General features: G+C 43.2%; 3 protein-coding genes, 3 non-coding genes and 1 pseudogene across 6 annotated transcripts; all 7 read left to right on the top strand.

Annotated features, from left to right (window-relative positions):
* Positions 1–677: 677 nt before the first annotated feature.
* LOC124000386 lies at positions 678–4,106 on the top strand (annotated as a pseudogene).
* A 610-nt stretch (positions 4,107–4,716) lies between these two features.
* LOC124000820 (malignant fibrous histiocytoma-amplified sequence 1 homolog) lies at positions 4,717–43,015 on the top strand. Its single transcript, XM_046307449.1, has 3 exons — positions 4,717–8,076; positions 41,436–41,771; positions 42,122–43,015. Exons 1-2 carry the CDS (start codon positions 5,142–5,144, stop codon positions 41,564–41,566), a joined length of 3,066 nt encoding a protein of 1,021 aa, XP_046163405.1. The 5' UTR covers positions 4,717–5,141; the 3' UTR covers positions 41,567–41,771; positions 42,122–43,015.
* Positions 43,016–48,823: 5,808 nt separating this feature from the next.
* Positions 48,824–52,045, top strand: LOC123999322 (60S ribosomal protein L17). The gene is made up of 7 exons (XM_046304965.1): positions 48,824–48,880; positions 49,339–49,388; positions 49,702–49,742; positions 50,036–50,170; positions 50,791–50,889; positions 51,401–51,592; positions 51,966–52,045. Exons 2-7 carry the CDS (start codon positions 49,349–49,351, stop codon positions 52,011–52,013), a joined length of 555 nt encoding a protein of 184 aa, XP_046160921.1. The 5' UTR covers positions 48,824–48,880; positions 49,339–49,348; the 3' UTR covers positions 52,014–52,045.
* LOC124000949 lies at positions 49,547–49,616 on the top strand. The gene has a single exon (XR_006832712.1). It is a non-coding gene; the product is annotated as a small nucleolar RNA SNORD58 (small nucleolar RNA).
* LOC124000947 lies at positions 50,612–50,681 on the top strand. Its single transcript, XR_006832710.1, has one exon. It is a non-coding gene; the product is annotated as a small nucleolar RNA SNORD58 (small nucleolar RNA).
* Positions 51,806–51,875, top strand: LOC124000948. The gene has a single exon (XR_006832711.1). It is a non-coding gene; the product is annotated as a small nucleolar RNA SNORD58 (small nucleolar RNA).
* A 10,451-nt stretch (positions 52,046–62,496) lies between the features above and the next one.
* On the top strand, positions 62,497–66,385 carry LOC124000607 (homeobox protein Nkx-6.1-like). Its single transcript, XM_046307112.1, has 3 exons — positions 62,497–63,528; positions 63,891–64,063; positions 64,826–66,385. Exons 1-3 carry the CDS (start codon positions 62,982–62,984, stop codon positions 65,069–65,071), a joined length of 966 nt encoding a protein of 321 aa, XP_046163068.1. The 5' UTR covers positions 62,497–62,981; the 3' UTR covers positions 65,072–66,385.
* The last annotated feature ends 77,794 nt before the right edge of the window (positions 66,386–144,179 follow it).

The following is a 144,179-nucleotide window of genomic DNA, read 5'->3' on the forward strand; positions in this document are numbered from 1 at the left end:
GGTCTTTTAAAAACCATACTTGAGTGATATTTAAAGATGGGTTTCAATTGTGGTCCACTATCAATAATGTACCAGTGCTTCCTGATAATGTCTTTAAATTCCTTCCCCAATGGTGAGTATTGGGTGAAGAGTGGGGGACATGTTCTGCGTTTTTTTTTACTTTTGGAAGAAGGCGTTCCAACTGTGTTAGCCCTTCAAAACGAGCATTGGTATCTTTTGCCCAATTGTCTTTGTACCCCCTTTCCTTAAACCTTTGTGTGGGGTACATGGTCTGTTTCTGGTAAGAAGCATCAGAGTTGCATACTCTTCTGGTGCGGCTGAATTGATTTACAGGGAGACTTTTAATAATTAGACGTGGAGGAAAACTCACCTCTGAGGAAGGTGTTCCTGTCCGTAGGTTTCCTATTGAGGAGGGGTCTGGATTCAGCACCACCTCTACCCGTGTGGCTAGATGGAGTAGGCCTACAGCGCCATCTACTGGTCGCGTCGGGGACAAGTTGTTGACAACTGTAATATTAGCCTATCCCTTTTTCTAACCTTAACCTCATTTTCCTAACCTGCTATGTACACAAACCATCTGTGCCGTCGACAAATCATGATTATCACCACACCGGAATGTTTGTTTATTTTTCACACACAATTACTTAACCAAAATTATTCCGACAACGTGTGTCCCCCCCCCCCCTCCCCCCCAATTGGTTGACCCCCCCCAATTGGTTGAGACAATCCAATGTCAAAAATGGAGGAATACAAAGAGAATATTCAAGACAGGGGTGGCAATGTGAAATTGTCCTCTAAACCGGAGGAAGATGACAAGGTTAGTAGCTACTACTGCTAGCTAGCTTGCAAGATTGGAGTAGAAATAGTATCCAGGGATATGTTAAACTAGCTAGGAAGCTACAGTACCTACTTATGTGACTAACATTGGCGGTACATTCCTTCCTATATGTCAGTCTTGCAGCAGAGTCAGAGTTTGTCGTAACATCGGTGAACCCGTCCCTCAAGCATCTCCTACTCACGGCAACTTCAGTGATCCTGTTTACAAAGCGATTGCTCATGCAAATGGACATATCAACCGCATGAACAAGGATAAGCTTCGTGACAAACTGGCAGAATTTAAGCTTGACACAAGGTATGTAGGAACACTTGTTTCAGTTGCTAAGGAATTGTGCTGTATGTAATCAAATACCACGTTACAATCCTGTAATTAGTGTAGTGTTTCAGCAGGAGATGGCTACAATCATAATCCATTGGAGACCAGGGGCGTAATCATTAGTCCAAACTAAATCGAGATTTTTTTTATTTGACAAATTCAGGTTGGTCCCTCCCCATTCTGTTTGCTCCTGTTTTTAAGAAAGGTTTTGCAGAACCAGCTTCATGAATATGCCCCAGGATCTCTGTGTTAGGAAATCCCAGAGCTGCTAGACATGCCACTGAAGTTCCATTCCACTGAATGTCAAATTAACCCAATTTGTGTGTGTAGGGGTGTGAAGGATGTGATGAAGAAGCGGTTGAAGAACTACTACAAAAACAGAAGCTGTTGATGACGCAGTCTGTAACAGCAGGTGAAGCCACGGATACCTACTACGACTACATCTGCGTGGTGGCCTTTGAAGCAACGTGTGAACAGGACAACCCCGCTGACTTCACTCATGAAATCATTGAGTTCCCAATGGTTCTGCTCAACACGCGCACTTTAGAGATTGTGAGTGGGAATGGAGGGGACATTGTTAGAAGCAATGCATTGTTAGGCTTGTGTGTACAATCATACAGGTCATAGATGTATAGACTTTCGATTTAACATTAGTTGTTGATGCAAGTAATACACAAATGTTTTGGTATCATGATTGACACTGGTTTTACTTGTAGGAAGACACCTTTCAGGAATATGTCAGACCAGAAGTCAACACACAGCTGTCAGAGTTCTGTGTAAAGTTGACAGGAATAACACCGGTGAGACACCAGGCATAGACATTGACTGAACTATTTTGAAGGACTTGAATAGTATGATTCAAAATACTTCACACAATGTAATGTTCATATAAGAGTTTGTAACTGCTTTTTTTTGGGGCCAGAAAATGGTGGATGAAGCTGACACGTTCCCTGATGTCCTTGAACGAGTTGTGCTTTGGCTTCAGGTGGTCCTTCTGTAGCTCAGTTGGTAGAGCATGGCGCTTGTAACGCCAGGGTAGTGGGTTCGATCCCCGGGACCACCCATACGTAGAATGTATGCTTTGGATTAAAGCGTCTGCTAAATGGCATTTATTATTATTATTATTATTCAGGAGAAAGAGCTTGGCACAAAATACAGAGGGTACCAACACTGCTTTGGTGTATTAATGATAACGCTAGCAAGATATTAAGTGTTCTAGTATACAACTATGTTCTTTTGTTATTTCCACAGATCTTTGGACATGAGCAAGTTCATGAACACCCAGTGCCGTTTAAATCGTCTCAGATTTCCACAGTTTGCAAAGAAGTGGATCAACATCAAAAAATTATACGGGAACTTCTATAAGGTTTTTTTTTTTTGTATGATATGAAATTAGCTGAAATCTCTCTAAATGTAGAAGAATGTAAGACATTCTTTAGATACACTATGTTGAGTAGAATCTTCCCTTTTCCACAGGTCCCTCGCACCCAGACCAAGCTGAGTTGCATGCTTGAGAAGCGGGGACTAAAATACGAGGGCCGCCCTCACTCTGGCCTGGATGACTCACGCAATATCGGCCACATTGCAATGCGCATGCTGCAAGACGGCTGCCAACTGCGCATCAACGAGTGCATGCACGAAGGACAGCTGCGGACTGTGCCCAGCTCTGCCCCTGTGGAAGGAGCCCCACCCCCACATACCCCCTGCAGCAGAGACTAGACCTCGCCTCTGCATCCCCTGGCTCTGAGAGTCCTGCATTGAGGCCTTCAAGCAGGCATCCCATGTCTGTTTTACCCCCATGGCTTTAAAAAAAATCATAGCACTTTTCCCACTCAATCGAAGGGTCTTTTTTTTTCTCCAAATTGTGGGACTGTGTGGATAGTTGTTTAATTGGACTAGTAGTGCCACTTACCACAATGTGAATTTTGCTGCTGCCTTTTGACATCCTCTGTAGATTTCTACAGTAGGACTAAGACATATGCTAGGGATTTTCTTTAAAGACTGATTTTTAAATGTGTCTTTCATATTGTCTGCAAACAAAAAAATCTTTGCTGCGAACTCTCGAAGGCTGTGTTTAAACAGGCAACCCACTTTGGATCTTTTGCCACTAATTAACCGTTTGACCAATCAGATCTCTTGCCCATAATTGGTTAAAAGATCAGTGGGCAAAAAACACATATGGGCTGCTAGTGTACAGCTGCCAAATTTACTTGACTGTGTCTGTTAGAGGCCTTGCACGAGGTTATTTTTACAGAGCACACAAGGCTTTTAAAATTGGTTCAAGACAATTGAGGATGTCGGCTTTAAGTTTGGTGTAAGCAATGCATATACTTTTTGATTTACATGATACATTTTTTGCACAAGCTCACATGCGAACAATGTCTGAACTATTTAGCTATTGTCTTAATACATATTTATTAGTAATAAATTGTTAACTCCAGTAATTATACTGCCTTGTTACAAACCATACCAAGTACAATTATTATTATTTTTAAGCAACTAAAATGTACTTCTATTTTTCTATGAATTCCCTGATACTGGTAATTATATAAATGTATATTATTATACTGCTTAACTATTGCCTGTTCTGGTTAGTAGTGGGTGATAATTTTTTGCCTGCTTTCTTCACTTTCTGGGGGCACAGTATAGTTTAAAGGCCTTTGACAGTCCTTGACATGTATTGTCTGTCTGGTTTTTGTTGTGCTGCTTTTTATAATCGATTTGAACTTGGACTCGATATACAGTGCCAATTGATCGATGGATAAGGACAATTGTTATACACACTAGCATAACATTTGCATTAAATCTTTCAATGTACAATTGGTACAACCCCTAACATTTCTAACACGTCTGTGCTTCATTGCATCAGGTTCAAGATAATTGGTTTTGTACATAACAAAAATGACTAATATAATTTCTACCATAAGCGGTAAATCTAGGATTTCTAGTTAAATAAAAGACATTTCAACATTCTATACAGTATGGTGACGGAATGGTTTTGCTAAACCCGGTGCAGTCGCGTCATAGCCATTAGATGGAGACAAAGCAGATAACGCGCCGAAATAACACGCACTGTTTCCCATCAAGAGAAAGTGGTACGTGTTTTGTATTTGTCCCAGTGAGTCATGTTTGCACCATGTCAATTTCAATGTCTGCTCCTGAAAATAACCTTTTCGCAGAGAGATATTTTTTATCTTCCGCAATAACATATCTGGTGTTCGATCTAAATAGTATTGCAGAAACTACATTCTTTATACTCTGGTCTTTTTCTTATAAAATAATTTGATATCCAATCTGACCAGAATTCTTATGGAAAAATTAGTTTAATATAGAATAATTACATGTAACTTTCTCAACTCAATGGGTGTGGAAAATCGATGTAAAAAAGTGATCTAAATAAAAAGGAAAACACCTCGCTCTAGATAAAAGACATATTCCTTCATTTAATTTTATAAATGTTCTTGCCTAGCAATAACAATACATTGTCATCATGGGCTGTCAATCGAGAACTAAACCAAGTAGGCAAAAAAATCTGACGCAGTGTTAATCTAGGCGTTGCTGCTGTTTCACTCCCCCTTGAGCAGTAAGGACTAGTTTGCGAGAGATCACAGGCAGAGAGATGAGCGAGGCACGGGGATGAGACATTGGCCGCTGTTTGATTTCATGCTATTTTTTGATAATAGGACGCGATTGGATGCCACGATACTAGAGAATGTGCTGGCGAGGCCAGCCCAACCGCCTGTGTTCTAAAATGGATTTGAAATTGCGGTAGGTTTCCCTGTTCATTGTGCGGTCCGCGGCCGTAGATAAAGATGCGTGAAGCGCTGCTGGCCAAGTCCAGTATTGATTCAATTGAAAAGCATGATGTTTTCTTGTTCTTGCTCGAAATGGAATTACTGTCGTTTTCTCTGTTGTTTGGATTGTTCATGATAAAAACACTAATCGATGACACAAGGACACCTAGACCACCATATTGCCAGGATAATTGATGATTCCTCCCAATGAAAACAAGGTGTCGGTCTGCAAAACCATGGGGGACAAGGATAACAATCTCAAAACGGCTAAATTGTGGAGAGATGCTGCTCTCCGTTCTAGGAAGCTGCGAAGCAACCAGCGACAGCTCACACTCTGCTCCCAAAACAGGGAGAAGATCATTTTACCTGAAAATATAAGCGATATCGAGGTACTAAATCTGGGCAATAACTCGCTGCACGAGCTACCAGAAGGATTGGGGGCAACCCTCACAAACCTGCGTAGCCTTGTCCTCCGCAGGAACAAATTTGTAACAGTTCCTTTTGTGGTGTTTGAACTGGGTCCTCTTGTGGAACTGGACATGAGCCACAACTGCTTGGGCCACTTCTCTGAGGACATAGGCCTGCTGAAGGGGCTGAAAAAGCTCTGCATCAGTCACAACAACATCCAGTACCTGCCATCACAGATTGGGGCACTGCATTGTTTAGAGGAGCTGGACATAAGCTTCAATGACATATGTGATTTCCCCAGGTCCTTCTCACAGCTCAAGAGGCTCCGTTCTCTGGATGCTGATCACAACAAGCTGAACCAGTTTCCCCCAGAGATTCTTGCCCTCAGTGACATGGAGGAGCTTGACTGCTCTGGGAATACGTTTGCGTGTCTACCAGAGGACATCACTAAGCTGCAGTCCATCAAGAACCTGTGGCTCAGCAGCATTCACATCTCCACGTTACCAGACACGTTCTGTCACCTGCACAACCTAGAGAGCCTGATGCTGGACAGTAACAACCTCACAGCTCTGCCTCATTCCTTTGGCAACCTGCAGAGACTTAAAATGGTCAATCTATCCTCTAATGAGCTAGAGGAGTTTCCCCAGGTTATCCTAAACATCACAGGACTAGAAGAGCTTTACCTGAGTAGAAATAAACTGTCTTTTGTTCCAGAGGAGATAGGCCAGATGTGTAGGCTGGCAAACCTCTGGTTAGACAATAATAACATTACTTATCTGCCCGACTCCATTGTGGAGCTAAATAGATTGGAGGAGCTTGTTTTACAGGGTAACCAAATAGCCATTCTTCCAGATAACTTTGGAAAACTTTCCAAGGTAAACATTTGGAAAGTGAAGGATAACCCCCTCATCCAGCCTCCCTATGAGGTCTGTATGAAGGGGATCCCCTACATCGGTGCTTATCAAAAGGAACTCGCACATTCCCAGCTGGCTGTGAAACCCAGGTTAAAACTGGTCCTGATGGGAATGAAAAATGCTGGGAAAACACAGCTCAGGCAGAGTGTTGTGAGTGAGCAGCAGGATGCCCACTCTGCTCAGGGAAACAAAGGGGTTGATGTGACTAACTGGGTAGCGGACGCCGATCGCAGTCTTACATTTTTAGTGTATGACCTGTCAGGGAAGCCAAACTATGACCTCATCAAACCTTTCTTTCTCTCACCTGGTGCTCTGTACATCCTCGTTGTGAATCTAAAAACATACTCACCAAATAACTTTTACCCCCACGTGGGCTACTTCCTCCATCTCCTCAATGCCAAAGTGCCCCATGCTGTGGTCTGCATGGTGGGCACGCACACAGACCTGTGTGGAGACATGGAGGTGGAGGGGAAGAACCTTGATATCCACAGACAGATTTCCCTGCAGGAGAAGTGGGACACTCATTGCCTGCGGAGCCTTGCCCACCAGGTGGACCAGGCCCTGGAGCAGGGCTACAACGTCCGCACCTCCAGCCCTCACATCCTCTTCTACGGCGTCACAGACAAGAACCTGAGACGGAAGAAAGCCCAGCTGCAGTACATGCTGAACCACAGGCTACAGATCCTGTCCCCTGTCCTGTGTGTCAGCTGCACGAAGAGCCAGAGGAACATCCAGAGGCTGAGGGAGAAGCTCATGTCAGTGGCTGACCATCGCGACATCTTCCCCAACCTCCACCGCGTGCTGCCCAAGTCCTGGCAGATGCTGGAGGAGCTGCACTTTAAGCCCCAGGACCTGTGGCTCTCGTGGTGGGACTCGGCCCGTTTGGGCCTCCAGGCTGGGCTCACGGAGGACCGCCTGCAGAGTGCCCTTTCCTACCTACACGAGAGTGGTAAGCTACTCTACTTCGAGGACAGCCGGACACTAAAGGAGTATGTCTTTCACAACCTGCCACGCTTAATTGCCATCCTCAACGTCTTCTTCCAGAGGGATGAGTCCACGCTGCTGGAGAGACTACTGTCGGACAGTGAGAAGGGGGACAAGAGGAGGACCAGTGTAGTAATAGATGGGGAGAAGGGAGAGAACCTCAGGGCTACCCATCTACAGCACCAAGTGGAGGGCTTCCTCAGCCACGGCCTCCTGCCTTCTAACATCATCCGGCTGCTCCTGAGACCTCTCATCCAAACCCAGCAGGACCTCCACCTCATCATGGAGCTGCTAGAGAAGATGGGGGTCTGCTACTGCATTAACAAGCCCCGCAGCAAGCCTCTGAACGGGGCCACCGTCTGGTACAAGTTCCCCAGCTATGTCAGCAATGAGGAGCCCCATGCCGAGGCCTGGGTGAACGGCAGCTCAGTGGCTGTTAGTCAGTTCTTCTCTGTGGAGCAGCTGCAGATTGAATACAGCTTCCCCTTTCTGTTCCCTCCTGGACTGTTTGCACGCTACAGTGTGCAGATCAACAGCCATGTGGTTCAGCGGTCAGACGGGAGGCACCAGATCTTTGCCTATCGCGGTAAAGTGCCTGTGGTGGTCAGTTACCAGCCGGCTCGGGGCAGGATGCAGGCCGAGTCACTGTCCATAGCCAGCCATGCCTCCCTGCCAAATATCTGGACTGCTTGGCAAGCGATAACACCACTGGTTGAGGAGCTGAATGTCCTTCTGCAGGAGTGGCCCGGGCTCTACTACACTGTTCATGTACTGTGTTCCAAGTGCCTCAAGAGAGGGTCACCCAAACCACACACCTTTCCGGGTAAATATGCTGTCCCTTCTCTTTCTGACCCCCCCACTCCTCAGTTACCAGGGGTTTAGAATCATGGAATTCTGGAAATATCTCATGGAAGGGACATCTGATACATTTTATTGGATGAAAGGGAATAATTAAATGCTAATAACAACGTTTTTCCTATTATAAATGTCTAAAAACAATCTCTGGAGCTTTGATTGAGAAAGAGAAAACCATAATGTACATTCATGCACTGCCCTTGTTCTATATTATATAGAAATAGGGGTTTATTGCTGTGGGTGAGAAGATTACTCTTTAGGTTGAAGTTCTATCAGTCAGTGGGGATGGAGGCTAAACAAGGTGAGATGTGTTCCAAGCCCCACCTCAGAGACAGAAATTGGCCTGGTAGCTGTCTGTTCTGGGCCTCCTGCTGAGATGGACAAGTTTTGACATGGCTGTGTAGACTGAGAGTTGCCATGGCAATGCAACTGCCTTTATTTTCTTATAATGTGACTAGAGTACAATAGATCATACAGCATGAGCAAGCCCATAGTCTGCTCTTTGTTATGATATAAACGATGCCATCCTGACATCCGTAGGTGTGTGTACGCACATATGGCAAAATCAGTAAAGATTTCCCTATTTGTGCTGTCAGTGGGAACATTGTGTACATTGTCTCATTACTATTATGAGAATTTTGCTGTGATGTCATCATATTACCTCCTCCGTGTGAATAGAGTACCTACTCCCTTTCCTCCCCCTATGTTATGACAGAAAGTCTGCCTGACTCTGAGATAATCTTTTTAAATTGTCTTTCCATTTTAAATAGGCCTTTTCATGCTGCAGATCTTGTTTGTATCTTGTGCTGAAGCAGTCTAGTGCTGGAGCTATGCGCCAACCAGGATTGTTGAGATCTCGTAATTTAGGTGTGGCCCTGAATTGAGCAGGCACAAGAATGACAGCTGGGTTTCTGCCAGCTGGATGGGTAGCTGTATCCACCCTATTCCCTGGCCTTCATCTTATTTCTTCCTCATTTTCCCTGTGTCAGATCCCCACATACTCTCATTTTCACACTCCGCTCCCCTCATCCACCTCGCTGGTCCAGGGAGCGCTTTGGCGGTCTTTGTGGATTAATTCACGTCTGCGCCGTTGCTGGTTTGAATCATTAGACACGAGGCAGTGCTTTTTCAGAGCTCTTCCACTGGCATGCCTGGGCTTCCGGAGCAACTGTCAGTCTGACTGGTTTGGGAGCCGGGACACACACCAGACCCTACTATACTAATACACTGGAGCTTAGCTAGGCACATAAACTGGCTGGTAGATCAAAGTGAGGCAGTTCTCTGGCAGATACCGTATATGACATCTAGTCTAACTAGAAGAGGAGACATGGGAGGAAAATACATACAACACATTGTGCTTGTATGCCCTTGTAGTTTGCCACATTTCACAGGTCACAACATATACTGAGTATACAAAACATTAAGAACACCTGCTCATTCCATGACAGACTGACCAGGTGAATCCAGGTGAAAGCTATGATCCCTTGATGTCACTTGTTAAATCCACTTCAATCAGTGTAGATGAAGGGGAGGAGACAAGTTAAAGATGGATTTTTAAGACAATTGAGACAGTTTATGTATGTGTGCCATTCAGAGGGCGAAGGGGCAAGACAAAAAATGTGTGCCTTTGATGTTACATTCCCCAGCAAGTAAACCAAAAATGTCACTCAAACAGAAGAGGTAATTAACTAAGAGTCACTGACCAACAACCAAACAGGTGGGGTTTTAAAAGGGGTTCTGAAAGATACTCATGGGGGTGTCCACTGAAAGTTGACTAGCAACAACATCTGGAACCTAAAAGTCACCTACCATGAGCACCCACTAAATTTGCCCAAGAAGAGCAAAATAAAAACCCCACACCAAACTTAAAGACAGGAAGATAAATTGTTTGTCTAGCAATAAGAATAGGGAAAACCAACTAAAGGTTTTAACCCTCAGTCTCTCAAGACAACTGTAGCACTGGGCCAGCCACTCTTAAATTGCACCTGGACCAGCACAGGTGAAACACCTTCCCTCTAACGAGATGACCGACCAGCACAGGTGTACTATAGACTGACTAACGAGGTGACACCAATCAGTGCACCTGACGTGCTAACTTCCAACCTGCAAGTATAAAATTGAAAAACCAAGGCCTGTAACATAGGTGCTGGTTTGTGTCAAGAACTGCAACACTGCTGGGTTTTTCACACTCAACAGTGTTCTGTGTGTATCAAGAATGTTCCACCACCCAAAGGACATCCAGCCAACTTGACACAACTGTGGGAAGCATTGGCGTCAACATGGACCAGCATCCCTGTGGAACGTTTTCGGCACCTTGTAGAGTCAAGGCGTGGACAATTCAATATTAGGAAGGTGTTCCAAATATTTTATATACTCAGAGTAGACAGTAAGTTTAGCAAGATGATTGTGAACTGTTTTGGTGTACTAAACAGTTGATTTTAATTTTAACTGTGTAGTAACTAGATGGTGATGGCTTTGCTCATGTAAATGTACCACATTTCATGGCATGAATCGTTGGAATTTCTGCTAGATAAGAGTTAGTTACTTCACCACAATCTAGTCTTTCTGCTTGGCTAATGAAGTAAGGCTGGATGTGCTATCATAGGCTGATAGTTTGGCTTGAGCTGAAAAGAAAACTGTTTCTTTAGTGTCTGGACCAGAGAAAAACAACCCTGCCATTATTTGGAAGGGTCAAAGCATTCGGCAACACATTTTTGCGAGGCAGCAATGTTATGGCATCTGATCTCTCATAAAGTTGAATGTTTATTATTCTACAGTACAACTGCAACTTCCTCTACATTCACTCTGTGCCCACTTCCATCCACACCAAGGCCTTCTTAGTTTATCATCATAATTTACTTAGAAACTCTCTCAATCTGGATACTTGGGAGACTTTGACCCAGTGAATGGGGTGGGAGAAGGAACAAAGGGAGGTGAATGTTTTGTTAATAATAATAATAATAATATATGCCATTTGTGGGGGGTGTAATGTGTTACAGGTTAGTGATTGGAATTCAAGGAATGGATCTTTAGCACTGTAGCCTACTCCCGACCCTCACCAACTGTAAGCTTCATAATTTAGACTGGCCAATATCTGAACTTGAACAACTGGAAGGGTGGACAGAGCTTCAAACATATGACGTGAATTGATTGTAAATTGGAAAAAGGGTATAGATTGTGTTCAATCCTTACAATGTTGGCATTCATTTAGAATGTTGCCATAAGATTCATCAATGTATCTTAAATGAAGATCCCTCACTGATTATCCCTTCGTTTTACGAGGGAGTTTGTTTTCATTGAGGTCCTAAGCCCTGGTATAGGTGGTAACCATAAAGATGTCCATTGTAGTATTCTAATTCCTAATTATATGGTGGTAACATCCTCCCTTGAGTGTTATCCTAGAGAGTTTAATGAGGGATTTATCCTAGATTTGCATTGCGACAGGATGTGCAGGATGTGCAGCTTCAGGGAGCTGTTTGGCAGCTCCCTGAAGCACTTGGAATGCCCCACCCCCACCACTGGTCCCATGGTGTGTGTGTGTGTCAAGACCAGGTTAAGCAGAAGCAAACAGTGACTCAAGTACTTACTTTTGCAGGTGACTGGCTCTCAGCTGCACCTGTCTATCTCCACGGACTGTGCCCTGTTAATTGGAGCAACTCAATGGTTGCTGTTAGATTTCTCTCATGCATGCTGTCTGATGATTTCAGTTCCTTTAGAATGTGATGTGTGTCCCTTTGCCCCTGCTTTGTCCCCGTAAAGACATTTCAATTGACTACCTTTTCCACAACCTATTTGTCCTCTGTTTAGCTGCACAGCTTTTTATCTGTTATTATATAGACATATTTCTGGCTGCTGCTGCTTGTTGATTCACTTTTAGGGCTCCTCTCTCTCTGTTTGACTGAACATGGCAGGCTCTTGAATACACTCATTCTTCTGTGAAATCTATAGAGAAGACCTCTATTGCAATAACCTTTACTTGCATCGGTTTCCTGCTAAATCTCTGAATCAAAGGCATACATTCCTGTTTCTATTCATGACCTGATCAGCCTCTGTATGGCTGGAAAAAGTCTCAGCTATGCAGATCACTTTTCCACCTACACGATGTAACATCTCCAACCTTATTGTATGTGTGTGTGTGTGTTAACATATGTTTGTTGTGTAAGCGAGAGAGAGTCTGTGCTTGTGACTGTGTGACTGCATTTGTTAAATGACAGAATGAGGGTTGTGAGTGAGTAGTGGTCCTGTGTAGCTTTGTTGGTAGATCATGGCTCTTGCAATGCTAGGGTTATGGGTTTGATTCCCACAGGGGACCCGTATGAAAATATATGGACTCACTACTTGAAGTCACTCTGCAAAATTACTTAATTAAATGTAATTAGTAGTGCTGTTAATTACTTCCACACACATCCAGATTGGTTCATTGCTGATCTGACAGTTTAATAACATTTATCGTGAACTGAAAGGATGTGATGGACTGTTCAAATAGCCCTAGTTTTGGTGGAATTGTCATTGACCTCCACCTGGGGGATTTCATGGGAAAAACAGTCCTGCTGGTTTATGAAGGTCATTTGGTGAGTTCTTTCTGGTGTTTAACTTCTGTGTCAGACCAGATGTAGATTTGGTCACTGGTGCTATTTATGTTTGTAGGTTATTGGAACAGTGGATATTTTGGTCCCATTGCACAGCTTAACAATGTTGCTGTGTTTTGAACTGGGTGTTGTAGACCTACAGACAAGCCTGATATGAAAAGGTTCAGCTTCAGACCTGACATTGGGCTAGTTTGTATATAGGGTCCCCTAGACCTGTTTTGTTAAGTCATCACCCTGTTGCATCATTCAGGGTCATTCATGTGATGCTGGTGTTGAGTACAGCATCCACATGGCGTTAACCTGAGGACAAGGGTGTCCATTATGAAATCGTGGCACCCGGACATTCGACCAGCAGCATTTTAATTGACCAGACATTTGAGAAATTTATCAGACCCATATGCATTGGGTGCATAAATGATTATGGCATCCACCCATGGTTCTCAGAATAACAAAAATCACATTTTACATTATGGTAATTCATCTTAACAGAACCTTCAAGTCGAGGATGTAACAAAGTGCGCCCGTTTTACTGAATTCTGATGCGGACTTCGAAGATGTTAGCGTAACTGTCCACACCGTCAACAACATGAGTAATGAACAACAAAATCACTAGCCTACATCAATCTACTATTCTCCCACAGTAGAAAAGTTGACCTATTCTATTGGTCAGCTTGTCGAGAAAGAAAGCCTATTCCAGACAGACTCTGGGACAGTTGTGGGACGATAGAACCTAAATTCATACAACCAGTAGGCCTAGGCTACATAAAAAAGTTAAAAAGCAATGAGTCTGATGCAACCAATCAGAACATTTAGTTTAAAATGTTGATCAACTATTAGTTCTCCACATTATAAGCGCAGCAATGCTCACAAGGCCATAGTCTACGTGGAAATGTTAGTTTAATAATACAATTAGCAGGAAAACACTGGTGTCAAAGTACATGAGAGAAATAGGTTACTGATGAAGCCTGCCTTTGCATTTCAATGGCGAATTGGAAGTGTGCTTCAGTTATTCTACCGGTTGAGAAATGGGCCTAAAAGTAGTATCTCTTTTTAATCGTGGCCATCAAAACTATTTTGAACACACGATTGCAGTTTTAGAATTGTTGTACAATGATTGGGTTCATAACGCTGTCAGACAGATTTTCCACTCAAAGGCTCTGTATCTTTATGTTGTGTATGTGTGATAAGTTGCATAACGAATATATACACATGCAGCAATTTAATTCCACTAAATTATACAAATGAACCCATAGACAGATAAGTATGACTGGTTAAATATACGTATTTCCATCAAGGAATAGGCAGAAAAACATTATTTCTCAATGGGAAAATTGGTCGGTGGAAGTTTTATTTATCGGCTTTTCAAAAAATAAAATAACGGAAACCCTGCTGAGGACATGCCCTGGAGCTTTGCTGGAGGTACAGTATATGTTTCTGAAAAACTGAGCAGATCAAAGTGTGTGTGTGTGTGTGTGTGTGTGTGTGTGTGTGTGTGTGTGTGTGTGTGTGTGTGTGTGTGTGTGTGTGTGTGTGTGTGTGTGTGTGTGTGTGTGTGTGTGTGTGTGTGTGTGTGTGTGTGTGTGTGTGTGTGTGTGCGCGCAGATATCCGAGCTGCCGTCAGTCGACCCTGAGTGGGAGACGTGTGAGAAACCAGAACCTGATCTCTGGCTGGACGCCCACGGTCTGCCCTTTTCCAGTACAGTACCACAACCTGCTCACTGCCTGGCCAACTGCTTAGTACTCTGAGAATAGCTGTACAGTAACATTACAACAAATATATTTGGCCCGCTGGCCTATCAGCTTGACAACCTGTGAACTACTTTGCATAAATGGTGCAATTACATCCCAAGATGTTAACCAACATAGATGCATTTCATTGGCATACCATGGTGTATTTTCTTACATATCACTGTTGCTTTTCAAAAAAAAGGTGCAATTTCAAAGTAGGATATGTAAGAGGTTGGTTGGTCTTTTGGGTAAAACAACTCTTTTGAAATCATATTTATGTCCTTGTCCTTTTGACTTTGTGGTTACCAGGTTGAAGTATAGCCTACAGTTGAGGGGCAGGGATCCAGGTGAAGGCTTGAGCACTTTCCTCTCTTTGACTCACTACCGCTGAGCAAGCCCCTCTAATCCAGTTAGGAGATCTGATAGGATTAGGCCGCTAGTGAGAAGTGTCCTGCAGGTGACTGGCCAAGAAGGCAAAGGTGAGATGGTTAGATAATCACAGAAAACACACTCATAGTCACATAGATACAATAACACACGTACACACAGAAACAAACACAAAAGCCATTTACCCTAAAGCTATTTACCTAGTGTAGCCTCACAGCCTCCTCCTCCCACACCTTTAGTGGTATAATAGTTAGACAGTTTTTCCTGTTGAATTGCTGCACTCTTTTGTGTTATGAAAGAGATGTGATTGGCTGAAAGGCTTGAGGCTACCTGCCCAGTAACGATGGTATGAAGACAACTCCGTTCACTGGAACATTTGTTTGGACACTATTTTAGTTTAATTCTGACCACTTTTTTTTGTTGAAGTGAATATGAAATATGAACTATTTTCACTGTGGAAGAGCTAGCCGTTTTCTGAGTATGAATAGCGCGGAGTCATACATGCCCCTAGGGCTCCCTGCTTGCCAGTTATTACAGTCTTAGTCTATCCTCTTCCTTCCATCTAGGAGCATAGATCAGTCATACAGTCATCATGTATTGTTTTCTCACCACATGGCAGACATTTTAATTGGGCTTATTACAGGTTCCGTACATCCCCTGGGGAATATCCTGAAAAAGCTTAGGCCAACTTAAGATAACTTGGTGTGCTTTACCCCAGGAGCCATAGAAGACTGTGTCTCATTTTATGGGTGTGTGTTGTCAATGTAACCAAAGGCCTCTAAGAGAAAGTAAGACAAGTCACAACATTTATACCTGTCACAGGAATCACAGAGAAGATGTCAGGATCGGCTAAATTTTATTGTTTGTAAATTGAGCAAACCACATTTAGAAATCTTGAGGAATATGTAGCTGTCAGTACCAGTAGCTTTATTGATTACATGGATTGGCAATACAGAGAGTATTAATGAGGCAAAAGTTGAAATCCTGTCTGTCAGTCTCTTGCAGGCTCTTGAGCTGGGACTTCCCAGCCCGTTATGACTGAGTGTTTTACCAATAAAAACATTCTGCTGGTGGAAGTGCTGGGAAATGACACAGCTCAGAAACTCTGGCCAAGGACTGATTGCAGGGTCAGGAGGAGACAGACTCCAGGCTGGGAGTGATTGTTGCCACACAGTAACTGCCAAGCACAAGGAACTCTGGCAGAATGAGCCACAATCTCACAACCAGAGTAAAGCTGTTTTCAGGAAAGTTCCAGGGACTGGAGATCTGAGAGTTCACAGACTAGACTACAAATACACGTGAAGAGTATTGATTAATACTAACTTGGTATGCTGTTGACGGGCCTACATTAATGTTTAGTTGTTATATTTAGTGAATGTGGGTCAATCACAACTGTTGAAGCAGAGACATAAAGTTGCCAAAATAAAGGAAAGGGAAAAGTATACCTAGTCACTTGTACAACCAAATGCATTCAACCGAAATGTGTCTTCCGCATTAAAGACACCAAAATAGTGTCTTAATAGGGCATTGGGCCACCACAAGCCAGAACAGCTTCAATGCACATTGGTATAGATTCTACAAGTGTCTGGAAGTCTATTGGAGGGATTGGACACCATTCTTCCACAAGAAATTCCTTCATTTGTTTTTTGTTGTTGATGATGGTGGAAAGCGCTGTCTCAGGCACCGCTCCAGAATCTCCCATGCATTCAAATGGGTTGGGATCTGATCTCCGAGACAGCCATGGCATATGGTTGACATTGTTTTCATGCTCATCAAATCATTCAGTGACCACTCATGCCCTATGGATGCGGGCAATGTCCTTCTATGGGTACGTAGCCAAAATAATGGCCTGCCTAGCATTTTTATACATGACCCTAAGCATGATGGGATGTTAATTGCTTAATTACCTCAGGAACCACACAGGTGTGGAAGCAGCTGCTTTCAATATACTTTGTATCCCTCATTTACTTGTGTTTCCATAATTTTGGCAGTTACCTGTAGCCATCATATTAGTGGCAGAAAACCTGGGGGAGGTTCTGTATTGATGGAGAGGTTCAGATGTTTTGAGTTTCCTGGATCGGGGACAAGCCTGGAAGTGAAAAGGATAGAGCTCATATTTCCCCTCGTGCTGCTGTGACCTTCTGAGTTGTCTTTCTCTGTTGTGTGTGTTTGTGTATGTCTGTATGTGACATGAATGAGCTGTTGACATGAAAGAAGATTAGGCCATTTTGCTTTGTTTTTAACTCTGTAGCCATCATATGGATAATGGTCTTATGGACATCTCTCAGTAAATATGGTCCTCTGATGACCTTACATAGAGTTAAATAGGGCAGCATAGGTGTACCTACTGAGATTGTCTTCCTGTACAGCTCATGTTGAAATGTTCTTATTTTCTACCTGTAAAGTATATCTCATTCATGCTATAGCTAGGAGCTAAATATCTGGCTGAGAGCCTGAGGAATTACTCCTGTCCTCTCAACCACACACGGACACTGAATGACACAGCTTAGGTAGATGAGACACCAGTGAGCTAAATTAGTTCTGGGAGTTGCTGCAGGATTTCAAATCAAATCAAATCAAATGTATTTATATAGCCCTTCGTACATCAGCTGATATCTCAAAGTGCTGTACAGAAACCCAGCCTAAAACCCCAAACAGCAAGCAATGCAGGTGTAGAAGCACGGCGGCTAGGAAAAACTCCCTAGAAAGGCCAAAACCTAGGAAGAAACCTAGAGAGGAACTAGGCTATGTGGGGTGGCCAGTCCTCTTCTGGCTGTGCCGGGTGGAGATTATAACAGAACATGGTCAAGATGTTCAAATGTTCATAAATGACTAGCATGGTCGAATAATAATAAGGCAGAACAGTTGAAACTGGAGCAGCAGCACAGTCAGGTGGAATGGGGACAGCAAAGAGTCATCATGTCGTGGTAGTCCTGGGGCACGGTCCTAGGGCTCAGGTCCTCCGAGAGAGAGAAAGAAAGAGAGAATTAGAGAGAGCATATGAGTGGTGCCCAGTCCTCTTCTGGCTGTGCCGGGTGGAGATTATAACAGAACATGGCCAAGATGTTCAAATGTTCATAAATGACCAGCATGGTCGAATAATAGTAAGGCAGAACAGTTGAAACTGGAGCAGCAGCATGGCCAGGTGGACTGGGGACAGCAAGGAGTCATCATGTCAGGTAGTCCTGGGGCATGGTCCTAGGGCTCAGGTCCTCCGAGAGAGAGAAAGAAAGAAGGAGAGAATTAGAGAACGCACACTTAGATTCCCACAGGACAGGAGAAGTACTCCAGATATAACAAACTGACCCTAGCCCCACGACACAAACTACTGCAGCATAAATACTGGAGGCTGAGACATTTGGATGGTTTAGTCTGCTCTAAATGTTGTTTTTCATATTTTCTACTTGTTTTTTTATTTTGCTGTATGAAATCTGCCTGGAGTTGAAAGCAGTAAGCCTGTCTGCTGCATTATCTCTCAGACGTGGCTGAGACGGTGGTCGTGGGGGTGGAATTGGTTCACAGCTTCTATTCTGTAGGACCACAGAGGCAATGATGTCACTGGTCACCTGGGAGCCTGACCTCATCACATAGGCAGTACACCAATGGGGTGGGTGGAGACATGATGTCTGAGGTGAAAGAGGTGAATAAAGAATTCTTCTAAAAAAGATTGGCTTACATACATCTCCCAGATGGACAAAAAAGGCAATTTTCTATCTACTATATCAAATACTGTTGTTTTATCTATGGCTGAATCAGTATATTGTAATAAAATCTTTGCAAAGACTCTTGAAATGTTTGGCCATAAAAGTCTAGATTTGTTTTTCTTGACTTAGTCTGTCAAGATTAATTTTCTTAACAAATAAGAATACAAAATAATGACTTGACTTAACTTACTTGCTATGTTGCTGTGATTACTGTGTATTCCTGCCAGAACATATCTACAGTACTCAAATCAAATCAAATTGTATTTGTCACATACACATGGTTAGCAGATGTTAATATGAGTGTAGCGAAATGCTGCTGGGCTGAAAATGGTCTGGAGTGGACTGTTATAGTGTACAGCCAAGAGGCTGGCTAGAGTTTGAAACCACGTGTATACTAAACACTAGCCTTACAACCACAGCGACACTGCTGCTAAATGCTCGTCCCACCACTGCAGCTACTGAACGCTTGCGTTGTTACCACAGAGGCACTGCCACAGTTTCTAGTCAATAGATTTTTGAGTGAATCCAGCATTCCTTGCAGAGTTATTTTCGTCCACAATCCTGTGTGAAGGTAGTGGTGTTGCTTTATTCATAATCTATGGGTTCTGGAAGCCTGGTTGCCAGCCTTCGTTTTGTGTTATGAATTATATCAAATCCCTTTCAACATGGGTTTCCCCCTTTGCCCACTAGCATCAGTCAAAATCCTGAATGTGTTGAATGAATATAAAATTAACAAAGCCATCAAGGCTAAAACGTTTTAGTTTTCCTAGAAGTTCTTATTTGAATTTGTCAGGCCATTGTCTACCTTGAAAGAGAAATGGTGTCTGGAAATTAAATTAGGGCACTCCTGTTTATAGCCCTGCACCTTCAGGCTTTCCTTCCGGTCAGATGTGGTCAGAGATCTGGAACTGATAGTAATCATGGAAATGGACCATTGGTCAGACAGTCTTGAATGGAGCATGAGCACTAGACCTGAATTGCTGCTTTTGAATATTATTCAGCTGTATAACTTGTGTTGTTCCTGGTCTGCCAGGCCAGTAAAGTCAAGTAAAGCAGTGTCACGGTGAATGTGTTTTCCTCCATCTTGGCTTGGGCAGAGCCGCTGAGATAGATCCTTGAATTTGAAGATGTGGTGTCAAGGGAAAGGTTGAGGACGTAGAGCTGTGGAGAGGACGAAGGAAAAGGAAGCAGGACTCAGATCAGTTCCTGGCAGATTGCCTTGCCTGGGATGCGTTTCCTCAAAACCTTCTTCAACACTATTGAACAGACTTTGAGGTACATTTGCACGGGGTAATGGGTGTGGCTTGAAGCAATGAGCAATGATGAATTTAAAAGGGCAGCGGCCATGCTGACTGTGTACGCTAACCCACAATAGGACTGGGCGGTATACCGTATTGTAATGAAACAGCAGGGAGCAGGTCTCGACCTCGACCTTCGAGCCCGAGGTCCGGCGCGCTATCGACTGTGCCGCAAAAGCATGCTCGTGCGGCTGAGTCGATTTCCTCGCTTATAAACCCAGGGTCGTTACACTACTCCTCGCGCCAGCTTGCGACTCTACGTCTTACAGGAACGCGCTCACCGGCCAAGCACACGCACTGTCGTGGATGCGAGGTCCGATCACTTCTGACACCAATGTAATGAAACATGCAGGGAGCAGGTCTCGAACCTTCGACCTTCTAGCCCGAGGTCCGACGCACTATCGATTAGAGTCGATTTTCACGCTTATAAACCCAGGGTCGTTACAGTATTTTATGATATACTGGTATTGATGCAGGGACCCGGTTTGGGTTTTTGCCTTCTATACCGGTATTTGAATGCTTAATTTGTTTAAATGTGATACTCCATGTGTAATGTCAATTTTTATAGTTTACCTCGCTACTTGAGTCACTCTTTCTCTCCGTGCCGCTTTCCACACAGACCTAGCCACGCCCCCTGTCACTCAAGGAGCGCATTTGATGTTCCTCAACCACGAGACACTTGCGTTCAGTCTGCGTTCAGTCTCCACTCTTTCTCTCCGTGCCGCTTTCCACACAGACCTAGCCACGCCCCCTGTCACTCAAGGAGCGCATTTGATGTTCCTCAACCACGAGACACTTGCGTTCAGTCTGCATTGTCAATGCAGCACATGCAACAATGTTGATGACAACAATGCTGTTTTCACTTTGCTTCTTAATATAAATCCACTAGCGTTCTGTAATGACACTATTAGTTTGTGTTTCTTACATCAGCAAACAGCTAGTTTGTCTTTTCTTAGCAAGTTGCCCTAAATCTTGTGAGACGCTAATTGCTAGCTGCTAATAGCTAGCTAGCGAGCTAATAAATGTACAGAGTAAGAGCAAACGTAGTTGGCTAATGCAGCCTGATTATACCAGTGATGGTGTAGACTTATATCAGCATGTTGTTTGTGTAACAGTATCTTCTAAATCAAAGAGGAATATGCAAAGCAAGAATATGTCAGCTACATGAAGTAGCTAAGTGAAAACATGCAATGTAGCCAAAGCTTATAGGGAGCCCCTAGGAAACACTTATCAACACTTTAGTTTCTACCCTGTCACAATAACTCCTCCCTGGTATTTTAATTCATTGTCATCTCAAACAGCACTGTATTCAAAGTGCCCACTCTTATATTCTAACTATAGAATTATAATAGTCATTCTGTTTCCATGATTCCAACGGTTTTTCTCTAATTCGCAAGTCAAATTGCAATTGCAACATTTGGTTAAAAACAAGTCCTAGATTATTTGCCCATATTGTTCAGCCCTACGTGGCAGTGTGGAAAAATGATTATGTCTGAGTGTTGGAGTGTGCCCCTGGCTATCTGTAAATTAAGAAATATCTTTTTTTAAATGGTGCCATCTAGTTTGCTTAATATAAGGAATTTGAAATTATTTATACTTTTACTTTTGATACTTAAGAACATTGTATTAATTACATTTACTTTTGATACTTAAGTATATTTAAAACCAAATACTTTTATACTTTTACTCAAGTAGTATTTTACTGGGTGACTTTTACTTGAGTACTTTTCTATTAACGTATCCTTACTTTTACTCAAGTATGACAATGGGGTACTTTTTCCACCACTGCAATTTAGTGCAGGAAATGCAGAAATTATAAAAGTGTATAAAACAATCAGAATGGAGAAAGACTCAATGAAATCACTTAGAATGAATGTGTTGCCAGCCTAGGATCACTCACTACTCATAAAGCAAATGTACAACTTTTATTATTCAGAAACAGAAAATACCGTCATACCGTCCAATTTTTTTTCGCCCTATCACCCAGCCCTAACCCACAACCTAACCCCTCCCCATTTTTTAACTGGTCGTTCAGAACAGCACCGTTTCGGTTTAATTGAACCTTCTACAATATTTTTTGTACTGAGTGCGGTCCTCCTGTCTATTACTCAGCTCTGCATGAGAAACGATAAATTAATCCACTTTAAACCCAACCAGTCAGTGTATATATTTGTGTGTTTATGTAGTGGGGGATGGGAAGCATTGCAGAGATGAGCAGGCTGTCTGTTTTAATGACCATAATAACCTAGCTACTGTTAGCTGCTAATTAATACACAGGGCTGTTCAGCAGCATTCCATCCACAGCCTGTTCAAGCCCCCTTCGGACAATGATCCCCTGGAGTGGTAACCCCCCCAACCCCCAGGCATGGGCAGCTTTTTTAGGAGCCCTTCTGTTTTATGAACTCCACTGTTGTTGGTTCTACTTTTGGTTGATTTTCACAATTGGCAAATATACAATACACAACCAAAAGTATGTGGACACTTGCTCGTCGAACATCTCATTCCAATATCATGGGCATTATGTGGTGTTGGTCCCCCCTTAGCTGCTATAACAGTCTCCACTCTAATGTGAAGGCTTTCCATTAGATGTTGGAACATTGCTGCAGGGACTTGCTTCCATTCAGCCGCAAGAACATTAGTGAGCTCGGCAGTGATGTTGGCCGATTAGGCCTGGCTCGCAGTCAGCGTTCTAATTCCTCCTAAAGGTGTTTGATGGGGTTGAGGTCAAGGCCTTGTGCAGGCCAGTCAAGTTCTTCCACACCGATCTTGACAAACCATTTCTGTATGGACCTCGCTTTGTTCACTCACGGGGGCATTGTCATCCTGAATCAGGATAAGGGCTTCTCCAAACTGTTTCCACAATGTTGGAAGCACAGCATCTTCTAAAATGTAATTGTATGCTGGAGCCCTTCACTGGAACTAAGGGGCCTAGTCCGAACCATGAAAAACAGCCCTTGGTCATTATTTCTCCCCCCTCAAACATGCATTGGGGCAGGTAGTGTTTTCCTGGCATCCCTAAAACCCAGATTAGTTAGTTGGACTGTCAGATGGTGAAGCGTGATTTATCTCCCCAGAGAAAGCGTTTCCACTTCTCCAGAGTCCAAGGGAGCTTTACACCACTCCAACCGACACTTGGTATTGTGCATGGTGATCTTAGTCTTGTGTGCGGCTGCTCGGCCATGAAAACCCATTTCATGAAGCTCCCGACGAACAGTTTTTGTGCTGACGTTACTTCCAGAGGCAGTTTGGAACTCGGTAGTGAGTGTCACGTGTGCTCCCTCTCCGGCCTCAAGGTCACCAGGCTGCTCGTTATGGCGCACACCTGTCACCTTTACACGCACCTGCGCATCATCAGACTCACCTGGACTCCATCACTTCACTGATTACCTTCCCTATATATGTCACTCCCTTTGGTTCCTTCTCCAGGCATTCAATCCAAGATGGCGTAGCAGTCAGACGTCTTTGTCCTGGCGTGTCCCTTGTATATATCGTTTTGCATCTTTTTCTTCGCATATCTTTTAAAATATTTTGATAAACCTCAACATCTAAATACTCTCCTGCAACCCGCCTCACCCAATGTAGCGTGGATCTGCTTTTTTTCTAAAGTATTTCTATTTACTTCGGATCTGGAATCCCTCAACTGAAGCTAGCCAGCTTAACTACCAGATATCAGTCAGCAAACCATTGCCAGCGGTCATCAGCTAACCTTCACCTCGGAAAGCTCTCGCCAATTCGAACAACGTGACTCTAACCAGAGCATAACGGACCTATTATTTTTATCCCAGGATTCCTACCCCAAACTGAACATTTTCATCTGGATCTTCACAACTAGCTAACTGCAATCCCGGATGACTACTCCTGGCTAGAGTTTCCATCCCAGAGCAAGCACCAATTAGCTTGAAGCTAGCCCGGCCAGGGCTCCTGTGCTACCACCGACGCATAGTCCTGGGCTACAATATCCGGACCCCTTCTACAGCCGGTATGGGGCATGGAACCCCGCAGATCCCCTACGACTGGAATACTGACATAATCTGCCCGAGGACTCCAACAGGCCCCTCAGACGCGACGCCTGCTGAAGGCCCATTATGCTAACCAGCTAGGCCTGCTAGATACCTAGAGCTACTTGGAACCCTACTAATTCCACGACTGGTCTATCGGCGTCACCGCACGAAGAGGCAAAAACAGACTTACCCCCATCGCGACGCCAACCCCCCAAAAGCTAACTTTCTAGCCCCTGCTATCTGCTTGCTTGCTTGCTAACCCGGTTTGCTAACTGCTAGCTCGCCGGGCCCGGTCTGCTAACTGCTAGCTTGCCTGCCCGGTCTGCTAACTGCTAGCCCATGCTAACTGCTTGCTTGCTAGCCCGGCCTGCTAACTGCTAGCTTGCCCCGGTCTACTAGCTGCTAGCTTGTTTAGCCCCGGCCTACTAACTGTTAGCTTGTTAGCATCGGCCTGCTAACTGTCTGAATCGCCGTGTCCCCAGCCAGCCCAACCACTCACTGGACACATATGTTCACTTGGCTACGCATGCCTCTCTCTAATATCAATATGCCTCGTCCATTACTGTCCTGGTTAGTGATTACTGTCTTATTTCACTGTAGAGCCTCTAGCCCTGCTCAATATTCCTTAACCAACCATGTTGTTCCACCTCCTACATGTGCGAGGACATCACCTGGTTTAAACATCTCTAGAGACTATATCTCTCTCATCATTACTCAATGCCTAGGTTTACCTCCAATGTACTCACATCCTACCTTACCTTTGTCTGTACACTATGCCTTGAATCTATGCTATCGTGCCCAGAAACCTGCTCCTTTTACTCTGTTCCGAACGTGCTAGACGGCCAGTTTGTATAGCCTTTAGTCGTACCCTTATCATACTTCTCCTCTGGTGATGTGGAGGTTAATCCAGGTCCTGCAGTGCCTAGCTCCACTCCCGCCCCCCAGGTGCTCTCATTTGTTGACTTCTGTAAACGTAAAAGCCTTGGTTTCATGCATGTTAACATTAGAAGCCTACTCCCTAAGTTTGTTGTACTCACTGCTTTAGCACACTCTGCCAACCCAGATGTCTTAGCCGTGTCTGAATCCTGGTTTAGGAAAACCACCAAAAACCCTGAAATCTCCATTGCTAACTATAACGTTTTCCGCCGTGATACAACTGCCAAAGGGGGCGTTGTTGCAATCTACTGCAAAGATGTTCTGTCTTACTATCAAGGTCTGTACCCAAACAATTTGAGCTTCTACTTCTAAAAATGCACCTTTTCAGAAACAAGTCTCTCACTGTTGCCACATCCCTCTGCCCCCAGCTGTGCCCTCGATACCATATGTGAATTGATTGCCCCCCATCATCTTCTGAGTTCGTACTACTAGGTGACCTAAACTGGGACATGCTTAACACCCCGACCATCCTACAATCTAAGCTTGATGCCCTCAATCTCACGCAAATTATCAATGAACCTACCAGGTACAACCCCAAATCAGTAAACATGGGCACCCTCATAGATGTCATCCTAACTAACTCGCCCTCCAAATACACCTCTGCTGTTTTCAATCAAGATCTCAGCAATCACTGCCTGATTGCCTGCATCCGTAATGGGTCTGCGACCAAATGACCACCCCTCATCACTGTCAAACGCTCCCTGAAACACTTCTGCGAGCAGGCCTTTCTAATCGACCTGGCCGGGGTATCCTGGAATTGACCTCATCCCATCCAGTAGATGATGCCTGGCTATTCTTTAAAAGTGCCTTCCTCACCATCTTAAATAAGCATGCCCCTCTCAAAAAATGTAGAACTAGGAATAGATATAGTCCTTGGTTCACTCCCGACCTGTCTGCCCTTGACCAGCACAAAAACATCCTGTGGTGTTCTGCATTAGCATAGCCCCCGTGATATGCAACTTTTCAGGGAAGTTAGGAACAAATATACACAGGCAGTTAGAAAAGCTAAGGCAAGCTTTTTCAAACAGAAATTTGCATCCTGTAGTACTAACTCAAAAAAGTTCTGGGACACTGTAAAGTCCATGGAGAATAAGAGCACCTCCTCCCAGCTGCCCACTGCTCTGAGGCTAGGAAACACTGTCGCCACCGATAAATCCACAGTAATTGAGAATTTCAATAAGCATTTCTCTACGGCTTGCCATGCTTTCCACATGGCTACCCCTACCACGGTCAACTGCCCGGCACCCTCCACAGCACCCCGCCAATGCCCCCACCATTTCTCCTTTACCCAAATCCAGATAGCTGATGTTCTGAAAAAGCTGCAAAATCTGGACACCTACAAATCAGCCGGGCGAGACAATCTGGACCCCCTCTTTCTAAAATTATCTGCCGAAATTGTTGCAACCCCTATTACTAGCCTGTTCCCCCTCTCTTTCGTATTGTCTGAGATTCCCAAAGATTGGAAAGCTGCCGTGGTCATCCCCCTCTTCAAAGGGGGTGACACTCTAAACCCAAACTGCTACAGACCGATGATCTATACTACCCTGTCTTTCTAAGGTCTTCTAAAGTCAAGTTAACAAACAGATTACTGACCATTTCGAATCCCACCATACCTTCTCTGCTATGCAATCTGGTTTCAGAGCTGGTCATGGGTGCACCTCAGCCACACTCAAGGTTCTAAACGACATCATAACCGTCATCGATAAAAGACATTACTGTACAGCCATATTCATCGACCTGGCCAAGGCTTTCGACTATATAAATCACAACATTCTCATTGGCAGACTCGACAGCCTTGGTTTCTCAAATGAATGCATCGCCTGGTAAACCAACTACTTCTCTGATGTAGTTCAGTGTGTCAAATCGGAGGGCCTGTTGTCCGGACCTCTGACAGTCTCTATGGGTGTGCCACAGGGTTCAATTCTCGGGCCGACCCTCTTTACTGTATACATCAATGATGTTGCTCTTGCTGCTGGTGATTCTCTGATCCACCTCTATGCAGACGACACCATTCTGTATATTTCTGGCCCTTCCTTGGACACTGTGTTAACTAACCTCCAGACGAGCTTCAATGCCACAACTCCCCTTCCGTGGCCTCCAACTGCTCTTAAACGCAAGTAAAACTAAATGCATGCTATCAATCGATCACTGCCCACACCTGCTCGCCCGTCCAGCATCACTACTCTGGACGGCTCTGACTTAGAATACGTGGACAACTACAAATACCTGGGTGTCTGGTTAGACTGTGAACTCTCCTTCCAGACTCACATTAAGCATCTCCAGTCCAAAATTAAATCTAGAATCGGCTTCCTATATCGCAACAAAGCATCCTTCACTCATGCTGCCAAACATACCCTCGTAAAACTGACTATCCTACCGATCCTCGACTTCGGTGATGTCATCTATAAAATAGCCTCCAACACTCTACTCAACAAATTGGATGCAGTCTATCACAGTGCCACCGTTTTGTCACCAAAGCCCCATACACTACCCACCATTGTGACCTGTACGCTCTCGTTGGTTGGCCCTCGCTTCATACTCGTCGCCAAACCCACTGGCTACAGGTTATCTACAAGTCTCTGCTAGGTAAAGCCCCGCCTTATCTCAGCTCACTGGTCACCATAGCAGCATCCACTCGTAGCACGCTCTCCAGCAGGTATATCTCACTGGTCACCCCCAAAGCCAATTCCTCCTTTGGTCGTCTTTCCTTCCAGTTCTCTGCTGCCCATGACTAGAACGAATTGCAAAAATCTCTGAAGCTGGAGACTCACATCTCCCTCACTAGCTTTAAGCACCAGCTGTCAGAGCAGCTTACAGATCACTGCACCTGTACATAGATGGGCTGTTTACAGATGGGCTATCTACCTACCTCATCCCCATACTGTTATGTATTTATTTATTTATTTTGCTCCTTTGCACCCCAGTATCTCTACCTGCACATTCATCTTCTGCCGATCTACCATTCCAGTATTTAATTGCTATATTGTAATTACTTCGCCACCATGGCCTATTTATTTCCTTAACTTACCTCATTTGCACTCACTGTATATAGATTTTTTGTTTTATTTTGTTCTACTGTATTATTGACTGTATGTTTTGTTTATTCCATGTGTAACTCTGTGTTGTATGTGTCGAATTGCTACGCTTTATCTTGGCCAGGTCGCAGTTGCAAATGAGAACTTGTTCTCGACTAGCCTACCTGGTTAAATATAGGTAACAGCACTTACAGTTGATCGGGGAAGCTCTAGCAGGGCAGAAATTTGGCGAACTGACATGTTGGAAAGGTGGCATCCTATGATGGTATCACGTTGAAAGTCACTGAGCTCTTCAGTACGGGCCATTCTACTGCCAATGTTTGTCTATGGAGATTGCACTGCTGTGTGCTCAATTTTATATACATGTCAGCAACGGTTGTGGCTGAAATAGCCAAATCCACAAATTTTAAGGGGTGTCCACATACTTTTGTGTGTGTATATATGGCTTCTTTCATATTTTACCATATTACCATTTAATTAATGTATATCTAATGCTCTAGCTGATTTTTAAGAGGATACTGAACTGTGTTCCTTTGCAATGTTTTGATATAGGCTATATTTGAATGTGAGCATTCTTGATTTTACCTTGAAGAAGACACAGGAAAAATGTGCTTTTTTGATCGAGTGGACAATCATTACATTCATTTAGGAGAGGGAATCTCTCTCGCTTTCTCTCTCACTTTCTCTCCCATTTTCCTGGGGCAGACTGAGGCATATTTAATAGTCACGTCACATGGTGTATTTGCCTGTGTGATACAGTCACCAATTGGCAAAGTTAAACCCATGTTGCTTGTAACGCCAGGGTAGTGGGTTCGATCCCCGGGACCACCCATACGTAGAATGTATGCACACATGACTGTAAGTCGCTTTGGATAAAAGCGTCTGCTAAATGGCATATATTATTATTATATTATTATATATTATAGACATTTCGTTGTTGCGTATCTGTCCATGCTACAAGCCGATATACAGAACCCAACGATTAAACAGATATCCAAAAGTGCATTACTGTATATTATGAACTGGGTGGTTTGAGCCCTGAATGCTGATTGTCTGACAGTCGTGGTATATGAGACTGTATACCACGGGTATGACAAAACATTTATTTTTACTGTTCTAGTTACATTGGTAACCAGTTTATAATGGCAATAAGGCACCTCAGGTGTTTGTGGTATATGACCAATATACCACGGCTAAGGGCTGTATTCAGGCACTCTGCGTTGCGTCTTGCATAAGAATAGCCCTTAACTGGTATATTGGCCTTATTGCTTAATTAGCATTCCTTTAGAATAAAGCCATGATTGTGTCAGTCCAAAATCAACATGATGGTAATTTGGGGCCTTATGTCATCCTTATCCGACAGGCCCATCAGTGTGAGTGGTCTGATTTTAATGTGATTGGACAGCTTCAGTGAGAGGAGCACATTGGGGCTGCTCTGCCTGCTGTGCTGCAGCAGGGTGATCAGCAGATGCTAACATCTGGCCCTACAGCGTGTGCGCTCGTGCGTACTCGCACCACTGTCCGAGCAGATGACCAGCAGCTGTCTCTGAGTACATACAAATGCAATGTACTGGGGAGAATATAATGGTCTTCTAGTACTCCTTCCATAGCCATCAGATGACTAGAAGAGTGACATAGTAATTTTTGTATTAATTTGATATTTATTCCAGCTCATTTTTCTACCCTGGCTATGATAGGAGCCTGTCTGCACTATGTTACTGTCGCCTCCTCCCCTCTCTTTAGTGTAGTTGTACACACACCTTCCCCTCTCCATCTTAAAGGTCCCTAGAGGTTTTGCAGGGCCACTTTCTGTTTGCAGGGCAGGCCCAACTCCACACATTCCAAGGCAACCCTCTGTTGAATGGCCAGAATGGGTCATTTTTTAGGCATCTCTTCTGACAGAGAAGTAGGGCACACATTCCTCAGGCTATGGGCCCATCCATTTCAGGAGGCAGGAGCCGCTCGCTGTTCAAACAAGTTTAATCTAATTTGAGAAAATGTTCACAATATTTTCCTGTCTCTCTTTGTTAAGCAGTCTCTAAGATAGTCGTGTCTCCAGTCTATGTCTGTGTAACCTTTAGTCATTTCCCAGCTCCTGGTTTGATCCAGTGAAGAGTCTGGTCGTCCACAGTTTTAGATTTTAGCCTCTAAAATGTCCTCTGGACTGCTTTCTCTCACTGTAGAATGAGTCCAAACTACTGTTTGTGCAATCTGCTGATCTGAGCCCAAATGTAGGAAATGTTTATTTAGTGGCCACCAGGGTTGGGGTCAATTCCATTGAAATTCCAGTCAATTCAGAAAGTAAACCACATTCCAATTCCTAATTTTCGTAGTTGAAAAGCATTGAACAGAATTTAATTTGGAATTTAAGTGTACTTCCTGAATTGACTGGAATTTAAATTAAATTGACCCCAACCCAGGTGGCAACCAAATTCGTCACCCTGTCCCCATCACGTCAGCTCATGGAATTAGTCAATTCTGATCGACTGGCCTAAGAAGGAAACTCTGTGTAATTCTCCAGCCCACTTTCTGGCACTGTGCATTGTTCATAAACAAATATAGTCAGTCATTGAGGTGGCGGTCCAATTTGACGCAGCAACTAAAAGTGGAAAGCTTTGGTGGTACGTTTGCCGGGTAAGGAAAGCGAGTCCCAACACCCAAAGGCAATCAGATTGCAGAATTGTTAACAGAGACAGAGTAGGTCTTGGCTGAGGCTACCCAGAACAAAATGTGCTTTCCACACCAGACGTTGTCACAGACAGGCTAGGAAGAGAACAGGGCGTTTGGTGATCTAAAACCCTCATTATGCAGGTAATGACCCTAGTGATAAAAATGTGTGCTATGCAAAGTAGAAAGAGCTATTAGGGGGCAGTGGTTTTCATTAAGACATTTGACTGGTGTTTTGTCTGGGCCTGGGCCTTCTCACCAATACAGTACAGAGTGGGCAGAGCAGTTAGCTGCCTGTGTGGAAATCTCATTAGAGCACAGCCCTGACCACTAGAAGGCTGCTAAGCTCTCTCTCTCTCTGTGTGTGTGTGTGTGTGTGTGTGTGTGTGTGTGTGTGTGTGTGTGTGTGTGTGTGTGTGTGTGTGGCACTGTGCTATATGTTAGTCTATGTCTGGCAATGTGTTGATCGTGACTAGTGTGGCCCGGGTGCTTCATTTGACGTGCTTGGCCTTATTGTTGTTTAACCCACTGTGGTGCTAATCCTCTGACCGAGCTGCTGGCATCTGGTTGTGATCTCAGAGCATGTAACGGTTTTCTAGGTGTGGTGAAGGAGAGTCGGACCAAACTGCAGCGTGTAGATTGCGATCCATGTTTAATGAACAAAAAACAAACAAAAAAACGTAACACGAATCTAAAACACAAACACTACAAAACAAAGAACGTAACGAAAACAGCCTATACTAGTGAAAACTAACACAGACAGGAACAAGGACACTAAGGACAATCACCCACGACAAACTCAAAGATTATGGCTGCCTAAATATGGTTCCCAATCAGAGACAACGATAAACACCTGCCTCTGATTGAGAACCACTCCAGACAGCCATAGACCTTGCTAGATCACCCCACTAGCTACAATCCCAATACATACACACCAAAACCCCAAGACAAAAACCACCACAATCCAAAAACCCCATGCCACACCCTGGCCTGACCCAATACATGAAGATAAACACAAAAAATAAACACAAAATGGCTGTGTCCTCTGCCCTCTGCATCCCTCTCGCTCACTGCTCACTTACGCCCACACCAGGCACTGCTGCATGGGTGCGTCCATGACTGGTAGCAACCCAAGCGCTGTGTCTTCTCTACTGTCCAAGATGTCTGATCTGTTTACTAGAAACTCAAAGGTCACTGTCTCAACAACACTCATTTAAACATCCTTAGTTCCTGATCTAACTGTATGAGTCACACTGATCTACTTTACAGGAATAACCTGAACTGATCTGACTATGTACAGCCAACCTGAACTTGTCTTTCCCTCACTTCTCTGTGAATGTGTCAAATGGTAGGCTGCTGATGAGGGACATGTGTGGGCCTGTTGAACTGCAGGACAGACGACACTTCACCTGAAGAAGTGAAAGGTGATCTTGTGTACCGATTTGAGGTTGTTGAGATACAGGCTAGTCTTGTCTGTCCTGATAAATCACCCTAAAAAGAACATTTATTTGTACTGTTCTAATTACGTTGGTAACCAGTTTATAATAGCAAAAAGGTACCTCATGTGTTTGTGGTATATGACCAATATACCACAACTAAGGGCTGGCAACATGGATACAGCCATTAGCCTGGGTAAATTGGTCATATACCACAAAATATTTTATTAAAGTTATGTGAATAAATGATGGTTAATAAGTGATAAGCAGTAATGGGCATTCACTACCATCATATAACTTTTATGAATTGTTTTATTCTGATATGAAATTCAACCCACAATGTATAGTGCATTTAATGTCCAAAAAATGATGGAAACATAATTTTTTAACGATTCAAAACAAAACCGAGCCGTCCTCAAAAAGCCCTAATCACTCAGCACTATTGAATGCACCACTGAAAACGTAATAGGTTGTTAGGACTGTATTGGTATAGTTTATTACAGGATGTTTTACAACACAATAAACAGTATTCCTGGGGCTTAGTTCAAATGCAGTATTTAAAGAAACACACCAGGTGTTACAAAGTGAGGTCATTTCTGAGTCCATAAACCTGACATTCTTAGGCTGCATTTAGACAGGCAGCCCAATTAGGATTTTCTTCCCCTTACTAATTTTGACCAATCAGATCAGCCCTGAAAAAGATCTGATGTGAAAAGATCTGATGTGATTGGTCAAAAGACCAATTAGTGGAAAAACCATCAGAATTGGGAAGACTTTCTAAACACAGCCTTAGATATCTGTAGTTCATATATTTTCAAAGATGCACATGATGTGGAGAATCCCGTATACAGGTTGATTCCCTGTCAGATTATTCAGGCTGTTTATTCAGGCTGTTTCAACAGAAACTGCAGTCAGTCCTCTGTGACTAATTAGCACACAGGAGCTTGTAGAGATCCTCCTCTGGTGTGTGTGTAGAGGTGTGTGAGTGTGCATGCTTATGGATGATCGGGCGGTGGGGGTTCTTTCACACACACGCACAGCCTCTCCAATTGTGTGGCCATTGTGTGCTTTGCCAAGTACATCAACTCCTCCAGATTTGAGCGCAGACTAGAGATTTGAATCTCCGAATCATTCGAATTGCTCTGCGTCGATACTTAAAAATGTACATTTTTAAATAGCCTTTTTCCTTGTGTGGACCGTCAATGTCCCCAGTTGGTCTAATTTATGGTTTGTTTACTATTCTTGGGGACTTCTGGTCCTCACAAGTATAGTTAAACATGTCCCCCCCAACACACACACACACACACACACACACACACACACACACACACACACACACACACACACACACACACACACACACACACACACACACACACACACACACACACACACACACACACACACACACAGACAGACAGTTGGGAGAGGGGGATGCAGGCTGTGTAGGCAGACAGAGGTTGGTAGGGGTGTGTAGTGTGTAATGTTATGTTCTCCTTTGTGTGGACATGCTTTAAGTGGACATGCTTTAAGAAAATAATCATTTCTCTGTTTACTCTTATGGCAGGCACATGTAATGCTGCAGTAGAGGGGTGTGGCTGCCTGGGGCATGTGTAGATGTTATCACAAGGACCATTATCCATGGGGTTGGGGGATTAAACTGTGGAATTGGTTCCTGAAATCCCTTTGCTGTGATCTAAGCAGATTTCAGTATTGAGACCAAATATACTATTTTGTTCTTTGTCCAATCCCTCCCTCTGCCCTGTTTTGCCTTAATGGTGATTATGGATATGGCTGTAACATGCTCAGTGTGTTTGTTCTCTGTGTGAACTTCGTTTTGATGTAGTTTTTCATCCATGGCTGTTGAGTTAGCTGTAAAAGTTATCCTCTCTCCCCTCATTCATGTGGAGTGACAGGGCAGAAGGCAGCTAGCTGGCAGCCCCGTTTGCTTTAGGCCTGACCTGGGCACACTACCAGCTTTGTCATGGCATTGACAGTTACTGGCAAAGTAACTGCCAATGAACAGCTGACAAGTAAATTCCCTGTGAATAACTTTGTATCGATCTTATCAAGAGCTTATCAAGAGCTCCTTCAAACCCTAGTGTGATTTTGAGTTCTCAGCTACCATTAGGGAGAGAAGTGCAGCTGTGAAAAGAAGTGTGGAAAGAGGGAGGGAACCCCTCTGTTTTATTGGATAATGATGTAACCTATGGATGAGATGAGTAAGAGGAAATTAATGTGTAAAATCAGACGATGTTGATTGGAACTTGGGAAAATGATGACGTTGTGAAGGAATGGAGGAGGCGGGACAAGGCCTGTAAAATCAGTCTGTTGATTGGATGCTGGGGGTCATTCCCTTTGCAGAGATACGGGCTGACCATAAGTGACACATCTGATCTTCCTACAGAAACAACCTGTACAGAGTAAGACATATGAATGTGAAAGTAATGGAGCCAGACACCCTCAGAAACATGTCCCTCTTCTCCACCCATCTCTTTGTGTGTATTGTCATCGATCATTGTCAATAGCCTTCTTTGAAATGAGCACCCTCCTCCAACCCCCAAACCCTCTTTGCCCCCTCCCTCTCTGACCATGCTGCTAATGTCAGGAAACAAAAGAAGGAGAAGTGGAAGGGAAGGGACTGAGGCCTCTGAAGTCCATTGTGAAAGGATCAGACGTGGACGTTCTCAGACTCTGTCACGCTCGTTGTTAGAATAAATGGACCAAGGCGCAGCGTGCGTAGAGTTCCAAATGTTTAATTATAGAAACTTACCAAAACAATACAGAAACAAACGCAACGGGAAGAAATGCAGTGCTCACAGACACTACACAAAAACAAGATCCCACAAAAAAACAGTGGGAGAAGGCTGCCTAAAAATGATCCCCAATCAGAGACAACGATAGACAGCTGCCTCTGATTGGGAACCATACCAGGCCAACATAGAAATGAAAAAACTAGACTACCCACCCTAGTCACACTCTGACCTAACCAAAATAGAGAATAAAAAGGATCTCTAAGGTCAGGGTGTGACACTCTTAGGGATTTCCAAACATGTTCAGCATCCTACTGGGACTTTCTTAGAGACAGGGAAAGGGCTCTTTTTTATAGCAATTCTGGAGAAATATCAGTTTTCCTTTTATGGAGGCAGCGGTAGAGCTCTCTGGAGAATTAAAGAGAGAAAGAGCAGAAATGGAGGGCCTGGCAGAAGATCAAGCCCAGCAGGGTAGAGCAGTAGCACAGGAATGTACAGGCTCATTATTCTACCTGCCTGCTGATGATATTTCAGTGAGGAGGGGGAATTGGGAGTTGAGATGAATTGCACATTCCTAGTCCCTGATGTCAGAGTAACCGATTCCTCTATCCGTCTGCATACTGCATTACTAGCTGACACCTAGTCAGCAGTGATGAAGGTGAGACTAGTGTTCTCAGTCTGACTCTCTCTGACCAAGATGAAGAGGCAGAGATAACTGGCTGTGTGATTCAGCATCTGTGCTGCTTCCTGTAACAGACTCCCTCCCCCTATTTCCACACAGAAAGATCTGCAGCCAGCAACATTCTCAGGAAGGAACCACTAATACATCATGTCAGGATGTCCTGTATAGCAAACTAATGTTATACATTGACTGTTTTACAGCGTACGGCAACACTACAATCAAAATGCTGTACATATCACACCTATTTAACAGGACAATAAATACCATGACCGGCACAGGTTTGAGTGTGTCATGAACTGCAACGCTGCTGGGTATTTCACACTGAACAGTTTCCTGTGTGTATCAAGAATAGTCCACCACTCAAAGGACATCCAGCCAACTTGACACAACTGTGGGAAGCATTGGAGTCAACATGGGCCAGCATTCCTGTGGAAAGACCCTGTGTAGAGTCCATGCCCTGACAAATTGAGGCTGTTCTGAGGGCAAAAGGAGGTGCAATGCAATAGTAGAAAGGTGTTCCTGATGTTTTGTACACTCAGTGTACATTGTGCTGTTGAGTGTAGGAAATATGTGTGAACACCATTGTTTCAGAACCAGGAGAAAAGACAGAAAAAGTAATGAACACCGCTTGAAATGAATTAGAAATACCAAGACCAGAGAAAATATCAACCATGGTAACTAGCCATATCCTTGGTAACTAACTATCCCCATTACCTTTCGGATAGGGTTGCTACGAGGGTTCTAGTTTTACAGCATGGTGACACTCAGACATAGTCACACAGACAGCCCATGAGACCGTACTGGAGCTACAGTTTGTTGATCCAGCAGGTCTGGAGGATATGAGGTTTCAGATAGTGAATCCAGGTCAATCTGTGTCTGTAGCAGATAAGCCCAGATCCTCCTGGTGATGGGTCAATACAATATTAGTGAGCTCTCTAGGCAGATGCCTAACAGAGGTTTTTAGTGCCAATTATGATTTGCTCATAACAAGAGGGGTGCAGCAGTATTTAGCCAAGGAAAAGGGTTTAACATTGAGGATTAGGCCATTCCCATAGCTTAACCATAAAAACCATGTGAGCTCTGAACATGGTACAGGGGAGTATAGCTTGCACAGCAAAAGTAGCATACAATGTTCTCTCCCTCTCTCTCCTTGTGCTCTGTTTTGTGCCCTGTCTCTTTCTCTCTTTGTCTTTCTCTCTCTCTCTTTCTATAAAAGATTGATTGGGTTTACCTTTCCAGCACGCAACAGAGATGTTAAAATAAAACCCTTGCATAATGATAGAATGTATTGACATAGTATTACTGGCAGGATTTAACTACTGTTTTCTCATGGCCTTCAAAACACTATGTGAGTACATGATCCATCCGGTTATAGTAGCAGTGTGTGGTCAGACTGTTTGTACAGACAGTGCGTGGCTTTAGTATGTGCTGCACTGCATTACTGTCAGAGGTGGAGGCAGCCAGGCGGTATGACCGTAATGTTATTGAGTGACGAATGATGTAACAGCCTATTGTTTCTGCCTGCCTCAATCAGACCAATACCCAGCATCACAAACAAACTCCTGCACAACATTCCATACCCTGTTAGTTGTGGACTGGCTGCCAGCGTTTGGAGGAACCCTGGCTGTGCCACTCAGGACTACTTTTAGAACTAGTTTCCTTCCATTAAGGATGCAGCAGAGGATGAAGGAATTGGGATGTTTGTTTTAGGTTTTTGCTTTTTTCCTTTTTCTGTTCAGTCATGCTGCACCTGCTCTGGTCCTGCTATAGTTCTGAAATGAAGGGAATAGGTCTTTCATGGTTGCCATATTGCCTAGTGAACCAAGTGAACTAAGCAGTGGTGCAAGTTGAGCCTGCTCTAAGGTTGCAAAAAAAACACAGTGGAAAAAAAACCAACAGCGAAAACAACTAAACAACTACTGATAACAGCCAAAATACAAAGCATTCCATTGCTGATCTTTCTGGTTCCTCCCGTATGTGTAGGTGAAAAGCAGGCAATAATGGCACTTCTGTAAATAGCACATTTATATTTTTGGGCAAGTGATCATAATCTTCGGGCAACCAAAAAATACTCATAATTAGCCCGATGGGCAAGTGTGCCTTTTAGACTTGAATGTCAATCCCTGAGATCCCTCCATTTAAAAAAAAACTACTTAAGGTGTATGGGTAATAATTGTTAGTTAACAAGAAGATGAGTAAATCTATGTACCAACAACTGAAGCCTGTTTGACATGTTGTTTGTTAGATATGAAGTGGTCCTTGATAGGGAATGAAGGCCAGGCATGTTTTTCTAGACATTCACTTAACACGCTGGTTGTAGGGCTACAGCCTGTTAGTGAGACAGACTAGTGTTTTAGTTTTTCCCATAATTGGAAGGCCAGAGCATGTGACTTACAGTGCCTTCAGAGAGTGTTCACACCCCTTGACGTTTTCCACATTTTGTTCTGTTACAAAGTGGGATTAAAATGGATTGAATTGTAACTTTTGGTCAACGATCTACACAAAATACTTGAATGTCAAAGTGGAAGACAAATTCTAACATTTATTTAAAAATTCAAAATAAAGCACAAATATATCTTGATTAGATAAGGATTCACCTCCCTGGGACAATACATGTTAGAAGCACATTTGGCAAAGATTACAGATGTGAGTCTTTCTGTCTCTAAGAGCTTTGCACACCTGGATTTCACAATATTTGCCCACTAGGCTTTATACAATTCTTTAAATTCTGTCAAGGTGGTTGTTGATCATTGTTAGAAAGCATGTTTCAAGTCTTGCCATAGATGTTCAATCCTATTAAAGTCAAAACTGTAACTACGCCACTTAGGAACATTCAATGTCATCTTGGTAAGCAACTTCAGTGTAGATTTGGCCTTGTGTTTGATGTTATTGCCCTGCTGAAAGGTGAATGTGTCTCCCAGTATCTGTTGGAAAGCAGACTGAACCAAGGTTTCTTCTAGGATTTTGCCTGTGTTTAGCTGTATTCCTAGGACTAGGGGGAAAAAAACTCCCTTGTCCATGCCAATGATGAGCATACCCATAAAATAATGTGTCACAACTATGCTAGAAAATATGAAGAGTCGTACTCAGTGATGTGTTGGATTTGCCCCAAACAGCTTTGTGTTCAGGACAAACAGTACATTTCTTTGCCACACTTTTTGCAGTATTACTTGTTTCAAACAGGATGCATGTTTTGGAATATTTGTATTCTGTACAGACCTTTTTTTCATTATGTCATTTGGGTTAGTATTGTGGAGTAACTACAATGTTGTTAATCCATTCTCATTTTTCTCATATCACAACTATTAAACTCTAACTGTTTTAAAATCACCGTTGGCCTCATGGTGAAATTCCTGAGCAGTTTCCTTCCTCTCCAGAAACTGAGTTATGAAGGATGGTGGTATCTTTGTAGTGACTGGGTGTATACACCATCTAAGGCCTAATTAATAACTTTACCATGCTTAAAGGGATCAGCGTCTGCTTATTATTATTACTATTATTATTGCATTTTTTTACACCTGCTAAATCTTTGTGGTTGAATCCCTTCTTGAAATTGACTACTGGATTGAGGGACATTACAGATAATTGTATGGGTTACAGAGATGGGGTAGTCATTCTAAAATCATGTTAACCTCTATTATTGAACACAGAATGAGTCCATGCAACTTATGTGATTTGTTAAGCAAATTTTTACTCCTGAACTTATTTAGTCTTGCAATAACAAAAGGATTGAATACTAATTGACTCAAAACATATTTTTTCATTTTTTTATTCATTTGTCAAATGTTTTACAAACAAAATTACTTTTTAATATTATGGGGTATTGTGTGTAGATAAGTGACACAATCTTGATTTTATAAAACTAAATTCAGGCTGTAACACAACAAAATTTGGAAAAGGTAAAGGGGTGTGAATACTTTCTGAAGTCACTCTACTGGATGAGGTGTCTGCCTGTTCTGTGCTGGTAGTCAGGAAACGGTCTTGAGTACAGGAAATTGTATAATTAACACACACATGCACGTTCACAGTCAAACACACACATACAGGCTCTTTCTCTCACTTACACACACATTTCCCAACAACCTGCCAGTGCCTTGTGATTTTGCTGATGATGACAAACCCTTTCAATATGAGTTGATCTGCAGTTATTTAGCCTGATGATGGAGTCCTCCACTCCAGTGGTCTTTAGGGAATTTAACATGTGGTTACTGTGCTCATTTTGCTCTGGAGTGGGCTCTGGAAATCAGTGGTAATGAAGTCAAATCGCCATCTAGGGAACAAATAAAGAACTGTTTTTTTTACAGATCAAATCTCTTTCAGTCTTGGCAAAACATTGACTTGGGCTCCTGTACAAAATCCACCATATCCTGATATCACTGGATAAATAACCTCTCAGTCAATTAGATAATTAAGTATTATATACAGTTGAAGTCAGAAGTTTACATACACTTAGGTTGGAGTCATTTTCAACCACTCCACAAATGTCTTGGCAAGTCGGTTAGGTCATCTACATCTACTTTGTGCATGACACAAGTCATTTTTCCAACAGTGTTTACAGACGGATTATTTCACTTATAATTCACTGTATCACAATTCCAGTGGGGTCAGAAGTTTACATACACTAAGTTGACTGTGCCTTTAAACAGCTTGGAAAATTCCAGAAAATTATGTCATGGCTTTAGAAGCTTCTGATAGGCTAATTGACATATTTTGAGTCAATTGGTGGTGTACCTGTGGATGCATTTCAAGGCCTACCTTCAAGCTCAGTGCCTCTTTGCATGGGAAAATCAAAAGAAATCAGCCAAGACCTCAGGAAAAAGAATTGTAGACCACCACAAGTCTGGTTCATCCTTGGGCACAATTTCCAAACGTCTGAAAGTACCAAGTTCATGTTTACAAACATGATAGTCGCTTTGGATAAAAGCGTCTGCTAAATGGCATATATTATTATATTATTATTATTATATTATTATTAAGTATAAACACCATGGGACCACGCAGCCATCATACCACTCAGAAAGGAGACACATTCTTTTTCCTAGAGATGAACGTACTTTGGTGCGAAAAGTGCAAATCAATCCCAGAACAACAGCAAAGGACCTTGTGAAGATGCTGGAGAAAACAGGTACTAAAGTATCTATATCCACAGTAAAACGAGTCCTATATGGACATAATCTGAAAGGCCGCTCAGCAAGGAAGAAGCCACTGCTCCAAAACCGCCATAAAAAAGCAAGACTACGGTTTGCAACTGCACATGGGGACAAAGATTGTACTTTTTGGAGAAATGTCCTCTGGTCTGATGAAACAAAAATAGAACTGTTTGGCCATAATGACCATCATTATGTTTGGAGGGAAAAGGGGGAGGCTTGCAAGCTGACGAATACCATCCCAGCTGTGAAGCACGGGGGTGTCAGCATCATGTTGTGGAGGTGCTTTGCTGCAGGAGGGACTGGTGCACTCCACAAAATAGATGGCATCATGAGGGATGAAAATTATGTGGATATATTGAAGCAACATCTCAAGACATCAGTCAGGAAGTTAAAGCTTGGCCGCGAATTGGTCTTCCAAATGGACAATGACCCCAAGCATACTTTTAAGGACAACAAAGTCAAGGTATTGGATTGGCCATCACAAAACCCTGACCTCAATCCCATAGAAAATTTGTGGGCAGAACAGAAAAAGCGTGTACGAGAAAGGAGGCCTACAAAACTGACTCCTTTCCTCCAGCTCTGTCAGGAGGAATGGTCCAAAATTCACCCAACTTATTGTGGGAAGCTTGTGGAAGGCTACCTGAAACGTTTGACCCAAGTTAAACAATTTAAAGACAATAATAACAAATACTAATTGAGTGCATGTAAACTTCAGACCCACTGGGAATGTGATGAAAGAAATAAAAGCTGAAATCGTTTATTCTATTATTTTGACATTTCACATTCTTAAAATAAAGTGGCAATACTAACTGACCTAAGACAGTGAATTTTACTAGGATTAAATGTCAGGAATTGTGAAAAACTGAGTTTAAACATATTTGGCTAAGGTGTATGTAAACTTCCGACTTCAACTGTATAAACTAACTCACCCTCTTCTCTACCACCCCTCTCGCTCTCTCAGGTGAGCTGCTAAGCCAGCCGCGCCCCGAGGGGCTGACTGAGATCATCTGCCCAAAGAATGGTTCGGAGCGGGTCAACGTGGCACTGGTTTACCCCCCTACGCCCACCGTGGTCAGTCCCTGTCTCAAATGAGCCCTTCTGCCTAGACTCTACTGTCCTGTCCTGTCTGACTGTACCCTCACGCTGCCTGCCTCTCTAGCCAACTCCTAAGTCTAAACACCACACCCCAGCTCTCCCTCTGAATCTCCTCAACCTACCCAGGCTGCAGCCTGGACACATAGCCATGCAAGGTCACAGAGATATGCACTGTCAGCTGGATGGAGCAGAGCAGATAACTGTAAGTATCCTGAAATATTAATGCAGGATTGGCCTCAAAAGGGTCATAGGTTGGTAACTAGAGGGTTGGATGCTTAGAGCCTTCTATTTACTGTTTAAATGCAATTGACAAAGTATCCAATTATAAGAGTGTCTAATATTGGGCCGGCAGGGTAGCCTAGTGGTTAGAGCGTTGGACTAGTAACCGGAAGGTTGCGAGTTCAAACCCCCGAACTGACAAGGTCATCCTGCCCCTGAACAGGCAGTTAACCCACTGTTCCTAGGCTGTCATTGAAAATAAGAATTTGTTCTTAACTGACTTGACTGGTAAAATAAATAAAATTGTCATTTTTTTTCCTTAATTTTTTATAGGTTGTCCAGCTGTTACTACATGCCTCACCATGATGACAAAGACGGTATTAAAGGACTTTGGCTGAAAGCATACCTGGGTTGTTTTTAAGACTCATACAAGCCATCAACAAGCAGTGTCTTTTCCAACTGTCCTACTCTCTACTGCCCTCTAAAACTCTACCAAACCTCTGCCTACAACCTACTCAAGACGAAACACAGGAAATCAACCTATCCATGCAATCAATTCAACAACAAGAGAGATGAGTGGACAAAGACTTGGACTGGTTTCTCTCTTTACTACTTAGTGGTGTCATGAAATGTTGGAAACCTCTTGGCTGGACTGCAACCCATTCTAACTTCCAGTAATGATGCTTATCCTGTCCACATGTCAAGGTTGTGATTGATGAACATCGGAAAGAGAACTGACTGAACCTCCTACACTATCATGCTGTTTGTAAACCAAATACTGTCTTGTATAGCCAAATACATCAACCACATACTCCTAAACACACATTACCCATGTACAGACTTTATTCTTTGCTTTAGCCTTTGCGGATGGACAGCTGTATCATATGAAGTAAATGCTGGGTCTTACATATTATGACAGACATACTGAACACAAATATAAATGCAACATGCACCAATTTCAAATATTTTACTTAGTTACAGTTTATATAAGGAAATCACTCAATTGAAATAAATGAATTGGGCTCTAATCTGTGGATTTCAAATGACTGGGGATACAAACATGCATCACAGAACTTTAAAAAATAATCTGGCCATGGATCTTCAAACCAGTCAGTATCTGGTGGATATTCCTGCAGTCAGCATGCAAATTGCATTCTCCCTCAACTTGAGACATCTGTGACATTGTGTTTTGTGACAAAACTGTACATTTCAGAGTGGCCTTTTATTGTCCCCAGCACAAGATGCACCTGTGTAATGATCATGCTGTTTAATCAGCTTATTGATATGCCACTCCTGTCAGGTGGATGGATTATCTTGGCAAAGGAGAAATGCTCACTAACAGGGATGTAAACACATTTGTGCACAAAATGTGAGAGAAATAAGCTTTTTGTGTGGATGGAAAATGTGTTTTATATTTTTGTTGAATGTATTATGTAAGATCAGGGGACTGCCTTTATGCCAAGGAAATTCCAGTTCAGATGGATTTGAAAAGATATTTCATTTTAACATATCCTGACCAAACCATGGTGTGATGTATATGTGATATGCCATTTCAACTTCAGTAAGAAAGGTACTCAGTTTCTCATTAGACTTGTTCAAAAATGATCATTGTATGTAAATAAAATACAATAATGTTCTCTAAAGGAAACCGAAAAAGAAGACCTCTGTAGGTGTTGAGTTTTAAGTCTTCATAAGACTATTTGTGGTCATGTTGGAAGAGGAATTTATTTCAAGATGTTTTTTCACTGCTATGGGGAGATACTGCAATATGTTTAAAACATGGAAGAAACGAGTTAATACACCTTTTGTGTGTAATACCTTTATTTTTGTACATCAACACAAGTTGTCACCACTCAACATTATTTACAGTGCGACGTTGTGCATGGCTGTCTTGGCCAGTGTGAGAGTGTACATACAATTGTATATGTAGCTGGTCAAACCATCTCCCAACACAACATATAAAGCACAACATACAAGTATGCCAACTACTGGTTTTAATATTACCATATTGTTGTGTCTTTTTCATTTCACCTTTTTTGTCCCCAATTTCGTGGTATCCAATTGGTAGTAGTTACAGTCTTTTCTCATCGCTGCAACTCCCGTGCGGACTCGGGAGAGGCGAAGGTCGAGAGCCATGCGTCCTCCGAAACACAACCCAACCTAGCCGCACCAATGTGTCGGAGTAAACACCGTACACCTGGCGACCGGCCCGCCACTCGAGACAAGGATATCCCTGCCGGCCAAACCCTCCCTAACCCGGACGATGCTGGGCCATGGACCTCCCGGTCGCGGCCGGCTACCAAGAATCTCTGGTGGCACAGCTAGCATTGCGATGCAGTGCCTTAGACCAGTGCGCCTCCTGGGAGGCCCCGTCTTTTTCATTTATACTTTTTTTTACACACTACTACCAAAGATTTTTATAACGAATCCAAGATTGACCACAGCCTGTCTGTTAGAGAAGGCATACTCTGAATTGCGCGTGTGTAATAATTCAATTAGCCTTTTCCTTCCTGAACAACAACATTTTTTAAAAACTTTCGTCAGAGATTCTAGTTTTGGAAACAGAAAACTGTATTGATATTAAATGTTTAATCGATGAGAAAATTAGCACAATTTCGGCCAAAATCCATCTCTTTCCATCTTCTCCTACTGCCAGCCACTGGGCCTCCTCCGTGGTAACGCCAAGCTGATGCTTCACATTTATACATCTGGTGAAATATCTGTCCCATTGTTCTATCTATGCTACTACTGTAGATATGATGGCTCTATGACCTTTATGGGAATAATATTTTGATACTGCTCGATGACTGTTTATATATCTTGACATTGAGGATCACAACCAATAACATTAAACATATTGATAAGAGTCGAGAGTCTAGTTTCTCTACCCTCTGTATTTGAATGGAAGTTCTTACTCTGGTTCTGCCAACTACACATTAAAACAAATCAATTTGTATTTTTCACACGTGCCAAATAAAACAGGTGTAGACCTTACAGTGAAATGCTTACTTACAAGCTCTTTCCCAACGATGCAGAGTTAAATAAAATTCAAATAAAAATGCATGAGAAACAAAACACACAAGAATGAAGCTATAGAATATACAAGTAGTACCAATACCATGTCAATGTGCAGGGATATGTGGTAATTGAGGTAGATATGTACATGTAGGCAGGGGTAAAGTGACAAGGTATCAGGATATACACTCAGCGGTAAGTTTATTATGTACACCCATTTAGCACCGGGTCGGACCCTCCTTTGCCTCCAGAATAGCCTGACTGCCATCAGCATGACACAACAGGAATTGTTATTCGTCGTACCAGGCAATGTTTTTCAACTTTCCAATGTCTGTTGGAAAGCACACTGAACCAGGTTTTCCTCTACGATTTTGGATGTGCTTAGCTCTGTTTTGTTTATTTTAATCCTAAAAAAAGTCAGTGTTGATGACAAGCATACCCATAACATGATGCAGCCACCACCATGCTTGAAAATATGAAGAGTGGTATTCAGTGAGGTGTTGTGTTGGATTTGCCCCAAACATAACACTTTGTATTCAGGACATTAAGTTAATTTCTTTGCCACATTTTTTGCAGTTTTACTTTAGCGCCTTATTGAAAACTGGATGCATGTTTTGGAATATTTTTACTCTGTACAAGCTTCCTTCTTTTCACTCTTGTCATTTAGGTTCGTTTTGTGGAGTAACTACAATGTTTTGATCCATCCTCAGTTTTCTCCTATCACAGCCATTAAACTCTATAACAATTTAAAAGTCACCGTTGGCTTCATGGTGAAATCCATGCGTGGTTTCCTTCCTCTCCGGCAACTGAGTTATGGACACTTGTATCTTTGTAGTGACTGGGTGTATTGATACACAATCCAAAGTCTAATTAATAACTTCACCATGCTCAAAGGGATATTCAATGTATGTTTTGTTGTGTTTTTTTCATCTACCAATAGGTGCCCTTCTTTGCAAGGCATTGGAAAATCACCCTGGTCTTTGTGGTTGAATCTGGGTTTGAAATGTACTGCTTGACTGAGGAACCTTACAGATAAGTGTATGTGCGGGGTACAGAGATGATGTAGTCATTCAAAAGTAATATGAACCACTATTATTGCACACAGAGTGTGTCCATGCAACCTATTGTGACTTGTTAAGCAAATTTTTACTCCTGAACTTATTTAGTCTTGCCATAACAAAGGGTTTGAATACTTATTGACTCAGCACATTTCAGCTTTTAATTTTTAATTAATTTGTAAACATTTCTAAAAACACTTCTATATTGGCATATTGTGTGCAGGCCAGTGACACCAAATCTAAATTTAATCAATTGTACATTCAGACACAACCAAATGTGGAAAAAGTCAAGGGGTGTGAATAGTCTCTGAAGGCACTGTATATCCTGATGCCTAGTCACCTTACCAATATACTGTACATATAGTTTCTACTTCTATCCCTCCACATTGTAAATATGGTATTTGAACTGACCCTGTATAAAGCTTCTTACATTCTCATGTTCTTCTGATTTCAATTTCTTGTTTGTTTTTGTTCTACCGTATGTTAGTTTTAGTGCTTCATTGATATTGATTGTTGGGTTTGGAGCTTGCATGAAAGGCATTTCACTGTACTTGTGCACGTGACAAAAATATATATATCTACAGTACCAGTCAAAAGTTTGTACACACCTACTCATTCAAGAGTTTCTTTATTTTTACTATTTTAAACATTGCAGAACAATAGTGAAGACATCAAACTATGAAATAACACATATGGAATTATGTAGTTATAACGACACAAGGAGAGACCCAGATGCAGACACGGGAGGCAGATGGTTTGAGCTCTAATATTTATTTTAGACCATTCTGCCTGATCCTGACCTCGAGTCTGCCTGCCGCTCTGTACCGTTTTGTACTCTGACCCACCAGGTCAGGCAGACTCGAGGTCAAGGGCAGGCAGAATGGTCAGGCAGGCGGGCACAGAGTCAGGACAGGCAAGGGTCAGAACCAGGAGGATGAGAAGAACAGAGACTGGGACAAACAGGCGCCAGGAGAAAAACACTGGTTGACTTGGCAAACAAGACAAACTGGCACAGACAGACAGAAAACACAGGTATAAATACACAGGGGATAATGGGGAAGATGGGCGACATCTAGAGGGGGGTGGAGACAAGTACAAGGACAGGTGAGACAGATCAGAGTTTGACAGTAGTAACCAAAACAGTGTTAAACAAATCCAAATATATTTATATTTGAGATTATTCAAAGTAGCCACCCTTTGCCTTGATGACAGCTTTGCACACTAGCTTCACATGGAATGCTTTTCCAACAGTCTTGAAGGAGTTTCCACATATGCTGAGCACTTGTTGGCTGCTTTTCCTTCACTCTGCGGTCCAACTCATCCCAAACCATCTCAGTTGGGTTGAGGTTGGGTGATTGTGGAGGCCAGGTCATCTGATGCAGCACTCCATCACTCTCCTTCTTGGTCAAATACCAGATGGGATGGCGTATCACTGCAGAATGTTGTGGTAGCCATGCTGGTTAAGTGTGCCTTGAATTCTAAATAAATTACAAATGGTGTCACCTGCAAAGCACCCCCACACCTCCTCCTCCATGCTTCACAGAGGGAACCACACAGCCGGAGATCATCCGTTCACCTACTCTGCATCTCGCAAAGACACGGTGGTTGGAACCAAAAATCTCACATTTGGACTCATCAGACCAAAGGACAGCTTTCCACTGGTCTAATGTCCAATGGCCAAAAGCAAGTCTCTTCTTCTTATCAGTGTCCTTTGGTAGTGGTTTCTTTGCAGCAATTAGACCATGAAGTCCTGATTCATGCAGTCACCTCTGGACAGTTGATGTTGAGATGAGTATGTTACTTGAACTCTGTGAAGCATTTATTTGGGCTACAATTTCTGGTAACTCGAATGACTGTGGGTCTTTCTTTGCTGTGGCGGTCCTCATGAGAGCTAGTTTCATCATAGCGCTTGATGGTTTTTGCGACTGCACTTGAAGAAACTTTCAAAGTTATTGGAATGTTCCGGATTGACTGACCTTCATGTCCTAAAGTAATGATGGACTGTCGTTTCTCTTTGCTTATTTGAGCTGTTTTTGACATAATATGGACTTGGTCTTTTGCCAAATAGGGCTATCTTTTGTATACCATCCCTACCTTGTCACAACACAAATGATTGGCTCAAATGCATCAAGAAGGAAAGAAATTCCAGAAATAAACTTTTAACAAGGCACACCTGTTAATTGTAATCCATTCTAGGTGACTACCTCATGAAGCTGGTTGAAAGAATGCCATGAGTGTGTAAGGCTGTCATCAAGGCAAAGGGTGGCTACTTTGAAGAATCTCAAATTTAAAATATATTTTGAATTAACACTTTTTGGTTACTACATGATTCTATATGTGTTATCTCATAGTTTTGATGTCTTCACTATTATTCTACAATGTAGAAAATAGTATACATTTTTAAAAGCCTGGAATGAGTAGGCGTGTCTAAACTTTTGACTGGTACTGTTTATATATTTACAGTATAATTTGTTAAAACTTGATAGATATTTGCGTTAAAGAAGCACTCCATGTCTACCAATAAATACCATATAAGTGATCGACAGTCCAGAAAAAACATGATCATGGATCTACCTGACAATCTGCATTAGTTCTCTGATAACAAGAAGCTCTTTTGTAGATCAGTGATGTCACAGGTGGTACCATGTTGAATATTTGCCCAGGTAGCAGCACCAGGAAATGAGAGACTCTTTTAGCTGACAAACATTTGAATGATTAGCCCCTGCATTTGAGTGATAAGACCTGCAGCACACCATATAATTTGTGGTGGAGATGAGTGGTCCCCAAAACAACAGTACAAGCACATAAGGATGTATGATGTTATATGATACATATGAAGGTAGTTAGAGAAATGTGTGTCATCAATAGGTATTAATATTGTTCTTTTCATTGGAATAAATGCTTGTCAGAAATTACACCAAAGAACCGTTAAAATTTCACAAAATCTCGCGAGAAGACATTCACGACTTCTACTCCCAGAATGCTCTTTTCTACCTCTTCCCTTCCGCGGCCTGAGAAAGTAAGTGAACAGATATACAAATGGGTCCGAAAATCCATCTAATCTCTTCAATATCTACGGCATCCCGACTCTTTAAATGTTTAATTTACATGTATTCCAACTACTAGCAAGAAACGTCGGCGTTCATGCTTGTATCTTTTCAAGAAAATATTGTAATATTGGGGATTTTCTTGGCCCCATGTAGCACGCCGGTTTACAGTTTACCTTTGCTACCAACAAGAAAACGTCCTACGACTGAATCCGTATAAAAAATGCATTGTCGTATTGATGTAGTTATGTGATTTATTCATATTTGTTTGTAACTAAAGCAGAAACGTTCTAGTTATACTAACGTTAGCTAAGTAACACGTAGCGCATCCTCCAGTATGTCGGATTTGTTTTCTCAAACAACCCACTGACACGTTCGCGGATTAGGGCACCGGTCTGTTACGAACTAACAAACATGTTATCGTTTGCAGATCTCTGAAAATGGTCCGCTATTCGCTCGACCCCGAGAACCCGACTAAGTGTGAGTATCTACCGGGCTGTGATTGTCTCCCTGGCTTCATTCATTGGCTAGGTCGCTAATGCTAGCTAGGTACTATCCTCTGGCAGCGTGCATGGTTAAGTCTTAACGGACCTTGCAATTACGCATGATATTAAGTCAAACGTACCCATATGCAGTGGTTGTAATGATGACTTTCTTAGGACACCTTTGGATTACCCATGAAAATAAATATGAATGAGGCTGAGCAACCGCATGTTCGTAAACTTATCATTGTTTAATCACCATACTTGTTTTGTGACCTCACTAATTATTGCTGGACCCCCCACACACACAGCATGCAAGTCGAGGGGCTCTAATCTCCGGGTTCACTTCAAGGTAAGGCGTTGTCTTTTCTAACTGAGTGACACGAAGTTGATTTCTCTCTGGTTACTGTAGTTCTATCAATGTGGTAGTTACGTTTGGTGGTAATTGGTAGACCTAAATAAGTACAGATTTAGGTGTGGTGCATTGCTATGATGATAACATTGGAGACCTTTGGAATCAAATGTGACAATATCTAACAAATAACTGAGCAATTTTGCATCCATGCCTTTTGGACCAAATGTTATAACATGTTATTTATATATGTAATGACTACTATTGATTTTTAAAAACATTTTCTCCATCAGAACACCCGTGAGACAGCTCAGGCCATCAAAGGCATGCACATCCGCAAGGCCACCAAGTACCTGAAGGATGTTACCGTCAAGCATCAGTGTGTTCCCTTCCGCCGCTACAATGGGGGTGTTGGCAGGTGTGCCCAGGTGAGCTTCAGTTATAGTTGACCTAGCCTCTATTGAAATGGCTTTAGGGGCGACTGCTTGGTATCTTTTGAGAATGTTAACTCTTTCCTGTGTTTCCCATTACATTTACATTTAAGTCATTTAGCAGACGATCTTATCCAGAGCGACTTACAAATTGGTGCATTCACCTTATGACATCCAGTGGAACAGTCACTTTACAATAGTGCATCTAAATCTTAAGGGGGGGGGGTGAGGAGGATTACTTATCCTATCCTAGGTATTCCTTAAAGAGGTGGGGTTTCAGGTGTAAAGTAGTGGGATTTTAAGTTACAAAATTGCCTTTTTAAATGTGCATTTGAGACGGGTACAAAATGCCTTACAATATTTCTGGCATCAGAAATTGTGAAAAGGTGTCAGACCTTGTACTTGTATGTTTTTTAAATGCGTGCCTGAATGAAATGGTTGCAGTGATGACTTTCTTAGGACACCTTTGGATTACCCATGAAAAGAAACATGAATGAGGCTGAGCAACCACACATTTGCACTTATGCCTACCTTAATCTGTCCCAATGTGGACCAGAAATGTGGTCACTTAATCTGGCCCAGTCTGGTATGCACAACTGAAAACCTTTCTTCTGCAGGCCAAGCAGTTTGACTGGACACAGGGACGTTGGCCCAAGAAGAGTGCGGAGTTCCTTCTCCACATGCTGAAGAACGCTGAGAGCAACGCTGAGCTTAAGGTAAGGTTGCGTTATTTGCTAGACCTGAGATTTATTGTGCCATGCCTGTAGTGGAGAGTATTACTTTTTCATGGCTTTCTCTTGTCCCTCTGCTGTAGACATGGTGAGCAATGTGTTTGGACCATGGAATCTCAATAAAATCAGTATTGAATCTTAATACATATAGAATCACAATACATGTTGCATCGGCACCTAAAGTATAGTGATAATATCGTATTGTGAAGTCCTTGGCAATTCCTAGCCCTAGTGGAGAGATGGGTGAAAGTATGATGCTATCAAACTTGTAGCAAAGTCTGCATGTTTGGGATTTGTTTTATTTGTGTTCAAGCTGTGTAATGTACACAATTCATGATTTCAATTACCGTTAACCATGAAAATGATCTTGGAATTGAGTTGTCATGATTCTTGTATGGTCATATCTAATTTGGTATGCATTAAGTACTGTATATTTCTGACAACTAAAGTGGATGATTTACTTGTTGACCGGTTTGTCTTTGCTCTATTCTGACAGGGTCTGGATGTAGACTCCCTGGTGATCGAGCACATCCAAGTGAACAAGGCCCCCAAGATGCGCAGGCGCACATACCGTGCCCACGGTCGCATCAACCCCTACATGAGCTCACCATGCCACATTGAGATGATCCTCACAGAGAAGGAGCAGATTGTTCCCAAACCAGAGGAGGAGGTCGCCACTAAGAAAAAGGTGCACACGCGCCAAAGCCTTTTGCACAATTTGCACAGTATCTTTTTCATAATATTTACTCTTCCACATTTCTCATGTAAAATCAGCGTCATTAGAAGGAACAACAGTTCAGCAGATGGGAACAAAATGGTTTACTGTCCTTCTGGCATCCTAAATCATGAAGTCTTATCAGACCTTACCATTATGGTTTTTATACATTCTTGTATGAGATGGTTGCAATGATGACTTTCTTAGGACACCTTTGGATTACCCATGAAAAGAAATGTGAATGAGGCTGAGCAACCACACATTTACATTTTTCATTCTGTTCGTATGTGGGTATTATCAGAATTGGTATGGTGTATATGTTGGTCTGACATGCTTTGTCCCGCAGGTTTCTCAGAAGAAGCTGAAGAAGCAGAAACTCATGGCACGGGAGTAAATGTAAATAAAATGGAACCATTCTTACCAAAACAAAGTCTCACGCTTCATTACTTCATGAGTGTATTTGGAAATTCCCTACTGCTCATGTAAAATGTTAAAATCTAATATTTCATATCAAAGCAAATGGTTTCCAAACCAACCGACATAAGTGGACAATGCTGTTCAGATACAGTTTGTTACTTGCTGAAATGTCACACACAACTGAAAATATTGCAGCCTTATAAGAGATGAAGCCATTGTAAAATTCTTTAACAACCATGGCATGCATATGGTGAAATCAAGTATTTGTCACTAGTGACTAATGCAGATGGATATGTAAAGATGGCAGTGACGGAGTACACGATAGACAAACATGGCACATTTCAGGAACCATCTCAAGCATTTTAGACCAGGGCTGTGCACATGAAGGAGCAAATTATGCTTTTGACCTAATGTCTGTTACACACGCCTCTATGAAGAGGGAACGCAACACCCTGCTACAACTAAACTCTGTGAAGAGAAAGGTATGGACTGTAGATGCAAGTAAGAATGACAACAGGCAGAATGTGGTACCATTTACAAGGACTTTATTCCTTTACACGGTAATGGGGAAAAGGGGCTGGACGGAACCAAAGCAAAGCAAGTAAATCTCAAAGCCCCCCTCCTATCTTACCTGCCTTCCCACTACTTACCTAATTTAGCACCACCTGGTGCCCTAACCAAAATACAGGGGGTGGTCCGCCCAGGTCTTACCTAGTGTGCCTGGACAGCGAATATGCTACGGGTATATGTATGCCCGCGGGCCTCTTGCCTAAGCACTCCCTAGGTCCCTTCCCCCCCTGGGACCAAATGAAACAGAATATTAAACAATTTCAAACTAAGAAACAAAGGACATCAAATAAGCTCTATCTGAGCACCAAACTCACAAAACATACCAACTCCCAGCAAAATCTCTGCAATGACCTCCCAGCAAAACTAGCAAAATCTCTGCAATGACCTCCCAGCAAATCTCTCCCTCCTGAACAGAACACTGGCTTTTATATAGCTTCTGAAGGAATGGGTAATTGGAGACAGCTGCGTCTTGACGAGGGGGCGGGGTCAGCTCTCCAATTAGCCATGGAGTCGACCAATCAGCTGCTTGAGGGATTTCAGGAAGCCATTTCCTGAAATAAACACATGCAAATACACAAACTACAACAAATAAACTGGGGAACGTAGCACGCCCACCACAAAAATTGCAAACCTAGTTTTGCAATAACAAAAGCCAACGCATCCCCAGTTAGTAAACCCATGACAGAGCGTCAGCAACCACATTCGTCGAGCCCTTCACATAAGCGATCTGTACATTATGTTAGTAGGAACTGGTTACCTAACCTGGTTTTCGGCAATGGACCTACACAATCAATTATCACTCTTTCAAAGGGTTCCACCACCACAGGAATCGGGCAGAGTGGCGCTCGTGGAACTGTTTGATTCACTTTCCCAGTGAGTTGACATATGTGACATGTTTTACAAAATTGGATCACGTCAGACTTCAAACCTGGCCAGAAGAAATGACGAAGGACCCGGTTATAAGTCTTTGTGATCCCCAAGTGTCCAGACCACGCCTGGTTCATGGGCGAGTGACAGCACCTGCTGTCGGAACGGTGTAGGAACAACCACTTGACACACTTCACTCCAGTCATTAATGGTGTCATGAGATGCCCATTTCCGCATCAAAACCCCTGCTTCCATAAAGTAGGCGGTCTCTCTAGTTTTATCTTCCTCAATGGAAATTACCGAAGCAAAACACTTGCGAAGACTGGTGTCTTCTTTTTGACATTCAATCACCTTCTCGGGGGTGACAGACAAAAGAATGTCATGTAATTGGGGCGCGATTTCGTTTTCCCCTGCCTTCGTTTTTACGGGGGTAAAAACTGTCGGCATTGCAGAAGGCATACTCTGTGCATTGTCTTCTACCTCAACGTTCTCAAAAATGAAACTAGCCAAATCCACCACATCTCCTAGCTTGCGAGATTGTGCCCTCGATAACACACAAGCAGGAAAAACATGTGGAAATGCTTGAACCAATTTCTCATCTGTAGTTCTGATTTCTGGATTGTCTACTACCTCTAACACAGGAGTGACATTACCACCAGCAATATCATTCCCTAGTAGCAATTTGACTCCTGATACTGGCAGTGTAGACACTACACCAACACGGAAACGTCCTGATACCAAGTCTGACACTAAGTGGACCCAGTGTAATGGTACAGGTACGGTTTTTGTCTCTATCCCCTGTAATATGACATGCGAGCCACAATAGGTTTCAGGAGACCAGGGTAAAGTATCAGTAACGATTACTGACTGCGCCGCCCCGGTGTCTCGTAGGATTTGGATAGGCTTTTGATCAGCTTGTTCTCCTGTTAAGGAAACACAACCGGCAGAGATAAACGGAGCATACACAGGATCCAGTTTCTCAAATGCTGAATCAATAACTCGATCCAAGGGACGAGCCAAAGACTTGACTAAACCCAAACTTTTCATTTTTGGGGACGGTGACAGGGACTGTTTCGGTTTATTTTTCAAAACTGGACAGTCCGCAATCAGGTGACCCGTTTGGTGACAGTAAAAACATTCACGGATTTCATGAAAAGGCTTAGGGTTGTCAGAGGTAAAGCGACCTGAACGAGGAACTGATGACGTAATCGTCCGGCCTTCAAAACGTGGTGCACCAAAGACAGTCTTGTGTGTCAAAGCGTACTCATCTGCCAACACTGCTGCTTGGGCCAATGTCACCACTTTCTGTTCATTTAAAAGAACTACAATTCTATCTGGGAGGTTGCTTTTAAAGTCCTCCAACAGCATCAACTCCCGAATATCAGCAAAGGTGTTAGCTTTGCTGGCTGAACACCAGCGACTAAACAGAGACTCTTTGTCCCTAGCAAATTCAACAAATGTACGGTGAGATGTTTTTTTGTGGTTCCTGAAGCGCTGCCTATAAGCTTCAGGCACCAACTCATAAGCCCGCAACACAGTAGTTTTAACTCTATTGTAGTGTAAACTGTCTTCCAGAGAGAGAGCAGCTACTACTTCCTGAGCTTTCCCAGACAATTTACATTGTAACAGGAGCGACCAAACCTTGAGTGGCCAATGCAGCGCAGCAGCAACACGCTCAAACGCAGAGAAATAAGAATCAACTTCCGACTCTCGGAATGGAGGGACTAAAGCTATGTTTTTACTCACATCGAAGTTGGCTTGATGATGAGCAGCTTGTGGAGTCGCACTGGAGCCAGCGTCTAGCTCCAGTTGTTGGATCCTCACCTCCTTGTCAGCTTCTATTTGCCTAATTTCAAGTTCAAAATGCATCTGTCTCTCTTTATCTTTTTGCTCCATTTCTAACCGAGCCAGCCTCACCTTCAGCCTAGCAGTCCCATCTGAACGACCCAAAGCAGAAGATAAAGGATCAAATCGGGGCAATGTAAAAGGGGTACGAGGAACCCCTACCTCCGCCCTGTCCTCCGACTTGGCATCAGAAGGTCTACCCGTCTCCTCTCCTTGCAATGAGAGAATCCGTTCTCTCACTAAACCCTCCCTGACTAGCACCAAAAGCTCAGCCTTTAGGACTTTCTCAGGGACAACAAATCCATAATGGTCAGCTATAGCTATAAGGTCTACTTTACGAAACCTCACCAAACAATCAATAGAGGGCGCTTCAAAAAACTTGGAGATGGCTGATGCAGCCATCTTATACAATGCAGTCTCCTGAACACACTAACTACACAAGTCATCCAAACTCACAACCCTACCATCACACCTCAATCACTAACCACAGAGAGCTCAGAGCAGCAGGGTCCGGTGGATTTATTGGAAAAATCCTGGATGAGCCCCCATTATGTTACGCACGCCTCTATGAAGAGGGAACGTAACAGTCTACACTTGGTGGTGCCAATGTCCAGATTTGAGCCCTACACAGGATGTAGGCCTCAACAGGATTACCCATGGCAACATTTTAGTACTATTCGAATAATAGTCACATGGAAGGGTCACTTCACCTGAGTTAACATCTGCCTGTTTGAATAGGCCTAAATCATGAAAGGAGTTTGTCTACAAATAGTTTTCAATCGAATGCTAGTTACAAACTGCTTAGTCAAGACCGCCAACAGAGGGCAGGTGTAGCCTACTCAAATCTGAGAACAGGTCTGGTCTGCTTTTAGTACAAAAAATATTGCAATGTTGAATTAAATGTAAACAGTGCTGTTCTGAATGACACGTTGAAAAACGGGGAGATGTTGGTTGGATAACGCTGCAAGCGTACATGTCTAGGATGTAGGCCTAATTATTAGTCCAAATTTTCTGTTTTACAAATTATTGGACAAATTCAAGTCTCCCTGTTTCGTCCAGCTATACATACACCTGTTCAAGAATGTTTTAGGGGAACGTGTAGTTCAGGACAAACTGTTATGCTGCGCAATGTGCAAGTGGAGTAGCTTACCGCTTTCTCCCCTGGTTGATAGTTTGTCACTCAGACCACTGCACCACTCGGGAGCCTACGGCACTGCATCTCAGTGCTAGAGGTGTCACTACAGACCCTGGTTCGATTCCAGGCTGTATCACAACCAGCCGTGATTGGGAGTCCTATAGGGCGGCACACAATTGGCCCAGCGTGGTTAGGGTTTGGCCGGGGTAGGCTGTCATTGGAAATATGTTCTTAACTGACTTGCCTGATTAAATAACAATCATTTGCCAAACTCACCTGGAGCCCTATGTCTGAATCAGTGGCAGGTTAGGGAGTAAATGTTATAAGGGTTACCTCCATGGAGAAGATCGGAACACTGAAATAAATGTATGGCCGTCCCTTAAGAAAAATATATATTCACCTTATGTTCACCTAAACCATCCTTGAATGCTTGAGAAAAGTTACCCATATATTCCAAATAATAATTAAACAAAGTGGAAGGCAGAGAATGCCTACGGTTTACCCTGACTTACTGGACAGATCACCAGTCTTAAATATGTAGTTGTAGACACTTCGTCCTGTACGAATTAGAGTTAGACTCAGCTTAAAATTCAAGCTTTAACTGCTGGCTACTCTTCTTTCATTGCTTAACCCAACAAGACAAGGTCAGAAGTGTTACCTCAAAAGCTGTCTGCGTTTAAACATCTTTTGTACAGAAAGTGAATCGCTTAATCAATTGATAGAAGCATAATTAGATTACTTCTCAAGCGAAATCCATTTGTCTCGTAGGCTATAGGTTTAGCTCAGCCTCAATGTCAGAGAAACAAAACAATATACAGTGCATACGGAGAGTATTCAGACCCCTTGATTTTCTCCACATTTTGTTACTTTACAGCCTTATTCTAAAATGGATTAATTTGTTTTTATTCCTGAACTATCTACACACAATACCCCATAATGACAAAGCAAAAACAGGTTTTTGCAGCGATTACAGCCTCGAGTCTTGGGTATGACGCTACCTACTCCACCACTACCACATATCTACAGTACTAAATCCATGTGTATGTATAGTGAGTATGTTATCATATGTGTGTCTGTGCGAATGTTTGTGTTTCTTTTTATTTATTTCACCGTTATTTGACCAGGTAGGCTAGTTGAGAACAAGTTCTCATTTGCAACTGCGACCTGGCCAAGATAAAGCGTAAATAGGCCATGGTGGCGAAGTAATTACAATATAGCAATTAAACACTGGAATGGTAGATCGGCAGAAGATGAATGTGCAGGTAGAGATACTGGGGTGCAAAGGAGCAAAATAAATAAATATATACATACCAGTATGGGGATGAGGTAGGTAGGTAGATAGATGGGCTATGTACAGGTGCAGTGATCTGTAAGCTGCTCTGACAGCTGGTGCTTAAAGCTAGTGAGGGAGATGTGAGTCTCCAGCTTCAGAGATTTTTGCAATTCGTTCCAGTCATGGGCAGCAGAGAACTGGAAGGAAAGACGACCAAAGGAGGAATTGGCTTTTATACAAGGGACACGACAGGACAAGGACGTCTGACTGCTACGCCATCTTGGATCAAATACTGCTTCACAGTCCCCGCTGTTCCATTAGGTGTTTTATTTATTTTAAATCTAATTTTACTGCTTGCGTCAGTTGATGTGGAGTAGAGTTCCATGTAGTCATGGCTCTATGTACAGTCGTGGCCAAATGTTTTGAGAATGACACAAATATTAATTTCCACAAAGTTTGCTGATTCAGTTTCTAGATATTTTTGTCAGATGTTACTATGGAATACTGAAGTATAATTACATGCATTTCATAAGTGCCAAAGGCTTTTATTGACAATTACATGAAGTTGATGCAAAGAGTAAATATTTGCAGTGTTGACCCTTCTTTTTCAAGACCTCTGCAATCTGCCCTGGCATGCTGTCAATTAACTTCTGGGCCACATCCTGACTGATGGCAGCCCATTCTTGCATAATCAATGCTTAGAGTTTGTCAGAATTTGTGGGTTTTTGTTTTTCCACCCACCTCTTGAGGATTGACCACAAGTTCTCAATGAGATTAAGGTCTGGGGGAGTTTCCTGGCCATGGACCTAAAATATCAATGTTTTGTTTCCCGAACCACTTAGTTATCACTTTTGCCTTATGGCAAGGTGCTCCATTATGCTGGAAAAGGCATTGTTCGTCACCAAACTGTTCCTGGATGGTTGGAAGAAATTGCTCCCGGAGGATGTGTTGGTACCATTCTTTATTCATGGCTGTGTTCTTAGGCAAAATTGTGAGTGAGCCCACTCCCTTAGCTGAGAAGCAACCCCACACACAAATGGTCTCAGGGTGCTTTACTGTTGGCATGACACAGGACTAATGGTAGCGCTCACCTTGTCTTCTACGGACAATATTTTTTTCCGGATGCCCCAAACAATCGGAAAGGGGATTCATCAGAAAAATTACTTTACCCCAGTCCTCAGCAGTCCAATCACTGTACCTTTTGCAGAATATCAGTCTGTCCCTGATGTTTTTCCTGGAGAGAAGTGGCTTCTCTGCTGCCCTTCTTGACACCAGGCCATCCTCCAAAAGTCTTTGCCTCACTGTGTGTGCAGATGCACTCACACCTGCCTGCTGCCATTCCTGAGGAAGCTCTGTACTGGTGGTGCCCCGATCCCACAGCTGAATCAACTTTAGGAGACGGTCCTGGTGCTTGCTGGACTTTCTCAGGCGCTCTGAAGCCTTCTTCACAACAATTGAACTGCTCTCCTTGAAGTTCTTGATGATTCGGCCCAGCTCATGGTGCAGCACTTCTTTCGGATCCATGGACTTCCGATTTACATGGTCTCCGATCGCAGCCCTCAGTTCTCGTCACCGGTTCTGGAAGGCGTTCTGCACCCTCATTGGGTCATTGGCCAGCCTGTCATCCCCAGTCTAACGGCCAGTTGGAGTGAGCCAATCACCACCTGGGGCCAGCAACGTGTGTGGGTGGAATACACCCGCAACACCCTACCCTGCTCGGCCACTGGTCTCTTGCCCTTTGAGTGTTCCTTGGGATATCAGCCCCCACTCTTCCCTGAGCAAGAGGAAGAAGTCAGAATACCCTCTGCTCAGATGTTCGTCCGCCGCTGTCGTCGTACCTGGAAGAGAGCCCGGTCCGCTCTTCTCAAGACCATCTCCAGATATTACTGACCTCTTTCTGCCCTCGACCTGCCCCGTGTTAAAATAAACGTGAGATTCTAACTATCCACTTCCTGTGTCTGCATCTGGGTCTTATCCTGAGTCGTGATAATTTCCTTTAATAAAAGGTAGGCCTATGGCATACATACCCCTTCATACCCCCTAAATTCGAGTGTTGGATATAACCCAACATCCCTTCACTGATATAGAGGTAGGCTATTTAAGGATTGCATGGTGGGTGGAGAAATTGACCACAAATCTAAAGTCTAATTTCATCTTTCAAACAGGTAGGCCTACCTCTTATTTCTTAAATAGGAAGAAATAGGCTCCAACACAAAGCCCTCTTGTTGTTAGTAAAGTTGAATTAAAATGAAGACATTGAAATGAATTATGCCTGCTCAAATGTGCCTAGTTTCAGCACCATGAGCTGCCGTTTTCCGATTGATTGCGCTGAGGCTGCTGCTTCAAGTTTCAACCACACAATGTAAGTTACTCGAATCTGGCTTATTGTGAAGTCAATAACTCTGATACATACATTATGGGCAAGAAACATACTGTTTTTAATCAAATCAATTATAGTAGCAAGCTATTAAAATGTATCTCCGGTCCTTCCGATCTTCGCGCGCTCCTCAAACTGAACATAGTATTTTGTAATGCTATTCAACTCTTAGGCCTGTAACCTGCTGGTTTTCTGTTCTACCTGATAATTAATTGCACCCACCTAAATCAGTCCCTGATTAAAGGGGAAGAATGAAAAAAAAACGCAGTTGAACTGACTTCGACGTCCAGAGTTGAGTTTGAAGGGGCTATAGGCTAGTCCGCCCGCGCAACGTTTAGGGAAGAAGCCCTCGAGTCTCCTGTACTGCCACGGTAGGCCTACACAGCACATCCATTGGTTAGGCAGCACACAAACATGCTTATGATCAGCAAGAGCAGAGCCGAGCGGGAATCAGAGTTGGAATTTCCATTACAGTGTGTAATGCATCCTAGTTTTATTTATACTATCCCACAAATATACCTTTGCCCCGTGCTTTTCCGAGAATGCACTTTGTAGCCTATAGGCTATGGATCATTTGATTGAGCTCACACTAAATAGCCTATCGGTGCACTTGATATTACGTGCTCAGCGGAGAATCAGAGGTGAGGGGCGGCATCGGACACAAATGGATATTTAGCCCAATAAGCAACTAATTCTAAAACTAACTCTAAAATGAGACATATTGAAATGTCATCAAGTACAAATTACATGAATCTCCACTGGACTAGATTGAAAAAATATGAATCCCTCCCCATGACTGAAATTGTAAAAGCATGACCCTCCCCCATTTCCTCCAGGTAAACATTCTGTTAATCTCGATCCATTCCTTAGAATAAAAATATATAATCAGTTGAGGTAAAATGTAAAGTAATTGCTAGGAAATATTGGGGAAATTCAGCGTTTTATTAATTGCAGTATTAGAGTATACCACAGGGTGTCACTGGTGTCTTGCAATCCTTAAATCTAGTATAGGGCGCACTGTAGCCTAGACCTACTGAAACAGCGGTGATACATATACCTTTTTTTTCTCCAATGCAGAATAATAATATTGACATCCGTTGTTAAAGACTTTTAAGTCTTCAATAGCCGATTTATTTAATGGTTATTCGTGCATTGTATTTTCTCACTCAATTGATAGCCTATGCCCAGACAGCATATACCGATGCTTGAATTAAAATAAATACCAGACCGTTACCAATAAGCATTTGATAATAGTATAGCCGGTGAAACAATATCCCAATAAAGACATGTACAATTCTGTTGAGGATGTCATACAGAGACAAAAAGTCCCCATATGTATTTATATTAAAATAGTTAAAGTCTTGATTGTTCTCAATATTGATCTAATTAGGCTACAAAAGCACAAACACACGCATACAGACACGTGCTACATTTGAATCCAGGAGCACATAAATGACAACGTTTGGCCTACTATTTGGCCTTGTTGAATTTATAATAGATCATGGAGTATTACCCATATTTAGGTCTATCTATGGCTTAATGCAGAGCCATATATTTAGATACATGGCTAAATGCATATCTCAATAAACTATGTAGCTTCTTTATTCATTAAAATGTTATTTGTCACATGCGCTGAATACAACAGGTGTAGTAGACCTTACAGTGAAATGCTTTAGCCTACAATTCATGTGAATGAATATGGATGGATAAACTACATTTGGATCTAATAGTCTATGTCACATGATGAGCAACAAACTAAAACTGGACAGTTTTATCTCCATCTCTTCCTTCAAAGACTCAGTCATGGACACTCTTACTAACAGTTGTGTCTTCTTTTCGTGATGTATTGTTGTCTCTACCTTCTTGCCCGTGTGTTGTTGTCTGTGCCCAATAATGTTTGTACGATGTTGTGTTGCTACCATGTTGACGTCATGTTGCATTGCAACCATGCTGTGTTCTCGTGTGTTGGTGTCTCTTGTCGTGATGTGTATTTTGTCCTATATTTTTATTCCTAGCTCCGTCCCGGCAGGAGGCCCTTTTGCCTTTTGGTAGGCCGTCGTTGTAAATAAAAACGTGTTCCCTAGTTTAATAAATGTTAAAAAATAAAATACATTAATTAAATGAGCACATGCAGATGTCCCTTTATCTAAAAAATAGATGTAGAATGGACTCGATTGATTCGGTTCCTTTTGTGTTTAATAGCGGTTCGGATTGCAACTGTTTGAAAGTGCAAATCCAAAACTATGATGGCCAGCCAATGAGGACACACTCCTAAATCCTGTTGGCTCTTGCACTTCACACACTGCGTACGTCACCGTCGGATTACCCAATCGCAACATAAACACCTCATCTACTTTCTGTTTACTCTCAAAGTTTTTACTTTTGCGGCGAAAGACACACGAAAGTGATGATAATGTTTTATTATCTTAAAGATCGTCTTATGCATCGGAATGAAAGGGTAGCTTTTTATCTATAGATTTCAAACATTCAACAATATCAATTTCTCTAAAGCAGTCTGCTCAAATCAATGAGGACAACTTCGGAAATTCATCCTATTTGAACAACTTCATTCCCAAGATTTACAAGGTTGAAGAAGCGGATCCCTGTAATAATAACTTTTGAATCTCTGCGAAATTAATCTGGGATTTCATTTTGCCATGTTTTAGTTTTAAAACAGGACATTTTCATTTTAGATAGACCATTTTTAAGGCGTGCACATTTTGAAGATTTGGGCTAATATAGGCCTACCCCAAAGGAAACGTGTATTGTTTTGTCTGTTGGTCGATTTGAGCAAAACTTTGCATTATTAGGCGTCTTGAGAGCGTGAGCATTGAGGATATTTTTTTGACTAAACCATCACATTTACCTAGTCTCGGTTATGTTAGCAGTGGGGCAGATGGACGGGTCCCGACAGAGCGCTTTCCTCCTAAGCACCGCACCTTTAGCGGCTCTGCATAGCATGACGGAGATGAAGACCCCACTCTACCCAGCCTACACATTATCTTCCAACGGTCCGGCCTCTTCTACCTCACCTATTGCCACCTCTCCAAACCCCGGTGGCATCCCGATGTCCTCACCGGGGATCAAAACATCCTCCGGAATGTCATCTCTCGGATCGCTCCATCAATGCATTGCGCTAGGCACACCTCATGGAATAAACGACATCCTCAGTCGTCCTTCGGTCCTTGCCCCAGGAGCTGCTGCTGCCGTTGCTGCGTCCACTTCTGCCGGCATCTTGTCAGGACTGCCCCGCTTCAGTAGCTTGAGCCCCCCGCCACCCCCTGGACTCTACTTCAGCCCCAGTGCTGTGGCAGTGGCTCGCTACCCCAAGCCCTTGACAGACCTTCCAGGCAGGACCCCGATATTCTGGCCAGGAGTCATGCAAAGCCCACATTGGAGAGACGCCAGATTCGCATGTTCACCGCGTAAGTCCACGTTTTTGAGCTATCTGAACTTCAATTTATCGTATTTTGATGCATGATGTAGGCCTATAGCTGGAGGGGTTATTAATTATTCCCCAGTAGCCTATGATATTTCATCCTAAAAACTGAAGCAGATCTGACTTGAATGTTTAGCTGCAATGTGAATTAAAATGGACTAACAAAGGCTTATTTTATAACAGCTCAAATGAAGTTGATTGTGATATTATAATGAGAATAGCCTAACAGTAGGCCCATCCCAACATCAAATACATGTTAATAGCCTAATATTGGCACTTTATATCAATGCATAACAATAGGTGACAATTCCTTTAATGAACTAGAAGCTTTATGTTTTACATTTTCAGATCAAAATTCTATACTGCTTGACAAAGATGGAAAAAGAAAGCACACACGTCCCACCTTCTCTGGACAGCAAATATTTGCCCTAGAAAAGACTTTTGAACAAACAAAATATCTGGCTGGACCGGAGCGAGCACGACTGGCCTACTCGCTGGGAATGACAGAGAGCCAAGTAAAGGTAAGACACATTCTGAAATAGTCTTTATAAAGTCCAATAAGATGTATAATATTGTTTAATAAGTAACCTAGTTAACCTCTCACTAAGGAGGAGCACAAAGGCTTCTTGCATAGTCTCTTCTACTCAATTAGAATTTGTCTCACGCTTTCCATTAATGTGCCTCATGCATTTTAGACAGTAATGTTTCTTTCGTTTCAATATTCATAAATAGATAGATATCGCCTACACTTAAAGTCGAATAACAGTTGTCAAACAAATCTAAATTAAAGTGACTGTATTGCTTTTAATAATACATCTTTAAAGATAATTCCCAAATAATTGTTGTCATATTCACAACTATAAATATTTCTAAAATATTAGTATGTATAACTAATACATGAATAATACATTACACTATAATTTAACCAGACAATTTGTTAATTTATGTCATAGAAATGTGGAAATAATGGTAGCAAAGTCTTGCACAGCAGTATATAGAAAATGTGCATGTTTGCAAACAACATGGAAGGAGGCAAATTAAACCTATGTTTTCTCATTAGAAAAATATTGAGTCCCTTTTTCTGAATGGATTATTAGAATGACATATAACCTATTATCTGTTGACTTCACGTGACTTAGACGTATGCCCTTTTACTTTGGCAGGGCCAAGGCTACAGTCATTATTTGTAAATGTCTGGTTGTTAATCAATATCTTTGCAATAGAGTCACGTGTAATCATATTATTTGTTGATTTCATGTAATCAACGAATATGAACCTTTTAGGTGTGGTTTCAAAACCGAAGAACGAAATGGAGAAAACGCCACGCGGCTGAGATGGCTTCAGCAAAGAAGAAGCAGGACTCGGAGACGGAGAGGCTGAACGGGGCCTCGGAGAATGAAGAGGATGATGATGATTATAACAAGCCGTTGGACCCTAACTCAGACGACGAGAAAATAACACAATTACTGAAAAAACACAAACCAAACTCCTCACTCCTTATTAATACATCAGAAAACGACAGTTCGTAGACAGACACGGGGAAAAAATACGTTTGATGAAACATTTAATCGTGGAACTGGTGCAGGTTGTGTCCCTTTTTTCGTCAACATTTTTAAATGAATATGTTTGCACGAGGACGGAGGATCAAAGGAAAAGACGCAATTGTGTAGTCTGGAACAGTGGCCAAAACATGGACACAATTTATAGAAGTTTGAACATTACGAAGATGATACTTACATGTAAATAGAAACGTGAGTTGTATTCAATAGAAATTATATTACTGTGAATATTTATGTGTAAAAAACGTTTTTTTTGTTGTATAGAAAGCACTGCTGAGTCTCTTCCTCTTAGTTGTTCTGACGTCTGACATCGTTACAGCTTTGTCAATTGCAAAAAGCATAGCCTATATTTTCATGTTTAGTTTTGTTTTTGAAACTTGACATATACATTGCATTTCATAGTGAAGTAATAAGATCCACCTGTTTGTAGGGCCCAATTTTCAACCATTAGGGCTTCCAAAAAAATATCAGAACAAGCCTAACAGGCATCCCCATTGGTTCTGTGGACGATAAGAATCTTTTTTTAATATATATATTTACAAAATAAATGGAAATGAAATTAGCCACATATTTTAAGTGTAAAGAATACCGGTTGTGACGCAATTGAAGTACATTTGTAAAATAAATGCACATTGTGTTTCTCTAATGGTAAAATGGTTTCCCCTCACACTTTACTTAATTTATATAATATTTTAAGTTTGTAACAGTGATTGAATCCTGAAAAAATGTGTATCGCGGGTTCATATGTAATGCACTTTTTGAAAAAAAAATAAAAGGTAAGATTAACGTTGCTTTACTCTGGATATACATAAAACAATTCAATTGCGTTCTTGGCAGTAATCACCCGATGGAGGACATAAAGGGGGAAAGAAGCATAGGAGGAAGCTCAAGTATTTGATTTAATTTCGTTTTATTTTATCTACCTATCAATTTCTATTTGTGCACGCTAACGAAAGACACCTGAATGTATAATATGAATATGTAAATATATCATATTTGGAGATATGATGGTTACTATTCATCTTATTTGAGGGGTTATCTTTCTTAGCAGGGCGACGTAAAGTGGTTTTCTATTTGTTTATGCAAATGTTTCATATGTATGTATGATGATTATGATAATTATGATTATTATTGGTGATGATTACATTATGCCACTATGCCTTCCAAGACATGCGATGATATAGGAACATCTATTGTTGCCTATAACCAAGCTATAACAACAACAATAATGATTATTATTATTTATAATTATTAATATTTATAATAAAACTATAATAGCATCCACTCTCCAGTGCTTTTATCAAAACATATTCTGCCCACTTTCCCTAGATTACTGAATCACAAAATAGAATTTTGAATTTCCAATCGAACAAGTAACCCTTGACCACAGAGGGTCTGACAAGTAGCCTATTGTCTTGCATTTACAGCATCGCATATCGTCGATATTAATGAATTCAAATTGTGTATCTGGCTGAAATTGTTCTTTGTGTGATGGGGTGAAGATATATTCGATGGACAGAATGTGTTTCAACAGTTACAGTTAAAACATGGCCTGAAAAGTTCATAATTAATTTATCTGGCGCGGAATCTAGAAAATTCATTCTGCAGTGTCTGTGCGTCGACAGATTCGCGTGATTACATCAGCATGTTATTTAAAATTGGAAATCCCACAACCGATGTACAAACAGATCCAGTAAATATTGAATTGATCAGATGTTGATCGAAGATGCGGCTTTCGCCAGGCATAGGAGACTCACTGTTGGTAAATACTGGATTTAAGACTTTAGTGATCGGAGTCTGTGAATAGTGTTATCAAAATGTGGTCTTTATGATAGGTCTAGAGACAAATGCTAATTTCTAAATCTAATCTGCAGTTGTATTGTACATTTGCAATATAGTAGGCCTAATAGCAGGCCTACATATATACAATGACAATTTTGAGAAGAAAAAAAAGTCAGTTCATGAAACTGAAAGAATACAACGATTTCTCAGATAGATATGATTTCGAATGCAGAAATTGTTAGTTGCTCCAACGTAAGCCTCTAAGAAGTACTTGCTACCAGACAGAAGGACCTGTAGCTTATGGATGATACAGTACACTACTGAGGGCAGTCACGCAGTAAAAGGCATGTAGACTTGAAAGGCGCACCAGTAGAGTCTGCTATTTGTATCATCACTTTATTCCGGGTAGGCCTTCATTGACTTTCCTAGTTAAATAAAGGTAATATATATATATATATTCCTAATAGGCTACTTGAGGCAGAATGTCAGATCAAAATAGATGTATTGAAATCCTGCAGTTGTGCTACATCTTCAAGAGAACGTGGACAGATTGACAACTTAGTAAGCCAAAATACACTGCCACCACATTTTTAACACATGTTGATTGATACAAGTAGACTGCAAAAGCCGACAATTATGATTTGTCTGTCTCAAACGAGAAATATTATTGTGGCATATTTAAGAACATATTTTAGAATTGAACTCCTGTGTATATTTGATGCCATTTATTAACAGCACTAGAGCATAACAGGAATGCAATAGTTCCAACCTTCATGTTTCAGTTTCACGCATGCACCTCTCCACGTATTATAGGCCTACTTTTACAGATGTCCGGTCGTGTTGGCGGAATAGTCAAATAAAAACTGCACAGGTAAACATGGTTTTATATTTTCACTGAAATTATGTCACAGTCAAATGACAATACCACGAAGACGTGAAACATCGGGGCCGTTCAAGAGTCGTCACTAGTTACCACAGCTACAAGTCATAAACCCCTCTTATTTCGACAATTTCTCTTATTAAAATGTGATTTTAAATATAAGTGGATTTAACAAGTGACATCAATAAGGCATCATAGCTTTCAACTGGATTCACCTGCTCAGTTTGTCATGGAAAGAGCAGGTGTTCTTAATGTTTTGTATAATTGGTGTATATATAAACTCAGCAAAAAAAAACGTCCTTTCACTGCCAACTGGGTTTATTTTCAGCAAACTTAACATGTCTAAATATTTGTATGAACATAACAAGATTCAACAACTGAGACATAAACTGAACAAGTTCCACAGACATGTGACTTACAGAAATGGAATAATGTGTCTCTGAACAAAGGGGGGTCAAAATCAAAAGTAACAGTAAGTATCTGTTGTGGCCACCAGCTGCATTAAGTACTGCATTACATCTCCTCCTTATGGACTGCACCAGATTTGCCAGGTCTTGCTGTGAGATGTTACTCCAGTCGTCCACCAAGGCACCTGCAAGTTCCTGGACATTTCTGGGGGGAATGGCCCTAGCCCTCACCCTCCTATCCAACAGGTCCCAGACGTGCTCAATGGGATTGAGACCCGGCCTCTTCGCTGGCCATGGCAGAACACTGGCATTCCTGTCTTGCAGGAAATCATGCACAGAATGAGCAGTATGGCTGGTGGCATTGTCATGCTGGAGGGTCATGTCAGGATGAGCCTGCAGGAAGGGTGCCACATGAAGGAGGAGAATATCTTCCCTGTAACGCACAGCGTTGTGATTGCCTGCAATGACAACAAGCTCAGTCCGATGATGCTGTGACACACCACCCCAGACCATGACGGACCCTCCACCTCCAAATCAATCCCGCTCCAGAGTACAGGCCTCGGTGTAATGCTCATTCCTTCAACGATAAATGCGAATCAGACCATCTCCCCTGGTGAGGCAAAACCGCGACTCGTCAGTGAAGAGCACTTTTTGCCAGTCCTGTCTGGTCCAGCGACGGTGGGTTTGTGCCCATAGGCGACGTTGTTGCCGGTGATGTCTGGTGAGGACCTACCTTACAACAGCCCTACAAGCCCTCAGTCCAGCCTCTCCCAGCCTATTGCAGACAGTCTGAACACTGATGGAGGGATTGTGCGTTCCTGGTGTAACTCGGGCAGTTGTTGTTGCCATCCTGTACCTGTCCTGCAGGTGTGAAGTTCGGATGTACTGATCCTGTGCAGGTGTTGTTGCACGTGGTCTGCTACTGCGAGGATGATCAGCTGTCCGTCCTGTCTCCCTGTAGAACTGTCTAGGCGTCTTACAGTACGGCCATTGCAATTTATTGCCCTGGCCACATCTGCAGTCCTCATGCCTCCTTGCAGCATACCTATGGCACATTCATGCAGATGAGCAGGGCCCCTGGGCATCTTTCTTTTGGTGTTTTTCAGAGTCAGTAGAAAGGCCTCATTCGTGTCCTAAGTTTTCATAACTGTGACCTTAATTGCCTACTGTCTGTAATCTGTTAGTGTCTTAACGACCGTTTCACAGATGCATGTTCATTAATTGTTTATGGACCATTGAACGAGCATGGGAAACAGTGTTTAAACCCTTTACAATGATCTGTGAAGTTATTTGGATTTTTACAAATGATTTACAATATGGACTTGGTCTTTTACCAAATAGGGCTATCTCCTGTATACCACCCCTAAATTGTGACAACACAACTGATTTTCACAAATTAACTTTTAAACTTTTGCAAAAGCCAATGTTTGACTTGATCCTTTTTACTCAATTACTCCCATTGCTGCTATCACTGTGCTCTTATTCCCCTTTTCTGTTCATACTGTCAGTGAAAATGAATTTCTTTGCACAAAACTGTGACTTCCTTGAAGGCGTCCTATTAGTGTAAACCACCTCCAACCCAAAGTGTGAAGCACGAGGCAACCTGAGAGAGAGCTCATGAGACCAGCAAGATGGTGACCAGCGTGAATAGTGGTTAGGATGACTAGCTACTCCGTTATTATTAAATTGAGTAGCTAGGCCTTCTGCAGTGGCCACACTCAATGGAATTATTTCAGATGGAGGTATGGCAATGTCATGTCATGGCGCTGGGGAGATAGCTCCTCTATGTACCTGGCATCTCACACTGCCACATGGGTCAGTGCAGTGTGTGCTACTTGTCATTCTTAGCTGCTGCTACTTTTCCATTTATTTTTCTGGCTATAATATCAGTCAGCACAAAAAGCACTCAAAATGAGCTTTGTCCTGTCCACCTCCTCAAATGGATTTAGAATGAGTAATGAAATACGGACTCACTCTGGGTGAGAACTAAAGAGTGCATGTTTTATTTTAAAAAATCGAGTTATTCTGAAAAGCAGCAACCAAAGTGGTTATCACTGGACATAGTTTTCATTTTGGCACAACGTGGCCTCTCAATAAAACTGGTGGAAGAATAAGTGTTTGCACCCAAAATATTCTGACATTGGTGATTTTATTATTGTGAGATTTTTTACAAGATGTGATTTCTAGCACAATATGAGTGCTTGAGTGCTAAATATGAGCTGTTGATGCCCTGGTGAATGCTGGTTCTGTGGGTTCCAGGTGTCAAGATCACTGGTTCTGTGGGTTCCAGGTGTCGAGATCACTGGCTCTGTGGGTTCCAGGGGTGGTGAACGCTGGTTCTGTGGGTTCCAGGTGTCGATATCACTGGTTCTGTGGGTTCCAGGGGTGGTGAACGCTGGTTCTTTGGGTTCCAGGGGTGGTGAACACTGGTTCTGTGTGTTCCAGGTGTGGAGAACACTGGTTCTGTGTGTTCCAGGTGTGGAGAACATGAGTAGTTTTCCCCAAGGACTGGCAGCAGCATCTGCCGACTTATTGCTCTGCCAGCCTGCCTGCCAGCCTGCTCTCTGACAACACTCACCTACACCACTCTGCCAACCATGGCTGTCCTACTAGATCTGCCAGATGCTACTGGGTCTCCAGCTTCCCCAATAAAACACACCCTGGAGGAGAGGTTAATTGGTAGAGAAATAAATGCCCTGCTTCTAAAGAAGGCATTTGTACACTCTGACCTATACAGTTTCACTATGCCTCAGCCCTTGTCTCAATGTACATTGTATTATTGTTATATCAGAAAGTGAATTTGTGGTAAGAAAAAAAAACATTTAGCTTGGAGCAATGTAATGTCATGATGACTAACTGCATGGTTCTGAAAATAACATTTTTTGGGGAAGCTTTTTATTGAGGTTAAACAAAAAACCCAAATGGATTCATCATAATACCCAAAATATACAATACCATTTATGGTTTTAACTATGTTTTCATATCCCTACCTGTTGATACCCCAATAAATAATTTGCTATTTAGTGGTCTGACTAATGTGTTAGCCTTAGCTTGCTATCTTCATAAAGAGCTGGGATGGGGCTCTCAGTTGACCATGTTCTACAAGAGATTTCACACAAAGACATGTGTCACAGGAGGCTGTGGATCCCACTCAGCTCACATTTGCCTGCAACCTTATCTCTCCCTTCTCTCGTTTAGAGGCTTGTGATAAGGAGCACCTTGGGAGCCCCAATTATACAAATCTATCCGGCCACACAGCAACCGACTGTCAGAGAGGACCAAAACAGGGGCTTTTCAGTGTTCACATTAGAGACACATTCTCATCTTTATGTTTTTTTTGTTCCGGAGTTCTAAATTGAGCAGCTGCTGAAAAATGAGCTCCTGTATATATTGAGATTTAAATGGTTTTTTAGAGTGAAGTACATCAAAAAAATCAAGAGAAAACTGCAAGACTCAATAGAAGACAAAACAAGGAACAAACCAAAAAGACAGGCTTTTGAAAAATTAACTATTTTTCATAAAATTGTACAGTTATCTTAGCTAGCTGAATTGCTAGCAGAATTGTTTACTTGTTGCTAAGCAGTTGCTAGGGACTCTCCTGGAAGAAGCTAGCTAGCTTACAAAGAATAACAACAAAAAATATCTAGTTAACAGAAGAAAGGAAGACAAAATAAGGACAAAATAAGGACAGAAGAAAAAGGAAAAGAAAGAGGACAACATAGTGAAACAGTACTTCTATTGCAACTTGTATTTCGTCGTCCTAACGTAGTCTACACTGCTATCTACCCAGCAGCTAGCCAGCTAGCATACGTCCACCGTCTACCGAATTGCAGCACTGTAGAAACTATTACACTCAACTGAACGACTTGATTAGTGTAGTGTTAGCTAGCTACATAGTTGTCTTTGCTGTCTTCGTATCCAAGATAATTGTGTAGTTTAGAGCGTGTAGTCTTAGAGTGATTATCTTAATTTACTGAGGTTAGCTAGCCAGCTATTTGTCTTCCTTAACGTAGGAGACACTGCTAGCTAGCCAACAGCTAGCCAACGTCTACTGAATAGAACTTCCGCACTCAACAACCCGGTCGCATTCCGCTTCGCTCCACAGGTAGTATCACATTTTTCATTTCATTTCATTACAGCACAACGGTTTGATTTGTTTGATGGTAGCTAGCTACATAGCTAGCTACATAGCCGTCTGTGTATCAAAGATAATTGTTGTCGTTCTTTTAACGCAACGTAACGTAATCAACACTGCTAGCTAGCCAGCTAGCCCCCGAATAGCAGCACTGTAGAAACTATTACACTCAACGGAACAACTTGATTAGTGTAGTGTCAACAACGCAGCCACTGCCAGCTAGCCTACAAAGTCAACAACGCAGCCACTGCCAGCTAGCCTACTTCAGCAGTACTGTATCATTTTAATCATTTTAGTCAATAAGATTCTTGCTACGTAAGCTTAACTTTCTGAACATTTGAGACGTGTAGTCCACTTGTCATTCCAATCTCCTTGCATTAGCGTAGCCTCTTCTGTAGCCTGTCAACTATGTGTCTGTCTATCCCTGTTCTCTCCTCTCTGCACAGACCATACAAACGCTCCACACCGCGTGGCCGCTGCCACCCTAATCTGGTGGTCCCAGCGCGCACGACCCACGTGGAGTTCCAGGTCTCCAGTAGCCTCTGGAACTGCCGATCTGCAGCCAACAAGGCAGAGTTCATCTCAGCCTATGCCTCCCTCCAGTCCCTCGACTTCTTGGCACTGACAGAAACATGGATCACCACAGATAACACTGCTACTCATACTGCTCTCTCTTCGTCCGCCCACGTGTTCTCGCACACCCCGAGAGCTTCTGGTCAGCGGGGTGGTGGCATCGGGATCCTTATCTCTCCCAAGTGGTCATTCTCTCTTTCTCCCCTTACCCATCTGTCTATCGCCTCCTTTGAATTTCATGCTGTCACAGTTACCAGCCCTTTCAAGCTTAACATCCTTATCATTTATCGCCCTCCAGGTCCCCTCGGAGAGTTCATCAATGAGCTTGATGCCTTGATAAGCTCCTTTCCTGAGGACGGCTCACCTCTCACAGTTCTGGGCGACTTTAACCTCCCCACGTCTACCTTTGACTCATTCCTCTCTGCCTCCTTCTTTCCACTCCTCTCCTCTTTTGACCTCACCCTCTCACCTTCCCCCCCTACTCACAAGGCAGGCAATACGCTCGACGTCATCTTTACTAGATGCTGTTTTTCCACTAACCTCATTGCAACTCCCCTCCAAGTCTCCGACCACTACCTTGTATCCTTTTCCCTCTCGCTCTCATCCAACACTTCCCACACTGCCCCTACTCGGATGGTATCGCGCCGTCCCAACCTTCGCTCTCTCTCCCCCGCTACTCTCTCCTCTTCCATCCTATCATCTCTTCCCTCTGCTCAAACCTTCTCCAACCTATCTCCTGATTCTGCCTCCTCAACCCTCCTCTCCTCCCTTTCTGCATCCTTTGACTCTCTATGTCCCCTATCTTCCAGGCCGGCTCGGTCCTCCCCTCCCGCTCCGTGGCTTGACGACTCATTGCGAGCTCACAGAACAGGGCTCCGGGCAGCCGAGCGGAAATGGAGGAAAACTCGCCTCCCTGCGGACCTGGCATCCTTTCACTCCCTCCTCTCTATATTTTCCTCCTCTGTCTCTGATGCTAAAGCCACTTTCTACCACTCTAAATTCCAAGCATCTGCCTCTAACCCTAGGAAGCTCTTTGCCACCTTCTCCTCCCTCCTGAATCCTCCTCCCCCCCCCCTCCTCCCTCTCTGCAGATGACTTCGTCAACCATTTTGAAAAGAAGGTCGACGACATCCGATCCTCGTTTGCTAAGTCAAACGACACCGCTGGTTCTGCTCACAGTGCCCTACCCTGTGCTCTGACCTCTTTCTCCCCTCTCTCTCCAGATGAAATCTCGCGTCTTGTGACGGCCGGCCGCCCAACAACCTGCCCGCTTGACCCTATCCCCTCCTCTCTTCTCCAGACCATTTCCGGAGACCTTCTCCCTTACCTCACCTCGCTCATCAACTTATCCCTGACCGCTGGCTACGTCCCTTCCGTCTTCAAGAGAGCGAGAGTTGCACCCCTTCTGAAAAAACCTACACTCGATCCCTCCGATGTCAACAACTACAGACCAGTATCCCTTCTTTCTTTTCTCTCCAAAACTCTTGAACGTGCCGTCCTTGGTCAGCTCTCCCGCTATCTCTCTCAGAATGACCTTCTTGATCCAAATCAGTCAGGTTTCAAGACTAGTCATTCAACTGAGACTGCTCTTCTCTGTATCACGGAGGCGCTCCGCACCGCTAAAGCTAACTCTCTCTCCTCTGCTCTCATCCTTCTAGACCTATCGGCTGCCTTCGATACTGTGAACCATCAGATCCTCCTCTCCACCCTCTCCGAGTTGGGCATCTCCGGCGTGGCCCACGCTTGGATTGCGTCCTACCTGACAGGTCGCTCCTACCAGGTGGCGTGGCGAGAATCTGTCTCCTCACCATGCGCTCTCACCACTGGTGTCCCCAGGGCTCTGTTCTAGGCCCTCTCCTATTCTCGCTATACACCAAGTCACTTGGCTCTGTCATAACCTCACATGGTCTCTCCTATCATTGCTATGCAGACGACACACAATTAATCTTCTCCTTTCCCCCTTCTGATGACCAGGTGGCGAATCGCATCTCTGCATGTCTGGCAGACATATCAGTGTGGATGACGGATCACCACCTCAAGCTGAACTTCGGCAAGACGGAGCTGCTCTTCCTCCCGGGGAAGGACTGCCCGTTCCATGATCTCGCCATCACGGTTGACAACTCCATTGTGTCCTCCTCCCAGAGCGCTAAGAACCTTGGCGTGATCCTGGACAACACCCTGTCGTTCTCAACTAACATCAAGGCGGTGGCCCGTTCCTGTAGGTTCATGCTCTACAACATCCGCAGAGTACGACCCTGCCTCACACAGGAAGCGGCGCAGGTCCTAATCCAGGCACTTGTCATCTCCCGTCTGGATTACTGCAACTTGCTGTTGGCTGGGCTCCCTGCCTGTGCCATTAAACCCCTACAACTCATCCAGAACGCCGCAGCCCGTCTAGTGTTCAACCTTCCCAAGTTCTCTCACGTCACCCCGCTCCTCCGCTCTCTCCACTGGCTTCCAGTTGAAGCTCGCATCCGCTACAAGACCATGGTGCTTGCCTACGGAGCTGTGAGGGGAACGGCACCTCAGTACCTCCAGGCTCTGATCAGGCCCTACACCCAAATAAGGGCACTGCGTTCATCCACCTCTGGCCTGCTCGCCTCCCTACCACTGAGGAAGTACAGTTCCCGCTCAGCCCAGTCAAAACTGTTCGCTGCTCTGGCTCCCCAATGGTGGAACAAACTCCCTCACGACGCCAGGACAGCGGAGTCAATCACCACCTTCCGGAGACACCTGAAACCCCACCTCTTTAAGGAATACCTAGGATAGGATAAAGTAATCCTTCTCACCCCCCTTAAAATATGTAGATGCACTATTGTAAAGTGGCTGTTCCACTGGATGTCATAAGGTGAATGCACCAATTTGTAAGTCGCTCTGGATAAGAGCGTCTGCTAAATGACTTAAATGTAAATGTAAATGTAAATGTTATTATCTCTCCCCTGTTTTTTCACATTTATGCTTGAATCAAACCATAGTGTGTCCTAGAGCACTGAATACACCTCGTTCCATAAGAATGTAGTTCATTCATTCTTGCAGTGTTACATTGCTCAGTGAGCGTAGTAATCAGTGGCCCATAGAGTCTGGAAATAAAGTCAATGTTAATTGCTCTGTCTGCTTGAGCAAATAAATGCCAACTTATGTTGATGATTAACTCGATCCCACGATAGACAAGGGTTTATGCAGGTGACAGGTGCCTTCACCTGGTGTGTGTGTGGTGTGTGTATGTATATTTCATCGATCAGATAACATCTACAGTCCTTAGCCTTTGTTGCCTTTTTAGTGTTGTGCCCACGTCCCCTGACTGTCTCCTGACTCTGTGTCTGGGGAAGACACCCTGGGTGGGATGTTTCTCAAGTATTTTTTCTGAGATAATCTCCTCTAATGCTGTCTCACCTCTCTCCTGTCAATGCCATCACTCTTATACTGGCTTATGAACAGATGTAGTTGCACAAATAGAGAGTTGTAAGTAAGCATGTAAACCGTACTTAAAGCTAGGATCCTTAATTGAAACAATAACAAAGCGGACACTCCGCCTCAGTTTTGGTGAAAAGCTAAATGATGGGCCTGGAGAAATGTAAACACTCTCAAATTCATAGACAGAGGCAAAGACTGACCATCCGTGATATCAAAATGATAGTTTTAACCATGTTTTGAGACTAATTGTTATGCAGGTGAGTGAGGACCCAAAAGCGATATAACAGAAACAGAGTCTTTTAATGTCCAAACAGGGAAAACATAAATCCTCAATCATTACAGGGGAAGTCCAAACAGGGAAAACACAAATCCTCTAGTTTAACAGGAGAGTCCCCCTTCTAGTTGTTGAGGAGAGTTGCAGGGCTAGCGGCAACAGACTGCAGGTCCCTTCGGGTAGGCGCGGGCCGTAGAGGATAGAGACACCTGCTCACACGCAGTATCTGACGATGAGTCAGAATACAACAGGACGGAACAAAGGCAAAGCAAACAAGAATCCGACAAGGACAGAAGCAGAAACAGAGAGTGAAATAGAGACTTAATCAGAGGGCAAAATAGGGGACAGGTGTGAGAGAGTAAACGAGGTCGTTAGGAAAATGAGGAACAGCTGGAAGCAAGAACGGAACGATAGAGAGAGAGAGGGATAAAGAGAGAGAAAGAAACCTAATACGACCAGCAGGGTGAAACGAAGAGAAGAGAAAGCACAGGGACAAGACATGACAATACAATACATGACAGTACCCCCCCACTCGCCGAGCGCCTCCTGGCGCACTCGAGGAGGAAACCTGGCGGCAACGGAGGAAATCATCGATCAGCGAACGGTCCAGCACGTCCCGAGATGGAACCCAACTCCTCTCCTCAGGACCGTACCGGGAAACGATGAAGAGGGAATCTTAGTGCAATTATTATTATAAAAATGAGACACGGGTAGAGAACTGTAAGAGTTTGAGCAATCAGGACCAAACAGGCCAGGAGAGTAACAACTTGGGACAGACTGAGACACAGCAAGGCTAAGACCAGGAACAGGAGAGAGGCGGTGGCTGAGGACAGACTGAGACACAGCAAGGCCAGGAGCAGGACCAGGAGAGATGCGGTGGCTGGGGACAGACTGAGACACAGCAAGGGCAGGAAAGATGCGGTGGCAGGGGACAGACTGAGACACAGCAAGGGCAGGAGAGATGCGGTGGCTGGGGACAGACTGAGACACCGCAAGGCCAGGAGCAGGACCAGGAGAGATGCGGTGGCTGGGGACAGACTTAGACACAGCAAGGCCAGGAGCAGAAGCAGGAAGAGAGTTACCGGACTTAGTCTGCACGCAGTCCGAACAAGCAGCCACGAAACGATGCGTGTCACGCTCCTGAGTGGGCCACCAAAAACGCTGGCGAATAGAAGCAAGCGTACCCCGAACGCCGAGGTGGCCGGCTAACTTGGCAGAGTGAGCCCACTGAAGAACGGCCAGACGAGTAGGAACGGGAACGAAAAGAAGGTTCCTAGGACAAGCGCGCGGAGACGGAGTGTGAGTGAGTGCTTGCTTTACCTGCCTCTCAATTCCCCAGACAGTCAACCCGACAACACGCCCCTCAGGGAATCTCCCCTCGGGGTCGGTGGAGGCTACTGAAGAACTGAAGAGACGGGATAAAGCATCAGGCTTGGTGTTCCTTGAGCCCGGACGATAAGAAATAACGAACTCGAAACGAGCGAAATACAGCGCCCAACGAGCCTGACGCGCATTAAGTCGTTTGGCAGAACGGATGTACTCAAGGTTCTTATGGTCAGTCCAAACGACAAAAGGAACGGTCACCCCCTCCAACCACTGTCGCCATTCGCCTAGGGCTAAGCGGATGGCGAGCAGTTCGCGGTTTGCCACATCATAGTTACGTTCCGACGGCGACAGGCGATGAGAAAAATACGCGCAAGGGTGGACCTTATCGTCAGAATGGGAGCGCTGGGACAGAATGGCTCCCACGCCCACCTCTGACGCGTCAACCTCGACAATGAACTGTTTAGTGACGTCAGGTGTAACAAGGATAGGAGCGGACGTAAAACGCTTCTTGAGGAGATCAAAAGCTCCCTGGGCGGAAACGGACCACTTAAAGCACGTCTTGACAGAAGTAAGGGCTGTGAGAGGAGCTGCCACTTGACCGAAATTACGAATGAAACGCCGATAGAAATTCGCGAAACCGAGAAAGTGCTGCAGTTCAACACGTGACTTAGGGACGGGCCAATCGCTGACAGCATGGACCCTAGCGGGATCCATCTGAATGCCTTCAGCGGAAATAACAGAACCGAGAAATGTGACGGAGGAGACATGAAAAGCGCACTTCTCAGCCTTCACATAAAGACAATTCTCTAAAAGGCGCTGGAGGACACGTCGAACATGCTGAACATGAATCTGGAGTGACGGTGAAAAAATCAGGATATCGTCAAGGTAAACGAAAACAAAGATGTTCAGCATGTCACTCAGTACATCATTCACTAATGCCTGAAAGACAGCTGGAGCATTAGCGAGACCGAACGGCAGAACCCGGTATTCAAAATGCCCTAACGGAGTGTTAAACGCCGTTTTCCACTCGTCCCCCTCCCTGATGCGCACGAGATGGTAAGCATTACGAAGGTCCAACTTAGTAAAGAACCTGGCTCCCTGCAGAATCTCGAAAACTGAAGACATAAGGGGAAGCGGATAACGATTCTTAACCGTTATGTCATTCAGCCTCGATAATCCACGCAGGGGCGCAGGGTCCCGTCCTCTTCCTTAACAAAAAGAACCCCGCTTCGGCGGGAGAGGAGGAAGGGACCACGGTACCGGCGTCGAGAGCTACAGACAAATAATCTTCGAGAGCCTTACGTTCGGTAGCCGACAGAGAGTCTAGTCTACCCCGTGGGGGAGTGGTACCCGGAAGGAGATCAATACAACAATCATACGACCGGTGAGGAGGAAGGGAGGTGGCCCTGGACCGACTGAAGACCGTGCGCAGATCATGATATTCCTCCGGCACCCCTGTCAAATCACCAGGCTCCTCCTGTGAAGAGGGGGCAGAAGAAACAGGAGGGATAGCAGACACTAAACACTTAACATGACAAGAGACGTTCCAGGAGAGGATAGAATTACTAGACCAATTAATAGAAGGATTATGACACACTAGCCAGGGATGGCCCTAAACAACAGGTGTAAAAGGTGAACAAAAAATAAAAAAAGAAATGGTTTCACTATGATTACCAGAGACAGTCAGGGTTAAAGGTAGCGTTTCACGCTGAATCCTGGGGAGAGGACTACCATCCAAGGCGAACATAGCCGTGGGCTCCCCTAACTGCCTGAGAGGATTGTCATGTTCCCGAGCCCAGGCTTCGTCCATAAAACAGCCCTCCGCCCCAGAGTCTATTAATGCACTGCAGGAAGCTGCCGAACCGGTCCAGCGTAGATGGACCGACAAGGTAGTACAGGAACTTGACGGAGAGACCAGAGGAGTAGCGCTCACCAGTAGCCCTCCGCTTACTGATGAGCTCTGGCCTTTTACTGGACATGAAATGACAAAATGACCAGCGGAACCGCAATAGAGACAGAGGCGGTTGGTGATTCTCCGTTCCCTCTCCTTAGTCGAGATGCGAATACCCCCCAGCTGCATGGGCTCAACACCTGAGCCAGTGGGGGGAGATGGTAGTGATGCGGAGAGGGGGGACTCTGTTAACGCGAGCTCTCTTCCATGAGCTCGGTGACGAAGATCTACCCGTCGTTCTATGCGAATAGTGAGTTCAATCAAAGAATCCACGCTGGAAGGAACCTCCCGGGAGAGAATCTCATCCTTTACCTCAGCGTGGAGACCCTCCAGAAAACGAGCGAGCAACGCCGGCTCGTTCCAGTCACTGGAGGCAGCAAGAGTGCGAAACTCTATAGAGTAATCCGTTATGGATCGATTACCTTGACATAGGGAAGACAGGGCCCAGGAAGCTTCTTTCCCAAAAACAGAACGATCAAAAACCCATATCATCTCCTCCTTAAAGTTCTGATACTGGTTAGTACACTCAGCCCTTGCCTCCCAGATTGCCGTGCCCCACTCACGAGCCCGTCCAGTAAGGAGAGATATGACGTAGGCGATACGAGCAGTACCCCTGGAGTACGTGTTGGGCTGGAGAGAGAACACAATATCACACTGGGTAAGGAACGAGCGACATTCAGTGGGCTCCCCAGAGTAACACGGTGGGTTATTAATTCTGGGCTCCGGAGACCCGGAAACCCAGGAGGTAACCGGTGGATCGAGGCGGAGATTGTGAATATCCTCCGAGAGGCCGGAGACTTGGGCGGCCAGGGTCTCAACGGCATGTCGAGCAGCAGACAATTCCTGTTCGTGTCTGCCTAGCATCGCTCCCTGGAACTCGACGGCTGAGTAGAGAGAATCCGAAATCGCTGGGTCCATTCTTGGTCGGATTCTTCTGTTATGCAGGTGAGTGAGGACCCAAAAGCAATATAACAGAAACAGAGTCTTTTAATGTCCAAACAGGAAAAACATAAATCCTCAATCACTACAGGGGAAGTCCAAACAGGGAAAACACAAATCCTCTAGTTTAACAGGAGAGTCGCCCTTCTAGTTGTTGAGGAGAGTTGCAGGGCTAGCGGCAACAGACTGCAGGTCCCTTCGGGTAGGGGGCCGTAGAGGATAGAGACACCTGCTCACACGCAGTATCTGACGACGAGGCAGAATACAACAGGACGGAACAAAGGCAAAGCAAACAAGAATCCGACAAGGACAGAAGCAGAAACAGAGAGTGAAATAGAGACTTAATCAGAGGGCAAAATAGGGGACAGGTGTGAGAGAGTAAACGAGGTCGTTAGGAGAATGAGGAACAGCTGGAAGCAGGAACGGAACGATAGAGAGAGAGAGGGATAAAGAGAGAGAAAGAAACCTAATATGACCAGCAGGGGGAAACGAAGAGAAGAGAAAGCACAGGGACAAGACATGACAATACAATACATGACACTAATATATATATATAAAAAAATATAAAAAAAAAATATATATATATATATATTTTAAAGTAAGATATTTGCATTGTTTACAAACATTAGAGCAAAACAAGCTTATATTTTGGGTTCTGATGGGGTAAGACCGTTGAACTGAACTAATGAGGCAACTCTAATCAAATCAAATTCTATTTGTCACATGCACTGAATACAACAGGTGTAGACTTTACTTACTTACGAGACCTTTCCCAATAATGCAGAGTTAAAAAGTAAGATAAATGAGCAAAAAAGGAAATAGTAAAACAATAAAATAACAATAAGTAGACAAATGGTACTGAGTCAATATGTAGCGGTACAAAAATCAATGAGTATATATATTATTTCATTAATAAGGCAAAATATTGACGTAACAAGCAACTAAGGATTAAAGCTAATCCCTACTCAGTCAGATGACAACACAGGTTGTAGGTGTACTAGTAATAACTCATTCTCAGACTGTTCTGTCTCTGAGCTTATGCTATTTTTAACACTGCTCTTATCAGTGTTGTTTCTTATTAAAAAAGGGGACGTAAACTGTTGTGATTGATGAGGAGACTAAAGTTGGGAATGGCCTTGTTCAAAGAGCTCTGCGCAGAAGCTCGATGCTTGATTAAAGACTTTGTGTCATTTCTCCTGCTTTGGAATAGAGGAATGAAGGCAAGGGGAAAGCTGGGCTAAGTAATGACAAAATGAGCACCTTCAGTGGACTGGCTGCGAAAAAACCTGCCCTCATCACCCAAGTCTTTCGCTCTAAATATTATTAGCAATAGCCGTGCTAATATAACCTGTTAACACTTATCATAGTCCACCAATAATAACCTCTTCAATCATATTTTAAAAGTCACGTCAAGCCAAGTGTAATTCATCTCTATGCAAATATTATCAGTGCTCGCCCATTAGTGTATTGCTAAGGGGTTTTATTAAAATGCATTCTTTCCCTCTTCGTTTTTTACTAAGGACCAATAAAACACTAGCCTCTATTGCTCAAGAATTATAGCAACTATTACAGGAACATATGGACAGCATGCACTCTGAAAATAAAATCAACAGATGAAGTGGCAGGGTCATGGTGGGGTGAAAACACTTAGGAAAATGGTGGTGAATTAATAGATTGTGCCCTGGCGTTCTGAGGAGGCCATAGCCGAGTCTGCCATAGCGATCAAAGCCTGATTATACATTCATTTGGGGCTGGATCCCTGACGTAGGATGCAAAGCCCTCACTCACCAAGGTGGAGTTATTGCCACCAAAAAGTGTAATGTGGTAATTAATAAATAAGTGATGAAGTGCATTCATAATGTGTTATGCCCTGAATTAATGGAATTAAAGCAGCAGTATGGTGCTGGATTCCTTTCATGTACTGATGGTCTTATGGAGTGTATATTATCTAGGTGTAGAGAGGGGAAGGAAGGGAATGAAACTGTCCACTGGTTGGTGAAGGTTGAATCAGTTTCATGCAGAGTTCTCAGCAGTCTGGAGTTGTTAATCAGAGGTGTTATAGGAGTATTAGCTAAGTTGATACATGTGTTGGAGGAGCCCAGGTAGGGGGATCTGTTGTCTTCTGGCTGTCTGTTGGAATGGTCACTCAATGCTGTTACAGTATGAGACTGCTCTTGTTTCATGTACTGTACATAATGATTGATGCTCAGTTAAACCATGAAATGGAATGACCCAGCCCAGTAACTGTCCTCCAATTGGTGATTGAGTTTCTTTGATTTAACTTGTTGTTCTTAGTGACTATGCGTCACGTTGGGCAGAGCTGCAACAATATACAGGATATTTGCATGCAACTCTGTTATTTCATGTCACAACAACATTACACACCAGTTTAGCAAACAATTACATTTTCAAAAAAAGAAGCTTGATCTAGTAAAGAATAAATGGTTGCTTTTCAATTGTATTGTTTTTTAAAACATTTTTGTTGAGTAAGGCAGCTCCAAAATGCAACTATTTCAGCCTTGCTAGGTGTTTTCTTTAGAGGAGGGGCAGACAGAGAAATTACAGTGTGTAGGCATCGTCGATCCTCTCTGGTTGCACGTGATTGGCTCAGGGTAGGGGACACTATGTCCCCCATGACCTGCTGGGAGAGCTGGCCAGCAAAAGCCCATCTTCGGTGTTCCATTGATTTACAGTAGAAGTGCCCGCCCAAGAAGGCTCATTGTCATTGGCCACAGATAAATCAGCGTCTTATGCCCGGTAACTGTGATTGGACTGATCTGTCAACTTTATAGATAGAGAGTTGTTTACCTTGCACTGTTATCAAGTATTCAAGCAAGGTAGCTTAGCTAGATGAAACATGTCAACTTGCTTAGTTTTTTCCTAGCAAATAATTTTCAAACTTAGCGTAAAGAAGGAAATGTAGAGCTAAAATGTATTAGTGCTCATAAGCCACCTACACGTTAAAATATAGCCATCCATTAAAATAAGTAGAGTGGTTGGTGGTGGTTCATGGACATCTGTTTTGAGGTAGGCTAGCTATAATATCCATGCTAGCTATATAATCCAGGCTAGCCATAATATCCAGTTGAGCTATATAATCCAGTCTAGCCATAATATCCAGTTGAGCTATAAAATCCAGGCTAGCCATAATATCCAGGCTAGCTATAATATCCTACTGTATAGGCTTCATGTACAGTGTCTTTGGAAATTTTTCAGACCCCTTGACCTTTTCCACATTTTGTTACGTTACAGCCTTATTCTAAAATGGATGAAAAAAAAAAATCCTCATCAATCTACACACAATACCCCATAATGTCAAAGCGAAAACAGTTTCTTAGGCATTTAGCACATTTCTGAAAAAAACAAAAACAGAAATAACTTATTTACATAAGAATCGTTTTTCCATGGATCATCCTTGAGATGTTTCTACATCTTGATTGGAGTCCACAAGTGGTAAATTCAATTGGAAACCAAGGCATGAGGTCGAAGGAATTTTCCGTAGAGCTCCAAAACAGGATTGTGTCTAGGCACAGATCTGTAGATGGGTACCAAAACATGTCTGCAGCATTGAAAGTCCCCAAGAACACAGTGGCCTCCATCATTCTTAAATGGAAGAAGTTAGGAACCACCAAGACTCTTCCTAAAGCTGGCCACCCTGCCAAACTGAGCAATCGGGGGAGAAGGGCCTTGGTCAGGGTGGTGCCCAAGAACCCAATGGTCATTCTGATAGAGCTCTAGAGTTCCTCTGTGGAGATGGAAGAAACTTCCAGAAGGACAACCATCTCTGCAGCACTCCACCAATCAGGCCTTTATGGGAGAGTGGCCAGAGGGAAGCCACTGCTCAGTAAAAGGCACATGAAATCCCGCTTGGAGTTTGCCAAAAGGCATCTAAAGACTCTCAGATCATGAGAAACAAGATTCTCTGGTCTGATGAAACCAAGGTTGAACTCTGTGGCCTGAATGCCAAACGTCACATCTGGAGGAAACCTGGCACCATGTTTTTCAGCGGCAGGGACTGGGAGACTGAAAGATGAACGGAGCAAAGTACAGAGAGATCCTTGTTGAAAACCTGCTCCAAAGCACCCAGGACCTCAGACTGGGGCAAAGGTTCACCTTCCAACAGGACAACGACCATAAGCACACAGCCAAGACATCACAGGAGTGGCTTCGGGACAAGTCTCTGAATGTCCTTGAGAGGCCCAGAAAGAGCCCGGACTTGAACCCAATCTAAAATCTCTGGAGCGACCTGGAAATAGGTGTGCAGCAATGCTCCCCATACAACCTGACAGCGCTTGAGAGGATCTGCGGAGAAGAATGGGAGAAACTCCCCAAATACAGGTGTGCCAAGCATGTAGCGTCATACCCAAGAAGGCTCGAGGCTGTAATCGCTGCCAAAGATGCTTCAACAAAGTAAAGAGTCTGAATACTTATATAAATGTGATTTTTTTGTTTTGTTTTTGTAATAAATTTGCAAACATTTCTAAAAACCTGTTTTTGCTTTGCCATTATGGGGTATTGTGCGTAGATTGATGAGGGGAAAAAAATCCATTTGATACATTTTAGAATAAGGCTGTAACGTGACAAAATGTGGAAAAAGTCAAGTGGTCTGAATACTTTACGACGGCACTGTATTATGTTGTTTGATGGCAGACTGTAATACCCATGGAACCACATATAGAAGAAGGGTTAGTAATAAATATATCTGATGAATTTGGAAATGTGCAGTAATGTTACAAACTTTGCATATTGTTAACCTGGCCTCTATGTAACAGGTAGTCAGACACATGCAGTGTCGCAATATTGTCGACCAATTACTAGCTAGTTTACTCTTGTTAGTTTATACAAGTATGCTCGACTACTGTGCTCTTCTGTGCAATAATAGCTAAAAATATAGAAAATAGCCATAAACTGGTCATAACCCAAATGTTCTAATGTTTGTGTGTGTGGCTCAAAACTCGTTTCTGGGATTGGTTATTAGTGCATTCAATGTGTGTCCAGTGTAGTGTACTGCCGGTTTCGATGAATATCATGAGCTTTGTTGATTGAGTTTTCCTTACCAATATTTTAATGTTAAAATCAGCACGGGTTATTCTAAGATCGAGGTATGTAATCCAGAACAGTGTCCCAATGCATGTGATCTCTGATTTATAGAGACATGAGCAAGTTTCTCATTCAATATCCATTTATCTTGGGGGGTGTTGGTGGGGCGGGATTATCTGATTATCTGTCATTTAATGGTTGATCAAAGTCTCAAGATCCTGTCGTAGCTGTGTGAGTGGTGGATTTTTCTTTTTTATGGAGTCATTAATTTAATCCGGATCATTAGCTTCTATACAGATCCTATGTTTTTACAAATGCAGCCTGTGAATTATGATACTGTGCCTCCCTCCTGGCCGTGACACCGTCGTCGTCAGCCTCCCTTCCTATCCCACCGAATGCATCACATGATAAACAGGGAACTGCCCCGCCATATTATCTAAACGTGTTTCAGGGGGTGTCTCTACTCAGGCCCGTCACTCCATTACTGTAGACGTCTCACTCAATAGCGACCGCGGTGTCGCTGTGACACGTGGCCAATGAGAGCATTTTCATTGTGACTGTCGGTGCGTTTAGGGGAAACAACATTAAATATTAGGCCCGGAAGAAAAATGAAGAAAAGGTGAACATCCCCTGTAGCCACATAAATATTATTGTGGTACATCTGGTGCTGCTTTACATGTGCAGTGATGTTTTGGGAGGAATTAGAGATTCCCATTGAAGATGCATTTGGTTGGTTTTAAAGGATGGCTAGCAATTTGTGTGTAGTCCCAAGGTTGCCGCTTCTACATGGATAACTGCATTTTGAAAATGGTGATTTAAAAACTAATTTTCTACAATTCTCTCTGTCCCCAAAGTATTATTGGTCTAATGTCTTTAGAGGGGCAATCAGCAGTAGAACCAATAACAACATGTCTCCCAGCCCCTGTTTCAGTAAAACGCTGAGGGATGGGGCTGGAGAAACCACTCTCAAATTCTTAGACAGAGCTTTGGATGCAAAGACTGACTGTCCATGATATCAAAATTAAAGTTTTAACCATATTTTGAGGCTCCAGAATATACTGTTTGTTTACATTTACTTAGTTTATAAGCATTTGAGTAGAACAAGCTTATATTTTGGGTTCTGATGGGGTACAACAGCTGAACTAAGCTCATGAGGCATTTATATACTGATTATACCAAACATTAGGAATGTCTTCCTAAAATTCAAATCAAATCAAATTGTATTTGTCACATGCACTGAATACAGAAGGTTACAGCTTACATACAAGCCCTTAACCAACAATGCAGTGTAAGAAAAATAACTACAAAAATAAGAAATAAAGTAACAAATAATTGAAGAGCAGCAGTAAAATAACAATAGCGAGGCTATGTACATTGAGTTGCCCCCCCCTTCCCCCTCAAAAGAGCCTCAATTCATTGAGGCACGGACTCTACAGCGTCCCGGTGGAAAACATTCCACGCTAGCCCATGTTGACTCCAATGCTTTCCCACAGTTGTGTCAAGTTGGCTGGTTGTCCTTTAGGTGGTGAACCATTCTTGATACACACAGGAAACTGTTGAGTGTGAAAAACCCACCAGCGTTGCATTTCTTGACACAACCCGGTGACCAGGCACCTACTACCACAACCCATTCAAAGGCACTTACTGTAAATCTTTTGTCTTGCTCATTCACCACCTGAATGGCACACATACACAATCCATGTCCCAATTCCCAAGGCTTAAAATCATTATTTAACCTTTTACTGCAGTGTGCTAAATCAGGGTTACACAGAATGTTTCTTGGTAGTCTTAAAGAAATCTACTTGAAACAAAAGTATATACCTCACACATGGTTATGAGCTTATAAAAAGGAGGAGAAAAAAGGAGACAACCGAGTTTGCATCCCAGTATTACATTTAATATACAGTACATCACAGAACACTGAAATACAACAAAAGTGTTTGACATAGAAACACCGTATTTTGATCGTTTTTAACATTTGTATAATCTTTATTAATTGTAAAATGATAAAAAACATGAATAACATTCAACCCATGATGCCAAAGAGGGCGCTTTTGGAAAGGGCTTCATCTACACTGATTGGAGTGGATTTAACAAGTGAAGTCAATAAGGGATCATAGCTTTCACCTGGATTCACCTGGAAAGAGCAGGTGTTCTTAATGTTTTATGTACTCAGTGTAAATTACAGACATAGGATCTTAATTTGAGCCAGTTTGCTACAGTAGGAAAATAAACCTGCACAACAGCAAATTGTGTAAAATGTGAATTATTATGTGGATTATAATAAATTGAAATTTTTTGTAGGGGTTGATCAAAGCAAATTAAGGGTACACTACATATCATTCATTTATAAATCCTAAAATGGATGTAGCAATTGATAAGTGCCCCTTTAAGAGTCCCTTTTACTGTGAATAAGTCATCCCGACAAGTACGGGTATTTTCAGGATGTAAATGGAATTGAAACCATTGCCTCTACACACCTCTACAATGTTATTGAACCAACGGTGGAGACGATTTTCCTAATGTTAGATTTTTCGGCGACTTAAGGTAAATGTGGATGATTCACCCGTATTCTTTCAGAGTTTATTGCTCTGGTGAGAGCTTAAGTGAGAGGCAGGAGCATGAACTCCAGACAGCCTCACTTTGTCAAGCGCTAATATCTAAAATGGTTCTTATGACCTACTTATGAAGTCAATCTGGGAGAATCTATTGATCTGAATGCCAAATCATAGGATGTCTGTCCATGCCAAATCAGGCCGGACCAAGGAGAGAGGGGAACTTAAGTACATGGTCCTGACCTCCTGGCTCTCCTCCCTGTGACTCCTCTCATGACCACAGCTACAGACGCTCCCCAGTATCAAAGGGCAAAGGTCAAGAAACCCGCCCCAAGGTCACCCGACATTAACATTTCTGAGCAGGTAATTTAATTTTCAAGACAACAAAGTATATACACAAAAATTATATGATTTTTTAAAACAGTGGTGATTTCGTGCGGTGAGGGGGAGAGGTACATCTAATAAAACTCTGATTTAACTGCCAAAGTCTTTTCTCTGTTGCATTTAATCAATACTTAAGACTCAAGTCACCGGGAGAGACATTTCCATAATCAATGATAAGAGGTTCTCTAGTTCAGCAGGTTATTGTGCTCTCCCTACCTCCTCATTTTTCATATAGTTATTTATTGTCAGGCTGCCTGTCAGAGAAAGACTGCTGAGGAACCAAGGAGGTATCTCAGAGGACACTCAGCTGTGCCAGTTGCCTGGGAAACCAACCACTCACACTGTGTGTGTGGCCCTCTCAATCAGAGGTCAGGGTGAGATCACTGGTGCTGTGGACCTTGGATCTGGCGTAGTGAAGGCTTATGATGACCTCATCTGACACTGAGCTTCTATGACCCCTCACTGTTGTCAAAGTAGCCATGTTGGTGGGACAGTTCTCTCTCTCAAACCAATGAATGAACAAAGTGTGTTTTGGCCAGAGGGTTAATTGTACCCAGGTAAAGCCACTCCTCTGCTAGGCACTTTAAGTGTTTACATTTGAGTTATTTAGCAGATGTCATTTATCATGAGCAATGAAGGATAAGTGCCTTGCTCAAGGGCACAGTCAGATTTTTCAACTCGTCTTCTTGAGGATTCAAACCAGCAAAGTTTTGGTTACTGACTCAACGTTCTTAACCACTAGGCTACCTGCTTGTAGTGTGCCTTTGTATTCGGCCCAGTACATCACTGGGGCCAAGCTTCCTGCCATCCAGGACCTATATACTAGGCGGTGTCAGAGGAAGGCCCAAAACATTGTCAAAGACTCCAGTCACCCAAGTCATAGACTGTTTTCTCTGCTCCCGCACGGCAAGTGGTACCGGAGCGCCAAGCCTAGGACCAAAAGGCTCCTTAACAGCTTCTACCCCCAAATAATAAGACTGCTGAACAATTAATCAAATGGCTACCCGGATAATTCACATTTACATTGACCCACACTTTACCCCTAGCTACCTGTACAAATTACCTCGACTAACCTGTACGCCCGCACATTCACTCAGTACAGGTACCCCTGTATAGCCCTGTTATTGTTATTTCATTGAGTTACTTTTTTATTAATTTTTTACTCTAGTTTATGGTAAATATTTTCTTAACTCTATTGCTTGAACTGCATTGTTGGTTAAGGGCTTGTAAGTAAGCATTTCACGGTAAGGTCTACACCTATTGTATTTGGCGCCTGTGACAAAATAAAATGTGATTTGATTTGTTGGTTAAGGTATGGATTGTATATACAGTCAGAATGTAGCTATGTATTCCTGCTTTGTGTCATCCCATACTGCAAGCCCCATGTCCTCTCTGTCGATTTGTTCTCAATGGACATTCTGCTGTTCTTTAGATTTTATTTCATTTTGTTCTATTTTACGAGAGCCAATAAAACACACATTGAGGCCCCGAACTGTTCAACTCTAAAGAGCTTCTACAAAACACCTCAGTCATTGGCCTGCCAATAAAAAATGAAAACCCATTTAACCCAGTGGAGGTATAGCCTTGTGTCTGCGGTCAGTCAATACACCAAGCTAGGCGGAGTGCAGGTCGGACCAAGCTGCACATGACTCTGTGGAGATGGCAAGGTCAGAGACGAAAGAGATCGTAACCAAAGCTTCAACAGACAACAAAGAACAATCTGATTATAATATCAATATGTTTCCCTTTCTGTGTGGTCCTAGTTGTGTCCTTGGGGTGGCAGGGTAGCCTAGTGGTTAGAGCGGTGGACTAGCAACCGCGAGGTTGCAAGTTCAAATCCCTGAGCTGACAAGGTATGAATCTGTTGTTTTGCCCCTGAACAGGCAGTTAACCCACTGGTCCTAGGCCATCATTGAAAATAAGAATTTGTTCTTAACTGACTTGCCTAGTTAAATAAATGTCAAATAAAAATAAATCTGTCAGGAGAGTGTTCAAAGAAGGTTGGAAAAGTCATGTTTTTCTTGCAGTTACAGAAGCTTACATCATAGAGGAAACAATATAAATCTTTATGCAAATACATTTGGTGTATGGTGTGTGTGCTTGTGTGTCTATGTGTGGGCGGGTAGGACACTAAAGAGATCAGTGAACTTGTTTCGGCTTAGCATTTTCGAAAATCAACTGCAAGCCCAAATTACTTCATTAAGGCCAATAGCAACAGTTTCTCTGTATATACAGAGAGAGAAACAAAGTACTGGACTTTGCTGTGCTTTTAGCATACTCTCTCGGGTATCTAGGTTAATGGAGCCTGCAGCTTTTACCTCATCGTGTATGAGAGGAATGAGGATAGGGATCTACTGATTTACATTGTCTAGTCTTTACACACATCTCTGGAATCATTGATTAGTAAACCATACCAGATTATCTGTAGCAAGATGAGGTCATATGTCCTGCACTGTAACTAGAAACTAAGCCTCCATGATGCTGTATGATTACATTACAGAAGGATCTTTCCTGTTTCAGAGAGAAATAAGGAAATAGAGTTGAGGTTGGAGTTGCGGCCTGCCAGAGATACTTTGGCTTCTGTATAGAACCCAGTGGTAAGCAGAGCCAGAGCAGACACAGAGCAAAGACAGAGACACAGACGCCTCTTTTCTGCAGTCTGCACCTCCTCAGCTGCTTGGGGTGACATAACTAAAGAGGCATTAACACCCAGTTGCGACATTGCTAAACAAACGCCAGGGCCTTGGCGAGCATGGGAAAATGTCATTATAGCTTGCTGGGAGTGAATTGACCAGGAAAACAAGGCACAATTTGAGCCTTGTCCTGTAAAGTCGATCCCCCAGCCTATCTACGTGGACCTGACAACTTTCTATCATGTGTACTAACTTTCCCAGGCAGGATCTGGTCCATAAAAGGCACTGTTCCTCTGTGTGAGGTGATAAATCAAGCTGGCAGGGTCTTGCCTCTCTTCGCAGACACAACAAGTGGACAGACACAGCTCTTGTCTGTTCTCCGGCATGCAAGGCCCTGCAGGTCTGTCAAGGCTGTGGCAGAAAGTAGGCCACCGTCTCAATCCTGGGGTGTAATCATTACTCCAAACAGTTGCAAAACGTTCCATTTTGTAATTACACTCCTGCTCTGTTGACCTAGTCACTCACTGAACTTAAAGTACACAGGATAGATTTATTTGATATTTTTACTCAATACCTATACTTGAATTTACAGGTGCTTGTTCATTTATTGAATTCATTAATTAAAAAAGGCCAAAACCAGACATAAATGTCAATGCTAGCTTAATGACTTCCTCTAAATGTTTATGGAAACTTAGAAATAATTGTACTACGCCATTTAATATCATAAGAATATATATTTCTATAACAGTAGGCCATTACCAGCATTACTTTACAATTACATGTCAGATTGTCAGGGATCCCAGGTTGTCAGTTGGCCTGAGGTATCTCCATATGGCCTGGCTGCAACAACGGTTGGCAGCTAATTCCCTGAGCCTCTTTGTTCATTAACGGCCTGTGTCTCCCTCCTTGCTGCTGCTGCTGTCTCTAGCCTATGGAGACGCCTGTAAGGGGCCCCTTTGTAATCCTATAAAGTGGAAAATATACATTTGTCGCAATTTGTCTCACAGCAGTGTAAGATATTAAAGAGGGGTTTGATCACTGATCTCTGCCCACCACCAGCCCCAGGCCCCCAGGACACAGACTCAACAGCTGTCTGCCCCCCACTCCTACTACAGATCTATACTGTCTGGGAAAGTCATTGGAAGGGTTATGTATGGCCAACTTGTATTGTATTGTATTGTGTACTGGCAAGGTAAGGTAAACATTAATGTTACAGTGTCTCATAATCTTTAGATCTTTATGAAATAACCAAAACTCTAGACTGCGATTGAAAAAAGAGACAACACAGCACATTGGTCTCTGTGGATTGTTTCTGTATTTAGTTTCAACCTGTCTCGTCTTTGAATGGACAGATAATTTTATATTTATTAATGTTTAATGGAAGTCTACTTTCTAGCTTTCTACTTCATTAGTGAATTTAGTAAGAAATAAAGTAGAAGTCACATGGAATACAAAGTACAATGCAAGTATATGTGGGATGGGCTGTATTTTGTTAAATTGGCAATTTGATTACCATACCAATTTAAGGACATTATAATATATATATTATGATAAATCAATTATAATGATAATGCCATAGGGAGAAGCAGGACAAAAAGACATTCTTAAATCACACCATTTGTCATGTTTTGTCATTGATTGTCATGTCTTGTCCCTGTGCTTCCCCTTCTGTTCGTTTCCCTCTGCTGGTCTTGTTGGGTTCTTTCCCTCTTTCTATCCCTCTCTCTCCCCCTCCCTCTCTCACTCTCCCGCTCTCTCTTCTCTCTATCGTTCCGTTCCTGCTCCCAGCTGTTCCTATTCCCCTAATCAATCATTTAGTCTTCCCACACCTGTTCCCGATCCTTTTCCCTGATTAGAGTCCCTATTTCTCTCCTTGTTTTCCGTTCCTGCCCTGTCGGATCCTTGTCTATATTCACCGTGCTGTGTCTATGTTTTGCCCTGTCGTGTCGTGTTTCCCTCAGATGCTGCGTGGTGAGCAGGTGTCTGAGTCTGCTAGGTTCAAGTGCCTTCCCGAGGCAACCTGCAGTTCTTGATCATGTCTCCAGTCTGTTCTCGTCTTTACGAGTAGTATTATGCCTTTTGTTTTGTTAAGTATCTTACTGGATTAAAAACTCTGTTTTCGCCAAGTCGCTTTTGGGTCCTCATTCACCTGCATGACAGAAGGATCCGACCAAGGAATGGACCCAGCGACTACAGACGTTCGTAACACTGCCGTCGAGATCCAAGGAGCCATGCTCGGCAGACACGAGCAGGAATTGTCTGCTGCTCGCCATGCCGTGGAGAACCTGGCCGCTCAGGTTTCCCTCTGGACAGTTCCAGAGTCTTCGTCTCGTGCCACCTGTTACTTCCTGGCCTGCCGAGCCTCCAGAACCTAGGGTTAATAACCCACCTTGCTACTCCGGGCAGCCCACTGAGTGCCGCTCCTTTCTCACCCAGTGTGAGATTGTGTTCTCTCTCCAACCCAACACATACTCTAGAGAGAGAGCTCGGGTTGCTTACGTCATTTCACTCCTTACTGGCCGGGCTCGAGAGTGGGGCACAGCTATCTGGGAGGCAAGGGCTGATTGCTCTAACAAATACCAGAACTTTAAAGAGGAGATGATTCGGGTTTTTGACCGTTCAGTTTTTGGTAGGGAGGCTTCTAGGGCCCTGGCTTCCCTATGCCAAGGTGATCGATCCATAACGGATTACTCTATTGAGTTTCGCACTCTTGCTGCCTCTAGTGAGTGGAACGAGCCGGCGCTGCTCGCTCGTTTTCTGGAGGGACTCCACGCAGTGGTTAAGGATGAGATTCTCTCCGGGAGGTTCCTTCAGATGTGGACTCTTTGATTGCTCTCGCCATCCGCATAGAACGATGGGTAGATCTTCGTCACCGGGCTCGTGGAAGAGAGCTCGCATCAACGGTGTTTCCCTGCTCCGCATCGCAACCATCTCCCTCCTCTGGCTCAGAGACTGAGCCCATGCAGCTGGGAGGGATTCGCATCTCGACTAAGGAGAGGGAACGGAGGATCACCAACCGCCTGTGTCTCTATTGCGGATTTGATGGACATTTTGTCAATTCATGTCCAGTTAAAGGCCAGAGCTCATCAGTAAGCGGAGGGCTACTGGTGAGCGCTACTACTCAGGTCTCTTCATCTAGATCCTGTACTACTATGTCGGTCCATCTACGCTGGACAGGTTCGGGTGCTACATGCAGTGCCTTGATTGACTCTGGGGCTGAGGGTTGTTTCATGGACGAAGCATGGGCTCGGAAACATGACATTCCTTTCAGACAGTTAGACAAGCCTACGCCCATGTTTGCCTTAGATGGTAGTCATCTTCCCAGTATCAGATTTGAGACACTACCTTTAACTCTCACAGTATCTGGTAACCACAGTGAGACTATTTCTTTTTTGATTTTTCGTTCACCTTTTACACCTGTTGTTTTGGGTCATCCCTGGCTAGTATGTCATAATCCTTCTATTAATTGGTCTAGTAATTCTATCCTATCCTGGAACGTTTCTTGTCATGTGAAGTGTTTAATGTCTGCCATCCCTCCCATTTCTTCTGTCCCCACTTCTCAGGAGGAACCTGGCGATTTGACAGGAGTGCCGGAGGAATATCATGATCTGCGCACGGTCTTCAGTCGGTCCCGAGCCAACTCCCTTCCTCCTCACCGGTCGTATGATTGTAGTATTGATCTCCTTCCGGGGACCACTCCTCCTCGGGGTAGACTATACTCTCTGTCGGCTCCCGAACGTAAGGCTCTCGAGGATTATTTATCTGTGTCTCTTGACGCCGGTACCATAGTGCCTTCTTCCTCTCCGGCCGGGGCGGGGTTCTTTTTGTTAAGAAGAAGGACGGTACTCTGCGCCCCTGCGTGGATTATCGAGGGCTGAATGACATAACGGTTAAGAATCGTTATCCACTTCCCCTTATGTCATCAGCCTTCGAGATTCTGCAGGGAGCCAGGTGCTTTACTAAGTTGGACCTTCGTAACGCTTACCATCTCGTGCGCATCAGAGAGGGGGACGAGTGGAAAACGGCGTTTAACACTCCGTTAGGGCATTTTGAGTACCGGGTTCTGCCGTTTGGTCTCGCCAATGCGCCAGCTGTTTTTCAGGCATTAGTTAATGATGTTCTGAGAGACATGCTGAACATCTTTGTTTTTGTCTATCTTGACGATATCCTGATTTTTTCACCGTCACTCGAGATTCATGTTCAGCACGTTCGACGTGTTCTACAGCGCCTTTTAGAGAATTGTCTCTACGTAAAGGCTGAGAAGTGCTCTTTTCATGTCTCCTCCGTTACTTTTCTCGGTTCTGTTATTTCCGCTGAAGGCATTCAGATGGATTCCGCTAAGGTCCAAGCTGTCAGTGATTGGCCCGTTCCAAGGTCACGTGTCGAGTTACAGCGCTTTTTAGGTTTCGCTAATTTCTATCGGCGTTTCATTCGTAATTTTGGTCAAGTTGCTGCCCCTCTCACAGCTCTTACTTCTGTCACGACGTGTTTTAAGTGGTCCGGTTCCGCCCAGGGAGCTTTTGATCTTCTAAAAGAACGTTTTACGTCCGCTCCTATCCTCGTTACTCCTGACGTCACTAGACAATTCATTGTCGAGGTTGACGCTTCAGAGGTAGGCGTGGGAGCCATTCTATCCCAGCGCTTCCAGTCTGACGATAAGGTTCATCCTTGCGCTTATTTTTCCCATCGCCTGTCGCCATCTGAGCGCAACTATGATGTGGGTAACCGTGAACTGCTCGCCATCCGCTTAGCCCTAGGCGAATGGCGACAGTGGTTGGAGGGGGCGACCGTTCCTTTTGTCGTTTGGACAGACCATAAGAACCTTGAGTACATCCGTTCTGCCAAACGACTTAATGCCCGTCAAGCTCGTTGGGCGTTGTTTTTCGCTCGTTTCGAGTTTGTGATTTCTTACCGTCCGGGTAGCAAGAACACCAAGCCTGATGCCTTATCCCGTCTGTTTAGTTCTTCTGTGGCTTCTACTGATCCCGGGGATTCTTCCTTATGGGCGTGTTGTCGGGTTGACAGTCTGGGGAATTGAAAGACAGGTTAAGCAAGCACTCACGCACACTGCGTCGCCGCGCGCTTGTCCTAGTAACCTCCTTTTCGTTCCTGTTTCCACTCGTCTGGCTGTTCTTCAGTGGGCTCACTCTGCCAAGTTAGCTGGTCATCCCGGTGTTCGAGGCACTCTTGCGTCTATTCGCCAGCGCTTTTGGTGGCCGACTCAGGAGCGTGACACGCGCCGTTTCATGGCTGCTTGTTCGGACTGCGCGCAGACTAAGTCGGGTAACTCTCCTCCTGCCGGTCGTCTCAGACCGCTCCCCATTCCTTCTCGACCATGGTCTCACATCGCCCTAGACTTCATTACCGGTCTGCCTTTGTCTGCGGGGAAGACTGTGATTCTTACGGTTGTCGATAGGTTCTCTAAGGCGGCACATTTCATTCCCCTCGCTAAACTTCCTTCCGCTAAGGAGACGGCACAAATCATTATCGAGAATGTGTTCAGAATTCATGGCCTCCCGTTAGACGCCGTTTCAGACAGAGGCCCGCAATTCACGTCACAGTTTTGGAGGGAGTTCTGTCGTTTGATTGGTGCGTCCGTCAGTCTCTCTTCCGGGTTTCATCCCCAGTCTAACGGTCAAGCAGAGAGGGCCAATCAGACGATTGGTCGCATACTACGCAGCCTTTCTTTCAGAAACCCTGCGTCTTGGGCAGAACAGCTCCCCTGGGCAGAATACGCTCACAACTCGCTTCCTTCGTCTGCTACCGGGTTATCTCCGTTTCAGAGTAGTCTGGGTTACCAGCCTCCTCTATTCTCTTCCCAGCTTGCCGAGTCCAGCGTTCCCTCCGCTCAAGCGTTTGTCCAACGTTGTGAGCGCACCTGGAGGAGGGTGAGGTCTGCACTTTGCCGTTACAGGGCACAGACTGTGAGAGCCGCCAATAAACGCAGGATTAAGAGTCCAAGGTATTGTTGCGGCCAGAGAGTGTGGCTTTCCACTCGCAACCTTCCTCTTACGACAGCTTCTCGTAAGTTGACTCCGCGGTTCATTGGTCCGTTCCGTGTCTCCCAGGTCGTCAATCCTGTCGCTGTGCGACTGCTTCTTCCGCGACATCTTCGTCGCGTCCATCCTGTCTTCCATGTCTCCTGTGTCAAGCCCTTTCTTCGCACCCCCCGTTCGTCTTCCCTCCCCCCCTCCCGTCCTTGTCGAGAGCGCACCTATTTACAAGGCGTTCTCGGGGACGGGGTCACCAATACTTAGTGGATTGGGAGGGTTACGGTCCTGAGGAGAGGAGTTGGGTTCCGTCTCGGGACGTGCTGGACCGTTCACTCATTGATGATTTCCTCCGTTGCCGCCAGGATTCCTCCTCGAGTGCGCCAGGAGGCGCTCGGTGAGTGGGGGGGGTACTGTCATGTTTTGTCATTGATTGTCATGTCTTGTCCCTGTGCTTCCCCTTCTGTTCGTTTCCCTCTGCTGGTCTTGTTGGGTTCTTTCCCTCTTTCTATCCCTCTCTCTCCCCCTCCCTCTCTCACTCTCCCGCTCTCTCTTCTCTCTATCGTTCCGTTCCTGCTCCCAGCTGTTCCTATTCCCCTAATCAATCATTTAGTCTTCCCACACCTGTTCCCGATCCTTTTCCCTGATTAGAGTCCCTATTTCTCTCCTTGTTTTCCGTTCCTGCCCTGTCGGATCCTTGTCTATATTCACCGTGCTGTGTCTATGTTTTGCCCTGTCGTGTCGTGTTTCCCTCAGATGCTGCGTGGTGAGCAGGTGTCTGAGTCTGCTAGGTTCAAGTGCCTTCCCGAGGCAACCTGCAGTTCTTGATCATGTCTCCAGTCTGTTCTCGTCTTTACGAGTAGTATTATGCCTTTTGTTTTGTTAAGTATCTTACTGGATTAAAAACTCTGTTTTCGCCAAGTCGCTTTTGGGTCCTCATTCACCTGCATGACACCATTATAGAATGACATACTTATAGAACACTTAATTTTCCTTCCAGAAGACACAAGACTCAGGGAAACACACATACACACACACACACACACACACACACACACACACACGCACGCACGCACGCACGCACGCACGCACGCACGCACGCACGCACGCACGCAAACACACACATGCGCATAAACACACACACTTGATTTAACCGTAAGTTACCTCTATTTTCTTTTAAAATACAGGAGGTCAATATAAAGACACACTGGGACAGAAAGTAATTAGTACTAATTAATTCAATGTAGAATGAGCTTTCCAGAGTTACTGCAGTGGGGCTGTTGACTTATTGATTAATAGACAGATCATAACTCCAAACCGTGTTGCAAAGAGCATGGGTCTCCTGGAACGGTCCACATCTGTGACACGCTGACTCATGAGAATTAAAGACGTTTCATTGGTTTTTGTACCACAGAAATACTCAAAACTGCCAATCAGCGACATGTAGAACACAGAGCAACATCAGCCTAGAGCTGTATAAATGGAACAATCAATCTATCTATTGGTCAATCAGAGCTGCCCAATCCAGAAAGGAGGTGTTTGGGCTGGTTCAATATATTTGATTAATGTAACAATGACCTTAAATAATTCAGTTTGCTGTATATGTTTGCGGGAAACGATGACAGGTGTGTAAAGGTGAAGCACTCTGCAGTTCTCACAAAGCAATACTTCCCACGTTCTGGGTCACTCTCAGGCATTATAATGGTTCTATAAAGTCTGGTGACCTCACAGTTTCTCTATGTATTGCCAATGACTTAAAGTGTGTTCAATCCAATCATCAGGTATTTATTGAGAGGGAAGCACAGAGCTGCTCGCTAAGTAAATTGAAATCTTTCCTCCCCCTTGGGATATCTTTTCAACTGAATTTGATGACTTGAAAATAGCCTCAGGATTTCATGGAGGCCAGGGATCATTTTCTTAATTGCCTAGGAATCTAAATGTATGTATATTTCTTGAACCAAGATTTTAATTATTTTATGTAATTAAAAAAGTGAATTTTGTTTTAAGAGTTATCTTTGATCTTCTTTTGAGAAGAAACAAACTATTGAACAATTGACATAATACTCTTGTTAAACATAAATGTAGACCACACAAGAAAAAAGCTACTTTATGTATATGGCTCACTTCTCACGTGATGTAAAGTGTGGGTTTGAACCAGATATGTACACACACACACTCAATCAGCCAAGTGGAGTTAGTTCAGATCTTTATTTGAGTCAGTTTGCCACAGCAGGAAGTCCTGCAGCAACAAGAAATGTGAATTATTATGTATGTATAATGAATGGACATTTGTTGTAGTTAGGGCAAATAAAGTAAGACATTTTAAAGTGGAAACTACATACTTTAGAAGCCTTTTTTAATCCTTACATACACTACAAGCTACACATTATCAGTAACAAAAGAGTGATCACATTACAATCCTACTTCTGTATCCAGCTCTGTGGCCCACAAGGCTCTCAGCTGCAGCTGTATAGATGGGTTATGTATGACATGTAAACTATGCAGGTCAGAATGGGTAAGAGTCATGCTAGGCAAATAAATAGTGTGATGTAATAGCACAAAGAGACTATCTCAGCCCCTCCAGATTCAACCCACACTTCATTACCAATGAGACATGTTTATCCCCATACAACTCTAATGTCCTCGTGTCCCCTATCAATACTGAGGCATACATCAAATAATGGTAAATATACTATTCAAAAGGTGAACATTACAAGTGTAGGATCTTAATTTTATCATTCTTTTATTGCAGGAAATGCACAGTTCTAGTGTATTTGAGTTTTAAAAAGGATTCTAAAGTTTGCCATTACCACTTAGAAATTTCAGACTTGATTTGCCTTAATGAAAAATTTATTAACACCTTCAAAAATGTCCATTCATTATATCCACATAATAATTCACATTTCCTGTCGCTGCAGGATTATTTTTGTGCTCTAGCTAACTGGCTCAAATTAAGATCCTACATCTGTAGTGTGTCTTTGGTGTATTATATTGCAGAAAGATTGATCCTTATGATAAAATCGATACAGGATATTCTCTAGAAAGGTGTCAGCGTTTAGTATTATGGATCATTTGACAGATATGCGGCGGCTATTTTAAGATGAAAACGTTATGGTTTTGTCAATCGATGAAGTGGCCGCTCCTTTTCACACAGCATTCATCTTTTTAAGTGAAACAGGTCACACCCTATTCTCTGGATTTTCGAATGGTGAGGCATTGTGGGTATCTAAGTAATATCATATGCTTAAATGCTTTATTTTGCGTTTTGTCCCCTCTCACCCCTTGAGGGAGAGATAGGCTTACACTCGTCCTGATTTAATATTTTGTCCAGGTCATTACCCTGGAGACAGCGAGAGAGAGTGAGAGAGAGAGAGGGAGAGGGAGAGGGAGAGGGAGCAAGAGGGGGAGAGAGAGATGGAGAAATTGAGAGGGAGAGGGAGAGGAAGAGGGAGAGCAACAGCTAGAGGAAGAGAGGAGAGGGTCAGGTGGTCTGACCCACATCCACTCCTCCTTTGCTTCATTCATCCCATCTCATCCATCTCATCTGATTCTTTGAGAATCAGTGATTGCTGTGTCTATTTGACAACCAGTTTCACACTGCCAAGGAGAAAAACGTCCACCAAAGCCATGGAGGATGAAACATTTCAACACCTGCTAAGTAAATTTGACTTTGAGTTCTTATTTGGCTGCTTTTGATAGTGCTTCCATTTCCATATGTTGACACGGTTCTCTCTCTGTCTTGTGGTTTGAGACGTGTAGACATTTAGATGAAGACATTAATGGTCCAGCACCTCCTTGTTGTTTTATAAACCAAGCGTGCAGACAGACAAGCCAATCTGAGATTGATTATGCCGATCCACTCCATTGATTGTCCTGCTGATCTCCTCTGAAGTGTGTTAAAAAATGACAAAAACACTTCCATTCCTATTTGTATTTATTATTTTCTCCCATGAAGAGAGGCGAGTGGTTGAATAATAGTTTTTTATTAATTTCATGGATTATTTGCTCATTATGCGTTAATCATGGTGGCCCATCTGGAGGGTACAGGCGTGACTGTGTTAGAAACAACCATTCTGATCTCAATTAGATTATGCCTCTCCTCTCCATCTAGCCATAAATCACTTCTCCAAAGTGAAATTAACAGTTATTGGAGCGCATTAATAACCTGCATCTAGCACGAGGGAAGGGCAGCCACTGGAACTACCACCCATCTCACAACGTTGAAAACATCATTTTATTTGTGAAATATCAACATTCCACGCTAAGGTTGCACTGCAGATTTCTCTACCCCCCCAGACATGGGCTGCATGTGTGGCATGCAGTGTGTGCCGTGCGCGGCAGCTCGCCTGACCACGGTCCATATAACCCACATAACAACCTCTCTGGATGGAATCCCCCAGGATAGGGGATGTCTTAATCCCAAAATAATGCCATTAAAGAGATAATGATTATTTGCTCTAGAAAATAGCGAATGATTATTTGCTTAAGAAATGTCAAAACTAATATTAAGATAGACATCAACATCACAATGTCATCATTATGGGCAATATGAATAATCCTCAGGGCAGTAAATCCAGAGGGATGAAACATGTATTATACAGTATCCTCTACCACAAGGGCGTAACTGAATGGTGTTTGGATAGTGAGGTATCCCCACACACTTCCACTGCCTCGGAGGCAGTCAGTTGTGGCCTAGCCGAGTCGTGTTACTGCACAAGGGGCAACAGATAGTGAGATATGGGGGTCATTCTACTGATTACCCAGGTGAAAGCACAGGGGCCCTGTGATTTATGAACAGCACTTAAACCCTTTGTGTCGTGTACATCACATCTTTGATAGATTAGAAGTGTGACATTAAAATGGAAATTACTTCGTGGAGGCTTGACAAGGGATTGTAGGCAACCCCTGACCTCCCAGTGAGACCACAGGCTGACCGAGCAATCCCTCAGAGAGAGAGAGAGAGAGAGAGAGAGAGAGAGAGAGAGAGAGAGAGAGAGAGAGAGAGAGAGAGAGAGAGAGAGAGAGAGAGAGAGAGAGAGAGAGAGAGAGAGAAAGAAAGAAAGAGCGAGAGAGAGAGAGATGTGGTAAGATATGAGGTGAAAGAGCGTAAATAATGTAGAACAATACCTGTTTGAGATTGATTAGATCAAGACCAATAGGTAACTCTTTATTTGGGTAGTCGATCTGTAGATGCTCTACAGACATTCTGCAGACTATAACATCTACTAACATCTACTCAGTAACATCTACTAACCCTAACCCTAGCCCTCACCTCAGCCCTTATCCTAATCCTAAACTTAACCCTTAACCTAACCCTAACCATATCCCTAACCCTAACCCTAGCCCTCACCTCAGCCCTTATCCTAATCCTAAACTTAACCCTTAACCTAACCCTAACCATATCCCTAACCCTAACCGTAACCTTAGCAAGCAGTTGCTTATCAACAGATAGTTTTTTGTGCATTCGGGAAGCATTCAGACCCTTTGACTTTTTCCACATTTTGTTAAGTTAAAGCCTTATTCTAAAATTGATTAAATAGTTTCCCCCCTCATCAATCTACACACTATGCTTCATAATGACAAAGCAAAAACAGGTATTTACAAATTTCTGCAAAGTACTCAGTACTTTGTTGAAGAACCTTTGGCAGCGATTACAGTCTCAAGTCTTCCTGGGTATGACTCTACAAGCTTGATACACCTGTATTTGGGGAGTTTCTCCTATTGTTCTCGGCAGATCCTCTCAAGCTCTGTCAAGTTGGATGGGGAGCGTTGCTGCACAGCTATTTTCAGGTCTCTCCAGAGATGTTTGATCGGGTTCAAGTCCAGGCTATGGCTGGGCCACTCAAGGACATTCAGAGATTTGTCCCAAAATCACTCCTGTGTAATTAGGGTTGTTGCCTTGTTTGAAGGTGAACCTTTGCCCCAGTCTAAGGTCCTGAGCACTATGGAGCAGGTTTTCATCAAGGATTTCTCTGTACTTTGCTCTGTTCATCTTTCCCTCTATCCTGACTAGCCTCCCAGTCCCTGCCGCTGAAAAACATCTCCACAGCATGATGCTGCCACCACTATGCGTCACCGTAGGGATGGTGCCAGGTTTGTATCCAGATGTGACATTTGGCATTCAGGCCAAAGAGTTCAATCTTGGTTTCATTAGACCAGAGAATCTTGTTTCTCATGGTCTAAGAGTCTTTAGGGGCCGTTTGGCAAACTCCAACCGGGTGGTTATGTGCCTTTTACTGAGGACTGGCTTCCGTCTGGCCACTCTCCCATAAAGGCCTAATTGGCGGAGTGCTGCAGAGATGGTTGTCCTTCTGGAAGGTTCTCCCATCTCCACAGAAGGACTCTGACCAAGACCCTTCTCCCCCGATTGCACAGTTTGGCTGGGCGGCCAGCTCTAGGAAGAGTTTTGGTGGTTCCAAACTTCTTCCATTTAAGAATGACGGAGGCCACTGTGTTCTTGGAGACCTTCAGTGCTGCAGAAATGTTTTGGTGCCCTTCCCCAGATCTGTGCCTCGACAAAATCCTGTCTCGGATCACTATGGACAATTCCTTCAACCTCATGGCTTGGATTTCGCTCTGACAGGCACTTTCAACTGTGGGTCCTTATATAAACAGGTGTGGGCCTTTTCAAATCATGTCCAATCAATTGAATTTACCTCAAGTGGACTCCAATCAAGTTGTAGAAACATCCCAAGGATGATCAATGGAAAAAGGATGCACCTGAGCTCAGCTTCGAGTCTCATAGCAAAGGGTCTGAATACTTATGCAAAGAAGGTATTTCAGTTTTTTGATTGTTTTATAAATGAGCCAACATGTCTAAAAATCAGTTTTTGCTTCGTCATTATGGGGTATTGTGTGTAGATTGATGAGGAATTTTAGAATAAGGCTGTAACGTAACAAAATGTGGAAAAAGTCAAGGGGTCTGAATACTTTCCGAACGCACTGTAGTATGACCATCTGTAGATCATCTATATGGGACTCTCTGGACTATCCAAATAAAGTGGGACCTCAATCTACCAATTGAACAATGATACATAAAGCCGGTACAGATGCAGGATTGCTCTTAATTTGACCCATATTGTCACAGCAAAATAATCGTGCAGCAACAGGATTTGAACTTTTAGTCCAAATGTTGCTTGATTTTTGTTTAGGCCAAAAGTAGGCTACATGAAAAGTGCAATACTGTTATTATAATCATATATATTCTCAGCAAGAAAAGAGTGATCAAATTAAGATCCTACATCTGTAGATGACATACAGTTTTAGTTAGTTATTATTTTCAGTTCTCTCTTGTTAAGAGCACTCCCTTGCAACCACAAGTACTATATTTCACCAATTGTACTTGAGCTATTTCACCAGCTCAAAGAGATGACTTATTCCATTGTTTTAACAAGAGCAGAGCAGCACACTTCAATCAGATTAACAAGACCTTTCAATCACATTGGATGAATGAGGAACAAGAGCCAGGAACCAGGAACCAGGGACATGGTACATTACTCAGAGAGAGAGAGAGATAGAGTGAGAGAACAAGCTAGGAAGAGAGGGAGAGAATAAGAGAGAGAGAAAACAAGAGAGAATGAGAGAGAGAGAGTATGTGTGTGAGAGAAAGAGAGCATTAAAGGGCGATAAAGAGATGGAGAGAAAGATTCATTCTGGGACTTAGGAATTCCCCAAACTGCTGATCGTCATCTTACATCTGTCATGTGAACCAGAGGAGACCCTTGTTCTTTCATTCTCTCCCAGCAGTCCTCTGACACCACCCTCCTTAATTAATGACAACATTTCCATTAAACTACTGATTAAACAAATATATTAAACACACAGGCCCGAGTCAATAGACGCAGACATATTTAATCATGTTCTTAGTAATGATTACTCTTCCCATAATTCAATAATTATTTTCAGCAGCTGAGTTGGATTCATCTTTTGTCACTGTGCCATCAAAGAGAGAGATAAGGTGAGAGAGAGAGTTGCAGAAAGAGAGAGAAGGCGATGCAGAGAGAATTTTAGAGAAAGAGAGAGAGAGAGAGAGAGAGAGAGAGAGAGAGAGAGAGAGAGAGAGAGAGAGAGAGAGAGAGAGAGAGAGAGAGAGAGAGAGAGAGTTTGGAAGGTTATCATATGAGTAACAGTGATAGAGAAAAAAGCCATGTGAGAATTCGGTGGCCGCTTGTCTCTTTATGTTGAGTGGCAGGTGAAAAGTGGCTGTCAAAAATGCACTGGATATTTACTGTTTTGTTAATCAGCTGACAGGCTCTGAATAAAGGAGGAGAAACATGCATTGCCTGTCCGTCTGTCTTTTCATCTGCTCCCTAAATGGGTCAGGGGATTGGAGAGTGCAGTTTATCCCCTCCATTCCCCCTGACAGAGAAACAATTTAAAGCTCACTGCCAAGTAGACAGCAGTCTGTCACCAGAGACAGTCTGTCACCAGCTCAAATCAACTCCACAAACGCCGCTAGCCTGTTTAGCCGTGGCCCGGTACAGTGCTCTGAGTTTCATTAAGTTGTCGCCCGCCTCACTCTCGTCTTACCGTATGTGAGCGATACATTAATATGACTCCCATGACTTCTCGCTCCATTTTATCTCAATAGTCATTATGATTAATCAAATATATTCTTGTTTCCGCTTTAATTTCTTTAATTTCCTGCTCTTTTCAATATGGATATAGGTGATACATTGCATTTGCTCTGAAAGGACTCTCTCTGGAGCACATTACAAACATGAATGGAGATTTATACAGGTTAAGAACTGTCAGTATCACTGTAAAGCAAGCCCATTTTGAGCCCATTTCTTCCTGACACCTCCCAAAGCTCCTGGGAATCTCTTTTCCAAACAGTGGGATGAGGAGATCACCATCCCCCGGCTTGTGATCGAGCGAGGTCGGAGGTTAATGACTTTGTGTTTACCATCCAACCTGCTCTTTGATAACAGGACAGCCCTACCGTTCCCATTTTTCCACTGTTTTAATAAAGACGCTCAGTGTAGCAACAGGAAGCAACGTAGAATGTGACACCAAATATGGCTTTGTGCGGAGAAAACGCACCCACAATCTGGAGGGAGAGTGAGAACCACTAATATTTATTCATGATAGAGAGAAAGTAGTGGCTTGTTGGCACAGGCTACTTCATTTACATGCTGTTATAGACTGTTTGCCCCAGCCCAGGAGCTCTGTCTATCTCCAAATAGATGAACCTGTCTCACATACTACCTTTCCTTGTCATCCTGTCTTCCTACTCTTCAAAGCTCCTCTTGCATCCGCCGCCTGGTTGTTATTCTCAGTAATGGGGTTGAGGAGCCAAGGTGAATATATTATATCATAATCATATTACATCATCACAATAGGTTTGAAAAATAAGGAAATTAGCTAATGAACGAATATCTTAAGAATATGATTAGCAATGTGTTGGAGTACTTCGGCCTGAGAGCTGATGAATCACGGGAAACTAAAGTTGTTTCACTCATTTCAGTTCTGAATGCATGGGAACCAAACATCATTGACAATGTTCCTCATGATAAATGCGATGATGATGATTGCTCTGGCTCGCAGGATTAGATTTGGACACTGAATCACTTGTGTGAGAGAGAGGATAGATAAGGCAGACGGAGACCTGTGGCGTAAAACGCTGGATATATTGACTACCAGTCTGTCCACTGACAACAACTGCAGTGCTTCTCACCATTATGGTAGCCTTATCAGAGTCTTGCAAGGCTGTACATCTCACTAACTAGAGGGGCAACTGGCCATAGAGTCCAGTGGAATTTTCTCTGTGAAATTTGTCAGTGTAATTGGTGTGTTGTTTGAGCTGCTGTCTAAAGACATTACAACAGACAGATACACAAAGCCAGACACACATGGATAAACATAGCCATTAGAATGTTAAATGTTCAACAGGCACTCTGAAGGAATCTCTTCATTCGGTTCAAATGTCAGGGGTGTATCTTAGCATTTACTAGAGCTGGGCGATATGGACCAAAATCCATATCATTATAAATTGACTGAAGTATCACAATAATGATTAATGGAACGCAGTGGTGTAGTAAAGTGGTGTAGTAAAATAAAAATACTTTAAAGTACTACTTAAGTCGTTTTTTGGGGTATCTGTACTTTACTATTTATATTTTTGATGACTTTTAGTTTTACTTCACTACATTCCTGAAGAAAATAAGGAACTTTGTACTCCATACATTTTCCCTGACACCCAAAAGTACTCGTTACATTTTGAATGCTTAGCAGGACAGGAAAATGGTCTAATTCACACACATAAAGAGATCCCAGGTCATCCCTACTCTATCTGATCTGGCAGACTCATTAAACAGAAATGCTTTGTTTGTAAATTGTTTCTGGGTGTTGGAGTATGCCCCCTGGCTATCTGTAAATAAATAAAAATATGAAAATGGTGCCGTCTGGTTTGCTTAATTTAAGGAATTTGAAATGATTTATACTTTTACTTTTGATACTAGGTATATCTAAAATCAAATAATTTTTTAAAACTTTTACTCAAGTAGTAGTTTACTGGGTCTGAGTCATTTTCTGAGTCATTTTCTATTAAGGTATCTTTACTTTTAGTCAAGTATGACAAATGGATACTTTTTCCACCACTGATGGAACGATAAGTTTATAACATAAGTGTGCACCAGTTACTTTTTATATTACTTTTAAAACTACTACTATTACTTTTGGTATTTGGTATTTTATTAGGATCCCCATTAGCTGTTGCAAAATCAGCAGCTACTCTTCCTGGGGTCCACACAAAACATGAAACATAATACAGAATGACATAATACAGAACATCATTAGACAAGAACAGCTCAAGGACAGAACTACATACATTTTTTTAAAGGCACACGTAGCCTACATATCAATGCATCCACACAAACTATCGAGGTCAAATAGAGGAGAGGCGTTGTGCCGCAAGGTGTTGCTTTATCTGTTTTTTGAAACCAGATTTGCTGTTTGTTTGAGCAATATGAGATGGAAGGAAGTTCCATGCAATAAGGGCTCTATATAATACTGTATGTTTTCTTGAATTTGTTCTGGATTTGGGTACTATGAAAATACCCCTGGTGGCATGAATGTTGTAGTTATCAATTGTCCCATTAGCCATAGCCCATAATAGCAGAGGTATTTCATTTCAAACTTCACATTCCTCGGGTAAATGTGAATTTTTATATCAGTAAAAAGTTCTCGATAAATGGTTGCACCGGTCGGTATCGACAATTTTCAGTTTACAGTCCCAGCTCAATCATTTACTCCAACCCTCTACCTGAAAAGTTCAACTGAGTCTGCTTGAGCAGCCTTTCCCTTGGCTACATGTCTGAAAAACTCCAAGGAGTGCATTGTTAATGACATGTTTGATTTGCACCTCAAACGGGATAGTTTCCTTCTTCAACCTGAAGTTGTTCAATTTCCCTCTTCCTGGTCAAATATATTGCCATTTAAACATAAAAAAGAGGCCATTGAGTTAGTCATTACAAAACTCCATCATGTCTACCACTACTGGTAGCCAGCCAAGCCATATCTGGCCAGGGTCAACAGTGGAGTTTCTCCCTAACATGGCGGCATGCTCTGTCTCTTTGACTGTCATCAGTTTGCTTTTGTCCACAGAAGGCCAGCAGGCATTGTTAGGAACTAGACTGTCATTAACATGATGATACTGCCATATAGCGTAGTACATACGAGAGACTGAGAAACAGCTTCTATCACCAGGCCATCAGACTGTTGAACAGCCATCACTAGCCGGCTACCTGCCCAGTACTCAGCCCTGCACCTTGAGACTAATACCCCAAGTATTATATAGATATATAGAAAGCTGGTCACCTCATATTCTGTTAATATACTGTTGTCTTCTCACAGTGTATGTATATACTGTATTCTTGACATACAGTAGCCCACCCGAATATCCCTACTACTGTAATACTATTTTATTTTCCAAATGATATACGGTCTTTACATACCACGTATATACAGTTGAAGATGAAAGTTTACATACACTTAGTTTGGAGTCATTAATACTCGTTTTCAACCCCTCCGCAAATTACTTGTTAACTAACTATAGTTTTGGCAAGTCGGTTAGGACATCTACTTTGTGCATGACAGAGGTCATTTTTCCAACAATTGTTTACAGACAGATTATTTATTTCACTTTTAATTCACTGTATCACAATTCCAGTGGGTCAGAAGTTTACATACACTAAGTTGACTGTGCCTTTAAACAGCTTGGAAAATTCCAGAAAATGATGTAATGGCTGTAGAAGTTTCAGATAGGCTAATTGACATCATTTGAGTCAATTGGAGGTGTACCTGTGGATGTATTTCAAGGCCTACCTTCAAAATCAGTGGCTCTTTGCTTGACATCATGGGAAAATCAAAAGAAATCAGCCAAGACCTCAGAAAAAAAATTGTAGACCTCCATAAATCTGGTTCATCCTTGAGAGCAATTAAGTATAAACACCATGCGACCATGCAGCTGTCATACCGCTCAGGAAGGAGAGGCGTTCTGTCTCCTAGAGATGAACGTACTTTGGTGCGAAAAGCATCATGTTTGGGGTTGCTTTGCTGCAGGAGGGACTGGTGCACTTCACAAAATAGATGGCATTATGAGGGATGAAAATTATGTGGATATATTGAAGCAACATCTCAAGACATCAGTAAGGAAGTTAAAGCTTGGTTGTAAATGGGTCTTCCAAATGGACAATGAGACCGAGCATATTTCTGAAGTTGTTGCAAATAGCTTAAGGACAACAAAGTCAAGGTATTGGAGTGGCCATCACAAAGCCCTGAACTCAATCCCATAGAAAATTTGTGGGCAGAACTGAAAAAGCGTGTGCAAGCAAGGAGGCCTACAAATCTGACTCAGTTACACCAACTCTGTCAGGAGGAATGGGCCAAAATTCACCCAACTTATTGTGGGAAACTTGTGGAAGGCTACCTAAAACATTTGACCCAAGTTAAACAATTTATTATTATTATTATTATTAAACAATTTAAAGGCAATGCTACCAAGTACTAATTAAGTGTATGTAAACTTCTGACCCACTGGGAATGTGATGAAATAAATAAAAGCTGAAATAAATTATTCTCTCTCCTATCATTCTGACATTTCACATTCTTATAATAAAGTGGTGGTCCTAACTGACCTAAAACAGGGAATTCTTACTGGGATTAAATGTCAGGAATTGTGAAAAACTGAGTTTAAATGTAGTTGGCTAAGGTGTATGTAAACTTCCGACTTCAACTGTATATGCAGTGTCAAATCAGGCGATATCAGGCGGTGTGAAGTGAAGGCCTGGAAAACTGTTAAAGACTTTAGCCACCCAAGCGATAGACTGTTCTCTCTGCTTCCGCACAGCAAGCAGTACCGGTGCATCAAGTATGGAACCAAAAGGACCATGAACAGCTTCTATCCTCAAGCCATAAGATTGCTAAATAGCTAACAAAATGGCTACACAGAGTATTCATTTTTTATTTTTGCACTTTCTCTATGCACACTCACATACACTGACGCTCCAACACACACATAACATGCACACTCACATACACTGACGCTCCAACACACAAATAACATGCACACTCACATACACTGACGCTCCAACACACACATAACATGCACACTCACATACACTGACGCTCCAACACGCAAATAACATGCACACTCACAGACACTGACGCTCCAACACACAAATAACATGCACACTCACAGACACTGACGTTCCAACACACACATAACATGCACACTCACATACACTGACGCTCCAACACACACATAACATGCACACTCACATACAATGACGCTCCAACACACACATAACATGCACACTCACATACACTGACGCTCCACCACACACATAACATGCACACTCACATACACTGACGCTCCAACACACACATAACATGCACACACATTTATACTGACACAACACACGTACACACACACACACACAATCATAATCTATACTGCTGCTACTCTGTTTATCATACATCCTGATGCCTAGTCACCTAACCCCTATTCACATCTACACTACCGTTTGCTACACTACCATTTGGGGTCACTTAGAGATGTCCTTGTTTTTGAAAGTAAAGCACAGTTTTTGTCCATTAAAATAACATCAAATTGATTAGAAATACAGTGTAGACATTGTTAATGTCACGCCTTGGTCATAGTGTTTTGTGTTTCGTTATATATTTGGTCAGGCCAGGGTGTGACATGGGTTTATTTTGTGGTATTTTTGTATTGGGGTTTTGTAGTTATTGGGATTGCGGCTGAGTAGGGGTGTTGCATAGGCTTGGCTGCCTGAGGCGGTTCTCAATCAGAGTCAGGTGGCGGTTCTCAATCAGAGTCAGGTGATTCTCGTTGTCTCTGATTGGGAACCGTATTTAGGTAGCTGGGTTTCACTTTGTATTTCGTGGGTGATTGTTCCTGTCTCTGTGTAGTGTTCACCAGATAGGCTGTAATTAGATTTCACGTTCCATTTGTTGTTTTGTATTTGTAGAAGTTATTTCATGTATCGCGATTGTTTCATTAAAGACATGAGTAACCACCACGCTGCATTTCGGTCCGACTCTCTTTCGACAAACGAAGAACGCCATTACAGTTAATATGTTGTAAATGACTATTGTAGCTGGAAACGGCTGATTTAAATAAAAAAAGGAATATCTACATAGGCGTACAGAGGCCCATTATCAGCAACAATCACTCCTGTGTTTGTTATGCAGGTGAATGAGGACCCAAAAGCGACTTGGCGAAAACAGAGTCTTTATTCCAGTAAAGGAAATATGCAATACTCCAAGACAAATCGGAGCGGTAAACAAAGCATAAAAAACAATTCCACTCGTAATGACGAGGACAGACTGGAGACTCGACCATAAACTGTAGGTTGCCTCGGGAAGGCACTGACCGTAGCAGACTCAGACACCTGCTCACCACGCAGCATCTGAGGGAAACACGACACGACAGGGCGAGACAAAGACACAGCACGGTGAACAATATACAAGGATCCGACAGGACAGAAACGGAAAACAAGGGGAGAAATAGGGACTCTAATCAGAGGAAAAGATAGGGAACAGGTGTGGAAAGACTAAATGATTGATTAGGGGAATAGGAACAGCTGGGAGCAGGAACGGAACGATAGAGAGAAGAGAGAGAGGGAGGGAGAGAGAAAAAAGGGAACGAACCTAAAAAGACCAGCAGGGGGAAAACGAACAGAAGGGAAAGCAAAATGACAAGACAATATAAGACAAAACATGACAGTGTTCCAATGGAACGTTGTGTTAGCAAATCCAAGGTTAGCATTTTAAAAGGCTAATTGATCATTAGAAAACCATTTTGCAATTGTTAGCACAGCTGAAAACTGTTGTTCTGATGAAAAAAGCAATACAATTGTCATTCTTTAAACTGGCAGATTATCTGGAACATCAGCATTTGTGAGTTTGATTACAGACTCAAAATGGCCAGAAACAAAGCCCTTTCTTCTGAAACTCATCATTCTATTCTTGTTCTGAGAAATGAAGGCTATTCCATACAAGAAATTGCCAAGAAACTGAAGATCTCGTACAACGCTGTGTACAACTCCCTTTACAGAACAGATCAAACTGGCTCTAACCAGAATAGAAAGAGGAGTGGGAGATCCCGGTGCACAACTGAGGAAGAGGACAAGTACATTAGAGTGTCTAGTTTGAGAAACAGATGCCTCACAAGTCCTCAATTGGCAGCTTCATTAAATAATACCCGCAAAACACCAGTCTCAACGTCAACATTGAAGAGGTGACTCCGGGATGCTGGCCTTCTAGACAGAGTTGCAAAGAAAAAGCCACATCTCAGACTGGCCAATAAAAATAAAAGATTAAGATGGGCAAAAGAACACAGACACTGGACAGAGGAACTCTGACTAGAAGGCCAGCATCCCGGAGTCACCACTTCACTGTTGACGTTGAGACTGGTGTTTTGCGGGTACATAGGCGCAAGTCCGAGACAATAAGAAGACACAGTGGAAGAATAAATTAAACTACACCTTTATTTCATCACAAAACTGGAGAGCAACATCTGTCCGGTGAAGTCCACAAAGCATATTGGATTTAACAAGCAGTTACAAGACCTACAGCATTGTCAAGCAAGTTAATGTTTCTGACCATGGAGAGTTACGCTATGGCAAGTTGTAAAGAATAAAGGAGCTACATCCAATTTTCCAGCACCATTTCAACATCAACATCTTCAACTCACCTATGTTTAGTCTAAAACAGTGACAACTAAAAGACAACAACAATTATTTCATCCAATTAACGTAATCAACATTTTGTAACGAAAATGCCCGAGGTCAGGAGGCAGGTGCAGTCTATGAGCTTAATAGTAACAAACATAGAGTGAATACAAAAATAGGAGTGGCGTCTAAACATGAAAACAGGAAACAATACTACCTAATGGGTGATACAACGGAGTGCTAGATAAAGGGGAAGTAATCAGGGAGTGATGGAGTCCAGGTGTGCCTCATGATGGGGCGCAGGTGTGCGTAATGATGGTTGCCAGGTGTGTGTAATGATGGATTGCCAGGACTGGTGGTTAGTAAACCGGTGATGTCGTGTGCCGGAGGAGGGGAGCAGGAGTAGACATGACATATTTGATGTGGCTGTCCATGGTACTGATTTCTCTCTGTGTGTGTGTGCGTGTGTATGTGTCTGTGTCTGTGCATGTGCATGTGCATGTGTGTGTGTGTGTGTGTGTGTGTGTGTGTGTGTGTGTGTGTGTGTGTGTGTGTGTGTGTGTGTGTGTGTGTGTGTGTGTGTATACATGCATGCTTGCAAGTAGAAAAAACATGTTGACTCACCTTACATGTAGAGAAATGCCAATGCCACCCTCCCCTTTTCCATGTTTCCAAAACAGTGCACACTTTTAGTTTTTGTTGGCCTAGGCTATCTGGCTAAAATGCTTGCTCACTAGCCAAACTTCCTTTCATGGGCAACGATGAGCCAGCTAGTTAACATTAGCCTACTACATCTAGCTACATATTGAACTTTAATAATTTCAGACAAGAATCGCCGTCAGAATCGTTGTTATAGTTATTGGCCAGTACTGAGAATTAAGTAAAACCTCAAGTCCAAATCCCTATCTCCATCCATTGCTAATTTAGGGAAGGATCAATTGTAGCTATCTTTTTAACCACCGGAGGAAACCACACAACAAGATCCAACCATTAAATTATTTTTCTGTCAAAGACATTTGGTTTTTGATGTGATTGTTGTGAAGCCAAACTCAAACTGGCTTCTCTTGACACTTTTTTATGATTATTATTTAATTATTTGTGTATTTGGATTTACTTGACATTTTACTGAACTAGCAACAAGCATTTTGCTGCACCTGCCATAACACCTGCAAATCTACGTATGCGACCAATAAACGTTGGTTTGATTTAATATAGCATGCATCGGCAACACTGTGTATGTGTTGGGAATTAATCATCCTGTAATAAGTACATAAAGATTGGACCAACTATGCCCATACATGAGGCACATATAATGAGGAGACATATCAATAGTATTTTCTAATCTCTTAAAGAGAGCCTCTTGTTTATGGATTGTGTGTCTTCCTAGAGCATTATCAGAGTCCCAGTCATCCTCAGGGCAGCCTAAGGAACCACGATATAGAGTTAATCATTACATCCCAACTCCTACCCTCATTGATTACCTACATAGTAAAGCCTCTGGAACAGTCAATCTTGCCTTCGATGCAGATTGCAGTGGCAGAGCAGTCGCCTCAGCCCTGAAAAGTGCTTTCATTTTGTGTGGTTGTGCTAAAGAAGTATTGATCTGCCCATTGGCTCGACTCAAGAATTTTGTGCCGAGTCGGTCTTCAGCATAACCGCGCTATATCAAATATGGTTTTAGCACCTGCATAAACTTTCTCTGTCTAACACACACACACACACACACACACACACACACACACACACACACACACACACACACACACACACACACACACACACACACACACACACACACACACACACACACACACACACACACACACACACACACACACACACACACACACACACACACACACAAACACACACACACACACACCACAGGAGGTTGGTGGCACCATCATTGGGGAGGATGGGCTCGTGGTAATGGCTGGAGCCATTGAGTTTTCATTAAAGTTTTCTTGCTACTTGTGAGGCTTCATCTGTCTGTGTCACGAACCTCACCGAAGATGGTGCCTCTTCCTGTTCGGGCGGTGCTCGGTGGTCGTCCTCGCCGGCCTATTAGCTGCCATCGATTCCCTTTCCATTTGTTTTTGGTTATTGGGTAATTGGGTACACCTGTTTTGTATTAGGGTTTGTTTGTAGGTTATTTAAGGGCACTAGGCCTGCTGGGTATTTGTGCGGGCTTGATGTTGTTACTCTGTGTTTGATGGTGTGAGCTATTAGTGTATTTATTCTCCGGACTATTTTGTCCTGTTGTTTGGACTGGCAACTTATATACGCCCTGTGTGTTGGCGTGACTGTTTTGTTGCGCTGGGGAATACATTTGAAAAAAAGACTGAACCCTGCACTCTGCGCCTGATTCCACCCACCACTCCTAGTTGATCGTAACAGTCTGATGTGACCTATATGTGATGTGGACTAGAAAGGCAGAATACATTACTTTAACTGAGCCTGATGATGAACTATATTCCCATGCTGAAACCCTATCCTGAAGCATATACTATCGACCATTTAAGAATCTTTCTTTTCACAATCACAGAATCCCATTTGTATCTTAACCCTGATAGTAGGTGATTGGCTGTGAACAACAAGCATTTCTGCATTTGTTTGCAAGCATCAGCACCATATGACATTCTATTATATCAGTATATCACATTATCTACCACTGACAATCAAATATGCTTGATTAATTTAATTTTGCAGTGTTTAATTTTATTTCAATGTCTTAAGTGCCCCTGCCATTTATCAATAATACAGCTTCAGGCTAATCAATTCTGTGGAATGGCCAGCAGTCACAGACAGAGCTAGTCTTTCCTGAACGGCGGCAGGGTTACATTTTCCAGTTGTAAATCTGAAAGGTTTTAATGGTGAACACCGTATCATTCAACCCAGGACCCTTTAAAATATGGACCAAAGAAGATGCACATTTTATTTAAATAATCCTCAGACAAAAAAAACAGGGAAATTAGCATTTACTTGCTTTTTCCAAGTCAAGAAAAGCAGGTTAGTGTTTCAGGCCATGGTTACATACTGGAGATGACAGTGCATGTTCCTCAGAGTGGAGTCTGTGTTGACCCACAGCTGTTTGAATAGGGCCACTCCACCTCCACTCACTGAGTGTTACAATGACTCTTTGCTTAGTTTCAAGAGAAAAAGCCCTGCACCATCTCAAAGTGCTGTCCACAACTGTCAGGTTACAACTCAATAAACTTTACAGTGACTGCAACTAAATGAAAAACACCCATATAACAGAGAAAGCTGACTTTTTGAAAGCTACAGTATACAATGATTGTACAAAACATTAAGAACAACTTCCTAATATTGAGTTACACCTTCTTTTCATCAGGGGATGGACTCTACAAGGTGTCGAAAGCATTCCACAGGGATGCTGGCCCATGTTGACTCCAATGCTTCCCACAGTGGTGTCAAGTTTACTGGATGTCTTTTGGGTGGTGGACCATTCTTGATATACACAGCAAATTGTTGAGCTTGAAAAACCCAGCAGTGTTGCAGTTCTTGACACACTCAAACCAGTGCACCTGGCATCTAATACCATTCCCCCATTCAAAGGCACTTAAATATTTTGTCTTGCCCATTCACCCTCTAAATAGCACACATTCACAATACGTCTCAAGGCTTAAAAATCCTTCTTTAACCTTTCTCCTCTCCTTCTTCTACACTGATTGAAGTGGATTTAACAGGTGACATCAATAAGTGATGATAGCTTTCACCTGGATTCACCTCGTCATGGAAAGAGAAGGTGTTCTTAATGTTTTGTACACTCAGTGTATTTCTCTATTCCCAGAAAGACAACTTCACTTTAATCTCTACTTAAACCACAAACAAGTCCAGTGCTTTCTAGATAAAGAACATCTCTTTTGCCATGGTATTTTCCTCTCTAACATCCTAAAAGTGATCACTGTCTGTGTCTGCTGCAGGATGATTTGAGTCGCTAAGCCTTTAGATGACAGTATCTCCTTATGCTTTCAGCTCTGGTTTTTAAGATGTAAAAGCTTTGTTATCGATGTGCTAACTTAAAATATGTTCTCCCCCCCTGTCTCCCTTGAGACATTAAGCAAATGTGCAAAACGGTTAATCTATCTTGATTAATATTTCCTCCCAGGAAATGAGTTACAGGGTTTTAAATTCCCTGCTTTTTCCACTGCCGACACAGTTAAGAAATAAGTTGGAGTACTTATTTAAATATTTTGCAATTTATAGCTCTGAATTTCTGGCTTCCTATCATATCAGCCAACTAATGTACATGCCTTGGTTTGGATGGAACAGATAATTGTATTCATCTATTTCATTAGGTAATTGTCTGACATGAAACTATTCAAAGTCAGATATAACAGGAAGAACAAGCTGAGTCCAACATGATAGTAATGCTTCATGATTTCCCCATATATTTTTATGGATAGTAGTTTAATTGCAATCATTGATGTTGAATTAATAAGACATAGTCTCCAATAGTCTGTATGGTGTATCAATATTACATAGTCTCCAATAGTATGGTGTATAAATATTACATAGTCTCCAATAGTATGGTGTATCAATATTACATAGTCTCCAATAGTCTGTATGGTGTATCAATATGACATAGTCTCCAATAGTCTGTATGGTGTATCAATATTACATAGTCTCCAATAGTCTGTATGGTGTATCAATATGACATAGTCTCCAATAGTCTGTATGGTGTATCAATATTACATAGTCTCCAATAGTATGGTGTATCAATATTACATAGTCTCCAATAGTATGGTGTATCAATATTACATAGTCTCCAATAGTCTGTATGGTGTATCAATATGACATAGTCTCCAATAGTCTGTATGGTGTATCAATATTACATAGTCTCCAATAGTCTGTATGGTGTATCAATATGACATAGTCTCCAATAGTCTGTATGGTGTATCAATATTACATAGTCTCCAATAGTATGGTGTATCAATATTACATAGTCTCCAATAGTATGGTGTATCAATATGACATAGTCTCCAATAGTCTGTATGGTGTATCAATATTACATAGTCTCCAATAGTATGGTGTATCAATATTACATAGTCTCCAATAGTATGGTGTATCAATATGACATAGTCTCCAATAGTATGGTGTATCAATATTACATTGTCTCCAATAGTCTGTATGGTGTATCAATATGACATAGTCTCCAATAGTCTGTATGGTGTATCAATATTACATAGTCTCCAATAGTCTGTATGGTGTATCAATATTACATAGTCTCCAATAGTCTGTATGGGGTATCAATATTACATAGTCTCCAATAGTCTGTATGGTGTATCAATATTACATAGTCTCCAATAGTCTGTATGGTGTATCAATATTACATAGTCTCCAATAGTATGGTGTATCAATATTACATAGTCTCCAATAGTATGGTGTATCAATATTACATAGTCTCCAATAGTATGGTGTATCAATATTACATAGTCTCCAATAGTCTGTATGGTGTATCAATATTACATTGTCTCCAATAGTATGGTGGATTCTTCCGGCGCTGACAGAGATGGCCGCCTCGCTTCGCGTTCCTAGGAAACTATGCAGTTTTTTGTTTTTTTACGTGTTATTTCTTACATTAGTACCCCAGGTCATCTTAGGTTTCATTACATACAGTCGAGAAGAACTACTGAATATAATATTAGCGTCAACTCACCATCAGTACGACCAAGAATATGATTTTCGCGACGCAGATCCTGTGTTCTGCCTTTCAATCAGGACAACGGAATGGATCCCAGCCGGCGACCCCAAAAGAAAACGACTCCGTAAAAGAGGGAAACGAGGCGGTCTTCTGGTCAGACTCCGGAGACGGGCACATCGTGCACCACTCCCTAGCATTCTTCTCGCCAATGTCCAGTCTCTTGACAACAAGGTTGATGAAATCCGAGCAAGGGTAGCATTCCAGAGGGACATCAGAGACTGTAACGTTCTTTGCTTCACGGAAACATGGCTCACTGGAGAGATGCTATCGGAGGCGGTGCAGCCAACGGGTTTCTCCACGCATCGCGCCGACAGAAACAAACATCTTTCTGGTAAGAAGAGGGGCGGGGGCGTATGCCTTATGGCTAACGAGACGTGGTGTGATCAAAGAAACATACAGGAACTCAAATCCTTCTGTTCACCTGATTTAGAATTCCTCACGATCAAATGTCGACCACATTATCTACCAAGAGAATTCTCTTCGATTGTAATCACAGCCGTATATATTCCCCCCCAAGCAGACACATCGATGGCTCTGAACAAACTTTATTTGACTCTTTGCAAACTGGAATCCATACATCCTGAGGCTGCATTCATTGTAGCTGGGGATTTTAACAAGGCTAATATGAAAACAAGACTCCCTAAATTGTATCAGCATATCGATTGCGCAACCAGGGCTGGAAAAACCTTGGATCATTGTTACTCTAACTTCCACGACGCATATAAGGCCCTGCCCCGCCCTCCTTTCGGAAAAGCTGACCACGACTCCATTTTGTTGATCCCTGCCTACAGATGGAAACTAAAACAAGAGGCTCCCACGCTGAGGTCTGTCCAACGCGTGTCCGACCAAGCTGATTCCACACTCCAAGACTGCTTCCATCACGTGGACTGGGATATGTTTCGTATTGCGTCAGATAACAACATTGACGAATACACTGATTCGGTGTGCGAGTTCATTAGAACGTGCGTTGAAGATGTCGTTCCCATAGCAACGATTACAACATTCCCTAACCAGAAACCGTGGATTGATGGCAGCATTCGCGTGAAACTGAAAGCGCGAACCACTGCTTTTAATCAGGGCAAGGTGACTGGTAACATGACCGAATACAAACAGTGCAGCTATTCCCTCCGCAAGGCTATCAAACAAGCTAAGCGTCAGTATAGAGACAAAGTAGAATCTCAATTCAACGGCTCAGACACAAGAGGTATGTGGCAGGGTCTACAGTCAATCACGGACTACAAGAAGAAAACCAGCCCAGTCACGGACCAGGATGTCTTGCTCCCAGGCAGACTAAATAACTTTTTTGCCCGCTTTGAGGACAATACAGTGCCACTGACACGGCCTGCAACGAAAACATGCGGACTCTCCTTCACTGCAGCCGAGGTGAGTAAAAAATGTAAACGTGTTAACCCTCGCAAGGCTGCAGGCCCAGACGGCATCCCCAGCCGCGCCCTCAGAGCATGCGCAGACCAGCTGGCCGGTGTGTTTACGGACATATTCAATCAATCCCTATACCAGTCTGCTGTTCCCACATGCTTCAAGAGGGCCACCATTGTTCCTGTTCCCAAGAAAGCTAAGGTAACTGAGCTAAACGACTACTGCCCCGTAGCACTCACTTCCGTCATCATGAAGTGCTTTGAGAGACTAGTCAAGGACCATATCACCTCCACCCTACCTGACACCCTAGACCCACTCCAATTTGCTTACCACCCAAATAGGTCCACAGACGATGCAATCTCAACCACACTGCACACTGCCCTAACCCATCTGGACAAGAGGAATACCTATGTGAGAATGCTGTTCATCGACTACAGCTCGGCTTTCAACACCATAGTACCCTCCAAGCTCGTCATCAAGCTCGAGACCTGGGTCTCGACCCCGCCCTGTGCAACTGGGTACTGGACTTCAAGACGGGCCGCCCCCAGGTGGTGAGGGTAGGCAACAACATCTCCACCCTGCTGATCCTCAACACTGGGGCCCCACAAAGGTGCGTTCTGAGCCCTCTCCTGTACTCCCTGTTCACCCACGACTGCGTGGCCACGCACGCCTCCAACTCAATAATCAAGTTTGCGGACGACACAACAGTGGTAGGCTTGATTACCAACAACGATGAGACGGCCTACAGGGAGGAGGTGAGGGCCCTCGGAGTGTGGTGTCAGGAAAATAACCTCACACTCAACGTCAACAAAACTAAGGAGATGATTGTAGACTTCAGGAAACAGCAGAGGGAATACCCCCCTATCCACATTGATGAAACAGTAGTGGAGAGGGTAGTAAGTTTTAAGTTCCTCGGCATACACATCACAGACAAACTGAATTGGTCCACTCACACAGACAGCATCGTGAAGAAGGCGCAGCAGCGCCTCTTCAACCATCAGGAGGCTGAAGAAATTTGGCTTGTCACCAAAAGCACTCACAAACTTCTACAGATGCACAATCGAGAGCATCCTGGCGGGCTGTATCACCGCCTGGTACGGCAACTGCTCCGCCCACAACCGCAAGGCTCTCCAGAGGGTAGTGAGGTCTGCACAACGCATCACCGGGGGCAAACTACCTGCCCTCCAGGACACCTACACCACCCGATGTTACAGGAAGGCCATAAAGATCATCAAGGACAACAACCACCCGAGCCACTGCCTGTTCACCCCGCTATCATCCAGAAGGCGAGGTCAGTACAGGTGCATCAAAGCTGGGACCGAGAGACTGAAAAACAGCTTCTATCTCAAGGCCATCAGACTGTTAAACAGCCACCACTAACATTGAGTGGCTGCTTCCAACACACTGACACTGACTCAACTCCAGCCACTTTAATAATGGGAATTGATGGGAAATGATAGAAAATATATCACTAGCCACTTTAAACAATGCTACCTAATATAATGTTACATACCCTACATTATTCATCTCATATGCATACGTATATACTGTACTCTATATCATCGACTGCATCCTTATGTAATACATGTATCACTAGCCACTTTAACTATGCCACTTTGTTTACATTCTCATCTCATATGTATATACTGTACTCGATACCATCTACTGTATCTTGCCTATGCTGCTCTGTACCATCACTCATTCATATATCTTTATGTACATAGTCTTTATCCCCTTACACTGTGTATAAGACAGTAGTTTTGGAATTGTTAGTTAGATTACTTGTTGGTTATTACTGCATTGTCGGAACTAGAAGCACAAGCATTTCGCTACACTCGCATTAACATCTGCTAACCATGTGTATGTGACAAATACAATTTGATTTGATTTGATCAATATTACATAGTCTCCAAAAGGCTGTATGGTGAAAATTAGAAGCACAATAAAGACAGATACGTCATGATTATGACAATAATTCTAAATCCATAATGATTCTTCTTCTATTGGAAGTCTTCCTTCACAGGATCCAGACACACCACTTTCATCCGTTTTGTTTATGTTGGTCTCAGCCAGGCCAGAAGTAGGTTTGAGGAGTTAGTGAGTTCAACTCAGGATAACCGGCCATATGAAAGTGGCTTACCTTTTAGCCAGATACATTTTTATGGCAACGAATCATTCTGAACTAACCTGCTCCGGGACAAGTTAATTTACAGCTAGCTCCACTTACCCTGAATGAAATGACTGAGTCATGAGTTGAGGACCAATGAACTATACATATTACATACAGTTGAAGTCAGAAGTTTACATACACCTAAGTCAAATACATTTAAACTAAGTTTTTCACAATTCCTGACATTTAATCCTAGTAAAAATCCCTGTTTTAGGCCAGTTAGGATCACCACTTTATTTTAAGAATGTGAAATGTCAGAATAATAGTAGAGAGAATGATTTATTTCAGCTTTAATTTCTTTCATCACATTCCCAGTGGGTCAGAAGTTTACATACACTCAATTAGTATTTGGTAGCATTGCCTTTAAATTGTTTAACTTGGGTCAAACATTTCAGGTAGCTTTCCACAAGCTTCCCACAATAAGTTGGGTGAATGTTGGCCCATTCCTCCTGACAGAGCTGGTGTAACTGAGTCAGGTTTGTAGGCCTCCTTGCTCGCACATGCTATTTCAGTTCTGACAACACATGTTCTATAGGATTGAGGTCAGGGCTTTGTGATGGCCACTCCAATACCTTGACTTTGTTGTCCTTAAGCCATTTTGCCACAACTTTGGAAGTATGCTTGGGGTGATTGTTCATTTGGAAGGCCATTTTGCGACCAAGCTTTAACTTCCTGACTGATGTCTTAAGATGTTTCTTCAATATATCAACATAATTTTCATCCCTCATGATGCCATCTATTTTGTGAAGTGCACCAGTCCCTCCTGCAGCAAGCACCCCCACAACATGATGCTGCCAGCCCCGTGCTTCACGGTTGGGATGGTGTTCTTCGGCTTGCAAGCCTCCCCCTTTTTTCTCCAAACATAACGATGGTCATTATGGCCAAACAGTTCTATTTTTGTTTCATCAGACCAGAGGATATTTCTCCAAAAAGTTACGATCTTTGTCCTTCATGTGCAGTTGCAAACCGTAGTCTGGCTTTTTTAAGGCGGTTTTGGAGCAGTGGCTTCTTCCTTGCCTAGTGGCCTTTCAGGGTATGTTGACATAGGACTAATTTTTACTGTGGATATAGATACTTTTAGCATCTTCACAAGGTCCTTTTCTGTTGTTCTGGGATTGATTTGCACTTTTCGCACCAAAGGATGGTCATCTCTGGGAGACAGGACGCGTCTCCTTCCTGAGCGGTATGACAGCTGTGTGGTCCCATAATGTTCATACTTGCATACTATTGTTTGTACAGATGAATGTGGTACCTACAGGCGTTTGGAAATTGCTCCCAAGGATGAACCAGACTTGTGGAGGTCTACAAAAAAAATTCTGAGGTCTTGGCTGATTTCTTTTGATTTTCCCATGATGCCAAGCAATGAGAGACAGAGTTTGAAGGTAGGCCTTGAAATACATCCACAGGTACACCTCCAATTGACTCAAATGATGTCAGAAGCTTCTAAAGCCATGACATAATTTTCTGGTATTTTCCAAGCTGTTTAAAGGCAGTCAACTTAGTGTATGTAAATTTCTGACCCGCTGGAATTGTGATACAGTGAATTATAAGTGAAATAATCTGCCTGTAAACAATAACTGTTGGAATAACTGTGACCTTAATTGCCTACCGTCTGTAAGCTGTTGGTGTCTTAATGTCCGTTCCACGGGTGCATGTTCAATAATTGTTTATGGTTCATTGAACAAGCATGGGAAACAGTGTTTAGACACTTTACAATGAAGATCTGTGTTATTTGGATTTTTACAAATTTTTACAAATTATCTTTAAAAGACAGGGTCCTGAAAAAGGGACATTTATTTTTTGCTGAGTTTATATTTATATATATATATATATATGTGGAATAATCAGGAAGGTGATAGAGTACAGGTGTATCTGATGATGAGGTGCAGATGTGCGTAATGATGGCCAGGGCCGGTGGTTAGTAAACCGGCTACGTCGAATGCCGGAGGGGAGGAGCAGGAGTAGACATGACAAATTGTATCGATAGGAGTGGGAAAAAGGTGCTTGTGTGTTGAAAAGCACACCAAAGCACACAAAAGCACACCAAAGACAGCATTAAGCATTAAGCAACGATAAGTAATCAAATAAAGACGGCACTTCTAAAAGCTGGTTAGCTTTAGAAAACCCTGAGTAGATCTAGCTTGCTTGGTAGGATACCCCTCAGGAGAGGAGCAGCAGGATTGTTCACCTTGTCCTTGGGCTTATCTGATGTTTAAAACATAGATGTAATAGTGCCATGAGTAAATTCCATTTAATATGCCACACTGTATCTGAACTAAAAAAATCTATCAAGCAAAAAAGTCTTAATAGACCTGTGTAGGCTGGTAATGCAGCAGTATTGTTTCCCTCTGATTACGACAAAATCTGTCCCAGAGGACCACCCATCCTTCAGCTGTTTCATCTGCATTAGCCTACTCTTCCCCTTATTTAATCTGGTCCCTGCTCAGGTATTTAGAATAAATCAATGGGAATACATGATTGTTTAATGATTTTCGGAAGGAGATCTCTTTGACCACAGCTGCATGATTTAGAATGACTAATTCCACTTTTTGCCATTGATACACCACTGTGGGACACATGCATCCTTGCCAGAGAATGTCTGCATTGAGAGAGAGAGGGAGAAAAAGAGAGAGAGAGAGAAAGAGAGAATGACAGAGAGAGCGCGCGAGAGAGAGAGTTAGGTGTCTTGGTGTGTGTGTGTTGGTGAATGCATTGGTGGGTGTGTTGGTGTGTTTGTGTTTTTGTGAAACGGTTGCTAAAGGTTACGAAGAAAGTAGGAAATAATAAATGTACTTCTGTGTGTGTGACGGAGAGGGACAGTGTGTAGAGCAGGGCTCTCCAACCCGGTTTTCACTCCAACCCTGTTTCTGGAGAGCTACAGTCCTGTAGGTTGTCACCTCAACCCTGTTCTTGGAGAGCTACAGTCCTGTAGGTTTTGACTTCAACCCTGTTCTTGGAGAGCTACAGTCCTGTAGGTTTTCACTTCAACCCTGTTCTTGGAGAGCTACAGTCCTTTAGGTATTCACTCCAACCCAGTTCCTGGCGAGCTACAGTCCTGTAGGTTTTCACTCCAACCCCAATCTAGCACACCTGATTCTAACAATTACCTGGTTGATAAGCTGAATCAGGTTAGTTACAACTGGGGGGTAGTTCTCCAGGAACAGGGTTGGAGAGCACTGGTGTAGGGGGATCTTTTCTCCAAAATACACATTTAATGATAAAAACATGCATGAAATGATGGCTTGCTACATATATTCAAAACTCCAACCCAAAGATTCACAATATTACAGTAGTGGGTTGATATAGTGTATTTAAAACCCATACCATACTTTGATTAAATATACCTGTACCTGGCGTGGTCTTTTGTGAGATAAACAGATGAATGAACCACATGTTAACATGCACATGGCTGGTGTTCATTTAATACCATGCCAGTTACAGGTTAATTCATTATTCCAGCAGATCTGTTTGTAATGATGCTATGGCTCCAGGGTAGCAGGGGTAGCTATGGGTAGCTATGGCTCCAGGGTAACATCAACAAGCAAGGCCACTGTGTCACAGTGACTGCCCTCACTGTGACACAGTGGCCTTGCTTGTTGATGTGACACCTTAATTACACTGGAAGCTGATCATGGGTCTGCCAGTTGCCACTTGTCTCGGCCCAGGTCTGCTTTCTGCGTAACCTCCCAGATAAAGCTGCTGACGATAGGTTCTTCACCTGAACCTCCCAGATTACGCTGCTGACAATAGGTGTTTCCCTGACCCTCCCAGATTACGCTGCTGACAATAGGTGCTTCCCTGACCCTCCCAGGTAAAGCTGCTGACAATAGGTGCTTCCCTGACCCTCCCAGATTACGCTGCTGACAATAGGTGCTTCCCTGACCCTCCCAGATAAAGCTGCTGACGATAGGCGCTTCACCTGAACCTCCCAGATAATGCTGCTGACGATAGGTGCTTCACCTGAACATCACAGCAGCAGTTAGATTAGTGCAGCATAGGGTGCTTCTCTGTGTCTTATAGCAGGTAACCTAGTGGTTAAGAGCGTTGGGCCAGTAACCAAAGGGTCGCTGGTTTGAATCCCTGAGGTGACTAGGTGAAAATCTGCCGATGTGCTCTTCAGAAAGGCACTTAACCCTAATTGCTGTGGATAAGAGCATTGGCTAAGTGACCTAATCTTAAATGTAACTGTGTTGAGAAAATATAAAGCCACCAACCCCCGTAAAATAAATGGAAATAATACACATACATGGATATATTTCTATTTCCAATCAGTAGCTTTGCTCTGAGTCAAACAGCCTTTGGATGTTATCCCATATTCCCATAGGAAGCCTGTTCTCAATGTGCTACAGCGTAGTTGTAAGGTGTTAGGTTAAGTGACCAAGGCTGGTCTGGCTTGGTCTGTCACCCATGTTTACCTGTAGACATGCCTTGAAGCTGGGGTTAAATGGCCAATAATAAAACTTGTAAGGTAGAAAGCAGCCCCTCTCCACTATTGCCTTTTCACCTCATCTGCTCTTGGCAATCACAGGGGTGGCATTGGAGATAGTTAGTGCTATCTGGGACCCTTGGGATGTCCATACCCCCTAAACCCTAACCCTAAAGGATTCTGCATATATAGGTTCATTTTGTCATCAGTTTGTCAGCAGAATTCGGCTAAGTGAAATAAATGTCTGTGCTCGCATACTCCCTTAAAATAAAAACTGTTTGCCATTCTTGAAACGCTGTATTAACAACATAACCAGTACACTTCCTCAAAATAGTCCCAATGAACTTACGATAACTCAAGAAATCTGTAATTCATTTTGACGTCTCTTTGCTGAGGATGTTTTAATCATGCAATTTTACATCTAACTAAGATGTTTGGTGCGGAATTTCTCAAGTTAAAAAACAGTTGCATGAAAACTTGCCGTCTGTCGTTGAATGACAACAAACACTCGATTGATGAAACTCTACTGTTGACCAATCACAGACAAAGGAGCGTAGACTTTGGTTACCAAATTTCGACAAGCCTCAAGGAAAAATGTGGTGGGCTCGAACAGCCCCCCCGAAAAACTGCAGAATGCTGCAGTACACTAAAACAAACAAAAGGGTCACAACATTTCATCATAATATATCTGTGAACTGTTTGGACTGGGAAGAATATGGTAAACTTTACCTTAAAACCATTTCCTGCAGTTAACTGACCAACTTACCCTCTAGTGGACTCATGGGTGGAATGTTATTTATATTTTGCATAATTTCATAATTAATAAACATATATATTTTTTAAACGCAGGAAATCCGGTGTTTCTATGTAAAAGGGTTTTATCATATATCAGTCTTCTGTGAAGTATATAAAGTGCAATATTGGGATGCAAACTGAAAATGGAATACATTCCATCTATACATTTGACATGGTACAGGGGTATTCTTTTTTTAAGCCCATAACCATGTGTGTGAGGTATATACTTTTGTTTCAAAGTAGATTTGTTTAAGACTACCAAGAAACACTGTGTGACCCTGATTTAGCCCACTGCAATAAAAGGTTAACCCTTACCCTATCCTTCATTTTAACTCTAACCCTAACCATAACCATAACCATAATACTTACCTAACCCTAACCTTAACCCTTACCTTAACCATTTTACATTTCAACTTCAATGGGGTAGGGACTTCCCAAGAATCCCGGATAGCGAGGACCAATGTTGGACCCCTCTGCCCTACCCACCCACCTGCTGCTGTGGAGATCACAGATGGGTGTCCATGGTGATCCTAACGATTTCAATGGTCTGTTGAATATTCAAGGGGATATTCTGGGAATTTGTGGACTGTAATAAAAGTATGGGATTATGAGGACTTTACTCTGGTCATTGGGGATAGGGTGGTCATATCTTGGGTTTACTGTTAATGAACAGTAAAGGTCATATTAGAATACATTTGTCAAAGACAATTATTTGCTTTCTTTTACATTAAATTTTAAAACAGAGTAATTTTAAAAGAACACCAAGCTAAAGCAATACATTAACTCTGTATTATGATCAATTTAAACTAATTTTAAGTCTAATTCAAAAAACAAAAATATTCTTCATCCTCTATAAACTGCTTGTACTGTAGGCACAGCACTCATTTTCATCCTAACATTTGCTTTTACAAAGTGGAAGGAGCACAGCATTTAAAAGTCACTTCCTCTCACCGACCCATGCTCTTAGCCCCCCTTCCCACCCAGACCACCGCCTTCTGTCCCATTCCTTTCAGAAGAGCCCCATGTCGGCCTGTTTACCCACAGAGTAAACTTATTAAATCAGTGATGTCAGATTACTGGACAAATGGAGGCTGAATCAAAGCTGTTGGTCGGGGCTTAAGGGACTGACCAGCAAGAACCAGAGTGTTCAGTGTTCAACCTCAGTCATTTGCATCCAGTGAGCAGGGGGCAGTTTGACACTCCCTGGCTGTCTTTCTGGTCCTCTTCCTACTCTGAATACTGTTGTATTCATCATCACTCTCATGATAGCTGAAATTGAAAAAATCTATCAAAGTTCTGCTTTATTTGCGAGTGCTGGCTGTCTTTTTGATATTCTTAGCCCATCTTCCTCACACGTCAAGGAGAAGTGCCAGGAATGGAGAAAACAAATACATCTTTAAAGTCTGACTTTAAATAAAAATGTCCTTAGCCTTATTTCAGTTATTGGGCTTTAATAATTACCTTGTAATTGGTGTCAATGATTAGATTAGTGGGATTGAAATGAACCCACCCCTTCCACTTTTAAAAGGATTAAGGTGAGTTAAAAAGCAGCCGTGAAAAAGTCTTCATTCTAAACTACATAGAGGAGGGAAGGATGGCGGATACAAATGCAATCTATAAAAAAGAGAGAAAACAATGAAGAAAAAACGTTGACTTGTTGCGAATGCAAAACAGCCCAATCCCATTTTATGCTTATAAAAAGAACAGCAAAACATTTCAATATATTCTTGTCTTGTTACAGCCGGGCTAAGAGCTTCTAAATCCCTACCATTTACCAAATTAAACTAATTTAAAGTGCTTCCAAAAGGCACATCTGTAGTCTGACGTTTGTCCCCAGCCTTTGAGAGTGGGCTTCGCAAAATCATTCGACATCCCATTGATCCTTGAATAGTCATGCCTGTCATGGAGCCATATCAACCATTATCATTCTAATTTTACTGCCTTTCTTGGTCCGTAATCTCATTTGCAATGATGCTGGAGCATTTCGCAAGGCGACTGCACTTTCTTCAGAATTTCAACAAGGGCATTAAAGCCCCTCAATTTACATGAATGAAGTGCACATTTAATTAAGGGGGATAGGAAGGAGGAGAAGTGGTGGAGGAGAAATGGAAGAGAAGTGGTTGAGAGCTGGAGGAGAAGAGGTGGAGTAGGAGAAGTGGTGGAGAGATGGAGGAGGAGGAGAGGTGGAGGAGAGATGTATGAGAAGTGGAGAGATAGATGAGGAGAGCGGTAGGGTTCAGACGGGTTTGGAAATGATCTCCTTTTTGAATATTCCATATTAAAATCAGTGCTCTCCAGCCACTGAGTATCTCAACCAGGATTGGGGTGAATTCCATTTAAAATTAAATTAAACCAAATTCCAATTCCACATTTTCCTAATTGAAAATCGTTTAGAGAATTGGAATTGGAATTTCAGTATACTTCCTGAATTGACTATAATCTAGTGTTATGGAGTTGGAGAAAAGGCTCTGATTTGTGACTGAGTGGTGGAGGGGAGAAAAGACTCTGATTTGTGACTGAGTGGTGGAGGGGAGAAAAGGCTCTGATTTGTGACTGAGTGGTGGAGGGGAGAAAAGGCTCTGATTTGTGATTGAGTGGTGGAGGTGAGAAAAGGCTCTGATTTGTGACTGAGTGGTGGAGGGGAGAAAAGGCTCTGATTTGTGACTGAGTGGTGGAGGGGAGAAAAGGCTCTGATTTGTGACTGAGTGGTGGAGGTGAGAAAAGGCTCTGATTTGTGACTGAGTGACTGATGAAGGGGAGAAAAGGCTTTGATTTGTGACTGAGTGGTAGAGGGAGAAAAGGCTCTGATTTGTGCCTGATGGAGGGGAGACTGATTTGTGACTGAGTGTTGGAGGGAGAAAAGGCTTTGATTTCTGACTGAGTGGTGGAGGGGAGGAAAGGCTCTGATTTGTGACTGAGTGGTGGAGGGGAGAAAAGGCTCTTATTTGTGACTGATGAAGGGGAGAAAAGGCTTTGATTTGTGACTGAGTGGTGGAGGAGAAAAGGCTCTGATTTGTGACTTGGATGGGAGAAAAGGCTTTGATTTGTGACTGAGTATTGGAGGGGAGAAAAGGCTCTAATTTGTGGGAAAAGGCTCTGATTTGTGACTGAGTGGTGGAGTGGTGGAGAAAAAGGCTCTGATTTGTGACTGAGTGGTGGAGGAAAAAGGCTCTTGATTTGTGACTGAGTGGTGGAGGGAAAAAGGCTCTGATTTGTGACTGAGTGGTGGAGGGAGAAAAGGCTTTGATTTGGTGAAAAGGCTTTGATTTGTGACTGAGTGTTGGAGGGGAGAAAAGGGAGACTGAAAAGGCTCTGATTTGTGACTGAGTGGTGGAGGGAGAAAAGGCTCTGATTTGTGCCTGATGGAGGGGAGCTTTGATTTGTGACTGATTTGTGCCTGGTGGAGGGGAGAAAAGGCTCTGATTTGTGACTGATTTGTGACTGATTTGTGACTGAGTGGTGGAGGGAGAAAAGGGATTTGAATGGAAGAAAAGGCTTTGATTTGTGACTGAGTGTGACTGATTTGTGACTGAGTGGTGGAGGGGAGAAAAGGCTCTGATTTGTGACTGAGTGGTGGAGGAGTGAAAAGGCTCTGATTTGTGACTGAGTGGTGGAGGGAGAAAAGGCTTTGATTTGTGACTGAGTGATTTGGAGAGTGGGAGAAAAGGCTCTGATTTGTGACTGAAAAGGTGATTTGTGACTGAGTGGTGGAGGGGAGGGGGATGAAAAGGCTTTGATTTGTGACTGGTGGGAGAAAAGGCTCTGATTTGTGACTGAGTGTTGGAGGGGAGAAAAGGCTTTGATTTCTGACTGAGTGTGGAGGGGAGAAAGGCTCTGATTTGTGACTGAGTGGTGGAGGGGGAAAAGGCTCTTATTTGTGACTGATGAAGGGGAGAAAAGGCTTTGATTTGTGACTGAGTGGTGGAGGGGAGAAAAGGCTCTGATTTGTGACTGATTTGTGACTGGTGGAGAGGAGAAAAGGCTCTGATTTGTGACTGAGTGGTGACTGATTTGTGACTGAGTGGAGGGGAGAAAAGGCTCTGATTTTTGTGAGGCTTTGATTTGTGACTGAGTGGTGGGGAGAAAAGGCTCTGATTTGTGACTGAGTGGTGGAGGGGAGAAAGGCTCTGATTTGTGACTGAGTGGTGGAGGGAGAAAAGGCTCTTATTTGTGACTGATGAAGGGGAGAAAAGGCTTTGATTTGTGACTGAGTGGTAGAGGCGAGAAAAGGCTCTGATTTGTGCCTGATGGAGGAGGGAGAAAAGGCTTTGATTTGTGACTGATTTTGGAGTGGGAGAAAAGGATTTGTGACTGAGTGGTGGTGAAAAAAAGGCTCTGATTTGTGACTGAGTGGTGGAGGGAGAAAAGGCTCTGATTTGTGCCTGATGGAGGGGAGAAAAGGCTTTGATTTGTGACTGAGTGTTGGAGGGAGAAAAAATTTGTGACTGAGTGGTAGAGGCGAGAAAAGGCTCTGATTTGGAGGGGAGAAAAGGCTTTGATTTGTGACTGAGTGTTGGAGGGAGAAAAGGCTCTAATTTGTGACTGAGTGGTGGAGGGGTGAAAAGGCTCTGATTTGTGACTGAGTGGTGGAGGGCAGAAAAGGCTCTGATTTGTGCCTGATGGAGGGGAGAAAAGGCTTTGATTTGTGAATGAGTGTTGGAGGGAGAAAAGGCTCTGATTTGTGCCTGATGGGAGGAGAAAAGGCTTTGATTTGTGACTGAGTGTTGGAGGGGAGAAAAGGCTCTGATTTGTGACTGAGTGTTGGAGGGGAGAAAAGGCTCTGATTTGTGCCTGATGGAGGGGAGAAAAGGCTTTGATTTGTGACTGAGTGTTGGAGGGGAAAAAAGGCTCTGATTTGTGACTGAGTGGTGGAGGGAAGAAAAGGCTATGATTTGTGACTGAGTGGTGGAGGGGAGAAAAGGCTTTGATTTGTGACTGAGTGGTGGAGGGGAGAAAAGGCTCTGATTTGTGCCTGATGGAGGGGAGAAAAGGCTCTGATTTGTGACTGAGTGTTGGAGGGGAGAAAAGGCTCTGATTTGTGACTGAGTGGTAGAGGGGAGAAAAGGCTCTGATTTGTGACTGATGGAGGGGAGAAAAGGCTTTGATTTGTGACTGAGTGGTAGAGGGGTGAAAAGGCTCTGATTTGTGACTGAGTGGTGGAGGGGTGAAACGGCTCTGATTTGTGACTGAGTGGTGGAGGGGAGAAAAGGCTCTGATTTGTGCCTGATGGAGGGGAGAAAAGGCTTTGATTTGTGACTGAGTGTTGGAGGGGAGAAAAGGCTCTGATTTGTGACTGAGTGGTGGAGGGGAGAAAGGGCTCTTATTTGTGACTGATGAAGGGGAGAAAAGGCTTTGATTTGTGACTGAGTGGTAGAGGCGAGAAAAGGCTCTGATTTGTGCCTGAGTGGTGGAGGGGAGAAAAGGCTCTGATTTGTGACTGAGTGGTGGAGGGGAGAAAAGGCTCTTATTTGTGACTGATGAAGGGGAGAAAAGGCTTTGATTTGTGACTGAGTGGTAGAGGCGAGAAAAGGCTCTGATTTGTGCCTGATGGAGGGGAGAAAAGGCTTTGATTTGTGACTGAGTGTTGGAGGGGAGAAAAGGCTTTGATTTCTGACTGAGTGGTGGAGGGGAGGAAAGGCTCTGATTTGTGACTGAGTGGTGGAGGGGCGAAAAGGCTCTTATTTGTGACTGATGAAGGGGAGAAAAGGCTTTGATTTGTGACTGAGTGGTAGAGGGGAGAAAAGGCTCTGATTTGTGACTGATGGATGGGAGAAAAGGCTTTGATTTGTGACTGAGTATTGGAGGGGAGAAAAGGCTCTAATTTGTGACTGAGTGGTGGAGGGGTGAAAAGGCTCTGATTTGTGACTGAGTGGTGGAGGGGAGAAAAGGCTCTGATTTGTGACTGAGTGGTGGAGGGGAAAAAAGGCTCTTATTTGTGACTGAGTGGTGGAGGGGAAAAAAGGCTCTGATTTGTGACTGAGTGGTGGAGGGGAGAAAGGCTCTGATTTGTGACTGAGTGGTGGAGGGGAGAAAAGGCTCTTATTTGTGACTGATGAAGGGGAGAAAAGGCTTTGATTTGTGACTGAGTGGTAGAGGCGAGAAAAGGCTCTGATTTGTGCCTGATGGAGGGGAGAAAAGGCTTTGATTTGTGACTGAGTGTTGGAGGGGAGAAAAGGCTCTAATTTGTGACTGAGTGGTGGAGGGGTGAAAAGGCTCTGATTTGTGACTGAGTGGTGGAGGGCAGAAAAGGCTCTGATTTGTGCCTGATGGAGGGGAGAAAAGGCTTTGATTTGTGAATGAGTGTTGGAGGGGAGAAAAGGCTCTGATTTGTGCCTGATGGAGGGGAGAAAAGGCTTTGATTTGTGACTGAGTGTTGGAGGGGAGAAAAGGCTCTGATTTGTGACTGAGTGTTGGAGGGGAGAAAAGGCTCTGATTTGTGCCTGATGGAGGGGAGAAAAGGCTTTGATTTGTGACTGAGTGTTGGAGGGGAAAAAAGGCTCTGATTTGTGACTGAGTGGTGGAGGGAAGAAAAGGCTATGATTTGTGACTGAGTGGTGGAGGGGAGAAAAGGCTTTGATTTGTGACTGAGTGGTGGAGGGGAGAAAAGGCTCTGATTTGTGCCTGATGGAGGGGAGAAAAGGCTCTGATTTGTGACTGAGTGTTGGAGGGGAGAAAAGGCTCTGATTTGTGACTGAGTGGTAGAGGGGAGAAAAGGCTCTGATTTGTGACTGATGGAGGGGAGAAAAGGCTTTGATTTGTGACTGAGTGGTGGAGGGGAGAAAAGGCTCTGATTTGTGACTGAGTGGTGGAGGGGTGAAAAGGCTCTGATTTGTGACTGAGTGGTGGAGGGGAGAAAAGGCTCTGATTTGTGCCTGATGGAGGGGAGAAAAGGCTTTGATTTGTGACTGAGTGTTGGAGGGGAGAAAAGGCTCTGATTTGTGACTGAGTGGTGGAGGGGAGAAAAGGCTATGATTTGTGACTGAGTGGTGGAGGGGAGAAAAGGCTCTGATTTGTGACTGAGTGGTAGAGGGGAGAAAAGGCTCTGATTTGTGACTGATGGAGGGGAGAAAAGGCTTTGATTTGTGACTGAGTGGTAGAGGGGTGAAAAGGCTCTGATTTGTGACTGAGTGGTGGAGGGGAGAAAAGGCTCTGATTTGTGACTGATTGGTGGAGGGGAGAAAAGGCTCTGATTTGTGACTGAGTGGTGGAGGGGAGAAAAGGCTCTGATTTGTGACTGAGTGGTAGAGGGGAGAAAAGGCTCTGATTTGTGACTGAGTATTGGAGGGGAGAAAAGGCTCTAATTTGTGACTGAGTGGTGGAGGGGTGAAAAGGCTCTGATTTGTGACTGAGTGGTGGAGGGGAAAAAAGGCTCTGATTTGTGACTGAGTGGTGGAGGGGAGAAAAGGCTCTGATTTGTGACTGAGTGGTGGAGGGGAGAAAAGGCTCTGATTTGTGACTGAGTGGTAGAGGGGAGAAAAGGCTCTGATTTGTGACTGATGGAGGGGAGAAAAGGCTTTGATTTGTGACTGAGTGGTAGAGGGGTGAAAAGGCTCTGATTTGTGACTGAGTGGTGGAGGGGTGAAACGGCTCTGATTTGTGACTGAGTGGTGGAGGGGAGAAAAGGCTTTGATTTGTGACTGAGTGGTAGAGGCGAGAAAAGGCTCTGATTTGTGCCTGATGGAGGGGAGAAAAGGCTTTGATTTGTGATTGAGTGTTGGAGGGGAGAAAAGGCTCTAATTTGTGACTGAGTGGTGGAGGGGTGAAAAGGCTCTGATTTGTGACTGAGTGGTGGAGGGGAGAAAAGGCTCTGATTTGTGCCTGATGGAGGGGAGAAAAGGCTTTGATTTGTGACTGAGTGTTGGAGGGGAGAAAAGGCTCTGATTTGTGACTGAGTGGTGGAGGGGAGAAAAGGCTATGATTTGTGACTGAGTGGTGGAGGGAAGAAAAGGCTCTGATTTGTGACTGAGTGGTAGAGGGGAGAAAAGGCTCTGATTTGTGACTGAGTGGTGGAGGGGAAAAAAGGCTCTTATTTGTGACTGATGGTGGGGAGAAAAGGCTTTGATTTGTGACTGAGTGGTAGAGGGGTGAAAAAGCTCTGATTTGTGACTGAGTGGTGGAGGGGTGAAACGGCTCTGTTTTGTGACTGAGTGGTGGAGGGGAGAAAAGGCTCTGATTTGTGACTGAGTGGTAGAGGGGAGAAAAGGCTCTGATTTGTGACTGAGTATTGGAGGGGAGAAAAGGCTCTAATTTGTGACTGAGTGGTGGAGGGAGAAAAGGCTCTGATTTGTGACTGAGTGGTGGAGGGGAGAAAAGGCTCTGATTTGTGACTGAGACTGATTTGTGACTGAGTGGTAGAGGGGAGAAAAGGCTCTGATTTGTGAAAGGGGAGGCTTTGATTTGTGACTGAGTGGTAGAGGGGTGAAAAGGCTCTGATTTGTGACTGAGTGGTGGAGGGGAGAAAAGGCTCTGATTTGTGACTGATGGAGGGGAGAAAAGGCTCTGATTTGCGACTGAGTGGTGGAGGGGAGAAAAGGCTCTGATTTGTGACTGAGTGGTGGAGGGGAGAAAAGGCTCTGATTTGTGACTGATGAAGGGGAGAAAAGGCTTTGATTTGTGACTGAGTGGTAGAGGCGAGAAAAGGCTCTGATTTGTGCCTGATGGAGGGGAGAAAAGGCTTTGATTTGTGACTGAGTGTTGGATGGGAGAAAAGGCTCTAATTTGTGACTGAGTGGTGGAGGGGTGAAAAGGCTCTGATTTGTGACTGAGTGGTGGAGGGCAGAAAAGGCTCTTATTTGTGACTGAGTGGTGGAGGGGAGAAAAGGCTCTGATTTGTGACTGAGTGGTGGAGGGGAGAAAAGGCTCTGATTTGTGACTGAGTGGTGGAGGGGAGAAAAGGCTCTGATTTGTGACTGAGTGGTGGAGGGGAGAAAAGGCTCTGATTTGTGACTGAGTGGTGGAGGGGAGAAAAGGCTCTGATTTGTGACTGAGTGGTGGAGGGGAGAAAAGGCTTTGATTTGTGACTGAGTGGTGGTCTCTGGGCTGGAACAGTAGGCGGGGTGTGGAGCAGGCAGGGCACAATATCCCCGCCCCACTTGCAACGTGAAACGGCAAAAGTTATAAATTCATCTATTTGCTCTCTGCTGACCCCAGCTTTCAGGCTGATCCATGCAGGGAATGGAGGCTCAGACACAATGCATCATCCTGTCACAATATTGAGAAAAATTGAAAAGAGGAAGAAAGACCTCCAGATGCTTTATTGTCTTTGCCATTTCCACACAATTAGCTGGGAAGAAAAGCCCCTGCTCTGGTTTAATCGCGGCGAATGAACTTGAGGATTGCCATTCTGCCTGACGACACCAGAAACAGCAACCCCTATTCAGCACCTCTTCCTCCTCCTCCACTTCTCTCTTATGTACCTCCTCCTCTCCCCTTTTCTCTCTCCCCCTGTGAGTATCCTGGGGTCTCTGCCCAAAACGTGTTGGCACAAAGTTGAACTGTGCGTGACAGATGGCCGTGAAACTGGTTAACACACACACACACACACACACACACACACACACACACACACACACACACACACACACACACACACACACACACACACACACACACACACACACACACACACACACACACACACACACACACACACACACACACACACACACACACACACACACACACACACACACACACACACACACACACACACACACACACACACACACACACACAGCAGGCAACTGCTGTGTAAAGATAGCTGACCTGCCCCATGCTGACTGTTAGTGTAGTTTAGCACAGATTAGGTGAATCAGTCTGTTGACACCTCCCAACATTAACTTGGGCAGGCTGATTTAATGGGGCTACTCACACTGATGAGTAGGCCCTGTCATTAGTTAAGTCTCCATATCCAGCAACAATCAAGGGGACATTAGTGTGTTGATGATGTACAATTTGCATCAGACTGTTGTGTTTAGGTGATGAACTTAATAGTTACAAATTATAAAGAAATTATTAATAGATGAAAAATGCATTAACTTAAATGACTTAAAATACTCAATAACTTTGGCCTGCTTACAGTTCATCTTGTGCTGTAACATCATATCTTATCTTATCACCTAGAAAGCACAGCATAACAACATTTCAGCGAATCCAAAATAAATATGACAATAATTGTTTAATACATTTACAGCAAATTCTCAATATACAGCTAAATATAAGAGAATATCTGCTGAACATTTGTAAAGCTCTTGCTTAGAGTTGCGGGAACTTTCAATATATTCCCTGGTTTTCCAAAAATCCTGGTTGGAGGATTCTGGATTTCCTGCTTATTCCCTCCTGATTTCGGGGAACCTTCCAACCGGGATTTTGGGAAAAGCAGGGAATTTATTGAAAGGTCACAGAATTTTGCAAGCCTTAAGCAAGACCTAGTCTTTCTTCGAGTGGCCAGTATTTTAAGATCCTAATGTCTTGAAGCTTAAGATAAAATGGCAGCTCTCCTCCTCTGAATTGGATCCCCATGCAAGGTGTTGAAGTGGGGATGACAACCTACTGGAACGGTTGCCATATCCTCATAATCTCATACCACAGCTCTCCCTCCGAGAATAGCAGGAGGAAGAGCCAGGAAATGAGGAACAGAAAAGCCACTTTAAGGTGTGTGTGCATGAATCCAAAATATCAATTCAATCTATTGCAGATGGTCTATGCCTTGGCACTCCATACACAAGCACCCTACCCTAAACTTCCCCCTCAGTGAGCCAGTGAAAGGGAGCGTGGGATGAATGGGACACTTTATTACAGCATTCCATGAGCGGTCAAATGGCAGCGCCAGGCCTATTCTCTCCCCTTCAGACCCATTATTACCCAGGCTTTAGGGGGACTTGTTAAATTGTTCTCTCCGCAGGGGGAGGTGGGGGGCTGCATAACAAAACTCTGTCTCAAATTAAAGCCCCTGCCGACAGACCGAACCCAAAGGACTGTGGGTGGGCTGGCTAGCTACCCGCCTGGCCTGAACCCCGTTGTGACGAGACATTCCCACCATATTTTGGCCGACACTGGCCTGGCCTAACCACCTCTATGGGCCTCTATGGGCCTCTACTGGCCTGACAGCATCATGGGTGAAAATGCTAACTATTGTATTCCCTAATGCTATAACTTCATTCCAATTCTCTATCATGAAACGTACTGTCTCTTCAAACTCCAATAATGCATTGTGGTTTGAATGCGGCTGAAAGGAATTTGATGTTTCAAGTTTCATTAGTCATATGCACAGGATACACATGGTATACTACACACCGTCCAACGAAATGTTTACTTTCAGGTTCAGTCTCGAGAATACAGCAAACAGTTTGCCATCAACATATTAGATGTTTAGGACAATATTGTAGCTTTTATGACGGATAGTTGCAGTGTCTTTAGGACAGACGGCTTACCACAGAGTGAATATAGCAGGAAATCAGCCACAAAATGAGAGGCAGCAGGTGAGCAAACACCAGGCAGACTTTGATCAGAAAGACAGAGGGAGGAGGAGGACAGTGGGAGGACAGAGGGGTGACAGAGGGGGAACAGAGGGAGGAGGAGGACAGAGGGGGGACAGAGGGAGGAGGAGGACAGAAGGAGGACAGAGGGAGTACAGAGGGGGACAGAGGGAGGAGGAGGACAGAGGGGGAACATAGGGAGGACAGAGGGGGAACATAGGGAGGACAGAGGGGGGACAGAGGGAGGACAGAGGGGGACAGAGAGAGGACAGAGGGAGGGAGGTTTTAGATTTTACATATTTGCAGCAAAGAAAATAAGTGAAAGACAATACAGACAGTACAGAACTGGTAACACAACAGGTAGACAGACAGGCAAACAGGCAGGCAGACAACCAGACAGGCAGTCAGACAGGTGGACAGACAGACTACTGGAGGTCTGGATGAGGAGAAGGGGCAGGTGAGATATGGTGGATGAGTCAAAAGGTGGAGTAAAGAGTCAAGGAGGGGACTGTTTGGGGGTGAAGTTGGGTATGGAGGGTGCAGGGGGTGCTGGGTGTTGGCCTATGTAGGGGGTTGGGTGGTGGTGGTGGGGTGTGTAAAGCCAATGAATAAATCAGGGCCTGGTAAAAGGAGCAGAGTAATAGGGTGGTGGGAGGAGATCAGATTGAATATTCTAAAGTGTTTTTCTTTATGTGGTGAAAGCAGGACTGGTCCTTTGCAGCTGTAACACTTAGCAGACAATGGCCACTCAACAGATGGGGAGTCTTTAGTAAAAGAAAGTCAATGTGGCTTAGTTAAGGAGAACACCGCCCCCAAATCCTCTCCAGCCAATCCCACAGACACACCTGTTGTGTTGTGTGGTGTCTGCTTTGGCAGGTGTCCTCTGACAGAGAACATCAATCAGCTCAGGCTCATGCCTTTCTTCCAGAAGCTGTAACACTTTGTCTGCTGATTTCACAGGGGTGTGCCTTACTGTTTTCATAGGCTACTATTGGTAAAGGCACTGAGGTTCAGGAGATCTATGTCCCATGCTAATCCTTATCCTATCCTCTGAAGATAGGAAATTATGAAATGACAAAGCCACAGCTTTCTCATAATGAAATTCTCATTTAGAACACATATAACTTTTTTCTACTGTGTGTGGCTGGAAGAGTTTGCACAGAGACATGCTTTTTTCTTTTGTCTGTTTTGGAAATGAATATAAAGTGCCAAAATTCTCCTTGAAATGAGCTTGGATCTGATTTTGAGCATGGAAATATAGGGAAGCCTAAATTATAGCAATTTAAACAACACCTTTACAGTCCTTAAAGCCCAGGCCCTAATCCTTACCTTGTCATAGAGTATGTGAACAGAATGTGAATATATGAGTCTGGATCATTGTACAGAACCAGAATCAAACATGACATCTTGATGGTACATGACCCAATCTGTAATTTCACAACCGTAATGGATTGCTGGAAAAAAATATCTGTGAGCTATAGTTTGTTCATCTGTCTCATGCACGGTCACGCACTTACCCAACAGATGGATTGACCCAATCTGACATCTAAGCATTCAGGGGTAATATTCTAGAAAATATACATGTCTAAACACCTTCTAACAAGTAATTTGGATGACATACCACCAGATAAAGACCCTCCCTCTCTTGCTGATGTATATTGTATATTCATATTTGAGTACAGAAATCTGATCCTCATTTCTCAGTTTATTCCCATTTGTCCCTAACAGTGGTAGTCTTTCAAACTGTGAAGATGAGAAAGGCATTAAGTTGACAGGTTTGAACAAAACCTGCACTGAAGAAAAAAGACATGTAAAGTGTATTTGCATGATTTTATTTCTATTAAAACATACAACAAACCAATATGTACAGCACCAGTCAAAAGTTTGGACACACCTACTCACTCAAAAGTTTTCTTTATTTGTACTATGTTCTACATTGTAGAATAATAGTGAAGACATCAAAACTATGAAATAACACATATGGAGACATGTAGTAACCAAAAAAGTGTAAAACAAATCAAAATCTATTTTATATTTGAGATTCTTCAAAGTAGCCACCCTTTGTCTTGATGACAACTTTACACACTCTTGGCATTCTTTCAACTAGCTTCTAAAGGTAGTCACCTGGAATGCATTTCAATTAACTGGTGTGCCTTGTTAAAAGATAATTTGGGAATTTGGTTCCTTCTTAATGCGTTTGGGCTAATCAGTTGTGTTGTGACAAGGTAAGGTGGTATACAGAAGAAGCCCTATTTGGTAAAATACCAAGTCCATATTATGGCAATAACAGCTCAAATAAGCAAAGAGAAATGAGAGTCCATCATTACTTTAAGACATGAACGGTCAGTCAATCTTGAAAATTTCAAGAACTCTTAAAGTTTCTTCAAGTGCAGTTGAAAAAATCAAGTGCTATGATGGAACTGGCTCTCATGAGGACCGCCACAGGAAAGGAAGACCCAGTTACCTCTGTTGCAGAGGAAAAGTTCATTAGTGTTAACTGCTCATCAGAAATTGCAGCCCAAATAAATGCTTCACAGAGCTCAAGTAACAGACACATCTCAACATCAACTGTTCAGAGGAGACTGAATCAGGCCTTCATGATCAAAGTTCTGCAAAGAAACCACTACTTGAGGACACCAATAAGAAGAAGAGACTTGTTTGTGCCAAGAAAGATGAGCAATGGCCATTAGACTGGTGGAAATTTGTCCTTTGGTCTGGTGAGTCCAAATGTGAGATTTTTGGTTCCAACCGCTGTGTCTTTGTGAGATGCAGAGTAGGTGAACAGATGATCTCCCCCATGTGTAGTTTCCACATGAAGCGCATGGAGGAGGAGTTGTGATGGTGTCGGGGTGCTTTGCTGGTGACAGTGTCAGCGATTTATTTAGAATTCAAGGCACACTTAACCAGCATGGCTACCACAGCATTCTGCAGCGATACGCCATCCCATTTGGATTGCGCTTAGTGGGACTATAATTTGTTTTTACAAAGGACCCCACCCACCTCCAGGCTGTGCAAGGGCTATTTGACCAAGAATGAGAGGGATGGAGTGCTGCATCAGATGACCTGGCCTCCACAATCAATTGACCTCAACCCAATTGAGATGTGTGGTCCTTCTGTAGCTCAGTTGGTAGAGCATGGCGCTTGTAACGCCAGAGTAGTGGGTTCAATCCCCGGGACCACCCATGCGTAGAATGTATGCACACATGACTGTAAGTCGCTTTGGATAAAAGCGTCTGCTAAATGGCATATATTATATATTAGATGGTTTGGGATGAGTTGGACTGCAGAGTGAAGGAAAAGGAAAGGAAAAGCAGCCAACAAGTGCTCAACATATGTGGGAACTCCTGTTGGAAAAGTATTCCTCATGAAACTGGTTGAGATAATGGCAAGTGTGCAAAGCTGTCACCAAGGCAATGCGTAGCTACTTTGAAGAATCTCAAATATAAAATATATTTGGATTTTTTTTAACACTTTTTTTGGTTACTACATGACTATTTCATAGTTTTAGAAAATAGTAATAATAAAGAAAACCCTTGAATGAGTAGGTGTATTCAAATGACTGGTACTGTATATCACATATATTTAATTTGATTTATTTATCCTTTATTTAACTAGGCAAGTCAGTTAAAATTTCTTCGGGATTGGTGTCCCGTCCACGGGACTGTAGAGCTAACGTAGGCTAATGCGATTAGCATGAGGTTGTAAGTAACAAGAACATTTCCCAGGACATAGACATATCTGATATTGGCAGAAAGCTTAAATTGTTGTTTCTCTAACTGCACTATCTAATTTACAGTAGCTATCACAGTGAAATAATACCATGCTATTGTTTCTGGAGAGTGCACAATTTTGAACATGAAAAGTTATTAATAAACAAATTAGGCACATTTGAGCAGTCTTGATACAACATTTTGTACAGAAATGTAACGGTTTATTGGATCAGTCTAAAACTTTGCACATAAACTGCTGCCATCTAGTGGCAAAAATCTACATTGCACCTGGGCTGGAATAATACATTTTGTTCTTTCTTTTGCATTTCAAAGATGATGGGAAAAAAAAACAAAATAACTATTTTTTTCTTTGTATTATCTTTTACCAGATCTATTGTGTTATATATTCTCCTACATTCCTTTCATATTTCCACAAACTTCAAAGTGTTTCCCTTCAAATGGTACCAAGAATATGCATATCCTTGCTTCAGGGCCTGAGCTACAGGCAGTTAGATTTGGGTATGTAATTTTAGGCAAAATTGAAAATAAGGGGCGGACCCTTATTGAGTGTAGGGGGCAGTATTTTGATGTTTGGATGAAAAACTTACCCAAATGAAACTGCCTATAACAGAACTGATATTGCAGGTGAAAACCTGAGGCAAATCCAACCAGGAAGTGCTGTTTTTCCTGAAACCTCTCCGTTCCATTGCATGCCTTCCCTCCATTTAAAGGGATATCAACCAGATTCCCTTTCCTATGGCTTCCACATGGTCTGTACAGAACTTTTATTCTGAAAAATGAGCGAGAAGGATCACATCGTGTTAGTGGATGGCTGGTTGCCAGGAGCGTTTTGAATGCGCAACAGAGTGGAGCAGACATTTTCTCTCTCACTCCTATTGAAAAAGCTACGGTCCGGTTGAAA

Source organism: Oncorhynchus gorbuscha, linkage group LG16 (genome assembly GCF_021184085.1).
Source record: "Oncorhynchus gorbuscha isolate QuinsamMale2020 ecotype Even-year linkage group LG16, OgorEven_v1.0, whole genome shotgun sequence".
Lineage (NCBI taxonomy): Eukaryota > Metazoa > Chordata > Actinopteri > Salmoniformes > Salmonidae > Oncorhynchus > Oncorhynchus gorbuscha.

What these genes read in the sequence shown, in the direction of transcription:
- LOC124000820 (XM_046307449.1), top strand. Translation starts at nt 5,142, where the DNA reads ATGATTCCTCCCAATGAAAACAAGGTGTCGGTCTGCAAAACCATGGGG. An exon ending in CAAACCACACACCTTTCCGG is followed by an intron (nt 8,077 to 41,435) that starts GTAAATATGCTG and finishes TCGCTCTCTCAG; the next exon opens with GTGAGCTGCTAAGCCAGCCG.
- LOC123999322 (XM_046304965.1), top strand. Translation starts at nt 49,349, where the DNA reads ATGGTCCGCTATTCGCTCGACCCCGAGAACCCGACTAAGT. An exon ending in ATCTCCGGGTTCACTTCAAG is followed by an intron (nt 49,743 to 50,035) that starts GTAAGGCGTTGT and finishes TTTCTCCATCAG; the next exon opens with AACACCCGTGAGACAGCTCA. An exon ending in AGAGCAACGCTGAGCTTAAG is followed by an intron (nt 50,890 to 51,400) that starts GTAAGGTTGCGT and finishes CTATTCTGACAG; the next exon opens with GGTCTGGATGTAGACTCCCT.
- LOC124000607 (XM_046307112.1), top strand. Translation starts at nt 62,982, where the DNA reads ATGTTAGCAGTGGGGCAGATGGACGGGTCCCGACAGAGCGCTTTCCTC. An exon ending in CAGATTCGCATGTTCACCGC is followed by an intron (nt 63,529 to 63,890) that starts GTAAGTCCACGT and finishes TTACATTTTCAG; the next exon opens with ATCAAAATTCTATACTGCTT. An exon ending in TGACAGAGAGCCAAGTAAAG is followed by an intron (nt 64,064 to 64,825) that starts GTAAGACACATT and finishes TGAACCTTTTAG; the next exon opens with GTGTGGTTTCAAAACCGAAG.